The sequence below is a fragment of the Ammospiza nelsoni genome, chromosome 21 (genome assembly GCF_027579445.1).
Source record: "Ammospiza nelsoni isolate bAmmNel1 chromosome 21, bAmmNel1.pri, whole genome shotgun sequence".
NCBI lineage: Eukaryota > Metazoa > Chordata > Aves > Passeriformes > Passerellidae > Ammospiza > Ammospiza nelsoni.
Genome location: NC_080653.1, coordinates 10181397 through 10321032, shown reverse-complemented (window position 1 = coordinate 10321032; position 139636 = coordinate 10181397). Strand labels below are relative to the sequence as shown.

At 49.6% G+C, this 139636-nt stretch overlaps 7 protein-coding genes across 10 annotated transcripts; 1 reads left to right on the top strand and 6 right to left on the bottom strand.

The window, feature by feature from the left end:
* Positions 1-62326: 62326 nt before the first annotated feature.
* MRM1 (mitochondrial rRNA methyltransferase 1) lies at positions 62327-69816 on the bottom strand. Of its 2 annotated transcripts, none has more exons than XM_059487043.1 (5): positions 69098-69816; positions 68294-68387; positions 67681-67801; positions 62990-63109; positions 62327-62843 (listed from the first exon to the last, which is right to left on the bottom strand). In XM_059487043.1, exons 1-5 carry the CDS (start codon positions 69751-69753, stop codon positions 62794-62796), a joined length of 1041 nt encoding a protein of 346 aa, XP_059343026.1. In that variant the 5' UTR covers positions 69754-69816; the 3' UTR covers positions 62327-62793. The 2 variants fall into 2 exon arrangements, with proteins under 2 accessions (XP_059343026.1, XP_059343025.1); XM_059487042.1 differs by having other exon boundaries at positions 62990-63080.
* An 838-nt stretch (positions 69817-70654) lies between these two features.
* Positions 70655-91088, bottom strand: DHRS11 (dehydrogenase/reductase 11). Its single transcript, XM_059487220.1, has 7 exons — positions 90950-91088; positions 81272-81481; positions 75511-75605; positions 74883-75012; positions 74265-74357; positions 73623-73688; positions 70655-73215 (listed from the first exon to the last, which is right to left on the bottom strand). The coding sequence occupies exons 1-7, from the start codon at positions 91079-91081 to the stop codon at positions 73174-73176; spliced, it is 768 nt and encodes a 255-aa protein (XP_059343203.1). The 5' UTR covers positions 91082-91088; the 3' UTR covers positions 70655-73173.
* A 910-nt stretch (positions 91089-91998) lies between these two features.
* GGNBP2 (gametogenetin binding protein 2) lies at positions 91999-109216 on the bottom strand. Of its 3 annotated transcripts, XM_059487153.1 has the most exons (14): positions 109009-109216; positions 108206-108333; positions 104380-104460; positions 102460-102713; positions 101756-101854; positions 99168-99281; positions 97391-97600; positions 96276-96450; positions 95180-95374; positions 94547-94697; positions 94181-94306; positions 93948-94099; positions 93318-93566; positions 91999-92669 (listed from the first exon to the last, which is right to left on the bottom strand). In XM_059487153.1, exons 2-14 carry the CDS (start codon positions 108296-108298, stop codon positions 92466-92468), a joined length of 2103 nt encoding a protein of 700 aa, XP_059343136.1. In that variant the 5' UTR covers positions 108299-108333; positions 109009-109216; the 3' UTR covers positions 91999-92465. The 3 variants fall into 3 exon arrangements, with proteins under 3 accessions (XP_059343136.1, XP_059343137.1, XP_059343138.1); XM_059487154.1 differs by lacking the exon at positions 109009-109216 and having other exon boundaries at positions 97397-97600; positions 108206-108384; XM_059487155.1 differs by lacking the exons at positions 99168-99281; positions 109009-109216 and having other exon boundaries at positions 108206-108386.
* Positions 109217-113092: 3876 nt separating this feature from the next.
* PIGW (phosphatidylinositol glycan anchor biosynthesis class W) lies at positions 113093-115205 on the bottom strand. Its single transcript, XM_059487156.1, has 2 exons — positions 115101-115205; positions 113093-114627 (listed from the first exon to the last, which is right to left on the bottom strand). Exon 2 carries the CDS (start codon positions 114611-114613, stop codon positions 113093-113095), a length of 1521 nt encoding a protein of 506 aa, XP_059343139.1. The 5' UTR covers positions 114614-114627; positions 115101-115205.
* Positions 115206-115322: 117 nt separating this feature from the next.
* MYO19 (myosin XIX) lies at positions 115323-132923 on the top strand. Its single transcript, XM_059487186.1, has 25 exons — positions 115323-115382; positions 116393-116482; positions 118027-118171; positions 118457-118605; positions 118837-118950; positions 119658-119790; positions 120006-120075; positions 120439-120541; positions 120754-120850; positions 121288-121364; positions 121725-121815; positions 123142-123313; positions 123509-123582; positions 123676-123797; positions 125415-125528; positions 125888-126064; positions 126913-127059; positions 127264-127371; positions 127875-127945; positions 128309-128418; positions 130180-130343; positions 130878-131007; positions 131142-131227; positions 131526-131813; positions 132184-132923. Exons 2-25 carry the CDS (start codon positions 116471-116473, stop codon positions 132310-132312), a joined length of 2883 nt encoding a protein of 960 aa, XP_059343169.1. The 5' UTR covers positions 115323-115382; positions 116393-116470; the 3' UTR covers positions 132313-132923.
* A 75-nt stretch (positions 132924-132998) lies between these two features.
* On the bottom strand, positions 132999-135026 carry ZNHIT3 (zinc finger HIT-type containing 3). The gene is made up of 4 exons (XM_059487187.1): positions 134920-135026; positions 134457-134488; positions 134232-134381; positions 132999-133474 (listed from the first exon to the last, which is right to left on the bottom strand). The coding sequence occupies exons 1-4, from the start codon at positions 134997-134999 to the stop codon at positions 133272-133274; spliced, it is 465 nt and encodes a 154-aa protein (XP_059343170.1). The 5' UTR covers positions 135000-135026; the 3' UTR covers positions 132999-133271.
* A 2217-nt stretch (positions 135027-137243) lies between these two features.
* LOC132082448 (lysophosphatidic acid receptor 1-like) lies at positions 137244-138452 on the bottom strand. The gene has a single exon (XM_059486698.1). It carries the CDS (start codon positions 138450-138452, stop codon positions 137244-137246), a length of 1209 nt encoding a protein of 402 aa, XP_059342681.1.
* Positions 138453-139636: the final 1184 nt, after the last annotated feature.

The window sequence follows — 139636 nt, the reverse complement described above, 5'->3', positions numbered from 1 at the left end:
CTGCACCACATTCACAGCGTTCAGCACCAGCCTCCGCCATCCAGGCCTCGCCTCTTCCACAGGGACAGATCCCCGCCAGGTTTTCTCCCGAAGGGAGGACAAAGCCTGGATGTTTAGGTGTCATCACACACTGGACAGTGCAGGAGACTCCGGGACTGGAAATCAGTGTAACAGGACGGGTGACACATTGGAAGAGAAAGTTCAGGCATGCACAAACCACAGCTTCTGCTCCCTCTCATGCTGGGGTTCAGCCTTACAAGCTGCTCCTTGATTCCTGATCCAGTGCATAGACGGGATGGAAGCAAGGGAGCTGTCCAGGAATCCTCTCCCAGCTCAGTTCAATCACTATTATCATTTAACTATACCACAACAGCTCTGGTGCACTCCAGGGAAAAGCAATGCTTATTGTCTGATCCAAACTAAAAACACCAATATAAACACCAGAAAAGCTGCCTCCCAAGATTGCTCTTGCTGTCCAAGTGCCTCCCTGCCTTCCAGAAAGGCTCCCTCACACCCCAGCACAACAGCTTGAAGCTTGCCAGTGGGCAGCCCCTGTGGTGTCAGGGGGAGCCGTTGCTGCATCGAGCAGGAGCTGCAGCTGCTCCGCTCAGAGGAGCAGCTCCAGAGAGCAGCAACAATTCTCATCAGCGCCTCAAAGCATCTCACACTCACAGGAGCTCAGCCCGAGTCAATATCCAGTCTCTTGGAAATAATTGTGGTGAATAAAGAGACAGCTGATGGTGACAGTTGGTTGTTTCTTAGTGAAACAGATTTGGAAAAATTCAGATAAGTTTTGTGTCTGGGGTTTAAAATAAATAAAGAAAATAGATACATGCAGGCCAGGACAGTAGGAGTGCAAGGGGAGGGGAAAAAGGCAAGGATGTGTTCTTCTTTCAGGAAGAGCAGGGTTCCTTGCTGCCACTGACAGCTGCAATTTCAACAAGCTTTGTAGCATTTAACTCTCATACATATATTTTTTTGGCAGAGGCTGCAAACCTTATATTTCTATTTAAGCTGGAGATAATTCCAGTACCAAAGTGATCTTGAAATAACATGTTTTAAGATAGAAGCGCTGCCTCAACTGTGAAAGGTGCTGCTAACAGTAAAATTAGAGTGAGCAAGGGCAGGAGCTGGACCATTTGTGCCTCTACTGCCAATAGCATGTTTGTGTCAAGGTAACTGATTTCCATGGAGTGCCCAATACAGAATCAATAAAATCAACCTTCAGTGGTGTTGAACTTTGCATTGTGTAACGACAATAGCTCAAATTGAATTTTAATTCTTTTAATTATAATGGCGCTCAGAGGCCACATCACGAGAGGATTTGGTTCATCAAGGAAAAAGAAGCCACAACAGCAGCTGGCAAAAGATGTCAACATTAGATATTTGCACAAGTGTACAGAGGCATTCTGGGCTTTATCCTTGACAGAATAGCCAAAACCTGTCTCTTGGCTAAAAAGCAAGGCTACACTTTCTTTTCCAGGGATTCTTCACAAGTAATAGCTGTTTTTATAAAGAAAAAAATATAAACCCTTAAATTCCATTTATACCATCCTTTAAAAAAAATAGACAAGGGAGGGAGGGAAGGAAAGGTTAAGGGATTAAACTTTGCAGATGCTTTGCACAGCCTGGCTAAAGCTCTGGAAAGACCATCTCAACCTTTGATCCCTTTGGGGAAAGAAGCAGTTATTTGAGCAGGCTTTTTAGGAACACATGCTGGGGACATCTGTGTCAGCAGACCCTAATCAAGGCAGACCCATAGCGCTGGAGCAATTTGTGTTCCAGGATTCAGACAAGAATATGAAATTCCTGATGGGATAACTAGCTACCTGTAGGGGCATGGATGAGTTTCCTGGATAGATTGTGAATGAGTGACAGTTTAATCCAGGTTTTTTCCATGTCTGTTTTTTACAGGTTTTTTTCCCTCTTTAAATCTAGGAGTCTTTAAAAGCGATAGATGTCCAGGGCATTACCCAGAAGTTCACCAGCTTCAGGAGGAAAATTACTGTTTTGTCCTCAGTATTTCCATCTCCCCCCACTCCCAACTTGGAGTAACTTTAACAGAATTTCTCTATGTTTGCACGCGAGTGGTCCAACATGAGGTTAGAAATAAGAAAGAAGAGCATGACGTTAAAAAAAAGTTTAAAAAACTCCACAGATGACCAAACACACCCTTAGTTTTCTTTCCCTTATTCCCCAAATTATCCACACAGCAAAAAATGGGAGCAGGCTGTCCAGCTGTTTCAATAGCACAGACTAACAGAGGCCTGTGGCACGAGGATAAATTTTGCCCTGAATTAACAAGAGCAAGAGTAACTGGAGTCTCAGAGAGCACTGTCAATATTTGCTCCACTTGTCATTGACAGAAAGCACAAATCCTGTGGCCTGAGCACATTTCCAAGCCCTGAGCCAAGCAGGCACTGCTCAGGGTGCTAATGAGATCAGCACCCTCAGAGACCTGCCCAGGACAGCCCCAGCTGGGTGAGCTGGGCAGCAAAATCCCACTGCTGTCATGGCAAGTGCCATGACTAAAGTGACACCAGCAGCAGCAGCATCTATTCTGTGTTAGAGGTAAATGCTTCATGAGGACAGGTATTCTCCTGAGAGCACCTCTGTGGTATGAGAAACATTTAGCATCTTGCTGGTTACAGCCTTACAGGAACCTTCATAAATGATCCTAAACCCTTGTAGATTGTTTTTTCCTTCCCCTTGACTCCTGCCTGAGACACTGGCACCGACAAGGAGTTCCCAGGACCTGTGCTTCTGGAAGCAGTCATAGCTTGCTGATGACACTTTCTGAGCTGTGTTTATCAGAGTATGCACTGCATTCTGAAAGGCTTTCCTTTCCTGGATGCACAGACAGCAGTATTTCCTTGGCACATTACTGAACTCCTCCTTCCTCCCCCTCTAGCAGGAAATAACTGTGGGAAACTCTTCCAACAGGATGCAGTACCAGAGGAATGAGTCTAAGGTGGCCACAGTGATGAACAAGTGGCAGCCTGCTTCTCTGGCAGGGAAGTTCCCTCTGATTTACTAAATTCACACAGCAAACTCAGTGAAGTGTGGCAACACTGCCAGTCCAGGCTGGGTCACCATTTCAGCCTTTGCAGCAGGCTGGAATAGAAAAGCACCAGATTTCCCCGTGCATCCCCTCACACCCACACCTGGAACAAAGCTGAGCTGCTGCCTGCTCTGCCATCCCTGCATTTCTCAGGGCTGCAGGGGCTGTCCCAGCCAGACAAGGCATCTGCAGTCTGGAGACCATCCCTGTGCAGAAACACCACTTGAACCCTGGATGAGTAGTCCCATTTCGTTAGAGCAATCCAGCTGCACCTAATTCAAACAGCAATGAGCTTGCTGTCTGCTTTCTTACATTACTCCTTCCTGAATCCTTCTGCTCCACTCTACATCAAGGGGGGAGCAAAAAAAAAAAAAAAATTCTTTCCTCCAGAGCTAATTCCCATACACTGCAATGAGAGAAATGCAATGTTCTGAGCAATAAAAGCTGGAAAGTGGAATTATTTTCTGCACCATTCAGATGGAAATGAAGCCTAGCCTCAATTCTGCCACCCACCTGGAGCCATGGTATGATCCTATAGATCTTTGGATCAATACTGCATCATAGCTACAAAACTAGAAGAGGGAAAAAGAAGAGGCACAAAATCAAGGAGTGTAAATTTTAACTAAATTACTTCAGTAAGGGTTCTCCCCTTCACTCTTTAGAATAAAGTACAGCAGTCAGCCGGGGGACAGAGGGCGGTCAGAGCGTTTTGCTTCCTTCAAAGACAGCTGGTGTTTAATTCCGAGGGCCATTATCCCTCACCCCAAATAAATGCGCGAGATTATGTTGCATATTTTCCGTTCGACTGTGTGTGGAGAGAACAAGAGAGAGCGATACACCCCGTATTATTTCTTAATGACTCACTAAATTGCGGCATCTCCGCGGGAGGAGCGGCTCGAGCCGCCTCCCTGGCTCCCATCCACCCAGGCACTTTGTTCCAGGCTACCAGATGAGTTTCTGCCCACACAGCAGAGAGATGAGGAACGACAGGGGGTTGTGTTTGTTTGCTTGTAATTTAGGGCTGCCTTACATCACAGCACGTCGCTGAACACGCCATCGGCAGGGAGAGAGGATGCTCGGAGGATGCTGTTTTCCCAAGTGCCCGCTTCCCTGCCTCTCCAGGGACAGCTCATTTGTGCCTCAGGGACTGTTATTGCACGGGCTCTGGGACATGGGCTCCAGGGAAGCACTGCTTCCACAGAAACCACCTGAGTGATGGAAGGGAATCAAATCTTGTTCTACGGATTTATTTTGAACTCAGAGGTTTTCTATCTGGAAACTCCACCTTGTTCCTCTTCTCCAGAGGAGACTCTGCTTCCTACCCTCGAGCTGGCCCAGACACAGAGTGCACTCTGCTGCAGAGGGCACACATCCAGGCACATTTCCAGAGGCCAGAGGAGGAACAAATCATCACAGCCATAAAAACCCTTCAGTTTTTACCAGGCAGAAACACAAGAAGCCAAGCGCAGCCTGCTCTGGATGCAGGAACATCACATTGGTACAGCCACGTCCTCGCCCACCTCCTCCACAGCCCAGAGAAGAAAGCAGGAATGTCCTACCTTTGCTGGGAGATGAACCACACGTGGGAGCCAAGGCAGCAGCTTTCCAAAGCTGGTCACACTGCAGCAGCCTGGCACAAGCACCCGTCATTCTGCTGGAGAGGAAGGGCTGGCCCCTCCTAGCTCCTCTTTTATTTCCTGGGTAATCACAGCTGGGACCCCATGGCAGTGAGTGGGAACAGGTTTGCCTGGCCCCTCCCTGCTGCCCACCCAGCCCCTGCCCTCTGCCCAAAGGCCCATCCCCAGAGTTTGGGCTGGTGCACGAAATAACAAGTTGTATGGTCTGATGTTGTGTCCTAGCTCATATCTGGGATCAGTGTTGTGAACAGGGCTGTATTTGTCACCTTGCAAATCACTGATGTCCTTTTACAACAGGGCAGCTCTTCTCTGCACGTTGCTTCTCTCTTTTTCTTGTTTAGTCAGGAGTTTTACAAGACCTGATCCTCTCCTCAAGTCCCAGCTCCAGAAGTCCACTGAATTCAACTGCCTTTTGCCTTAAAAAAACAAAAAGAAGTCCTTACTCTTCCTACTTGATGGGAAATGCCAAGAGATGAAGATGCCTGACATCCACACTGCAGTCCAAAAGAGCCCACAAGTTGATTTTCTTTAGCTCTCAGTAATTCCTGAGTCATTCCGTGGCTGTGAATGCCCACAGTTACCAGCAGTGTAACACTGAGCCCAAATCCTTCACTGCTGCACCCAGGATGTTCCTGCAGGGATCAGCCCTGTCCCTCAGAGGGACACACACAGGCAGACCCCTGTCCAAATCAGAACACAGAGCTCCATTCTCCTGGGTTTCCTTCCAGGTTCCCAATCCAGGGCAATGTTTATAACCCTGGGTTTATTTCTCTGGTGTCACCAAACACTTTAGCAAATAGAGATGAACCTTCTGGTAGCAGTTTATCTTTTCTCCTTTATGCCAGTATTTAATGCCTTCTTTCACCCACGTCAGTAATGAATCATCTGGTTTTGTATGATTAGGGCTATGAGCAGCTTGGTTCTTGCACAGTGGAACATCAGGGCAGGGATAGAGATGCCCATAGGACAGAGATAAGGATTCATAAAGGGGAGACTGGGCTGATTCAAGAGAAATGCATTTAAAATTGCATTAACAAAGAGCAACAGAATGAAAATACTTGATGAATATTTTAAGTGGCCAAATATTAATTACATATTCACAAAACCAAAGGCACTGGTTTTAATGTCCAACCAATCATTATTTGCATCACTGCTGGGATTTATCTGAATTTATCTGAATTTAGGGGATGAGTCTGTGAGGTGCTTCAGTTAGCTGGCACTGACTGACAGAAAACCCAGACACATCCACAGGTTTCTTGAACACTCCCCTGGGCACTCTGTTCCAAAGCTCTACAATCCCTTCCATGACAATCTTTCTCCTGATACCCAATCTTTCTCCTGATACCCAAAGCCTCTCTGGTGCAAGTTCAGCCATTTCCTGTCATCCTCTCCCCTATTTGGGAGGAGAGACCAAGCCCCCTCACCACAACCTCCTTTCAGGAAGGTGCAAAGAGCTAAAAGGGCCTCCTAAAACCTCCTTTTCTCCAGGCTGAACAGCCCCAGCTCCTTCAGGCCTCCTCCTTGTGCTCCAGCCCCTCCACAAGGCTCCCTCCACCCACAGACAAGAGCATCATCCTCATTACCAAAAGCATGCAAGGCTTCTGCCAGCTCACAACATCTCACAAACACTTTTAATTAATTTTTCCAGCATGCAGGATGAGTAAACACACTATTGTTGATGCTGTCAGCTGTCTGATATAAGTCCCAGACCTCTTTCAGTTTCACTCAGAAATACTTTGACCTCTGTCAAAAACTCATTGACAATAAGGTCTCTCCAAGTAAATGTTTGCAGCAGCAACAAAGGAGGAGGTAATAGTCTGCCTGCTCTGCATACAGGAGGCACAATACTGCCTCGGATTTTTATGGTAATTTCTTCAGATACAGTATCAAGCTTTGGCGACTTCTTAACTGCTGAATTACAGTCCTATTTCTGCCAAGGAATCCTGAAATCTGGATTCCAGGCAGAAAAGCTCCTTTGGTAGTGCAAAAACACCAAATATTTATTTATTTACGACCACTACACACATAGGAAAGGGTGGCCAGCAGTCTGTGAAATTATTGTTTGCATCTAAATGTAGTTAGCACAGCTGAGGACTTAATACTTGGCTAATGCCTGCGATCCTTATTAACATAAATATTGTCCCAGTCAGGCGGGATGGAAGTCATACACGAGATAAGATCTTGTCTGTTGCTGGTGATATGATCTCAACACTAGTCAATTAAAACTGCTGGAGTATTTTGTAATCATTGTCATATCAAATTACTGCACTGATGCATACGTTAACTAGGAAAAGTTATTACATTGCCACATGGGGTGAGAGCAGGGCTACAGGAATCCTGCAGTGCTGGTAGTTTATGGAGACATAAAAATTACAGTGGACAGTGTTATAGTTATTGCAAGGACCACTGTAATTGTATAATAATTCTGTTTACACTTGTCCATCCTATTTTTCTTGTAGAAAGTTATATATGAAATGATTCTATGGGACTGTTCAAGGGACTAAGATATAAACCTTTGGAGATTGTTTTTCCTCACTCTCTCCAATGGCACTTTACAATGTGCTCTCCTTTGCCGAGCCTGACTTTGGGTAGTCAATATAACATATTCCTATAAGACTGTCACTAGGATTGGTGGGGTAATTTGCAGAGATTTTGTGGATCTGCAAATTGAGAATCAGCCCTTGGAGGATTAAGGTTTCAAATTTAATTTTACGCTAATTCTAGACATTTTTTAAAAAAAAAACAAGCTTGGCTTTACTGCCTCATATACAAGGTTATTTACTTCTCCTTGGGCAGTTTTTATGGTTTGGGGAGGATCCCAAGCTAATGTAACAGTGCCCTGACTGCTCAGAGCTGCAGCAGCGAGGCCCTGGCTGACAATTCCACCCTGGAGTTCACCTGGAGCAAAAGCAGCCCCTGGTGTGGAGGTGCTGAGGCCAAATCCTGCTCCTCACTTGTAGGAGAACATGAGAGCAGGCAGAAGTGTGGGTCACATGGAATGATCCCCTCCAAAAACATCTGCCATTCCTGTCAATCAATCCCTTGGTTTTCTCATGCCACTAGTACCAGCAGTTTATATTTTTAATTGGAATTATCTCCATGAAACCCCCAGTCAGGGCCTTGCTGGGAGAAACACTGCAAACACAAAGTTAGAGCAAATTCTTGCCCCAAAAATCTCCACTCTGAAATCTCTGCCATGTCAAGCGCCATGACCATAAGCAGTACACAGAATATTGTTTTCTGAAATAAATTGCAGATTTTTATTTTATTTAAGAGGAGAAAAAATAAAATTGGACAGCACTTGTAGAAACAAGCAAGTTTTCACCTAGTGATAAAGGTAGTTATGCTCCAGTAATGAGGAGAAAGGGAACTTGCTATCAAGAATTAATGAGATCACAAAGAACAGGCAGGGGAAGTGAACGTTTTTAAAATGTCCCTGCTGAACACCAGGAATAATAGAGTGAGAAAAAATGGAGTAGATCCCTGTGGTAAAAACTATTAGAGGCGGCGAATTATAAAACTATTAACCAGAATGTAACTCCCAATTAAAAGATGATTTAACACTGGAATCTGATGGATGAATTTTGATTAAATGGAGAACTATTAGGAGCCCTGGGAAATGGACTTCTCCTGCCAGTTCTAAAAGTTAAAAGGCAGTTTGATATAAAAATTTATAAATTAAGGTTAATTACTTTAAATAACATGGCTGGAAGCAATAAAAAGAAATTTATAATATTCTCTGGAGTTTTAGGAAAATAATATAGATATCCGCACCTCTCAATGGAAAATCGAATTAGCATCCCCAAGTACAGGTTGACAAAGACAAAGGCAAAATAAACTGGCTGACGAAGGGGCTGAAGGACTCCTGGCCTTTGGTCTGCCAGGAAACTGTGTCCAGTGCCACAGTGACTCTGCTCCCAGGATTGTTTGTGTGCAGGAAATGCTCTTGTTCCCATCAGCCTCTGAAGCCCGTGCTGATCAGAGGCTGGATGCTGGAGACGTCCACAGGGGCAGGCTCATCCTCCTGCCCTTGAAGAAGGGTTTGGCTCTAGGAGCTGCCAGGGAAAGTGGATATCAGGTAACCAGGTCTGGGCTAGCAGTGGGAGGCAGTAGCCTAAAGCAAGGTCAGAGTCCCTCTCTTCAGGGCTCATGGTTGTTACTTACCAGCCTTTAAATACCGAGAGGAGGGATCCAGGCTGGGTGAGGAGCGGGCTGGTCTCAGGAGCTGGTGTGGGTTATTCAGAAATGTGGGGCTGGAGCCTGAGCCCTGCTGGCTCCCAGAGACCCCCGGGGTCTGCCCCAGCTCCCCAGTGAAGGACAGGGAGTTCGGCTGGAGGGGGGTTATGTTACATTACAGCTGTTCTTGTGGAACACCCCTTAATGTAGAGAGTGTTTGGATAAGGGACTTAGTTCAGCTGGAATCTCCTTCATCCTTTCAAGTGGATCCCATGGAAGAGGTGGGAACTGAGGAGGAAAAACATGTGCCCATGTCACTCCACATTAACTGCCTGGGCTGGATCATTCCCCAGGGAAATGCAGCAGAAGGCAGCAAAGAGGAGAAGGCGTCTCCTGTGACACCCTCCTGGGGCTTTTACACACCCGTTGCCAAAGGGCATCATGGATGAGGCAGAAAGCCTGAAAGGTTTCCAGAGATCCCAAGGGATCCCCTGAAAACTGGAATACAGAGCTATTCTTCACTAATGGAAATGTCCCCTTGTCCCCTGCTCTGCTCTGACCGGGCTGTCAGGGATGTTCCTCTGAGCATGGCAGCCCGGACAAGAGAGCATTCCCCAAATCCCCACAGGTCAGGTCACACCAGCTTCCCTCAGCCAGGATGCTGAGGAAGCTCCCTGCTCATTTCCAGTGTCTGCACCCCGTGTCCATGAAGATTCCCACAGGAAGTGTGGAGTGTGCTGCACGCTGACTCCAGTTCCTGATCACTGCCTGCCCAAAGGAAGGGGCAGATCTGTGCAGGCTGACCTGGGAGTCTGGAGCAATCCCCCATGAGCTGTGCCCCTCTCTCCATCAGCACCCAGCCCTGGGGAAGCTGAGCTGGAGGAAGCATCCCTGCACCCCATGTTCTGCTGCCCCTCCAAGGGGATGTGTGCCCACCAAACTGTCCCTTCCCCAGCTCTGCTCTGCCACTGCCCAGCAAAGCTGAGTCCCTCCATTTACAAACACACTGTTCCAGGCTCCTCCTGTCACCTTCCTCCCCCAGTGCCCCCAGAAGTAATTTTGTGTCCATCCACTCGGATCTGAACCCAGAATACCCTCCCCAACACAACACAGCCCACCCTGCTCTGAGTCACCACTGTTCCACACCATGATCAGAAACCTCTCCGCCGAGTGAGCAATTTTTTCTATTTTTGGTTCCTTTGAGTGCTGACCCTTGAAATTTCCAGCTCCTCCCCACCCCTTCCCCACTCCCAGGCTCAGAGTCACCCCGTGCCCCCGTTCTTTGTCTGGCAGGCTGGCCTGCCTCAGCCAGGGTAGCGCAGAGCTGCTCCTTTAAGGCTCAGTGCCTGTAAGTGATTACTCTTGGCTATCACTTTTTCTATATCAGACATGTCATGGTGAAGAATCTTCAACCTTGACTCTTACAGCTGCCCTAATTATAGGACATATTTTTGGTGCTGTGTCTTTATTCCTCTCCGTGCTGGCACTCTGACCCCGGTGCTTCCTCCGTCGCGCTTGTGTTAACAAGGTTGTCCATTCTCCAGTTTCCTCACTCTGATTTGTAACTGGAAATTACCATATCTGGCTTTCACTCACTGACAACCGTCACTTTAAATAGGCCTTTTAAAGTTAATACCATGTCCATTCTAAAGTGGAGTATTACTTTTCAGTGATGTTAAATGAGCAATTTAAGGAGCTATAGGCTTTTCTTATAAGAAAAATTAAATTTTATCTGCCACTTAATTTATGTATAGGGCTAACCCTAAACAAATCTGTCATAAGCTGCTGCCATCCCTAAAAAAAATAATAATATAAGAATAACTCTAGTTAATGGTAGTAAAATACTGAAGAAATATATGGATTATTCATAAAAACACATGTAGCTCACACTTTTTAGAGCCTCAGGTACGTGGTGCAGCAGGCATATACTCCTTTTTGGGTCTCATCCAGTAGATTTAGTGGATCCATGGCCAACAGGGACAATATCAGTGGCTGGGAAATGTTTGATCATTCATATCAGTAAACAAAACAGCTCCCCTTGTCTCTGGAAAGGATATTTAGACTAAGAAATATTTTTGCTGAGATGAATGGACTCCAGCTCGTGCTGGAGAGGGCAGTGTCCCATTCCTTCAGCTCCACAGATGACCAGTGCAGAACCTGACCAGCTTTTTGTCACAAAGAGTTCACAGCCTGCTGGAAGGAGGGGATAATGCCCCCCTGCTGGAGCCAGGGGAGCAGGAGCTCCATGGTTATCCCTCATCCTGCCATGCTATGCTCCATGCCCACGCTCTCCAGAGCAATGCCAGCTGCCCCAGCTCTCCTGCAAGTCTCTCTCTCTTTCCACCCCTCTGCCTTCCAGCTCTGCCTGAAATCTCCCAGTTCTCCCTGCACTGAAAGAGAAACTTCCCTCCTGTTTGGCAAACGATTTGAGAGCAAACCTGTCTTCCTGGAGAAAATCCCTTCTCCAGGCAGCTCAAGCAGCTCCAAGCTGCCTGAGATTTCAGTGTTCATGTGGGATCAACATGCTGGGCCTGATGTTTTTCCCTTGGCTTCTGAAAGGTCAGAATGGCAGTATATTGAATCTCTAAACACACTGATCACACAGCTCTGCTAGCTCACTAGAATCCATTAATATCCAAGATACTGGGAGCAAAAGGGAAAAAAAACCTTTCTCCATGAACTTAAATCAATTAGCTGGGACTAAAAAAATGTAGGTTCTTGTAGAAGAATAAAAAATGGAAAACACCAGGCCTCATTATCCTGTCCCTGAAGTGCCAGAGGGTAAAATTATCTTTCATGATGATGTTCTGCATTGATTAGTCAAACATGTAGGAAATCATATTAAAGATTTGACACCTGAAGTGGGATCAGAAGAGCTGTGTGCTCCAACAGCACATGCAAATGTTATGGTATGTGCTTTGGCCAAAGGAAAGGAAGACAAGAGTGTGGAAAAAGAAAACTTGGAAAATTCCCTGTGGAAGAATCTCGTAGATTTTAATGCTCTGTTCAAGGAAAAAAAAATCTCCTTGCATAGAAAGTCCTTCAAGAAGGTGTGTAATAATTTCCAGATCACTTCCTCTCTGCTGATTCCTAATTATCCTGTGGAGCCCTGTACCACAGAAGCTGGCTGGATGCATTGAGCTTCAGCAGGAAGGGTAAATTCCAGCCAACTGTATGCAAAACTCAGGACTCTCAAAGAGACACACTACCAACATTTGCTGCAGATTCACTAAAATGCCCTGAAACAGGGGATGGAAATCTAGAGGGGGATTGAACAGACAAACCTCACCCAGCTGCAGAGAAGCCACAGTGCCTTGCACCCCCTGGGAAATCAGGAAGGGGAAAAAACAACTTTTAGCTCTTTTACTGCCTCTGGCATGGTGAGTGACCTTGCCTGACTCCAGGCCACAGACACAAGGATCTTCTGTTAATATTGGAGCCCTGTAAAGCACAGCCTGCCCACTGTGGCTTTTCCGATGGCTGGTGAGGATCAAAATGCTGACTGCCTTCAAAACCAGAAGAACCATTACAGGAAAACATTGTATAAAATCATTATAGGCCTGTGCTCTTATCAGACACCCCTAATCAGCAGCTCTGGGATCTTCCAGCACCTCAGGGCTCATTTCTACGCCAGTGTTAAGTCAATTCCGTGGCATGGATAACCCAAATTATTTGGCAGATTAGGCTGCAGGAAGCATAGCAAACATTACTCAGAGCGTTTTTAAAACTGCTGTACAAAGTGCACCACAGTGATAAAATAGAGCAATGCCTAATTAATATGCACAAAAAGGCCCTATAGTTAAGCTGTTTTAACCCCTTCCTCACCATGAATCTCAAGGAGGATGTGAACAGAACACACCCATGGAAGGTCCGTGCTGCCCTCAGCAAGGTTCTCACCCATGCATTCCCAGTTCTCCCTGTTGTTCCATCAAAACAGATTTATTTTCTTCCCTGGCTTTCCTTCCCTCTCATCCTCTGTGTTTACACCCAGCAGTGACCACCACAATCCCCTGTGCTGACATGGGGCAGGGGCAGAGCAGATTTCAGGATGCTTTATGAGCCCACACAGCTATATTCAGACTGGAATATTTGAACTCCAAACCAAGCAATTGAACTCACATACAAATTGCTGCTGACAGTGTAACTAAATAAAAGACCTACTTTTCTAATCCCTGAGGCCAGTACAAGAAACCGTGGTGGAGAAATGCGTATTTTTCATCCATCTGGCTGCAGTGACCACCATTAAATTTGAACATAAAGCTCAAAAGACCCATGTAGTGTCACCAAAAATCCTGGAGTGGACTGTCAGATGGTAATAAATCACTTGGAAATTACCTTACTGGTGAATCATAAACTGATTTCAGAGCAAAATTTTTATGAAAAGTCACTGAGTTCTTGTGGGGGGAGGAAAGTTTTGAATTTTCCATTTCCTCCACTTTTTTCTCTCAGTCAAGAGCACTCCACCCCATCCCACCAACAAATTAATCAGGTTTGAGTTCCCAGTTTAAAATTTCCAGGGGAACATCAGCCTGGTTTGTCTGTATTTGCAGAGGGACAGCATGTCCTGTTGAAACCCCTGATAATGTTTGTGTCACCCTGGAGCCAGGGGTGACCTAACAGTGTGAGGAAAGCAGGTGAAACCTGCAGAGGATCATTTTATGGCCCAAAGTCACAGAGAACCACTGACAGGAAGCCAATACAGCTGATGCACTTGCCTGGACTATTTAGACAAATGGACCACACAATGTAGTCCCACTGGCAGCCCTGTGAGTAGTGAGGTAGCAGGAGGCAAGAGCAGTATCCATATATTCACAGGTATCTCTAATGTACACAAAAATATATAATCAGCATCAGCAGTCTTCATTAGAGTGCAACCAAGAATTATGGAGATCCTAACCTTGCAAGCCAAATAAATTATTGCCAGGGGATTATTATGTATTCTAACAATATCTAATGTACCTCTTTGTCTCTCATAAATTACAGGGCATCCTCTGGCTCCTAGAACACTCTCTGTCTCATGCACAGCCACTACAGAGCCTTTTTTCCCCCTAAACACACACAATGGGATCTCTAATCAGCATGGGCTCGTATAGGGATTTTAATAAAAACCTAATCACATGTTCAGTGGCCTGGTGTAACTGTTTCAATACCAAAGCAAATGGGCATAATTGGAACGTGCTGCTAAAGGGGAAGCTCGTTTGGAATGTGTGTATCAGTGTCCTCACTGGCCCTGGCAATTTTGCTATTGTACAGATTGTCTCCACAAAGTGTCTCCATGCCATGTAGGCTGCAGTGGAGTCTCCATGATTGACTTTCTGCCTTTCAGTCAAAAATTGCCAATAACACCTGCTCTGCATTGACTTCTCCAACATGCACTCAACAGTGATTCATCAAACTCAGCTCACTCCAGCACCCACACAAAAAACATCCCTTACATTTTGACACCTTCCACTCACAACCAATTGCAGATGACACCTGGCAAAGCCCTGATGCTGTGTGTGCATCAGCACGAGCTAAACTTGCCCTCAGGTGATCTCAGAATTAGCAGAACTCCATGCATTTGTCCTTCTTTGATGAGCATTTTTGTCCTCATCCAGGCACTGGAATTGGCTGTCTATTGTTTTCCAGCAGATTTATCCAGATACTGGATATCCACTCCAAGATTGTGATAAACCAAAAGGCACCACAGAGGAAGAAAGCTCTGTGCCCCAGAACCAGCTCTTTCATTGTCCATTTCTGCTGGGAGAGACATGAAAAATACGTTTGGGTTTGTGCTGCATTCAAACTGCAAACAGAGCCAAAATTACTTTTAAACATCCTATTCCATTTACAAGACCACAAGGACAATTGTTTTGCATTATTCTCTCAGTCCCTTGTGCTTCAGGTTCCTTTTACCACTCAGACTGTCACATATTCACACATTCACATCCACCTTTAATATTAAAAGTCCAAGAAGGATATTGTGTATAATCCTTCCTGGGCAGCATTTTTAATATATATTAACAAGGTGACGGATACCCTGAGCAGACTGGTCAGGGAAAGAAAACGAAGGCAAGAAATATTCTCAGGGTGTTATTGATTAACTGTTTTTCAGAACAGAGGGAATCATTTTTAACTGGTTTAAACTATGATGGACTCAAGTGGAAAATGCAAGCAGAGTTAGCAAGGAGTATAATTGACTGGGCATGGAACTAAGTAACCTCTCAGCACGCTGGAAGTGGTGGAGCGAGGGGGGTTACAGCTGGGGCTGCTCGGAACCCTGGAGCCCTTTCTTCCCAAAGTGAACTCTGCCAGCAGCCACAGATGACGACAACAAGTAAAGGGAGGGGGGAAAAAAGGAAGGGGAGAAAAAAAAAGGGTCCAGCCACTCAGTTACATGATCTAAATTCTAATCAAACATCATTTAAAGCATGTTTTATTTCAGCCTCTGGAGAGATAGTCCCTCCTGACTCCTCACCATGGCAACCGGTGTCTCATTTCAGAAGTGTCATGCCACATTATCATCTTGCCGGCTCACACACTCCTGCCTGACAAGTTCTCTCTGCCCCTTGTGACAACCGTTCCAGGCTTATGCTGTTTATTTTTGGTGTCAGGCTGGCCCTGGCAGATTGAAAGGCAACCTCAACCCCTTGAACAACAAGCACCACACCCCACTTGGCGATAAGAGATGATTTGAGAAGATATTTGCTTACATGTGTATAAGCAATTTGCCGCACGGCGCAGCCCCGCGTGCCTGCGTGAGCCGCGTGCGTGCAAAGGGGAAGGCGACGGCTGAGCGTGAGGCTGCCTGAGAGAGCAAACAATTCACTGCAGATCCCAGCAGCAGATCTCATCATCAGTCCTGTGATTCACACGGAGCAGTACGAAATATGGGCCAAAGAGGAGTTCTAGGGATGGGCTCCTCAGAGGCAGACATTGTCTCTGCAAAACGCCCTGGCTGCGTCACCGCGGAGTGCGGAGAGGGACACGGCAAAGGCACAGCACGAAGGACTGGGACAAAACCTGCTAGGAATTGCAAAGGAACATCCCAGAGACACTCTGGGCCAGATTCATCTCTGCCCAGCACAGCTCTTCAAACCTCTGCAGAGATTTGTCTGGGCTCTCCTGGTAGGGATCACCAGGCTGTGAGTCCTACCTGCAGAGCTGCTGGGAAAGGCTAATTCCAAACGATGTCCCCAAGACAGCACTGGACAGTGACCCTGGTAACAGTGGCCACACCAGGGCTACAGGGAGGACATCAAGAGCAGGGCTCTGGTCACAAACTCATAGTGACCTCTGGTAGTGAGGAGTGTTTGGGGCAAAGCTGGGATCAGCCATGCCTCAGGAGTTCTCACCTCTTCCAAGCTGCGTGGGGAGGAAGGAGCCCATGGTGGAAATGAACGTGGAGGAGGCCAGAGGAGGAATGGTCTGAAGTCCGGCACAGCACTGCAAAACAAGGTAGAACAGTGTTTAAAAAATGGCTGTGAGAGTTTCCAAACTGAGAGAGCCCAAAGCAGAGATTGTCCAGCATGCACACATCATTAGGGACCTCAACAAGCAGCACACAGAGTTTGTGAGCAGCACCTTGCCTCTACCAAAGCCTGCCAATGTTCACCCAGCACGTAACCCAAAGAGGAATGGCAGCTAGGGCAGGGGATAAAAATTCTCCTGAAAAAGTGAGACATGGTGGGATCAAATAACTCCACACAACAGTTGTGCTTTTAATTTAATTTACAGGCACATGTCCATGTGCTGCTCTGGTTTTAGGAAAGAAAACCAAGTGTAGTTTACCATGAAGTTTATGTGGGTCACAACACAAAACTTGACCCATTTATCTCAGAGAAAGAATCATAGACTGGGCAAAAACACACAATTAACTCAGAGGCAATCTTTGATCAAATAAAGAGCTAATTGCAAAACAGCCTTCATTAAAAACAAATAAACAAAGCAACATATTAGTTTAATTTTTAATCCATTTTCTGGTAACTGTACCAGTGAAACACAGACTTACAATAGCAAGGGATCTGTAAACAAAACAGAATCATCCCAAGATACACTGGTGGCATTTTACAGAGTTTGGAAGAGTAGAGCTTGTAGATTTTTAAAATCATAAAAGGAGAATTAACATTGATTATAGAGCAGCAATGAAATGCCAGAGTTGCATGTTCCATAAAAAGCTATAAAACCAGTAAATGCTACAGGAGAGTTTCCCAGGCAAGAGAAAAGGAAGACAAGGGGAATATTCCACAATATCCTGACTTGGAAGGGACCCACAAGCATTGCCAAGTTCAACTCCTGCCCCTGCTGAGGACCAGTCCAAAAAAAAAAAGCAGGGTGCCAAACAGGATACCATCACTTCCTGGATGTTTATTTCTTGTTTATTTCTTGTTTATTTCTCGTTTATTTCTTGCTTTCCCATGCACTGGAACTAAACAAGAAATACTGTGGGCCACTGAATATGGGAATTAGAGTGAGAGAAATCCCTTCTCTAGCCTGGTCTGTGCCTTGCTGTAGCTGTTTTTAAATCATAGTGTACACAGCATGGCAGATACTGACAGAGACTGGCTTTTCCAGGACACAGATAGGGCTTTCCAGCTTTATCCTTCCAGAGCAGTGTTTTAAAAAAAATAATAGCAATAATAAAACCAACCCTGGACCAACACCATTGGTAAAAAACACAAAATGAAAATACGAGTGTTGCTGCTAGGGATTCTCCTCAGTTCCGAATTCCAGGTTTACAGCAAGGCTATAATTTTGCAAACTAATAAGATGAAGTTGGTGGTGAAAGAAGGTGGTGGGGAGAACGGAAATAGAGCCTGAGCTTTGGGGGAGAGGAGGAAGGAAAATGCTGATATATTTACTTACTGCAGATGCAGTGCCTATAAAACCTTTCCAGTGGCAGCAGCCCGAGGTGCCAGGCAGACAGCAACAGCAGCACGCTTGGATGAAGTTGTGCATTGTTTTGTGAGAGCAGCAGCACTGAGATTAATAACAACCACTGCATTTTTGGTGCAAGTTTTGGGAACATACAAGGCTGATGGTGCTGAGCCTGGCATGGTGAGTGTGGCACTTGTGCTGCTGCTACCTGAGTGTCACCCCTGGGCTGTTTGTTGGTTTTTTCCCAAAAGGGAATGAATTTCTGGGGTTCTGCCTGACCCACACCACAGATGGTTGTTCCTGCCAGTCAAAGGAACTCTCCTCCCCAATAAAACCTCTGCAAACCTCCCGTGAGTGGGCAAGGGGCACCTGTGGAAACGCGTTTAGAGCAGGACCCTGCTTGGCAAAGCCACCGGGGATTGCTGAGGAGAACACCCGCTGTACATCACAAACTCCTTGCGGGGATCACACCCTGGAGATGTCCCGCATCTTTCTGGTGTGCGGGAAGCGGGAGGTCAAAGCCTCGCCGTCCGAGACCTCGTGCGTTAATTGCTGTTTGTGTTTGTTTAATGAGGTGTGGAGCAGCCTCTAGTGGCGGCCGGCGGCCACTTCGGCTTGGCCGGCATGGCGGGTGATCGGCTGAGGGGATGGCGGCCGCTCTGCTGGGGACCTTCAGCTTCCCCTGCTGCCCACAGAGCCGCCACTCTCCCGCCTTCCTGCCACAGAGCCACCACCTTCCCCACAGACCCTCCGCTTTCCTGCCTTCACCTTCCTCACAGACCCATCGCCTTCCCCACAGACCCTCCACTTTCCCACCTTCACCTTCCCCACAGACCTTCCACCTTCCCCTCAGAACCATCACCTTTCTCCTCAGACCCTCCACCTTCCCCACACACCTGTCCCCATCTTTCTCACAGACTCTCCACTTTCCCTCCTTCTCCACGTCCCTGCTTTCCCCACAGACCCTCCATCTTTCCGCCTTCCCCACAGGCCTGTCCCCTTCCCGCCTTTCCCACAGACTCTTCACTTTCACGCCTTTCTCATTTTCCCACCTTCTCCATAGATCTGACGTCTTTCCACCCTCACCACAGACCTTCCATGTTTCCACCTTCCCCACAAACTCATCGGATTCTTACCTTTCCCACAGACTCTGCACTTTCCCACCTTCCCCGCCATCTTCCAGCTTTCCGCGCCATCTTCCCGTCCTCCTCCCTCACTGGAAAATCCAACTCACCACATCTGCTGATGGCCCTTCAGCGTGCACTTACCTATTTCCACAATGCTTGGAGTTTTATTTCCTTAAGGGTGTGTGTGTGTATCAGAAATCTCTCATGGAAACTTGTTGCAGAAACACAGAAACTTGCCCGTGTGGTGTTTGCGTTGAGCTCTCGCTCGCTGCTTCCCCACCCAAGCCAGGCGCCCTCAGACTCTGGCTGGGTTTGTTCCCTTCCTCTTGTCTCTGTGCCTCCCTCAGTTAAATTCACCTCAATAATCACCTTACTCTGAAATTCTCTGGCATCACACTATCTCCAAGCACAAGCAAGTGCATCCTTACTTGGTGGCAAGAACCCATCAGCCACTTCCATGTTCCTCACCCATCACTTTTACTCCAGATTACACTTCCCCACTGTGTTTTATCCAACCTTTCCTGCCACAGCAGAAGTTATATCTTTTGGCTTTTCCCTGGCCTGTGATTTGCATTAATTCCTCAGAAAGCTGCTGTCAATTTTGTTCTCCCTTTATTGGCACAGATCCCAATTTTTTAAAATCCTTGATGGTTTTCCTTAATTAAACTCATAATTTCTCTTAACTGTTTCTCCAGTGCAACCCCAGATTAAAACACACTTTGGCCTCCTGGCCGTGCAAGGAACCTTTTTCTGAACCACCACCCTTCCTTTCTGGAAAGCTTCCTTGGACTTGATACTTGTAGGATTTCTCCATTACTGGTCTTCAAAGAGGTTCTCATTTCCCTCAACAGATTTTTCATGTTTTGCTGACTTGGCTCAAAATCCTGAAGGGGGTTTGACATGGACCACATGCTTTCAGGGTCTTTTAACACTCTTAATTTCTCCGTCACCTCTGCCCAGTTTCCTTCAATATTTCTTCTTTATGCAAAAGGATATTTATCTTTCACTTTGGCATCTGCCCTGCCACCCGCCTTTGTGAACATGAAGGAAAAAGGGGTTTCTTTTTTTATGTTCTTTTCAGGGGTTTCTTTTTTTATGTTCTTTTCCTTACACAATGTCTATCAATAACTCTCAGCAGCTTTTAGAGTCTTCCCAGTGCTGATCTATTATTCCTTTGGCCCATGTTACATTTCTTATTATTTATTATAACAATTTTCACCGTTTTCCCTTCATTTCCCATGACGGCTCATCTTGTCACTTCTTTTGCTCCTTGTTTCATTCCGAATTTGCAGTTCCAGGACCACATGTTGGCACATCCTTGTTCCTCCTGGCAGGCAGGTCTGCAGATCTCCCAGGCAAGCAACCAGCCATGCAAGGTGGGAGAATTCAAAGGCAAAATTCAGACAGTTTTGGTTCCACACATGAGAGGGAAGGCAGCAAAGACCTTGTGCTGACTGTGAAACACAGAATCACAGAATGGTTTGGGTTGGAAGGGACCTTAAAGCCCATCTCATCCCACCCCTGCCATGGCAGGGACACCTTCCACTGTCCCAGGCTACTCCAAGCCCTGTCCAGCCTGGCCTTGGGCACTTCCAGAGATCCAGGGACAGCCACAGCTGCTCTGGGCCATTTCATACCAAGTGCATATATCACATAGATAATACCATACATTGCCTCTTGGAAACCTACTTTTGTATATTTCCCCCTTCCTTCCATTTTATTCTGATTTTCTTCCAACTTGCTGCTTCTTTTTCCCTCAAGAAAAATTTCTCAGTTCCCTTTCCTGAAACTCAGCTTGTTTTGTGTGATAGCAGTCACAGGGGCTGTGGTTGCTACCTCTAGTCAGCATAAAGTATCAGCCAGAATGAAATCATAGCTGTGAGTTTTAGTTTATATTCCATGTACACTGTGAAGGTTCTAAAAATCTGTGAACCTCTGTAACTAATGCTCCCATCCCTCTCAGCAGAGCTACATGAGAAAAAGGTTTGCCTCTGTGAATTTGCAATTAGATACCAAGAGAATAAATCACTCCTTTTCCCAAGAAGCAAATTGCCCTGGCCTATGTAAACAAAATCCCTCACCAAAGGATGTTTCAGATTTTTTTTTCTACCTGCAACTTTCAGTGAAATCTTCTTTGGAAACCCTCTTTTTTTTTTTTTTTTTGACTCCCCCTGTTATCCTCAGCTGAATTTCCTTGCAGCTTATCTCTAGTTTTTAATAGCTGTGACCACCTTAACTCCTACAAAAGTAAGTGCTGAAAAGCCACAGCCCTGAGGGTCAAATAGAAATGTTCTTTATTTATAGGGAGCACATTTAACTGTCACACAGTTCCTGCCCATTTTTTGTGTCACCATTATTAATAGTTTTCTCCAGCCATCCCTGCCTCTGTATGTGCTCAGCGTTTGAGGGTGAGCAGCACCACCTTGGACACTTCGTGGGACAAGGAAACCAATAAAAAGACATTCATGAAAATGACCATACCCAGGGAGATAAAATATCATTATGTGAAATGGATTTGCTGGCAGTCCTCACCAAATTTACCACCTATTAAATTATAGAAACCATTATTCCTTTATAGAAGAAAGTCTGAAACTTTCCCTCAAAGATATGTTTTATTGTTTTAAGTGGGGCTTGAACGCCTTTTTTTTTTTCCTTGTGATAAATTCCCACACATGAATTTTCTTAGCTATACAACAGGTCCTTGTCCTACTAATAATTCTATTGATCAAACAGGGCAGTACTTCCCTTTTCTGCACTCCCAGGAATACTTTCTGCAGGTGCCCAAGGGAAGCCTTGCCGCCAATTCCCAGCGGATGCTGGCACAGACACACATCCAGGAGGTGAACGTGGAGGGGAAACACGAGAAAGGCTGATCCCCTTTGATCACCAAGCATGGAAAAACTGGATGCACCTCTGCAAACAATACTTCCCCCCTCCTTTTCCTTTTAAAACTTTGAAACACCTGCAGTGGGAAACAAAAGGTTAATTAAAAAGAACCCCAGTCTTTGCACTAAACTGATTGCTGGGACTCCTGCCAGCCTGGGAAGGTTAAAGAGCTCAAGCATGCGTGGGCTGCGGGGGGAATGGCTAAAATTTACAGCCAGCTCCCTGGAAAGTCACAGTTCAGCTGTTCTCCCGGAGCAGGTGCTCATGGGAGCGGGCCTGTCCCTTTCAAAGCGTGAAGATTGATGAAGCCTTCGCTCTCACCAACTGTAAATATACAACCAGCCTTGTCAGAGCAGGTTTGTAACATCACTTGCTGACAGCAAGAAATTTTTTTTAACCTCCTAAACACACACGCACACACGCACGCCTACCCCACACAGGCTCACACGCACGCACAAAAATACTAAAAAAAGGGATTTTCCCAGGAAACAGATGAAAGACAATAAATGAAATGGTGGGAAAGGCGTTTTGGTTTTCCCTGCTCAGAGAAGCAATAGATAGAGGACATATGTGGGGTGATTTCATCTTGTCCTTCAGAAGACAGGCAACATCTTCCTCAAACTGCGCAGCTTGTCGGCAAGTGACGTGAGGCAGCTCTGGAACTTCTGGAGGCTGAAATCAGCAGGGCTGTGATGGAGGACAAGAAATCACAGAGATGATATAGCTTAAATCATCATTTTACACTGCCCAGGTGCCTGCAGACTGAGGATTTGCAATGGGGTACAGAGAGGAATTACCTATTCCTTACAGCTAGGAATTATTCCTTGCAGATAGAAATTCCTTGTTCTTACACTCAATAAAGTTCTGCACACTTGTGCTTAGATTGGGATTTTCCAAGACTGGAGTCCCACACAGAAAAAGCACAGCAAACCCATGATGCAGAGGGTTCTCAGCCCTGCGGTCTCCCTTTCTGCTCTTACCATCATGCAGATAATGCAAACACTCCTCTGCTATAATTAGTGGTTTCATTCCCTGAAGGCGCCAGGCAGAGGTGAGTCCTCAGAGAGCGTTTTCACCCAGAGAAGATTGTCCTTCCTGATTAGCTTGGGATGGGTGTTCTGGGCCTGGATAATTGGGTAAAGGGCTGAACAACACCCTGCAGGCACAGCTGCCTCGCAGGACTGCGGGGAGATGTGATGTGAGAGGGAGTAATCCACACCAGAGACACACCAGCAGGACAGAGGCGGCTGCTTCTTCAGAAAGGAAATTATTTCCACTAATAACTTTGAAGAGTTGCGGACAAATCCAGCAGGAAAGAATAGTATTGGCAAGGCCTCCCTAAAGCCTCTGGAAAGCAGACAGACTGAATTCACTCCTGACTTCAGTGACTGAATTCCTTGGATGATTGGAAGCAGAATTAATATTCTAGTATGAGTTCCTCTACTGTCCCACTCCAGGATTCATTTTTAGCATTGCAGTCAGTTTAACTAAAATAATTCCTCAGCATCCTTTACTCAATTCTTTCCCAAGGAAATTCCATCTGTGTTATCAATTCTCAAAGGCAAAATTTCAGGGTAATAGAAAACCTTCAGCCTAATTTCCTAAATTTCTTAGGTTTGGTATTTCCAGTGCAGTGTGGAGGGATTAAATTGGTGATTTTTTGAAATGTCAGTACATTTCAAACACCCCAAAATTTTACTATGGAAAACAATCAGGTTTTGCTTGATGGAGTTTTAGAGTTTGGTTTTGCTTCACTGCTTTTGTTTTACTACTTTCTCCTGCTTACTTTTAATGGATTAGTAAAGACTGCCGTGCCCTGTAGGCAAAACCTGGCATAGGGTGATTTCCTGAAATTTTCCAAAAGCCCTTTGATTATCTCAATCTACAAGAGGAAGAAATCTCACCACACCCAACAAAGCCCCATCAGTCCTCACTTGCACACAGACTTGTCCAGCAGAGAATTCATTTGCATTTCCTCCAAGGCACTTCCAGGATGAACACACCTACGACAAAATCACGCAGCGGAGTGTTTGCAAACTGTCACATTCTCCCTTTCTGCTTTCCCTCCTCTCCAAGTCCTTGACTGACGTGGCTGTTTGAATTGCTAACACTCGGTGATGAGGACTGTCACTGTCACCTCGGCTGTGTTTACCCAGTGCTGCTCGCAGCGGGGTTCCCTCCCCAGCACAGTGCCTCACACCATGGCACATGCTAATGAAGAGGAAGAGAAAAAGGTACTTCCCTCTTTGCAGCAGCAGCAGCAGTGTAACAGCCCTGATGAATAGGCCAGCCACTGGGAATGCTTCCAGAAGCTGTAAGGAGAGAAAGAAGTAATTTATTGTGAGTGCTACAAATACATCATATACCTGTGAGTACAGGTGACCATCACTTGCTCAAACAGCTGGTGCTGTCCTTGGAGGGAAACACCTCCAAGGTCTCTCTACCACAGTGAGCAGCCAACAGCAAAGTCCGCCTGAGCTCCAGGAAGAGCAGGCATTAATGTGTGTGTGCCTTACGCCTAAAAAGCCTGAAATATGATTGCATTTGCTCAGTAAAATTACATTTGGGTCTTCCCCGAGATCCAATATGGTTAAAGCAATTTTTCCATCAGCTTCGTTATTACCCTTCAGACAGCATTGGCACTCACCTCCAGTTTTATTTTGCTTATCCCTTCATTAAACTCTGCCTGCTGATGTTTCAAATCCATGGTTATTTACCTGTTCTGGCCCACCTCTGTCAGCCCAAGATCTCCTTGTCTTCCTTGCCACAGGATTCTCCCTCTGGAGAGGGGCAGTGAGGGAAGGGGTCACCCACCCCCTTCACACATGTCTGAAACCCCCATTCCACCAGGGCTGCTCCACAGGGCCCCTGCTCTTCTTCACACCTCTGAGATGGAGCTGTCATTACCTGCTCCAGCCTGGACCTGGCTGCCCCCCTGTCAGAGCTTCTCCGAGTTTCCAAGGGGTTTTCAGCCAGCCACATTCCCAGGAGCCTAAATTAATCAAGATTTTTAAAGCCCTACTACGGACTGCTCCAGTTTTCATCCACTAAGGATCAGACCAAACAATTTGCTGGTTTTTACTCCCTTTTGCCAAGAAGTTGCAAGGAGACCAGCCTTGTCTCCCATCCCCCTCACCCTGTAGCTCCCTATTCAGAAGTGGTTCAGGGAAGAGGAGGAAAATTAACCCAAATCACTGCTCAGCTCCTGTTCTCCCAGCGTGCCCATCCCACCCAGTGAAACACATGGCATTAAAACTTCTGCAGCTGAGAGGATCTGATTATTTTTATGGAAATTTGCTCCAAGTTCAGAAGTGGATCAATGACAATTTCTTGAGCTGGCTCCATTTTGAGTACCAGAATTGACTTTTGGAGAAGCTGCTTGATTTCCCAGCTTCCCCCCACCAGAAAAGAGATTATTGCATAGGCATGTGATGTAATTCAGCTCCAAATAGGGTCTGGGCCTATTAGACCCCAATATAAAACTCACCCAGGCTCCAAGGAAAACAGCAGAGCTCCCTTCTATTCCCCTCCTTGTCACACTCAGGCCAGACAGAGATGGGAGTGAATCCACCTGCTAATATTCCATACAGCACACAGATATAAATGGCAGCTCAGGACGTGGCACAGGAGAGACTCATTTTGGGCAATTTAGTTCAACTACTCCTTTTCCCAGTTCCCCAGTTTGCCCTGTTTCTATTACCCAGCCGTGCCACTTCTTTGCTTTTATCTTGTCCTGCTGTCTGCCTGTCTCTCTGCTCATTCTCCTTTCTTTTTCCATTTGAAAACACTTTTCCTCTACTTCTTTTGCTGGAGTACAAATCCCTCTGTTTTCCTCTCACCCATCACCTGCCAGGTCTCTGCATCTTATTGTGACCACATGGGCAGCCACTCTTTAACTTTTTGGCAAACACAAACACAGCCCCTTTACTCCTTCACTTAACACCTAAAAATCATCCTGGGGGCACCAGAGGTAACAAAGATTGAAGCTCTTAATGCAAATTCCTGGCTCCAGGTTAGCGCAGTGCAGGGCTTTCTGCAAGGCCTCCATAAAGAGGCTTTTAATTTAGCACTAATAGAGAGGTTATTGTATGTTAAATAAATACTAATTGATTATTTAATATATATGCATTGAGGGTTAACTGCTATGTAATGAGCTCCTCTCCATTAGCAGGGCTGCTGAACATCAATTAATATGGGTTTTATAATCAATTGATATTTAACATGCCCTGTTTAGACTTAATGGGCCAGCATTTCCAAAGTGGACAATGCCAAGAGTTTTTTCTTTTAAAAATTAAGACATATTTTTCAGAAGACTTACAGTAGGGTGGGAAGTTATGAATGTACTGAAAGATCAGCAAGTCAGCTCTGCAGAACTGGACACAGCAGGGTGAGTCTGTCCAGCCCTGAGAGCTGCATAGGGCAGAAATCTCTGGAAATGGGAGAGGGAAGGCACATTCCCTTAACTTCTGTGGAACCTGGACTTTTTTTATACAGAGAGTTTATACAGAAAGTGCTGTGCCCCATTTCAAAGCTTTTTACCACGGCATGAGCTGGGCCTGGCCCCCATGTGATCCCAGCTTTACTGTCCAGTTGCACTGACACACCCTGGAAATGGGATGTGCAATCTCCCTTTTGGAAACCACTGCAAGATAAATATGAAGGACAAGGCTTCCAAGGGTGACCAGGGGATTTAGACACTCAGCTTCCATTTATTTTAATAAGCATCACGTCTCTAAGTGTCCCAACTGCCTTTTAAAACATCTCATGGCAAAGACTTTATTTCCCTTTGCCTCTCTTCCCAAGCACACACAGATAAATCATGTGCAAGCTGTTTGTGGTATACACCAGGGAGAAAACAAAGAAGTTTCTAATGAAAAGAGTGATCATAATGCATTTACAGCCATTATCTAACACTATTTCTTACTCAATCTCCTTACTGGCAGCTTTCACACGGTTTCATGATGCGGCAGAGTTTAGCTTAGCTTGCCAAAAAATTCAGCCTGGAAGAGAAAATACAAGGAAGTACATTAGACACAGAAGTCTCAGTTCCCACCTGAGAGCAGCTTTTTCAGGTTTGCTCACTCTGGTCCCCAGCTAGAGCCCTGAACCCCAGCAGCTAAATGCTGCCTGTAAATATTACAATATTCCTCATCAGCAGGGCTGGGGCTTGAGCAGCACCCAGGCAGGGTCAGGATGCAGGTAATAAAGATTGGGAAAAGAACAAAGAGGAGGATGTGGCCAGATCAGGGTTTGAAGTCTACAAGCTGATTGATGTCATCTGAGGATCTGGCCCAGTTAGATCTAATTTTAACAACCTTGACAAATTCCCTTTAACGGCAAACTGTCGAAAGGGAATCTTCTGCCCGCCCCTTGTCCTTCCATCTCCAGGGCTGTTCCCTGTGACAACACTGGTCCCCAGCAGTAATTGGCAGTATCATTCTATTATCACTTATTCTTAAGGCCTGAGGATTTCGTCCCTTGCAAATTTCCTGTTGTACAAATTCCTGTCTATTAGCCCAGGACGTGTGCATGTTCATGCATTTATTCCCTGCGTGCCCGAGGATGCAGACAGGACTGAAACCCAAAAGGGCCCTTGTCTTACCAAAAATTAAAGGAAGCAAGAGATCTAATCACTGACGGCACATCACTGGGGTTTGCAGGAGGAGGTACCTCTGGTGTCTCCAGCAAAGCAGTGGCAATTCTGCTTATAAGCATTTCAAATGGATGATGATCCTAATGAACTTAATAGCATCACTATCCAAGGACAGCATCAACTCATTGCCATCCTGCATTTTGCAGAAATAGCTTCCCTTTAAACAGTGTGCCCCTGCTTTGAGCAGTAATGGTTTTTAAAAGTGTCTTAGCACACAAAGGCAAAATCTTTTTTGAAACAGGGTGGAATTGGTTGGTGATTATCACTGAAAAGCTGGCAGCCACCAGCTAACCTTCTAACAATGAAATATGGGAATTTACCTTCATGCTTCAGTGCTTGCTATTCAGCTGTCTACCAGGGTCTAAATCAATGATTCTACACCCTCCACTCAAGGTTTCTCTTTCAAATGCTGCAGATATGACCTTAAGTTCATCATCTAAACAATGCAGTTCACGTTTAATTTCATTAATCTAAGATCTTCCATAAAATTGCAATATGGCACCATACCTTTCAAGTACCTTCATTAAAATCCATGTTATTTCTAAATCCTATGCATATCTATGAGGTCATACAGTGTTTTATTAAAATGGATTTTGAAAGGCTCAGCTCTTTTATCACCAATTGTCATAGGGTAGTTTACAATAAAAAAAATTTTAAAACCCTCAATCCTTCCAATCTCTTAGGGAATGAGCAGATTTGAACATTTCTGCAAATTATAAGCTAAATTTTTAGCTTTTTTTCCAAGGATTTGGAGAGGGGGGAAAAGGAAATTATTGAACCCTCCTTGTTTATGTATTTTCTGCTGTTTACTATGTCTACTGCATTACCCTCTTGATACAAGCATGTGGGGAGGCAGCCTGGGGTGTGCAGAGGGACCAAGGATGCTGCTGTGAGACATTTCACAGCTCAAACTGTAAATTCAGTCCCTGCCCACACACTGAGGCGAGCCAGCGAAGTGGTCCTGCCTTCCCTCCCTCCACCTGGAGCATCCCAGATGTGCCAGGCTCAGGGGGAACAGCTCAGGGATACAGGAAACAATGCCAGCCTCCCAGGCTTGCTGCACTTCTGGTTTTCAGCAGTAAATTCTGCAAGTGTGGAGCCTACCGAAGCCACTGGAAAACTTCTCTGTGTGCATGGGCTCCATTTAGACCTCACACATTAAATAATAGCAGGTGAGGCTGAGTTGGAGCAACCATCGCTCCCTCCTTGGTTAAACCTGAGTTTAGCACTCACCCTATTGAGCTCTTCTAGAAAAACCCACCCCTCCCATTAATGCCAAACAAAAATCTGGCAAAATCTAATCCAAACGTTGGAGCACTGAGATTCTTCACAAAGGTAAGGAGCACTTTAATGACAACATCTGTCCAGACATAATGTTCCATCTCTTAAGCAAAATACTGAGCACCCTGAAGAGACAAAGCTGTCTGGTGGTCCTGCTCTCACCCTCTGCACTGCTCTACCAAGGCTTCAGCAAGAGGTGCTGCTATTGGGGTGTCATTTGAGACAAACCTTCTCCAGTAAATATTGCAGGATGACTACCAGAGTCAGCCAGACAAAGTTTCTGACAGTTCTGGGTATTAGAAAGCCCCTTGTGCTGAGTGCCTCGAGTGCCAGGTAACAAGAGTTTTCATCCTTACATATTCATGAGCCATCCCCACTTACATCATGCATATGCATTTATCTATTTTACATAGCCACACCCCTTAGCAGAAGCCCTAATACGGTTCTTTAGGGTGGGTTTTCACACCTGGTGTCCTTGTTCCTCAGCCCCTGCTTTTCAACGAGCACAATATCATCATTATTGTGCCCAGCTCCTGCTTTGCCAGCCTTGCAGAGCTGGGCTGGCCTCCTGCTTGCATTTTGCATGGCTTCTGTTTGCCTGACTCCCATCCTTTATCTGTTTCTGCAAGGCTGTGCTGTTCTGCTGCCCTTATCAGAGCCAGACGCTGCTCTGTTCTGTCCTTATCACTCCCAGGGAGCCATCCCCGGCTGCACAGCCACGCTCACGGTGTAACATTACTCTGAAGAAGCAATTACAGCGAGCAGAGCAAGGAACTAAAGACAGGTCACCTAAATGAACTGAGGGAAAAGTACATGAGAAAACAAGAAAATGTCTTCATCACTTTTCAGGCTTCAAATTGGAAAAACAGGGATCAATACAGCAGAACTTCATTTAATGGTGTGAAAAACAATCCACCCCAAGACAGGCAGGAATCACTTATTGCAAAACAAACAGGCCAATTAGGGCTGGGCAGGGCACGGTGGGACACCAGCACTGGGGCCATTCCTGCAGCCCTGAGAGGGGCCACAAGGGATGGATGCTCCAGGGAAAGCTGCTCCGAGGCTTTAAAACAAAATATCCCCAAAACGTGCAGTGTGGCTGCATTTTGCTGATTTTTCTCCCCTTGTTTTTACATCCCATTCAGTTTGAAACACTGGGCAGCCCTGGCTGATGCAAGCACTGACTCCTGGAATGGGAGATGGGGACAGAACCTCTCCCTGATACCCAGCATAAACCTCTGTCAGTGTGAAGCCATTCCCTCCTGTCCTCTCCCTCCAGGCTCTTGTAAACTCTCTCTCCATCTTTTTTGTCAGCTCCTTCAGGTGCTGAAAAGTCACAATTAGGTCACCCTGAAGCATTTATGGCCTCACAACCTTTGGTGTCAGCGTCCAGACTCCTCAGTCCGCTCCTGCAGAGTGACTGTTCCTGCACTGGGAAGTTTCCTCTTCTCTGGAGAAGCAGCAGCTCTGCTCTCAGGACACCTGAACACAGACATCTGCCATGGGAGCATTTTATTGCTTTTCCTGTCATTGCCACTGCCAGGCCCTGGAGCAGATTAAACAGATTAATAGAAGTGATGTAGAGGGAGTGTAAAACCCACCAGGCTCCGCTGTGGGCCAAGGGAAACGGGGAAAGGAGGGTGGAGCTGACATTTGCAGGAGTAACCTCATGTTATTAAAACAAATTTGGCATGAGAGGAAAATATGTTTGCTTTGCACTTCCTAATGGCTACAAAAGCATATTCAAAATTAAATATTTGTAAGGCACTAAGTCAGTGGTGTTTTCTCCTCCCCTTTGTCAGTCAAACATGGTCCCTGCATTGCTGTGTTGCAGGCCTGCTGCTTTAAAAGTACATGAGAATGCAGAGTGGACATCAGCTCTAAATCTTAAAATCTAACTGGGAATTTATATTTGTCTTCAGGAAAATAATCAGCCCCAAAACTCTGGATGCATTTCCAGAAAACTGCTACACACTGCAATTTTTCCCTCTTTTTTCCCCTTTCTGAGGAAACATTGGTTGTATTTTCTCCTTTTATTTATTGGAGTGCTAAATGGATTATTTCTGCAATAAATCAGGCCCTTTCATTACATTTTTAAGGTGTTGTCACTGTTATGAAGTACAGTGTGCCATCAAAATTAAGCTCAGATTGCATTACCACCTATTTTATAGGTAGAGAATTACTTGATGGATTTTTTTTCCAGCAGTCTAAGCACTTTGTGTCTTCTCTTCCAAGCCAAACTATCTCCCTAGTTCCACAGGCATTTTCCTTCACAAACTATGAAATCCTCATGCACATTCTCTCCCAAATACCTTAGGTTTTAAAACAGAGGGATGATATTTCTTTTAGCCCAGACTATCCATGTAAAGCACAGGGAATTCAGGGGGGGAAGAACCTGAGCCCATCATTACAAACCTGGAGCAAAGCAGCTCCTCTGTGAAACCCTCCTGCTGGAAGGGGCTGCTCCATTAGAACCACTGGAATCTGAGATTAAAGTTTTACAAAAGATGTCCTGAATGGTGCCTTTATGATATTATATTTAATATATAAATATATTATATTTAATATATAAAATATAACTGCTGTCAGGTGTAAAGAAAGGGATCCACAATGCACCCAGGATGCTGCTCCATGGCCAAGTTGTGCTGGGAACAGGCTGAGCTGCACAGGCCAGAGCAGGGGGGCAGGATTTTGGGTCACGCAGGTTAAATTCACACCACTGACCCCAGCCCCCTTCTCCCAGAGCTGCCCTCCTGCTGGGTTTAAGGGGGCACTTCAGAGAAGAATTTCTTCTAAAGTTTCAAAGCAATAAACTTTTCAGCATTCCTCCCCCATGCCTTGCCTTTAAATTGACACTAACATTTTTGCCAGGAGTTTTAGAATCCAGATTGTCCCAAAAGAAATTAATAAAGAATGTCTCACCTGAAAATTATACAACCCTCTCCAACCTCCACCGTGCCTGTTCTTCCTGCACCCCCCCCCCGATGTACACTGGGAGCAATCCAAAGAAATTAGTGACATTACCCTCTGGTAGCCTGGTGACACTTATGTTCCAATCTTCAGAAAAGTGACTGCAAATCTGCCTGGTGCTGCAGAAGTAATTTTAGAAAACTAGCTGCTGCACATTATGGGCGATACTTTGTGAGCTGTGTGTGTCAGTGACCCACTGCTGCATCCTCTGGCAGAGCTGCAGAGCACTTCATCCATCTTCCCTTTCTGCCAAGACAAAATCTTATGTATTATTTAAACCTTGCTTTTTTTTCTCCCCCTTCCTCTGATTGTCCAGTTCAGGGACAATGTCCTGCAGCTCTGTGCAGGGCCTGGGGTCAGGGACTTGGCTCTGAGCTCCCTCTGAGTGAGCTGTTGTGGCTTTGCAGGCTGCAGAACTTGGCACCTGCCAGGAAAAAGGGCAATAATTTCCTTCTAGTGCTTCAGGCTGACTCTCCCCAAGTGCCAGAGGATGACGTGAGTGCTCAGAGCCGGTGGGGAAGGGACGGGCACCAAAAATCCCAACTATTCCCAACTCCAAAGTTTTCTTCCTCATTAAAGACAGAGCAGAGGACCAAGCTGCTCAAGGAGTTAAATGTATTAAGCAATTTACAATTAATATAGAACTCATTCCAGAGATATCTACTAGAGAGTACAACAGGGCAATTAACCCACTAATACACTAGGCTATTACATCGCTATGTCTCTTATTTTAGCCTGAGGTGATTTGAAACGCATTGGATTAAAGGATATTACAGGAGATAGCATGAAAAATAGCTTAATGTAATGAGCCATCCCGTGATGTCTGCTATTAAAGATGATTTGCAGTTGAAAACTACAACATACAGTAGTTCAGCCATTTAGAAACATGAGTGTTTTTAACCCTTTTGTGGCCTGTGTGTCCCTTACAGGAGTCGGTACAAGAGTTTCTCCCTCTCCTCCCCCTCACTTCAAATGCCTTTATCTGAGGATTATCAAATGCACCTTATTAAAGTACAATAGTATCTTTGGGAGATTGGTGCCTGAGGTTGATAGAAAACCAGTAATCTGCTAATAACTTTTAAAAATAGATCCCCGAGAGAGTAAATAGGCTATTGGACTGGAGACACGTCCCCGAAATGGGAACTTGTAACAAATTTCTCTGCTAGCCTAAGGCCTGTCATATCAGTTCCAAACGGTGACCCAGGCACAGCTGGGAAACAAAAGCACCTTATCTTAAAATCTATAACTGCACAGGAGCAGCAGCACCCAGGGAGGGGAGGGCGAGCAGCTGGAAAAGTTCCTGCCATGGAGGCTGCTGGCTCCAGTTCCCAGGAAAAATCACAGTGCTGGGAAAGCAGTTTCCACCTGGACAGCATGCATTTCTCTTTCTCTCATTTCTGTGCCTTCCTCCCCGGCTGGAATCGCAGGGAAATCATTGAATTTGTGCTGTCAGGCGTGATGGGTTTTGTCTGTGAGACAGGTGAGGCTCTGCATACCCCAGGCACAGGCTCTCTCTCTAACAACCCCATTTACACAGAAATAGAGGTGAACAAAACTGGCACTTATTTTCCCACCAGAAAAAGGGAGGGTTGCTTCCCCACGTCTCCTGTGGAAAAGTTTTTCTTCTACAAACAAGAAAGAAAAAAAAAAAATCCCATGCACCCCATTGCACCCCATTAAAGAGATCCCTGGGGGACTTGGGGAGGAGCTGTACATATAAAAATATTATGAAAAGATGAATTTTCTGGGCAGATTTGCAGTGAGGTATTACAGAGCTGGGTTATCTCACCTGCCTCGACAGAAACAATCCTGCAGCCACTTCTCACCTTCCCTACCTGCCATCATCTCCTTCCCCATCCCATTTTGTCACTGCAGATCTGTGGCAAATACTGGATCTCCCCTTTTTCTTTTGTGATGTCCTGCAGCCTTCTCAGAGCAGCACGTCCTCCCTGAAACCCAAATAAAAGCACTTGGTTGTAAAAATAGTATTTTTTAGGAGGATCAAATGAGGATTTTCACATTTGCATAAAACCAGAAAAACAATTAGCAGTGCAGAACTGCCTGAAGTGATTACAGTCTCTTGGAAAACACTGAGGTGCTCTTCTCACAAGGGATAACTGCAAGGGGGCAACAATTGGATGGGTGCTATCAATACTGCTCCTTCTCTTAAAAAAACATGTGAAGAATGGGGAAAAGAAGGGGAAAAAAAAAAAAAAAAAAAAAAGCACTTTCAGGCTAAGATTCTCCTGGACCTGAGCTGACACATTGCTGCACCGAAATGGAAAGGGAAGACAAGAAAAGAATCCATTCCCCAGTTGACCTCCCTCTGCATCCAGCATTTTAAGCAGAGGGTGGTGCTTCCCACAGACCTTTCTGCAGGGGGGAGGCGGTGCTGGGGCCCTCTCCTAATCACGGAACTTGTCATTGTCACTTTGGTGCCAGCAGGTGCCAGGAGCAGCGCCCAGGCTGCCCGTGCAGCTCCTCAAGAGCGCTGGCTGCCATCCCCTGCTCCCAGGTGCCACACAAACCTGTCACTGCTCATTCCCATCCCGGCCAGGCAGTGATGTGGGGGAAAGGGAGAGGATGACCAGGGCTCTCTGACCTTTTCTCCTCCAATTTGGCTGCCGTGCTGGGCGAGGAGGGGATGGCAATCACAGTACGTGGAACCGACAGGCTCATCTGGGTGTCACGGGCTGACGGCGGCAGTGGCAGTGTCACCCTGCACGGGGACACCGTGACACTCTGGTGGGAGCAGGGCTGTGCTGGGAGCAGCTCTGAGCCTCCCCTCTGCACCCCACTGCTGGCCAGGGCAGGGTTATTTCATTGTCAGCACGTTCATCAAGTCTTGCTGCTCTGTGTGCTGTTCCTTTTGGAGGGGGATCCGTGTCTGCTGGCAGAACTCCTCCTGGAGAGGTAAAACTGTGAGATTTCTGAGCTCTCTGTGCCAGTTTGTAACTCAAACTGAGGATCTGAGATGGGGAAACTGAGGCACAGACAGCTAACGGAGATTTCCCAATGCCATGCCCTGCTCCCTCCAAGGCTGTCCTGCAGCCAAAGGATGGACAGATGGACACGCAGGGACAACCCCTGCCCTGCAATGCCCACCCTGTGCCACCCCCAGAGCTGCCCCAGCTGTGCCCACTCTACAGAGGGAAGAGGAGAGGTGCCAGTGACCCCACAGAGCTGTCCCTGGTCCCTGCCATGAGGGGAGCAGGGCCCAGAGCACCCAGCCAGTTCCACAAGGAGCCCGCCCAAGGCACTGTGCTGATCAGCAGAGCAATTAATTAGCACAAATTCCAGCAGTAAAAATGGCCAGACAGGAGCATTCAGACAGCAACATCTCTTACCAGGTCAATCCTGAGCTTCCAAACTCTTCTCTGCCTTCAGATCCTGGGATGCCCCTCAGTGTCCTTGGTGTGGCTGATGCTGAGCACAGACTTTGGCCACAGGAGCCCAGGGGGCTGCAGGCAAAGCTCTGGAGCTGCCCTGGCACAGCTCAGCCCTGGCACCACAAACCCCCCAGGCCTGCCCAAAGCCCCTGCCCTGCCCTCGGATGGGCACTGCAATTCCCATCCCTCCAGGCCGCTCCTCCGGCTGGCAAACACACCTGGGTTTGGGAGGGGATGGGGTATGGAGACCCAGACACCACATTACAGGGGATTTTTGCATCCCCTCAGTCCAAAAGCATCAAACCCCACACAAAACAGCAAAGAGCAGCCACGGCATCATTGGAGTTCCAGGTGAGAGATGCAGGAGTGAAGATTCCTGCGTGGCATGAGGCAAACCAGCTGAATTCCCTAATGCTTGACTGGAAAAGTGCAGGAAGGCAAAGGGGGAGAGGGGAGAGAAGTGAGGGAGAAGGGTTTGTACAGAAAACTCCCTTTTTGGAGGGTAGGAGGGATATTAGTTGGTAACAGCAAGAGCAGAGATTTTTGCACTCCTATAAATCATTATTACTGGATGTCCCTTAGGGGATGAGAAGAATGAATCAGTTACACACACACACACAATGCCAAACTTTTAGATGGAGGAAGAAAAAAGAGAAGAGAGAGAGGGAAAAGGAGAAAAGGAGAGAGAAGAAAAAAGGGGAGACATAAAAAGGAAAATGAAACATAAAAGATGGGGGGGGAAAGGAGAGAAAAAAGAGGAGATAGGAAAAACAGAAGAGGAAAATAGAAATAAGAGAGATAAAGAAGAGAAAAAAGTGAAAGAGAAGGAGACAAAGGCAGGAAAAAAAGGGAGGAAAAGGGAGAGAGAACAAAAGCCAAAGGAGAAGGAGGAAAAGAACAGGAAGAATGAGAAGAGAATGAATGAACTTTGGAAGCAATTTATAATTCCTTTCACTTACATCACGAATTGAACATGCAAAAAAAAAAAAAAAAATAAAAAAAGAAGGAAAAAAAAAAGGGAGGAGGAAGGGAAAAATATTCCGCCTAGCATGCAGATTATCATTTGAAAAGATTCTGTTGCCATGTTTTTGTCCCTGGGTGATGAAAATGAAATTGTCTGATGTGTGCGCCGTGTTAGATTTACCTTTGCAGGGTTCACCCACAATCAGTAGAGAGGGGTCATGCCACAATATGTCATCTCACAGCTCCATCACACCAACTCCAATTTATACGAGGAGGTATTATGCATTTCAAAGGAACCCCCTGCGCGTGGCTCTTGTTACTGATCTATATCACAGCTCAGCTGAGGGAAGATTAGTTCTGCTGCAAGGGCAACCAGACTTATTTGTTTATGATTATATTCTCCTTAAAGACGCACCATTCCCTTTTTTTTTATGTCTAATTTAAAGTGTGCATTAAAGGGGCTGGGGAGGGGGTGGGATGTAAAAGGTGAGAGAATTCTGCACTCTCCCACAAGGAAACCTAATAGTCTTAGTCTCCCATGCATCCTGCTCATTAAAAAAAAAAAAAAATCTCCATTTAAATGCAAATTTGAGTTTTAGCTGGGGACTCCCCCAAAAGCTTCTCTCGGAAGCACCAGGGAAATAGGATTCAGAAGCTAAAATGGCTGACAGCAGTGGAACGCCCGTGGAAACGCTTCCCCATCACCCGAATCCCCTGCTCCTGCTCGCCGCCGGTGCCCTCGGGCAGCGCTGGGGCAGCAGCGCTCCCATCCCGTTCCACCTCGGGCAAACGCCGTGAAACTCCCAAAATCAGCCTCGAAACTCCCAAAATCAGCCCCGGAACTCCCAAAATCAGCCCCGGAACTCCTCGTTGCTGCTTCCAGCATCGCCTTCCAGCTCCTGCCCGCTGCTGCTCCATCAGCGCTTTCCCACCGAGGAGCGATCGGCGTGCGGGGATGTGCGAGGCTGCTCCCTCCCGCATCCCCTCGCATTTTGGGACACCCAGGGTGTCACGGAGAGGCCGACACTGATTCGGGCTTAGGGGGAGCCCTGTAACCCTGCCGGCATTAAATCAGTGAATTCTAAAAAGTTTTTCCCCGTTTGTTTGGTGGGGAAAAAACGCAGAGGGAAAGGATGGTGGTACCCACCTGGTGCCTGCCTGCACTGGGGGATGCCCAAAGCTGTCAGGCAGCCCTGGAGGAAAAATAAATATAAAAACTAACTAAATAACTAACTGACTAAAAAAAAACTATAAAAACAGAATCAGGGCTTTCTAAACCAAATAAAAAAAAGGGGAGGTGGGACGAGAGAGGTGTCCTTTCTCAGAGTGGGAGGGTGTTTTCCTCCCCAGCAGGGTTTGTGCTGAGCTCTGGTGCACAAACATTTGTGCTGCTTCCACTCCCCTGCCCCGATTAAGGAATTGCTGGTCATGATGCACAGACCCAGTCCCAGCCAGGAGATAAATGGGGACAGCAGGAGCAGAGACACCGAGGTGCTGCTCTGCCCCCATCTCCCAGCACCTCCATCTGGGGACGAGCAGATCCCCTGGGATTCTCCAGGAGCAGAGGATGGGCTCACACCTCCAGCTTTCCTCAGTGTTTTGCCAAACCCATGCAGAATCAGAAGCATTGGTTTCCAATTCTCATCAGCCATGTCCATCAGGAGTGGGAGGATGGCAGTGACCCGTCTCCCTGTGCAGTGCTGGTGGCACACAGGGACAACACATAGGCAGATGAATGGAAGTAGAAGAAAATGAGCATGTTAATTAGGGGTGAATTGGCTCATATTCCATTGGAAATTTATGAAATACATCCTGCATTTCTGTGGCATTTGCCCTGACCCCAGGTGTGAGCAGCAGGGTGGCTGTGGTACCCACAGGGACCCCACCCCAAAACGCTGCTGGTCCTACAGCAGGTCCCTCTCACCCTCAGGGTCTGACCCTGCTGGGAAACACCTGGAAAAGCCCTGACATCACCAAACCCCTCTGCAGTGACACCAACAGCCACGCTGGGCAAGGAGCTCCCAGCTGCTCCAAGCGTTAAACATTTCCTGCCCGAGTGCAAAATCCTCACAGTGCAGCTCCTGGAGCTCCTTCCTGCGCCAGACCCTCACCAGGGATGGGGGAAAAGTGCAAAATCCTCACAGTGCAGCTCCTGGAGCTCCTTCCTGCACCAGACCCTCACCAGAGAAGGGAACCCGAGATGCCAAGGGCCTGGCACTGCCATGGCATCACTTCCACCACCCAGGCCAGGCTGAGAGCCTGGGGCAGCCAACCAGCTGCCCATCCCTGGTTTTCCAGCAGCTCCTCCTGGGAAAGGAGCCAACCTTCCCTCTGCCTGCCATTTCCTCCCTTGTTCTTCGTAAAAACCACACTCATTTCACTACTTTGAAAGCACATAATATGATGGGTGAAAACAATTAAATGAAATAGACTGGTAATACCCATGGGAAAACATTTTTAGATATGATATTACAATCTTGTTTCAAAATTGGATTTTGCCAAGAGGAAATACAGTTTATTATAAAACACATTTTCTTTTAATTTAATTATATAATCTTTGGCTTCAGAGAAGGGATGCTTAAATCAGACCCATTTAATTTTCAAGTGTATTCACCCATCACCTAGGGCAAATTGGTTTAAATTAGTAGGTGACTATATAAGTTCTAGATATGTGTCAGACAAAAATTTATCTGCAAACTCCGTATAAAAGACTATCCACAGCAGCAGCAGAAATCACCTGGGATGAGCACACGAGCGCCTGATGAGCAGCATTTCCTCTGATTCCAGTGACACCCAGTACAAAACCTGATCTGGGATTATTTTTTATCTTTGTTAATGTTTTGCCAGGCCAGTCCATCACCCTGCACGTCTGCAGCGTGCCAATAAAACCTGATGACCTGCAGTTAGAGTCCACCAGGTGCATTAAATCCCCATGAGGAAGGGGAGCAGGTCCTGCTGAGGCTCCCAGGGCTGCTCCCTGGCAGAGATTGCATTTCCAGCCTAATGACAGCCCTGCTTTGTTCCATTGCTCTGCTCCATCCCTCACACAGCCCAGCCTGGCCAGAACCAGCCCAGATCCCTCCCATCCCACTCCTCCTGCTTGCTCAGGCTGAGGTTGAGCTGCTTTGGAAGTGGTTTCAGAGCAAGCCCCTCCAAAGCCAGCAGCTCCTTGGGGTTTGCTGAGGATCACCCTGCAGAATTCATCCCCCCAGGTCTGCGCCCTCCCTGTGACAGCACCAGCATCAACGACCTCACCTCAAATAAAGCACAAAAAGCAGAGTTTCTGCCCCTGCACCTGGGCCAGGAGCTCAGCCAGCATCAGGAGGCACAAAGCGAAAGCAATACCAAAACTGAGTTCAGTTGTTAAATCCTCTCAGGGCTGTTTTAACAAACAACAACAAAATCTACGTGACAATTCTCATGCTAGGCAGTGAGCCTGTGAAAGCCAAAGCCAGTGAAACTCCTGATGCCACAGCACATATATAAAAATAAAAATGTAAATATATACATGCACCAGTGCAGAGAAATTCTGGAAAGGTGAGTTGAAAGTGTTTGCTAAAGGCAAATTCTTACTAAATTCCACCAAAACATTATTTGCCAAAATAGTTAATTTCAAACCACAGCCCACAAACCCAGAATTGCAGGCAGCATCTCCACCCTGCATTCCCTATATTGCCAGTCAGGTGAGGAGCTGCAGGAGCACTGCCCAGGGCACTGCTGGAGTCCCCATTCCCAGGGGGATTTAAAGGGTAGATGTGGCACCTGGGATGTGGTTCAGTGTGGGGAGAATGGCTGGATTTGATGGTTTTAAACATTTTCCAGCCTGAATGATCCTGGGATTTTCCATACAGGTGTAGTGGTGAACATGGGGATGGTGCTGGGTTGATGGCTGGGCTTGATGATCTCAAAGATCTTTCCCAACCTTAACAATTCCATGATTCTGTGGGTATTCCCTGCATAAATATGAATATTTCAACAGGTGTTGCACACCCACTTCCTTCTGGCTCTTTGCTGCTCTCCCCCTTGGCCACCCAATTTGGGGAGGTGCCCATTGCATCCCTCAGGACCAAACCCCAAACCCACCCGGCCCTGCCAGCCCCAAAATGCAGATGCACTCCAAGTGTGATGCAAACACATGATCTCAGCCATGTCTGGCAAATAAACATTACAAGGGGCTGTTTCAAATCTTTGTAGTAGCAAATCTCAGCACTTAACTAGTAATGCAATAAGTCCTATCAAGAGCAGGCTGAAAGGTGGAATAAATTTCCTGGAGAACAATGAGGGTGATGTATGCATATGACCAAGGCACAATAAAACTGTAGAATGGGAGGAAAAAAATGCATACAGTCAATACAATAAAATCAGCACAAATATAGGTTGTGTAGGCAAATAAATCTAACAATCCAAATATTTTATAACACGCTCACATGCAGAACATTTTTCCCCCCCCCTCCCCAGAAATCTTAGGGTGAAAAAAAAAAAAAATTAGACTGTTTTGCATCTGAGTGTATTGTAAAGGCACCAGCGGCTGTCTGCACAAATTACCATTCATCTAGGCGTTGTTGTGGAAATTTTCAAGGGATTTGCAGTAATTATATGACAAAATGCTTGCAAATCTCACTCATTGCTGAATAGAAACACACGGGTCAAAGATTGAACACTCTCAGCTTGGTAATTTGTAAATGTCAATCAGACGGGGGCCACGGGAGGCACACAGGCGTAAGCACTGAAAGGCACAGCGACGCCGTAGCAACCAGAAAAAGCCTTTTCAATCCACATTATAAAAGGCACGGGATAGTTTTACTTTCCAGCCTTTTTTTTTTTTTTCCCTTCTCTCTCTCTCTTCTATTTTTTTTTTTTTTTAAACAAACTGATCACCTTGCCCCCAGAGGAGGAGGAGGAAAAGGAGGGAGGCGGGAGGTAAAGAAAGGAAGGAAAAACAGTTTAAATAAAACTGGTGAGATTAAATTAACTGATACATACATTCGCAGAGGTAGATCGTTTGCTCTGTAATAAATATGGACTCCTATCTCCCCTCCTCGCAGACAGCAAGGAAAGCAAAATAAAATTAAAAGATATAACAATAAAAATTATAAATGCATTGCGGGCCCGCAGACCAAGAGCCTGTAATGAAGCTGCTGCTGCTGCGAGGGGGGAAGCTCCTTATCTCTGGGGATCATAAACAGGGAGAGGCAGCAGGGTGAGGGGCCAAAATCCCCCTCCCAAACTGCAGGGACACGGGGAAAAGTCAACTCCATCCGTTCCTGTTCTCCTGAAAGTGGAACTCGGGGTGAAATTGGTCCCAGCTGTACAATTGGGAAAATCCTGGTGTCTCCCACTGCCCCAGGGATGCTCTAAAGGCAAATTTGCCTCTGGGGAGAGAGAAGAATCTCCTCCTCTCCTCAGGGGCTGTTCCTGACGCAAGGACAGCTCAGGAATTCAGGAATTTGGGTGTAAGATTTAGTGCAATACAACATTTGGGAATTGGGGAATTCGGGAATTTGGGAATTGGGGAATTTGGGATTTTGGGAATTCGGGAGATCAAGAATTGGGGAATTCAGGAGTTCAGGAGTTGGAGAATTCAGGATTTTAGGAATTCAGGATTTCAGGAGCTCAGGATTTGGGGAATTCAGGATTTCAGGAGTTGGGGAATTTGGGAATTCCTGTGCCATCTGCCCTCGAGGGCACACAACTTTTCTACCCCTTGCCCTCTATTTCAGTACCAACCAAAACAACGTTTTTGTTTAAAACCAGGCACGTTTGGGGATCCCTGAGGTTGCTTCCCTTTGTTTTGTTGGATTTTTTTTTTTTTTTTAATACGGGGAAACCCCCCCCACAGAAGATGCTGCTGGTTTTGTCTCTCTCAGATATTCCAAATCCAGGGCTGGAGCAGAGCTGCCACCATCCCAAAGAGTCCCTGAGCCCTTCCCATGAGTGCCCCAAACTTTCCCCTTCCCCTGCTGTGACACCAGAGCCAGCCCAGGCTCCTCATCACTCCCAATTTTGGTAAATTCAGCTTCATTTTGGGTGAGTTTCAGGCACACAAGGAAGCACCAAGGGCAGGAAGGTGCAGGGAGGATTTTCCATGTGCCCACAGTGAGGGGACATGGGGAGGATGTGGCACCAAAACCCCCGAGAGCCCCCAAAACATTGAAATGGGGCTCTGGTGCAGGAACAGAAAGGTTACAGCAAATAAAGCACAAGGTTTGTGCAGAAATGGGAGAAACCCCACAGAATCTGTCACTGCCCAGGGAATTCAGCTCTCAGCCCCCTCTCCATCCTTTCCCTCAACCCCAAATTCACCCCACACAGTCTGAGCTCAGCCTGGAGCCGATTCCTCATTTTCCAGGGGAGTTTTGAGAATCCCACACTGGTCTGGGTTTGGAGGGACCTTAAAACTCCTGGGCAGGAGCACCTTGCACAGGTGACCCAGAGCTGCACCAGCTCTGATGGCCCTGGCACTGCCACCAGCCCCACCCTCCACGGGATTTAATCAATCTGAGGAAAATTATGAAGTGCCATAAAGCCACAGGTCTCATAAAAAGTATAATAAAATTGAGAAAAGCTATTAAGTTATAAATACAACCAATACATGCAGCGTCACTCAGATGGCAGAAACTGGCCATAAAATAAAGTCATTTTAAGCCATTATTCCACAAGTTACCAAGTGTCTTAATTCAGCAGCCACACGTCCCTTTATGGCACCCAGTCCCATTGTCTGTACAAAGCTTTACAGCTTCCACCTTCCTGCACAGCTAAAAATGCTCCTGCCCTTATAGGAAATGTAGGAAAAAGGATTTGGGGCCTCTTGCAGGTTCTCAGGGAGAAATTGTGCAGATCACCTGGTGATTTCTCTTATTTAACCAACTCCCAAAGTACCTGGCACAGGCAGAAAACACCTCTGGAGTTATTGCAGGATACAGCAGAAAGAGGGAAATAGAGGGACTCCTGCAGCCAAAATCCTGTGTTTTTACCGAAATCAGTGATGAAATTTGAATTTTGAGCTGCAGCATCAGGCTCCAAATAAATATTTCTTCTTTTAAGCTATTCTAAACACACCTGCATCCATTGAAAACAAATTATCCTCTAATAAGTAAGAGTTGTATTCATTTCCTAAAAATACATAATATATAAAAATAAATAAAAATGTAAATATATGCACCAAGGATTTACAGTGCAGGTGTATTTCATTTTCCTCCCTCAATTTAAATCTTTGCTTATCACCCTCCCAACTGCTGTAGAACAATTTCCTCTCTTTATTTCCTCTAAGGGTCCTGTACATTATGAATATTCATTGAAATAATTAAGCACCCTGTTCACAGCTTGTTGTGTTTACTGTTAGTGCAATAAAACCCAAACAGGTTAATGATGATCTTTAATTTGGGAATTTAATGTTATTTCACCTCTGTATCTGTGAAAAGTTTAACTTCCCCTTTAAGCCTCATCAATTTAGGGAAAATAAGTAACCACCATAAAAAGCCACTGCAGACTCAGAGGTACAAACTCCTGTGGTTTTGTCTGTTGAATTTCTCATTTTAGCTCCAGCATTGGAGGAAAACTGAGGTGTGGGGTTTTTTATTTTTGTCAGAATTGTTCACATCACAGCGATTTTAGTGCAGCTGGTCAGTGGAAAGCAAAAACACCTTTGGGATGCAGCAGCCACTGGGAAAATGCATTTATCAAAGATCCTGGCGGGGAGCAGTGGAACCCGCGGGTGCAGAGGCTGGGTTCACCCACAGGAGCCTCCCAAGGCAGGGCTGGCACTCCCTAATTAACCCTTAATCAGCCCCATTAGCTGTGCGGAGCAGGAGCCAGGGCCCCGCAGCCAGAGCAGCACAAATCAGGGGGGTTTATGAGGATTGCTCACATTAATTTCATCCTTTATGGGCAATAAACCTTTGCTGCTTCATTACTGGGCACTGCTCGGTTTTAGAGGAGATTTTCAGGGTGCAGGAGGGGACCAGGGCTGGGGCCAGTGTGGGCTGGTGGCACAGGGACATGGCCAGCACAGCCCTGGCACTGCTCACAGCCTCCTGCACACCCCAGAAATTTTTTTTATATTTTCAGGAAAGGTGAGCTTGCCTGGTGAATCCTCTCCTTTCACCCCAGAGCTGCCACTGCTCCCTGAGCATCTGCACCATTCCCAGGACCCCTGGCTTGTGGCCACCCCACAGACCAGACAAACCTCATTTTATTTATTTATTAATGCTCAAACAGCCAGGAAAAGCAGGCACTGTTAGACCAGACAGAAATTACAGAGCAAAATCTCCAGCTGCAAAAATGATACAAAAAGAACCAAGGCGGGAGATAAAAGAGAGGGGAGAGCCCTGCCCAGGGCTGAGCAGCACCAGCCCGGCTGGAGCCTCTCCCTTGAACACTGCAGAAATATTGTTCTCAGAGCTACCTGAAGCTTTATTTAATGCAACAAAAGCTCATTTTCAATAGGAATTAGCCCTGGGAGAGATGGCTATTAGGAAATGCCAGGTGATGCACAGCTCAGCCCCCTGGACCAGGGAGCTCCCAAACACCTGCACAGCTCCAGGGGGCTGATGCCTCTCTGCCAGAGTGGGGCTTGCTGGGTAAACAATTAACAAAATGTCTAATTTAGCCCTGAAATTAACAGGGGGCTCAGTATTTACACCAGCTAAGCAGCATTTCCTCCACTATTCCTGGTTAATCCTCTCCTTTTTCAGGTTTTCACACAGGCCAAGCTCTTTGCCTTTTTCAAACCACTCCAAGGAAATGAGAAACTAAACCCAAACCAAACCCACATCCCCCACCCCAGCGAAAAGCAGAGGTGTCACCTCCCTTACAGGGCTCCACGAGGCATCTCCTATTAATAGAATTTTAATAAAGTGCAGGAATTCAGGGCAAGGAGAGCAGCTGGAGCCAGGGTCTCAGAGGTATCCCTCCAGTAAAATGGCTTTTTGCAGGAAAAGAGGAGGGAGAAAGAAAAGGGGAAGGCAGTGGAACAAAACCAGGGGAGCAGAGCCCAGCCCTGCCTGCACCAAACCTGGAATTCCCTTCAGGAGGCTCCGAGCTGAGGGCAGGACACCAAATGCAGGAGTGAGCCTGATTTCAGGAGTGAATCTGCATTTCAGGTATTTATAACCCCCACAATCCCCACCTGGAACCCGGCTGGGAATGAGGCTCCCAAGGAAAACTCCCCACTCTGGTAACTGGGAGCAGCTGAGCTTCCTCAGGGGCTCTCAGGGATGGATTCAGGCACCAATTCCTTCAGAAATCTTTGGTTTCTCTGCAGTTTTATTTCACTTTGCAGTGGTTCCAGCACACACACCCCCAGCAGCAGCCAGGGCAGATCTTCACAAGCTCCCTGTGATGTTTCTCTCTGTATAATACACAGAATATTTCTCCATATGTGATGGTGAATATCCCTAACCCCACTTCCAGCAGAAAGCAGGGAAAAGGAGGAAAATGGAGTGAACTGCGTTTTGGGGCAGTTTGGGCCGGAATTGGGGTGTTTGGGGCTGCTGGAACATCTCCTCCCACCCAGCTCTGGGCAGGCTCCAAGCTGAAATCCAGAGATCCAGAATGGATGGTGAAAAGTGAAGGAGCCCAGGCAAGCAGCTCCCCTGTGCCATGGAAATGCCAAATCTGCTGTGTTTGTCCTTTTGGGATGCTGCTCCCAATAAATGAGTGAGGGAAAGCTGGGATGGGGCTGGTGGCAGGGACCAGGGCTCCTTGCAAGGACAGTGACACCAGGGCTGTGCCACCCCCTGTCCCCCAGGGCTTCTCTGCCCCTTCCCTGTCAGCTCACAGGGCTCCAAAAGGAGAAACTTCCAGCACCGTTTCCAAACTCTGCACCAGCGCCAGGAGTTTATTCTGCGAGATCCCATTTTGGGAATAATAATTTTTTTTTTATGGGGCAAACAATAACAGCTGTCGCTGCACGAATAAAAACAGTTCCAAACGGAAGAAACCCAGTATAAAACAAAATTACTTTTTTCATTTAGCACTTGAGCTGCTATCAGGAGGAACAATCCATTTCAGGCAGGAGCAGTTTCGTGCTTTTAAACACCAGCCAGCAGCGTCACCGCCACCCATCCCCAGAAAATAACCCGAGGGGGCATTTCCCCATTTCCTCAGCACCGGGATGTGCCAGGAGAGCCCTGGTCCCTGTGTCACTCACAGGAGGGATGTGGCTGCAGAGATGGGCACAGATGGGTCAGAGATGCGTGCCAGGACAGGAGGGATGTGCCAGGACAGTCCCCGATCCCATTTCCCAGCCCTGCCTGCAGAGATGGCCACAGCTGGGCCATTTTGGACTCTCCAGACTCCTGTGGCTCCCCCAGCTCAGCAGCCAGAGCTGCTCCCATCCCTGCCCAAGGGCTCAGCCCTCTCCCAGTCCTTTTCCAGTGCCCACAGCCACAAACCCCCAGAGCAAAGCGATTTTCCCCAACTCCAACTCTGCCACCCTGGCACTCAGGGTTTCCCCTCCTGCTCCTCCCATCATTTTGTCCTTCCATGGATTCACCCCCCATGCCCAATATCAGAGCTCCATCTAGCGCTGCTCACCCCCTCCAGGGCCAGGGGGAAGGAGGGGGGAAAAGGGAAAGAAAAAAAAAAAATTAAATATATTAAAGGTGTTAATAAGCGACTTATTTAAACGGAGTATCACATATTGAACATTAATCACCTTGCAGTAAAAGTGTAATTAAGGAGTCACTCTGCCTTCTGGGGAAGGCTCGCTTGGAAGCCGAGAGAAAATGGTCTCTTTATTAACACAAATTATTTTATTTGGCTAAAGGTAATAATTCTGAGTGGGGTCAGCGGGCCCCGCGCTCACGGCGGCGGAGCCGGGCCCCGGCAGCGTTTCCATGGAGACCGAGCCGAGTTCATCCTCCCGGTGATGGCTCCGCTCTCCCCGCTCCGCCGGGAGGGCAGAAACACGGCCCGGGCTCCCGCAGGGGCTGCGAGCCACGGGGAGAGACCCCCGGCCTTCCTGGGGCTGTGGGGGCACGGTGAGAGGGCGATGGCACTGTCCCCCGCCCATGGCACTGTCCCCGCCCATGGCACTGTCCTCACCAATGGCACTGTCACCTCCCATGGCACTGTCCCGCGCCCATGGCACTGTCCTCACCAATGGCACTGTCCCCGCCCATGGCACTGCACTGTCCCCTCCCATGGCGCTGTCGCCTCCCATGGCACTGTCCCCTCCCATGGCACTGCACTGTCCCCTCCCATGGCACTGTCCTCACCAATGGCACTGCACTGTCCCCTCCCATGGCACTGTCCTCACCAATGGCACTGTCCCCTCCCATGGCACTGCACTGTCCCCTCCCCATGGCACTGTCCCCGCCCATGGCACTGTCCCCGCCCATGGCACTGTCCCCTCCCATGGCACTGTCCTCACCAATGGCACTGTCCCCTCCCATGGCACTGCACTGTCCCCTCCCATGGCACTGTCCCCTCCCATGGCACTGCACTGTCCCCTCCCATGGCACTGTCCTCACCAATGGCACTGCACTGTCCCCTCCCATGGCACTGTCCCCTCCCATGGCACTGTCCCCGCCCATGGCACTGTCCTCACCAATGGCACTGTCCCCTCCCATGGCACTGCACTGTCCCCTCCCCATGGCACTGTCCCCGCCCATGGCACTGTCCCCTCCCATGGCACTGCACTGTCCCCTCCCCATGGCACTGTTCCCTCCCATGGCACTGTCCTCACCAATGGCACTGTCCCCTCCCATGGCACTGTCCCCTCCCATGGCACTGCACCCTCTGGGGATACTCCGGGTGGGAATGGAGCTCCAGGAGCAGGAGCAGCACCTGGGGTTGGGTTCTGGCGGGTTTAGGACATCTGCAGGACAGTGGTGAGATGGTTGTAGGGTGGCTGTGAATGCCATCCCCACATGGTCAAGCTGGGGGGATTTTCCCCCATCACCTTCCCCCAGGGCTCTGTGTGGCCTCACCTCTCCAGGAAAGCTGCACAAGCTGCAAACCCACCCCAAAAATGGAGTTTTGTGCCCAGATTTTCCCTGTTTGCCTCCTGGTTTCTGCTCAATGCCCACCCTCAGCATCCTCATGGCAGTGAAACCCCAGAGCCATTCACGGCCAGCAGCAAATTTAAAAACCTCTCTGATGTCATCAAACCAAACTCCAGCACTGGTGAAAACAAGGACAAGCCTCATTTAGGGGTTGGGGCTGGAGCCCCCTTTGTCCCGGGGGGATAGCACACAAGGTGTGTTACTGTGGCTGGCAGGAGGATGCTCTGAGCCCAGCAGGGATTTATTTATTTATCTGCCTCCCATGCCAGGTCACCCTTTAGAGGCAGCCCTGGATGTGGAGTACAGCAGGAACATTTCACTGTTATTCTTACATTTCACTGCTATTCCTACCTTTCCATGCAGAAAGATAAGAGTGGAAATCTGGGAGACAGGGGACGTGGCTGTGGATGCTCCTCCTCCTCTTCCTCCTCCTCTCTCTGCACTCCCAGGCTCCGTGGGGACAATTCCACTGCCCAAATGTGCTCTGATCCTCCTCCAAAAATAAATCCAACCCTTTTAACCAACACCCCTCATGGTCCAACATCCCTCCAGGCCAGGGCTGCAGCCACAAACAGCCTGGCCCCAACTGCTGGCCAGGCCCAGGGAACTTATTAACACCTAGTCAAGATTAATCAAGCAGGGAGAGCTAAAGCAGGGCCCTAATTAGTTGCTGATGATAACTATATTTGTCATCCTCTCCCCAATTAGTCTACTGTACGTTTCGGAGTTTAATTGCACCTTGTTCTTCATTTAAATGTCATCATGTGCATATATTCTCCTCCTTCTTTAGCAAATTTGAGAAAAATTTGACATTAAATATAGATTATCTTTAGATTTTCATAATTAACACAACTGAACTGCCATGAGCCCAAATACATCTCCTCTGCAATAAATCTGCCCTTTCTTGGGTGGGTGCTCCAAAGGGCTGGGGGTGTGGGATGTTCCCCTGGCACTGGTGGCACTGGGGACAGGTGTGGGTGGCACCTCATGCCCAGGACACGGCCTCGAGGTCCCCCTCAGAAGGAAGGGATGGAGCAATCTTTGGGATTTTCTCCCTTTTGGGGTTTCTTTTCCTGGCCGTCACAGCTGATGATGATTGGGAGCGTGGGGTGCAGGCACTGGGTCAGATTGTGCCTGGGGAAGGACGAGGGTGAGGAGATTGTCCCCATGTCCCCCTCCCCAGGGACAGCCCTGCCCAGGCAGCCCCTGAGCCCTCCCCTGCCCCAGCAGGGCCAGCACAGGGAGCTGTGACTGTCCCCAGGCACAGGGGGGCTGTGGCTGTCCCCAGGTCCTCCCCAGTGCCACTGATCCAGATTAGCAGATATTCAATATATCGATGGACAGAGAGAGCTGCAGGGAGTGACCTGTGCCTCTGCATCCCTTTAACCCTTCAGCTGCTGCCCACAGCTCACACAGGACCCTGTGCCACCCGGCAGAGCTGGCCCCAGGGCTGGGGACACCCAGGACCCATGCCAGGGAAGCTCAGGGGCAGCAAACCCTGGGGAATGGTCGATCCTGAGCCATTCCCTGCTGGCACCAGCGAGCCTGGAGCTCCTCTCCTGACACAGCTGATGCTGCCCAGCCCAGCCAGGGCCTGCTGTGCCCCCTGAGCCCCCAGCCCAGCCAGGACCAGACTCAAACTGAGGCTGCTCCCAGCCCCCAGTGCCCACCACAGCCCCCTGCCCACCCTCTGCTGCCTCCTGCAGTGGTTTCCTGCAGGAATTCTGCAGTGTTTTTCACCCAGCCAGCTGATGTGGCCAACAGCTCTGCCCACAGCAGGGCTGGCACTGAAAACACCCAGAGGAGGGGAAGGGGAAAAGCCAACTGGGATGCTCCAGGGACACTCCTTGTTATTCCTTGGTAAAACACAGCCAAAGCTGAGGCAGGGATGGAATAAAGGAATAAAGCCACACTGGTGGTGAACCTCAGCCCTTCCCACAGCCAGCAGCAGGAGCAAAAGCAGCTTTTATGTTGTTTTATGTTGTTACTGCACCTGTTTCCTGAGGAACCTTCCCACAGCTGGAGAATCCAGCTCCACGTCCCATTTTCCAGCCAAAGCTTGGGAACAAGCCCAGTCTGAAAGGGAAGAGGCTGGGAAGCACCCAGGGGTCTGCAGGGCCCCTTGGGGGCATTCACAAGCACACACAGAGCTTTGGGTGCCTCAGATTTTAAAAGATTTATTTATAAACAGATTTATTTATAAACAGATTTATTTCTATGTACATCCCTCCCTGCAGTTTTCACTGTTGACTTTCCAGCCGTCTCTCCTGGCCTTCTGAAGTTGTTTTGGCTTTTTTTTTTTCCCCTTTAACCTTGAAAATTAACCTAAAACACAGGGTGCTGTACACATGACTTGCTGAAATAAATTGCATCCTTAATTATGAACACCCTGGGCTGCGCTGTGCTCCAGGCCACGCGGCCCCAGCGGACACCCCCCTCCTGATGAGTGCTTATTGAACACGGGAACAACAATCAACACTAATTAAATACTCAGCTGTGGAGAGGAGACAATGTTTATCAAAAAATGCAAGAGGAGGGGAGCTCATCCTCTGTTTGCCATAATTAGTCAGCGACGCTCCCCAGGCGCTCTCGGAAATCGAACTCGGGTTTGTTCACATCTGCTTGGCACAGGCACACAAAGGCCAGCCTGGCCCTGTCCCTGAGTGTCCCCCACCCTCCTCTGGGACATTCCAGGGCAGCCAGGCCCTGCTGGCTGCAGGGATGCCATGCTGGGCACTCCAAGGGATGTCCATGGGGTCCCTGTCCCCAAACCCTTGGGCACAGGAGCTGCTGGGGCTCAGAGAGGGGGGAAAGGGAAGGGAGAGGGCACAAGGTGCCCACACAGTGCCCTGCATCCCATCAAACCCAGCCCCTCAGCAGGAGCATCATTTGAATGCAAATTGGTACCTTTTTAATGCTTTGCTGGAATTCTGCAGTGGTTTTCAGCTGGGGAAGGGGCAGGACAGGGCCGTTCCTTTCCCTCTGTTCCTTTCCCTCTGTCTCACGTCATTCCCAGCTCAAGGATCTACCCAGCAGCAGAGGACAGGAGTTAAAATTCCCCTGAAGGAGGGGAATCAGTGGATTACTGGGGGCTGGGGTTGGAATGCTGGGACAGCTCCAGATGAGCAAGCACCAGTTCCAGCTTGTCCATGAATGAAGAACAGGAAGAAAACCCCTCTCCATCCCAGTCCATGTTCCAACATCCATCCAAGCACTGCTGAAGGTCCCTGTCCTGTCCATCCACACCCACATTCCCTTCCTGTGTGCTGCTGGGGGGACACACCAGCCCTGTGGTGAAACCTTCATTATTCTTTCAGTGAAAAATTTCTTCCTAATATCCAATCCGTACCTTCCCTAGCTTGGGACTGTGTCCCCTCCTGGAATTAATCCAGGCTGCCTCCCCAGGAGCCAGAGGAGGACTGGAAGCCTCTGCTGAGGATGGCTGGGGAGGGGTGACACCAGGACAGGGCCACAGCAGAAGCTGCTGCTCCTTCCCAGCCCAGCTGTGGCCTCGGCACTCCAGGTTAAATAACCAGGCTCAGAAATCAGAGCACTGCCCTTACCCTCCCATCTACCCTAAATACCTACAGCATTTCTGGTAGCAAACAATCTCCAAGACTCATTTCTTGGAGCAGCAGCAGATGGTCAAGAGCATTTCCTGAAATTGAATATTGTAATGAATTTAGGATTGAGAAAATTTACATAATAATCTGGTTTAGATTCTGATAGTGAAGAAACCTACATAGAAACTGCTTCTTTTCAGCTATTTGAATTAAAGTATAAATCTCCAAGTATTTTAATTATAAACAAACTTCTTGGTCTTCCACATCCTTGGAAGAAATTGAAAAATTAACTACCCAGGGAGGCTGAAGGCCACACATCAGGTTCAGCTCAGGTTTGCCTTTCATGAGCCAGGGGCTGGAGGGGGGTGTTTGGGAGCCTGGTGTGCCAGAGGGGACTCACATTTGGCTGATCCTGGTGATCCCTCCTCAAACTGCACCAGCCCAGACTGGGAACCTTGGAGCTGCCCAGGGAAGTCAAAAACTCCTGGGCTGGGGGCTCTGGGTGTGCCCCCACAGCCTGGGATGGATGGGGATATGGGGATGGGGATATGGGAATGGGATGGGGATAGGGATGTGGGGTTGTGGGGATGAGAATATGGAGATATAGGGACATGGGGATGGGGATATGGATATGGGGACCTGGGGATATGAGGATGGGGATACAGGGATATGGGGACATAGGGATATGGGGACATGGGGATGATGGCTCCCATGAGAATCAGCCATTCCCAGATCCCAGTGAAGGATCCAGGATCCCCCATGCTGGGTGCACACACCCCACTCCCCACCCTGCTCAGTGCCACAAGGCACAGGGGGAGGCTGGGAATTCCCTATTCCCTTTTGGGGCCATCTCCTCCCCACCCCTGGCACAGCCCCGTGCCAATCCCATTGCCAGGACACCAGCGCTGGCACAGCCAGGGCTCCCTCCATCCGCATCCTCCCTCTGGACCACAGGAGAATTCCCCTCCCCAGCCTCGTGCCAGGAGATGCAGAGGGCCCTTTCTTCTCAGAAAAGCAAATACTTAGTCTAGATAAAACCCCCCCGAGCGTTTTCCCCAGGTAATACTGGTAACTAAAATAATCACATTCACTTTGCTGCTTTAATTTTATATTTCCATTCCTACCTTATCTTTTTTCTGCAAGCATCATTAAACCACACCATAACAAAAATACATGAACTGTTATTCTTTCCAGAGAAGCCATAAACCACCTCAAAGCTTTTCAAGTTTATTCTTATCTCGTACATCTTCCTCTGGTTGGGGTTTTTTTTCCCCTTCATGCATTTCAGAAAGGTAGTTTTCCCTAATGTTAAGAATAGTTGCATTGAAAATGAGATGCTGCCTCTGAAAAGCCCCTCTGGAGGATTAAATAAGTAAAATACAGCCAGAAAATAAACTGGAACCTCATTAAAATAATTTTGCAAGGAGAAATCCTACCCTACAATAGCTTTTCAATATCACTTAGAAAATTCTTCCAGTCATATATATATATGTTCTTAATTCAGGACCTTCCATTAAAAAAGACATTACAGAGGGAAGTGAAAGGCCATTTAGCACCCTTGTTTATATAAAAATGCATATTAGGCACGGATGCAATATCCAGCAGAAGGTTGGGATGCAGCAGGAATGAGCTGTGCCCGGCTGGGAGGTGCTAATGACAGCTGGCAAAGCTGGGAGGCAGCACCAGCACCTCCTTATCCTGCTAGGGAATTCAGCCACTCCTGCATCCCCCTTTTCCTTACCTGTTCCCACCTCCTGGCCTCCCTGGGCTGTCAGGTGCCCACCCCGAGGTGGGTTTGTGGCACCAACCGGCTCCATGCTCACAGGCAGCGATGAGGCTCTGCCAGAGCTTGGAGCAGGGATGAAAACTGCTCAATTCACCCCAAAATGCTGCCCTGGGATGGAGCTGAGGTGCCAAGAAGGATCCCTGGGGAAAAGGGTGACTGTCAGTCCCAAATCTTGCCGTGTGCTCTGCTGGGGGACAGGGTGCACCCAGGGGATAGGCACATCACTGCTCAGCTCCTAAACCAGCCAGGTTTAGCTTCCCATCAATTCCCAGCACTTTGTTACAGTTTCAAAGGGTAAAACTCCTGATCAGGGGTGAAGCAATCACTGCTGCTCTGCTGAAAGAAGTGCCAAGAAGCTATCCCTGACCTGGCAGGGAAAAATTCCTGAGGAGGCTCCTCCAAGTGAGGCCCAAAGGCTCTCCAGAACAGAAACGGAACCAATAACAATCTGCTGGCTGTGGAGTGTGGGCTGGAGATGGTTCAGCAACAGGGGCAGCTTGGATTGGTCTCCTGTGCATTGTTTCTACTTGATGACCAATCATGGTCCAGCTGTGTCGGGGCTGTGAGCAGCCCCAGGTTTTTGTTATTCATTCCTTTCCAGCTTTCTGATGTCTCCTTGCTCTTTTAGTATACTTCTAATATCTCATTTTCTTTTAATATAATAGAGATCATAACATAATAAATCAACCTTCTGAAAGGTGAAGTCAAGATTCTCATCTCTTCCATTGCCCTGGGGACCCTCAAACACCACCACAAGCACCAGCTTGAGCTGGTCTGGGCAGCACCAAAAAAAAAAAAATAATAAGCTTTAAATAAAGAAAAATTAAAAATTAAAATTAAATTAAAAAACTTAAACTTTAAAAAATACTAAATTTAAAAAAACATGGAAAAAAAAATGAAAACCAGGAAGTGCTGTAAAGTGCCATAAAATTTCCATAAAACAAAGTGCCATAAAGTGCAATTGACGTAAAAGGCGCCATAAAGCAGCACTGTCGTAAAAGCTGCCGTAAAGCGCGACTGTCGTAAAACGCTGCCGTAAAGCAGCGCTGTCGTAAAACCTGCCGTAAAGCAGCGCTGTCGTAAAAGCTGCCGTAAAGCAGCACTGTCGTAAACGCTGCTGTAAAGCAGCACTGTCGTAAACGCTGCCGTAAAGCAGCACTGTCGTAAAAGCTGCCGTAAAGCACGACTGTCGTAAACGCTGCCGTAAAGCGCGACTGTCGTAAAAGCTGCCGTAAAGCAGCACTGTCGTAAAACGCTGCCGTAAAGCAGCGCTGTCGTAAAACGCTGCCGTAAAGCAGCGCTGTCGTAAAAGCTGCCGTAAAGCGCGACTGTCGTAAACGCTGCCGTAAAGCAGCACTGTCGCAAAAGCTGCCGTAAAGCAGCACTGTCGTGAAGCGAGCCGTAAAGCAGCACTGTCGTAAAAGCTGCCGTAAAGCACGGCTGTCGTAAAGCGAGCCGTAAAGCAGCGCTGTCGTAAAACGCTGCCGTAAAGCGCGACTGTCGTAAACGCTGCCGTAAAGCAGCACTGTCGTAAAGTGCGCTGTAAAGCACGACTGTCGTAAACGCTGCCGTAAAGCACGACTGTCGTAAAAGCTGCCGTAAAGCAGCACTGTCGTAAACGCTGCCGTAAAGCAGCACTGTCGTAAAAGCTGCCGTAAAGCGCGACTGTCGTAAACGCTGCCGTAAAGCAGCACTGTCGTAAAAGCTGCCGTAAAGCAGCGCTGTCGTAAAAGCTGCCGTAAAGCAGCACTGTCGTAAACGCTGCCGTAAAGCACGACTGTCGTAAACGCTGCCGTAAAGCACGACTGTCGTAAACGCTGCCGTAAAGCACGACTGTCGTAAAACGCTGCCGTAAAGCAGCACTGTCGTAAAAGCTGCCGTAAAGCGCGACTGTCGTAAACGCTGCCGTAAAGCGCGACTGTCGTAAACGCTGCCGTAAAGCAGCACTGTCGTAAAAGCTGCCGTAAAGCAGCACTGTCGTAAAAGCTGCCGTAAAGCAGCACTGTCGTAAAAGCTGCCGTAAAGCAGCACTGTCGTAAAAGCTGCCGTAAAGCAGCGCTGTCGTAAAAGCTGCCGTAAAGCAGCACTGTCGTAAAAGCTGCCGTAAAGCGCGACTGTCGTAAAGCGAGTCGTAAAGCAGCACTGTCGTAAAAGCTGCCGTAAAGCACGACTGCCGTAAAACGCTGCCGTAAAGCGCGACTGTCGTAAAGTGCGCCGTAAAGCAGCACTGTCGTAAAAGGTGCCGTAAAGCACGACTGTCGTAAAAGCTGCCGTAAAGCAGCACTGTCGTAAAAACTGCCGTAAAGCACGACTGTCGTAAACGGTGCCGTAAAGCACGACTGTCGTAAAAGCTGCCGTAAAGCAGCACTGTCGTAAAAGCTGCCGTAAAGCAGCACTGTCGTAAAAGCTGCCGTAAAGCACGGCTGTCGTAAAGCGAGCCGTAAAGCAGCACTGTCGTAAACGCTGTCGTAAAGTGCAGCTGTCGTAAAAGGTGCCGTAAAGCAGCACTGCCGTAAATTGCGCCGTAAAGCAGCGCTGTCGTAAAGGCTGCCGTAAAGCGCGACTGTCGTAAAGCTTGACGTAAAAGGCGCCGTAAAGCAGCACTGTCATAAAGTGTGGCATAAGGCAGCACTGTTGGTCCCCGCCGTCCAGGCTACCGTGGGCCCCGCCCCCCACCCCGCCTCTCGGAGCCCGCCCACCGGCATCACTGCGGCCATGCCCCCCCCTCCCCGCGAGTGCGGCCGCTCCTGCCGTCCCCCCACAGTCGCCCTCGCCCCCTTTGCCGGCACAGCGGGGCCGGGGCTGGCCCGAGACCCGTCACTGCCGCGTCTCTGGAGCCCCGGGCGGCTCCGGCTCTGCGGTGCCGAGCGCGGCCGCGCTGCGCCCCCAGCGCCCTCTGTGCACACTGCCGCCCCCCCCCCCCCCCCCCCCCGGCGTTCAAGCGCCCGCAGCGCACCCCGAGCCGCCCACGGGCCCCGCGGCAGGGCAGACGCCCATGGTTAACCCTGTCCCTGCCGCCGTTTCGGCGCGATCCCCCGCTCCCGGCACGGCACCGCTTGCGCTGGGACCGGGGCGCCCCAGCCCGCCCAGCCCCCCCGTGCCGGCGGCGCGGCGTCCGCACCGGTGGCTGCGGCCCCTCCCGTGCCGGCGCCGCTCCAGCCCAGCCTCCCGTGCCTGCCGCCCCTGCCCGCCTGGCCGGCAGCCACCCCAGCCCACCATAGCCCGCCACGCTGCCCCCGCGGCAGCCTCCCGCCGCCTCCACGCCGCTCCTCCCGCCTCCCGCCCCCGCGGCCACCCCGCCGCCGCCCGTGGTCGCTTTCCCGCTCCTGCCGCCGCGGCTGCATGGCGGGCCGAGCCGCGCCTTCCCCAGCGCGGCCCCCGCTTCAGAGCTGCTGCATGGCGCGGCTCCGCCGCCTCCCGCAGCCATGGCCGTCCCGTCGCTCCCTTCCGCGGCCGCAGCCCCGTTCCCGCGGCTCCGCCGCCTCCCGCAGCCATGGCCGTCCCGTCGCTCCCTTCCGCGGCCGCAGCCCCGTTCCCGTTCCCGTTGCCGCGGCTCCGCCGCCTCCCGCCCGCCACGCGCCCGCCACGCGCTGCCACAGTGACGCAACCGACGCATGCGCAGTCGCTACAACCGCCGCACCATTATCACTCCGCGCCGCCTCATCCAACCACGGCGCTGCTGCCGGGATCAGCCGCACGCATGCGCACTTCTATCTCCACGGCCCCGCCGCCGCCGCCAGCCCCACTGCTTTGGCCGCAGCTTTGGCACAGCCCGGTCCCGGTTCCGAGCCGCTGCATGCCGCTGCCCGGCCACAGCCGAAATGCCCGTGCCCTGGCACGCCGCTTCCGCCGCCACCGGGTCCGTACACGGCACCACAGCAGGCGAAAACTGCAGCGACTTGCATGTATCCTTCCGCGGCTCTCTCTCTGCCGGAACTTGAGGAGCCGGGCACATCACGGAGAGATCCCTCCGCAGCGCGCGCTGCACAACCGATATCTGAGATCCCTCCGCGTTTTCGCCTTCCGCACTCCTAGCACCGAGCGGGACTACTTTGTGTCACGATTCGTCCGCACAGCCGCATCCACGCACACAAACCGTGCAACGAGGAGGGGGAGGCTGGAATGTGACAGCTGCTTTCATAAATACAGCACAGACAGAGAGTTGTTTTGCCCCTGCAAATGCCAACCCTTTGATCCCAACACAAAAGCATTTCGAAAAAGAACTGTTCCCAAACAGCTCCAGAGTCCCCACAGGGTTTGGGAGAGATTTCTCGACCCAAAAAGAGACACTAAACCCTGAAAATTCGCCAGGATTAATCCCAAATTAGAAAACTCACAAAAATCTTTTGATAATTTTCGACTAAGAGACTGGCATGAAGTCAGAGGCAGATTTGCAAAGAAGAATAAATCCTCTAGCTATGCCTGTGCTATTCAGCCAGCAAGCCGGTGTTCCTACAACACGGGTGGCTATCCCACCTCATGAGATAAAATTGTGAAAAGCAATAAGGGACAGTGGGATCTGCTTCCCATATTTTAAGCAACTGCTGAAAAGAACCCTGGAAGGACATACACACACACCAAGTAAAAATCTTGCTAGTATAATTCTCACAGACTCAGCTGAGACCCAGGTAATCCAAGCAGCAGAAGGACAATGTGGCGACGATATAGCTCACCCAATAATGATAAGGGATATTATTGAGAATAATGCCAATGCAGAATGTAAAAGAGTTATCAAAGCCATAGGGAAAGAAAAACCCGCAGTGCCTGAAATGATGGATGCCTCTAACAAAATTGGGAGTCCACAGCAAGTGGCAACTGTCCAGGCAAATGAACTTGGAAAAACTCTAGGAGAAAAAATGGAAAGGGCTCTTACAGCTCAAACAGCACAAACAGAAGCTTTACCTGTAAATCAACCAAAGACGAACGCCTGGGTTGCTTTAGCCAGGTCTGCAGGCTCCCATACCATCTGTCTGTCTGACACAAGCCCTGACAAACCTTTTCCAACCTGTCCACTTGGAGTTCCTTTCCTAAAAGGGTTTGATAATGTTACTCCTGATAAATATTGACCATACGATTATCACTCATGTCCAACTCCCAGCCAGAAACACCAAAATTATATTGATTATATAAGTTTTTATATTATATATTATTGGTTATATTGGTAATTCTAAAGTTGATAAATCTGACCTCCAAGAGCTAGAACTGCTAGGCTCATTAACTATGGATACCTGTTACTTCTGTCATTTCCTAGCAGAAGATGGCCCTCATTTAAACGTTCCCCATATCACACAGCTGATAGCAATGTGACTCCTTGGCGTAATCAAACTGAGCTTCTTACCTCTGACCAACCTCACGTGTAATTACTGCTCCCTGCCCACTGAAAGCATGAGAACTTCCAGCTCCCATCATGTTGAGCTGAGCCTTGACACAGCTGTAATAATTAGAGGATAATAATAATAATAATAATAATAATAATAATAATAATAATAATAATAATAATAATAATAATAATAATAGCGGGAGATGGGATGAGATGAGCTCTGAGCTCCCTTCCCAACCCAAACCACTCAGGATTATTCAGGGTGGATACCCCTGAGGCCCAGGGAGGTTAAAGGATCCTGCAGGAACTCCCCTGCACTGACCACCAGATCCCACGCACGTTTGGGCAGGCAGTTTTGTACAGAATAAATATCACACTCCAATTTCATGGTAACTTAGGAGGGTTTGCTGGCAAATACCATGGCTTTTACATGGTTCTACCAATTACTGAGCAATTACATGTCACCTAGATCTGGAGGACACACAGCAGCCTTGTAATGTATTCCTCTCTGCTAGACAAGAAGGCAGTTATAGAAAACACTCTCTATCTTTATTATTATTTTAAACTACAAACCCCTCCACAATATTCCTGTGTGCCATTATTAAAACTCCATGTCGATATCAAACCCAAAGCAAAGGCTGCCATCCCTTTAACACATCACTTGTGGGATGATCGATAAAAATTTACCTTAAACTGCACCATATGTTGCTCCCCACAAAGTTTTATTATTCAGATTCATCAGTTTGTACCTCAACCCCCGTGCAATTAAATCCCATTTAGCAGCACTGACCTTCTGATGTGAACCCTTCATTCCTGCAGCTGGTTTGGAGTTTTAACAGCACTTTTAAATAAGGGAAATGCAAAATGTCTGGGAATTAATGGAGGGGTGGGGGGAACATTCCATGGGGCAATCCATGGAAAAAAATAAAGGGAAAAAAGCCCCAAAGAGTGCCAGCCCACTTTCCCGTGCTGCAGCCTATTTGTAAACATCGTTAATCACGGATTAGCAGATGGTGATGTTAATTGCACCTGTGGAAGGAACAAGACCTCGAGGTTGATTGCATTCACAAACGGGATCAGGGCTGTGCGTTCTGGGGGTGCCCCGTGGGCAGCAATCCCAGCTCCTGAAGCATTCCCATCCTCAGCAGCATTCCCATCCCCTGCCACCAGCCTGGCCTTTGCAGAGGGAAAGGCGTTTGTTCCCTGTCCTGGAGCCATTCCAGCCTCCAAAACATCACTGGGACCCAGCGCTGAACTGGGGGAATGGGATTTCTCCAGCTGGACTGGGGGGAATGGGATTTCTCCAGTTGTATTGGGTGGAATGGGATCTCTCTAGCTGGATTGGGGGGAATGGGATCTCTCCAGTTGGACTGGGGGGAATGGGATCTCTCCAGGTGTTGGATGAGGTGGAATGGGATCTCTCCAGTTGTATTGGGGGGAATGGGATCTCTCCAGGTGTTGGATGGGGTGGAATGGGATTTCTCCAGTGGTGGGGACACCCTGAGCACAAAAGGCAAACGTGGGGCAGGAGCTGAGCTGCTCTCCCAGCCAGACTCCCGAGGCTGGATTTTGGGAAATGGAAGATTTGTGTTTCCCCTGGCTGAGATAAGGCAGTGCTGGTGCTGAACTCATCCTGTGAATCCAGGACAAATATTTTGCCACTGTGCTTAGAGACACTTTGATTATTGAGAAATCATTCTGGAAGGGCAATTAGTAAATTTTAAAATTAATTTGGTAAATAAGCCTCTGAAAGGAATCCATGACAAGCAGCAGGGAGGGAAGAATTGACTTTCAAATTACACACACGCACTTTATTCATATCTAAATATCAAAGAGACTCTATGTACAAACAGAAGTAATCAGGAAACGTGTTTTGATCTTGCTGATGTACACAAGAAATGACAATTAATGCCCCCCTTTATGATATAAAGCTGGGAGTTTTTTACAGTTACATTACAGGGACGATTATACTCAAGCTTAGGGCTAAAAATAATGAAAGACTATAAAAACTACATTTTAACATTTAAAAATATCCAGGAAATTAACTGGAGAAGCAGGCAATGATCCAATTAATGGATTGCATTTATTAGATCGGGGCAAATGGCACAGCACAGAGCTCCAGCACCAAAGGTGGGAGAGAGCAGAGGTCCCTGAGATCCTCAGAGCCTCAGGATGGGGCTGGGACAGGAGGACAAAGCATCAGCTCCATCCAAAAGGCACTGCAGGTGGGGAAAATGGGGCTAAAACTCACCAGAGAGGGAAATGGGGTCAGAGGGAACAGCAGAGCCATCCAGAGGGGGACTCAGTGCCCTCACAAGCAGCAAAGTCTGAGCTGCAGCCCGAGTTATGCTCTCAAATCCTGAAATTCAAGCTCAAGCAACCCCCAAAAGCCCTGTCTGCTGCCCCAGTGCCAAAGCAAGGAGTTCCATGGATGCAGGAGTGGGAATTCACAGGAGAGAGGAGATGGAGGTGGCCAAGCAGGAGCTTCTCCTCCCACTCCAGTGCACACAGAGGTCCCAAAGGGTTTTGGGAGCCTTGCAGGAGCAAAGGAGCTGCTGCAGGGCTCCCCAGCTGCCTCCTGGTTGGAGGGGCTGAGCAGATGGCCAGGCACAGCCTGACAGAGCCCAGCTTCCCCAGGCACACAGAGCCAGGAGTGCCTCCCCACTGCGGGGACAAACCTAAAATAGAGAAACAAAACGGGAGAAACAGCAGCTCCTGTGAGACGGGAAATGAATGCACTTAGCTGCAGGTGAGGGCTGGAGAAATGGCTTCACCCTGATCCCTGCTGCTCCAGAGGAAGGATTCAGCCAGCCCAGTGCTGGATCCTGGAATCTCTGCTCTGGAAATGAGCAAATCTGAGCCACGGGCCCCCTCTGCTGGGGCACCCTGGGCTGCTGAGCAGCTCCTCTGGGCCTGCAGCCTTTCCCTCTCAGCTTTAAACCAAAAAAAGGCAAATTCAGCCCCCAAACTGCACCAGCTCTCAGCCACAAGGCGCCAGCTCAGGGCTCTCCTGCTCCCTGTGGGTTTGGTCACACAGCCCTGTTTGGATGATGGGGTCACTTCAGAGGGGTTTGGGATTTGTCCTTTCCTCAGGACACACCCCAGGCACCCTCCTCTCCCTCACAGCCACAGAAGGGAGCCCTGGAGCTCCTGTCCCCCATCCCAGACACCTGCAGTGTTCCCAGTGCCACCAGGGACACAGAAAACACCCCCACACCCCCAGACCAGGGCTTACAGACTTCATTTAGCTCAAAAAAAAAGTCCTAATTAGTCACTCAGAGTGATTTACTTATTCATTTGGAAGTGGGGAGGGGGCAGGCTGAACGGAATTGTTTGAAATTATCCCTAAAGGGCACTGTAAATTAAGTGTTAATGAGGAATCCTATGCAGAGGGCCATGGTAGCTAAATAAAATAATTAAGGTGCTAAGTGATAACATTCTTTTGGCTCTCAATAATTTAGCCAGCCTGGATTTTCAAGCAGGAGAGCTGCAAATGAAGCCACCAGCAGGACACTGGTCCTGGGGCACCTCAGCCCCAGGAGGATCAGTCCAGCTTGGAAAGGAAACTTCCCGAGAAGGCACCGAGCTCCAGATCCCTCTTCCCACCTGAAGGACCAATCACACTCTGCATTTACACGACACAAAATGGATTAATTTGAGTCTACAACCAATCTTTACAAAAGCTTTATTTCCACGGGCTCCATTTCCCCCCCGCTCCAGACGTTTGCCAGCCCTTGGCAGGGCTGCACACCTGGTTTACAACCAAACACAGAAAATCCAGCTCCAGAGGCTCCCAGGCACAGCTGGGGAGGGCACAGGGCTCCTTCACCCACAGCCCAAACCGTCCCCACAGTCCAAGGGATGCACAAAGTCCGCAGGGCACAGGTGCTGGAGCCACCCCTGGGTGTTCTCCTGCTCCCAGACCTGCCTGCCTTCCCTCAGCTGCTCCTCCCAGCTGTTACCCACAACATCAGGGATCTGTCTGGTGGCTTCTGCAGCAGCCAAAATGCAGCTCAGGGCTCTGGGCTCTCCCTGGAAGTCACAGTGATGGTGAAGACCCTGGGAAGAGCATTTCCATACCCACACTGAGCAGCTTCCTCCACAAATAAAGAGGATTTCAATCTCCATGCCTCCGTTTCTGGCTGCAGATGGAGTGCAGGAGGATACCTGTAGGAAAACAAATATAAATAAATATTATAAAATAAATATTAAGGGATTTTTTTTTTCCAGACCACAAGAAAACCATTCGGTGGGCCTGGATGTTAAGTGCAGAAGCTGAGGGGTTGGTACCTGGTGCTCAGAACTGCTCTCACCTGCAGCCACAGAGACGTTGAGGGAGTCGATGCCGGGGTGCAGCGCCCTGCCAGGGGGGATGGCCAACATCTGCTGGCACTGCAGCTGGGTCTGCAGGGAAATGCCCTCCCCTTCACTGCCTGCAGGACACACACACACTGCTCAGCTCAGCCCCAGCACCTCCCTTCCCCTGCCCACTGCAGTTCCTGTCACAGTTCTCTGTGTGTGACACTCTCCCCAAGCTCAGCCACCTCAGCAGCTCCACACAGCAGCTGAGCCCCAGAGGGAGCCTGGCACCTTCCTCCCTGCCCTCCTCCCTGCCTTCCTCCCTGCCCTCCCAGTGTCACCCCACATTTCAAAGAGAAAAGCAAGGCACAATTCTTCCCAAGAACATTGCTGGGTTTCACAATCTCTGAACATCAGAGAAAGAAAACACAGTTCTTATCTCATTTGCTGTGCCTGTGTTTGTGCCACAGTAGAATGCAACGTGGAGATTGTTTACCCACAGTGATGGGGCTTTGGTTCCTTGGCCTGTCAGGGCCAGGTGTGTGTGTTTGTGTGTCAGGACTGTTGGCTGACAGTCACAAGATCAGTGCAGTGTGTGCAGGGCTGAGTGCTTGGCAGATTCAGTTTAGATGTATAGAATAATACAGTATAATAAAGTAATTATTTAGCCTTCTGATATCAATGGAGTCCTCCTCCTCATTCCTCCTTTGTCAGGCCCTTCTCAGTACAGCTAAATCCCTGGATCTGTTCCCCAGCATCTGAAGTGGTTTTGAGGAATATCCATGCACCAATCTGCACAGAGATCCCACAGGAGCAGAGTGCCAGCAGAGAGCTCCCCGTGGGCACAGGGACAGGGCAGCCAAGGGGGCACAGGCCAGCTCTGCCCCAGCAAACCCCACATCCCAACTGCCAGAGACAGCAAACCCCACATCCCTATTGCCAGGGACACCAAACCCCACATCCCTACTGCCAGAGACACCAAACCCCACATCCCAACTGCCAGAGACAGCAAACCCCACATCCCTATTGCCAGGGACACCAAACCCCACGTCCCTATTGCCAGTGACACCAAACCCCACATCCCTATTGCCAGTGACAGCAAACCCCACATCCCAACTGCCAGTGAGAGCAAACCCCACATCCCTATTGCCAGAGACACCAAACCCCACATCCCTATTGCCAGGGACACCAAACCCCACATCCCTATTGCCAGGGACACCAAACCCCACATCCCAACTGCCAGAGACACCAAACCCCACATCCCTATTGCCAGTGACAGCAAACCCCACATCCCTATTGCCAGGGACACCAAACCCCACATCCCAACTGCCAGAGACACCAAACCCCACATCCCTATTGCCAGTGACAGCAAACCCCACATCCCTATTGCCAGGGACACCAAACCCCACATCCCAACTGCCAGGGACACCAAACCCCACATCCCTATTGCCAGTGACAGCTCCAGCCTTCCCAGCACGCACACACACACACACACACACACACACACACACACACACACACTCCATGGGCTGGGTGCAGCTTGTGCATGCAGACAGTTTAAGCAGAGGCTTCAATTGATTAGTTGTTAAACCAGGCAGCAGCCCTGATGTGTTTGGGCTGATACACTGGTGAAACAGAGTTGAAATCTATCCCAGGTCATTAGTAGTTGTTTGACTCACACTGTCACAAAGGGAAATGGAAAGGGAGAGGCTTTAAACAATGCTGTGTGCAGACAGGTGAAAATGCAGAGGGCCCTGGACCTCCCAGCCTGCCTGGCTCCCCAAAGAATTCTTCCACATTGTTATTTAGAGCAGCACAGGCAGCTGCAGGGCTGCAGGGATGGCCAGCTCATCCCAAACACCTCTGGCAAACAGGCCCAGCATGTGGCACCCCTCCAGCAGCCCTGCCCTGCCTGGCTGAGCCTCACACCAGGGTGGGGTGGCACTGCCAGGGCACCCTCATCCCCCTGAGCACACAGGGATGGAACTGCCATCATTCCCCTGAGCACACAGGGATGGAACTGCCATCACTCCCAGGTGGGTTTTTATCCCTGAGCACACAGGGATGGGGACTGCCATCACTCCCAGGTGGTTTTTCCCCTCATGTTTTACTGGGCTGCACTTTGGGTAAGAAGAGGATGCTCTGGGTAGTGCATCCTGCATCACCTTCCCAGATGGAACCAGTCATGGCCAAAGCCCCGTGGCTGGGCTCAGTGAGCCCTCAGAAGCCCCAGACCCCATCCTGACCAATCCTTCCCTCCTGCTGTAACAGCCAGGAGAGCACACAAGGCCTGGAGGACGCACCCAAGGTCCCAGGGTGACACCAGCAATCAAAGCCAGGCCTCCCATGGCCCTGCCTGTCTCCTCACCACTCCAGGGATGCTCAGAAAACCAGAAATACTGTCCTGGAAAGGTTTTACACCTTACCTCCTGAGCCTCTCCAACCATACTCCCTCAGGACTCTCCAACTGGGACAGCAGCAATGGCTCCTGCAGAAATCCTCTCCTGTCCCTAAAAAGGGTCTTACAATTCCCAATAAAGGCACCAATTTTGCCTCCAGCTTTTACAAAGCTTTTTATGGCCCTAGCTGCTTAAAATAATCAGGAGAGATAAATTCAGGGCAAAAAGACTTGCACAGTGTGACACAAGGGGGGGAGTATTGACTGAATCAGATGAAATCCTCGTTTAGACTGGTGACCAAAACACTTCCCACTTCAGATCTTTAACTTTCACCTCTCAGCTTCGTCCCTCACTGACAGAGCTCAAAGACCAGAGCTTGGAGAAAACACAAAACACATTTCCTGCCCCATTTACAATTAACACCACTCACAATTGCAGTTCCCAGTGCAGGAAATTCAGAGCCAGCAGCAGAAAAATATACAAAATTAACATCTCCATAAAACCAGCAGCTCTGTGAAGAGCCTTAAACCCCGAGCTAAAGACTGAAGGTCTAAGAAGAACAAATTACCCAGAAACTCTTCTTACTCAGCCATCTAAGTGCTCCCAATCTGTTCCTTGTGCACCAGGCTCCCAGTTTGAGCTGTCTGTCGCCTCCAGCAATGACTCCAGTGCAGACAGCATTAAGCTGGACTGTCCAAATCACTCTCTGCCAAGGCAGAGGATGCCAGGAGGGGGAACTGCAGCCTGCAAATGCTTAACTTACAGGACAATCTGTGTGGTGCCAGGGAGCTCAGTCCCAGGCTGAATTATCTCTGCTGCTCCCTGCAGCTGCAGCAATGCTCCATATTCACATCCAGGACGTTCCTCCCAACCAGCCCAGCACCAGGCGACCGTAATGTTCAATTTTCTTTCCAGCCAAGAGTTAGTGCTCAGCAGAGAGTTGAAATCATTACTGCTGCAAGGTCCGGGAGCTCTCCTCATGCATCTACCAATCAGCCTCCAATCTCCCCTGACAAAAGGATATTTGGGCTTTTTCCTGGAGAAATCTCTCATAACTCACGGTAACGACGCCGCTGCCGCTCCCAGCCCTGCCTGTGTGCGGGTGCTGGCGCCGTTTGTGGGATGCATTTCTTTGTGGGCAATCAGCAGAGCTGCCAGCCCCCCTGCTCCCCCTGGAATACAGCTCCACACATCTTGTAGAGATGCCAGATTTGCAGCGTTGTCTTGTCAGTGTTTCCAGGAGCTCAATAAACATTTTAATTAAAGGAATATCCTCCGAGCCAAGGCGGCCCCAGCACGGGGCAGGATTGCAGCCCCTCCCTGGCTCCTGGCCAGCAGGACTCTGTGTGAAAGCTCCAGCCAGCTCCTGTGCCAGGTGCCAGGTGCCAGCAGTGGGGGGCATGGCACGGCCACACACAGGTGCCTGGAGCTGCATTCCTGGGGGAATTTCCTTCTCCAGCTGCCACAAAGCTGCTGCTCCCCTTCCCTTCACCTTCTGGGAGGCTGCACAAGCCCAGACTGTGCCTACAGAAGGTGAGAGTGGGCAGAACTCCCTGCAGGAATTGCCCGGCTCAGTGCTCTGGGAAGTGGCAGCCACTGCTCCAACAGGGAGGAGATTCCTCTGCTCCTGCCCCACAGGCAGCACCTCCTGCCCTCTCCCAGGTGTGCCCTGACTGCTCTCAGGGGTGGCTGCAAAGCCCAGCTCTGTACCCACACCATGCCCAGCTTTGCACCCAGACCATGCCCAGCTTTGCACCCACACCATGCCCAGCTCTGTACCCACACCATGCCCAGCTTTGCACCCACACCATGCCCAGCTTTGTACCCACACCATGCCCAGCTTTGCACCCACACCATGCCCAGCTTTGCACCCACACCATGCCCAGCAACAGCCCCTGGTGGTTCTTCCCAGCCCAGACATTCCTGGTTTTTAAGGGGAAATGTGGCACAGCTCTCCCCGAGCAGCTCTGTCCATGAACAGCAAACACCTCTTGGGGCTCACCACCACAGAAAATCCACACCTGGGGCTCCAGCACACATCAAAACACAGAACACAAAGCAAACACCACCCTGTGACTGGCACCAAAACTGCCCCCCAGACCCTGCTCAGCTGCTGAATTCCGAAAGCATCCACAGACTGCTCCTGCTGGGAGCCCCCTCAGCTCCCCCCGTTCCTCCCAGCCCCTGCTTCATTCACAGCCACACCATTCCAGGATTCCCTCTCAGCTTTTCTTTTCCAGACCTGTAAGAACCCCTGGAGTTGTTCCCATCCTCCCCCCAGCCCCCAGCTCTGGGAATGGCAGTACCTATCACCACAATGAGGGGTTTGTCCCACCGGAATTCCGAGCAGCTGATGACAGGAACACCTTCCACATCCTCAGGCCTGCTGGCTGTTCCCACCACTTCCCAGCCTTCTGCACTTTTAGCCTAGAAAAGGAAAGAAATCAAGAACTGCCAATTACTCAAGCTTAAAAAGAACTCATGTATGCAAGCACTCTATTTTTCACATTTTCAGTTAAGCTGTCTAGGGTTTTTTCTTTTGGCATGCCTTCAATTTTTACCTGCAAAGGGCTCCCTCTCACACCTCACTGCATAGGGAGAAAAGATTCCCAGCAGCTCCCCCCAGCCCTGGTTCCTCCTCTGTTCCCTGCTCCAAAGGCTGCCCAATGCTGCCATCGTGTGCTGGGCCCCGGGATGCTGCTGTGCCACACATCCCGAGGAGAAGGGAGACAAACCCCGGCATCCCCAGAGCTGCAGGATCATCCTGGTACCTCCAGCTCCCAGAACAAACAGCCACCCTCTCCCCCTACCCTTGGAGTGGGGCTGGGGGTGTCCCAGCACAGACACTGCATGTCAAACCTGCCGTGTTTGTTTTCTTGAAAAAAAGAAAAAAAAAAAAATTAAAGTGTCTCACTGTACCTTCAGAAAGGCCGGCAGATCATCTGTGCTGTACACATCAAAGACCTCCATGGTTCCAGCACTGGCTTTGCTCACTATGGGAGTCAAGGGGCAGCTGCAAGGGGAAAAGAATGGACAAGTGTCACTCGAGAGGAAATGCAGATGAATTTTCAGATCCCGCTCACTACACGGATGCGTATTCCTACAGAGAATAGGAGGGCTCAGGAATTCACCCAGGAAACGGGTCACAGGAGGGACAACAGAAACACAAAATGGGTTAAACAAGGAGAGTCCAGGGAGAGCCTGGAATCCCACACCCCACAGCCTGCCTGGGGAGCAGCAACATCCCAAATCCTGCTCTGGAGATCAGCCCCAGAAATCTCCCTAATCTCCCTAAACAACAGCTGAGTGATGCAGGCGGGAAACCTGTCGGGGAGGAAAAGGGGGTTGGAGGAGCCTGTACTTTCTGTGGCCTGTACCTGTTTGTGTGTCTCACACCTGTTTGTGTGTCTCGTTACCTGTTTGTGTGTCTCATCTGTTTCTGTATCTCATTATCTGTTTCTGTGTCCCATACCTGTTGCTGTGTCCCGTTGTTTCTGTGTCCCGTACCTGTTCCTGTGTCTCATTATCTGTTTCTGTGTCTCGTTACCTGTTTGTGTGTCTCATACCTGTTTCTGTATCTCGTTACCTGTTTCTGTGTCTCATTATCTGTTTCTGTGTCTCTTACCTGTTTCTGTGGCCCGTACCTGTTGCTGTGGTCCCTTATCTGTTTCTGTGGCCCGTTATCTGTTTCTGTGTCTCATTATCTGTTTCTGTGTCCCGTACCTGTTGCTGCGTGTCGCCACCACTCTGTCCACCCCCAGGAAGTACGCGGAGCGCAGCAGAGCCCCCAGGTTCATGGGGTCCTGGATGTGCTCCAGCACCAGCCACAGCAGCTGCCGCTCCCCGCTCTCTCCATCTCTCTCCTCCGCGTCCCGCAGGCTCCTGAAGGGCAGCGGGGCGGCCTCCAGGCACACTCCCTGGTGGGGCCGGCCCCGGCACAGCGTGTCCAGCGCCCGGCCCGGGACGTGCAGCACGGGCACCCCGCGGGCCGCGGCCTGCAGGGCGAGCTCGGCCCTCAGGGGCCGCCCGGGGCCGCCGCGCTGCTCCTTGAGGAACAGCCGGAACAGCGCCCTGCGCGCCCGGGCCAGCGCCAGCCAGCACGGGGCCACCCCGAACACGATCTCCGAGCCTTTGGTTCTCTCCAGGGCCGGCGGCGCCTTTCGCCCCAGCCCCTTCCCCGTGCCGGCCCGGGGCGAGTCCTGCTGTGCCCGCCACAGCTCCCGCCCGGTGCGCGACCCCCGCCCGGCCCCCGAAGCCTCCGGGGGATCGCTGCCTCGGGGCGCTCCTTGCTCAGCCCCGCGGCTGGAGCGGAACCGGAGCGGGGCCCGGCACAGCCGCAGGGCCCGCGGGCACAGGAGGGGCAGCAGCGCCCGCTCCATGGCGCGGGGGGAAACAGCCAGCCCCGCTCCGCAGCCGGGGCACGGACGGGGCCGGGCGGGGATCCCGGCGGGGCACCGGAGCCGCGGACACGCGCGCGGGCCCCGCTCCTGTTCCGGCGGCCCTGGCACGCCCCGGCCGGCAGCGCCCCCTGGCGGCCGGCGGGAATACCGGGGGCGGAGCATCCCAGAGCCCCGGGAACGGGAAATGGGAACGCCAGTGACCCCGGGTACCGGGAACGGAGAACCCCAGTGACCCCGGGTACCGGGAACAGCCCGGGAACGGAGCATCCCAGAGCCCCGGGAACGGGAACGGAGAACCCCAGTGACCCCGGGTACCGGGAACGGAGAACCCCGGTCACCCCGGGTACAGAGAACAGCCCGGGAACGGAGCATCCCAGAGCCCCGGGAACGGGAAATGGGAACGCCAGTGACCCCGGGTACCGGGAACAGCCCGGGAACGGAGCATCCCAGAGCCCCGGGAACGGGAATGGGGAACGCCAGTGACCCCAGGAACGGGTACGGAGCATCCCAGAGCCCCCGGACACACCCCGGGTACCGGGAATGGGGAACCCCAGAATCCCTGGACAGACCCTGGGCACCGGGAATGGGGAGCTCCCATGACCCCGGACAGACCCCAGGAATGGGGAACCCCGTGAGCCCCGGTACCGGGAACCGCCCAGGAACGGAGCATCCCAGAGCTGTCCCCAGCCAGACCCCCACAGGTTACCCCCCAAGACAACTGGATGCTGTCCAGCTCTGCAAAGAAATTCTGGCTTTCCCCATAAAGACCCCAAAGGGAAGGATTCTGTTTGGGTCGTTCCCCAAAGAAAACTTTGGGTGTGAACAGTAAAAAGGCTGTTCAGGTTTAACACAAAAATAACAAAACACACCACAGACAAGCCACAGTGTGCCTCTCTTTTTATTCTTTATTTTACAGTTCACAATAGAAACCTACTGATAAATTACACAGGTCACTGATCCTGGCGTTTGAGGGGTGTCACTGCCTCGGTGGGAGATGGGGTCCCATCTCATCCCAAGGAGGTGGCAGGAGGTGCCACCAAGGCCACCTGAGGAGCCCTCCTATGGGGGAGGTTAGCAGGCAGCAGGGATGATCCCCTAAAACCACACTTCAAATGGAAAAATACACTGCACATCACCTCGAGGTGACTTCAGAGATTACAAATGTTGGGGGAAAAAGAAAAAAAACTTCCAGGGCTGCAGGGCTGCCAGGTTGTATTTGCAGGGAGCAACTACCTGGACAAACCCTTTGTCAGGGTTCTGCATCTTCAGCAATTCTCTCCAAATCCTCCTTTTACAGCACAGGGAGATGTGAAGGCCCTCCTCAGCCACACATTGCAACATCTGTGAACTCTGCACACAGCTGCTGCCACCATTCCACGTTTCACCACTGCTGCCCACATCCCTGCTCAGAAGTTCCTAATTTTTCCATTTTTTCTGGTTTTTTTTTTTGGCCTCTTTAGTAGCTCAACCACCTTATAAAGATGGCACACAGGGCACCGGCTGGGAATGCACACAAAGGCACCACCTTGGCATCCTGGAGCAGGGCAGTGCAGGGATTTCACTCACCATAAATTAAAAAGCCAAATCCAGGTGCACTTGTCAGTAAAAACTGGTGAATGGACAGAACAAACCATGTGTTAATAAAGGGGGGAAAAAGGGGCAAATTGCCTTTTGTTTTTGCCATCATGAAAGGAACGTTATGCCAGTTTTCTCCTTGTATCCTCCTACAGCTGCTCACCTTTGGCACAAGGAATTCTAGGTATCACAAGGTTTAATTCATAACAATACTTCAACAGCAACACTCAGCACTTACACAGCGCCTGTCAAAGTGCTTTACAAAAGCTTGTGAGTCCTCACAACACCCCTGTGAGGTAGGTGAGTGTCATTATCCCCATTTCCAGACGGGGAAACTGAGGCAGAGAGGTAAAGTGACTTGCCCAAGGCTGTACAGGGAGCTGAACTCGTGTCCTGGTGGCCCAGCTCTGCTCTCCCCTGCGCAGGGCTGGCACAGATGAACTCCCAGGGCTCTTCTGGTGTAAGCCAAACAATCCAACCCCAATCTCCCAGCTCTCTGTCCTCTGCTCTGACCATCCCTGACCTCCTGGAGCCCAGCAGGAGCTGGACAGGGTCTGCAATCTTAAGGCAACGTGCCCAGGAGCTCCCTGGAGAGCTGGGCACACACAGACCTCCCTGCAGAGGGTCTCCAGACAACTCCAGCTCTGCTATGGGGCCAGTTCTCCTCTCCCTCAACTCAGAGTAAACCCAGAGCCAGACACTGGGGCTGCACCAGCACAGGATCTCAGCCAGACCCTTCTCCTGCTGCTTTCTGTGGCCAAAAGACCCCTGCAAATCTGCAAATCCCTCCTCGTTCCAGACACCTTCAGTAGGGCTTGTTCCACTCTATCTCTCTCTCTCTCTCTCTCTCTCTCTCTCTCTCTCAGAGTTTGTGTCTCTACATAAAAATAAACTTCCACCATTTCCAGCTCCTCAGCACCAGCATTTCAACAGCACCAGAGCAATCCACGTTTGCAGAAAAGTGTCAATGCATGCAAATATCACACACAGAACATCAAGAGTGCTGGGAGATGATACCAAGGATAGAGGTGGTCACAAGACAGCACACGTTTAGTTTTTATTAAAAATACCAAACAACTCACTCTTACTGTAACTATGCCACTTAGATTATCATCCTAACCTGCACAGGGACAGGTGCTTTTCCTCCAAATATTTACCTACCTAGAAAAAAAGAGAAATATCAAGCACACACATTTATACTTGCTCAAACTTGGCAGGCATGAGCCATGTGAAGGGGAAAGGAGGGCTGGGGGAGGTTGTACACTGGGGTTAGGGCAGTGGAGTACAAAAGAAAAGGAAAATATCACCTGCATCACCACCATCAGTAATCAACCTGATGAAAATAAACTCAGAGTGTTAGATGGATTAATGTATCATGTCCACTGCAAATCTCAAACCCTAAGCACACTGAAGCTGGCAAACATCTTGTGCCACTTCACCTAGGTCCACACACAGCATCAGCAACGAAGATCAAACAAACCTTGATAAGAAAGCAAAATGAAGAATAAACCAGCCTGGAGACAAACCATCTTCCACAAACCACCTCCCTGCATTACTCTCAAACACATTTTTACTCTCAAGCAGTTCCAGAAAGGAGTGGGGGAGAAAGAGACCCACTACGAGTTTGTGGTTCTTTTTTCTTTTTTCAAACTGGCTCAGCACCAGCACCAGCTCAGAGAGAGGGAGAGAAAAACAATTCTTCAGACATGATCCTTGGTACTTGATTAAAACGCTGCCAGCCAGCTGAGGGAAGCCTGGGCTGCCAGAGGGCTCCAGGTGGAGTGGGCATGTGCTGCTCATGGTGCTCCTCATCCTCCTGCCCTGCTACGAGATCTGCTCCGTGGGCCTCATCTGTATATCCCCAATCTGCAAGAGAGCAGCGTGGCATGGAACAGGAATCCTGCACTGGAATCCTGGGATCCTGCACTGGAATTCTGCACTGGAGCCCTGCACTGGGCACTTGTACGCTGTGACCAGGGCTGAGCCTGATGAGCTGAGCAATCCCACACCCTGAGCAATCCCAGATCCTCAGCAGTGCCATCCCACACCCTGAGCAATCCCAGATCCTCAGCAGTGCCATCCCACACCCTGAGCAGTGCCAGAGCCCCAGCAGTGCCAGAGCCCCAGCAGTGCCATCCCAGGGCTGGAAGTGTAAACAAACGTGATCCCTGCTAATCCCCAGCACAGGCTCCCTAAGCTCCCAGCTGATCCAGCAGCAGATCAGCCAGGCCAGGGCAGCCCTGGGCCCCTCCCCAGCCCCAGCCCCAGCCTACCTGGACATGAGGAGGGGCACTGAGGACATAGATGACAGCGTTGGCCATGTCTTCAGCCTTGAGACACTGCAACAACAGCAGAAGGGCTCTGGGTCAGAGGGCACCCCCAGAGCTCCCCAGGAGATCCCTCCTCTCCTGCCCATCCCTGATGAGCTCTGACAGTGTCACTGGGGCACGGCCAGGAGGGACAAGCAAGCAGGAAATACCCAGTGCATTGGAAATGTAACAGAGGATGTGCCTGGTGCTGATAATCTGCTGAGGATAATCTCACTGCTGGCACAGGGATTCTGCCACCCTTGTCAGGAATTCCCACAGAAAATCCCCTGCCCCCTGCAGAACACTTCTCCTTGTGCTGGCACCTCTGCTTGTCCCATCTCCTCTGCAATGAAGAAGTCACAGCCTGCAGAATGGCAAAGCTGAATGACACTGATTTACAGAAACATCAAAATAAAAGGAAAAACGGAAGGAGCTGGAAACTGAACCCAAATGGAAACCTACACAGTTTGTAAATACCAGTGGAAAATGTGAGGTTTGAGGGCTGAGACTGGAGAGCACTGGACACTCCCTGGAACCATCAGCCAGGAGAAGTGATCAATTATAACCAGAGCCACTTCCCTCTGCTCCCACTCCCCCAGGTCCTACCCGAATGCTCTCATACGTAGCAGCAGCTCTCTCAGGGTCATTATCATGGAGTTTAAAAGCAAATCCTGTTTCTACCAGTCCTGGAGATATACACTGGAAAAAAGCAGAGCACATCCTAATAGGTTTTGTAATTCCCCTTCAGTAAAAGAATGAAAAAAAAAATTATTTTTCTGTTATTCTCCTTTCCCACCCATTTTAAGGGACCAGTTGAAGTGAGAAGACCTTACTGATTGTTGTGGCAGGTACCTCTGGTGGGCACCTCCCTCCTCACAGCCCAGAGGGACAGAGAAGCAAAGAAAAACATGGAAAAGTTCTGACTGAGCACCCACAGCCCAGCTCAGTGCCTCCTTCTATTGATGTGACCCCATCCAACAAGCAACTTCCCACTCTGTGCACCCCAAAAATCCCTTCCCAGACCTTCTGTGCCCCCACCTGCCTGGTACAGAGCACCACAGGATTTCCTGACCATTCCCAGGGTGCTGAGCCCCATTTTCACACCCCAGGGCCCTGGCTCTCACCGTGGCTCGGATGTGGGTCTGGGACAGTTCCCCAGAGGATTTCCTGACCATTCCCAGGGTGCTGAGCCCCATTTTCACAGCCCAGGGCCCTGGCTCTCACCGTGGCTCGGATGTGGGTCCTGGCCTCGCGCAGCTCCTGCCGCAGCCCCTCGGTCAGCGCTGTCACCGCGTACTTGGTGGCACTGTAGAAATGCACCACGGACTGGGGCACCACGCTGTGCCCGTTCATGCTGGGGACAGAGCACAGGGCACGCTGCTGGCAGCTGGCAGGGACCCCAGGGCACCACAATGAACCCACTGGGGGCTGGCACGGGGCTGCAGCGGGGGACAGGCACAGCCAAACCTCCCTGAGCAGCTCCAGAAACCAAATGCCAGCCCTGCCCCATCAGCAGGGGTTGGTATCACCCTTTTCTCCCTGGTTTGGGGTATCCTTTCCTCCCTCATTTAGAGTATCCTTATCTCCCTTGTTTGAGGTATCCTTATCTCCCTGGTTTGGTCTTACTCCCTTTAAACCAGCAAAGATTAAGTTTGAAGCATCAACCCCCACAATCCTCAGGAATCCCCATCAGCACCACAGCAAGCCTGAAGCTCCAGTGCTGAAACCCTTCCTGTAAGGCAGGCAGGAGGAGAAAGCCCAAGGCTGACCCCAGCCGGTGCTTAAATCCTCTCTGTGCTGCAGGGAGGAGCAGGAAGGGCCCCAGGCTGGCCCCACAGCCCCCTTTGTTCACCTGTTAATGTTAATGATGTGCCCATCGTCGATGTTTCTCTCCTTCATGGACTGATAGGCCTCCCGGGTGCAGATGCTCACGGCCATCACATTGACCTGAGGGGGAGAAAATAAGAAATGAAGGCCAGCAGTCCTGCCTGGCACCCCCTGTGTGCCCAAAATCCGGGATATCAGCTCCAGTCTCGTCCCCAGGCAATTCCCAGGAAAACCCAAAGAGGGAATGGCTCATCCTCACACCCCACAGCTGAGCTGGGGGCTGCAGCCACAGGGCCAGGGGTGCACAGACACCCAGAGGGAGCAGAAATAAATGGATTTGGGTGTTTTAGGGGCAGGGGTGAGGGTAAAGCCCAAGGAAGGAGAGCAAAGCCCTCCCCAGAGCAGCACTGCAGGCAGGAGCCCGAGGTGATTCACTGAGCACTCCGGACAGCTGGCAGGGCACTCACAGCAGGTAATTAGGGCAGCTCGTTAACGAGGAAATCCCCAGCTCCTGCCTGTCACAGCGCCAGCAGATCACAGGAGGCACCAGCAGCTCCCAGGCACGGGAAGCAAGGCTCACTCTGTGCCACAGGGAACCCCAGAGTGGGCAACTCAGCCTGGGGCTGTGGGAGCCACCGAGCTGTCCCTGTCCCTGTCCCTGCCTGGTGACATTGCCCCAGCCCAAACTGGCGATTCCCCAGCCCTGCAGGACCCAGAGCACTCCAGGCCCCTGCTCTGTGCACCAGCACCGCCCTGGCTCGGTTAAACTCGATCCTGTCACTCCCCAAGCATTAATGCACAGCATTCCAGCCCGTCCTGACCATAAACACTGAGCCAAAGCTGCTGGGAGATAAAGATGAGGAAATTCTCCCAGCTGGAATCCAAAGGGCCCGGAGGTGCCGCAGCAGTGATGAGCAGCAATCCCAGCAGCAGCGCTCATTGCTCAGGGGGCTCAGATTTGGAAGGGTTTTGCTGAAGGCCTCCAGGAAGGATGTGACCATCCCCTGGCAGGTCCTGTGTAACAGCATGTCACTTGGCCAGCTAAATGAGCAGCCCAGAAGGGTCAGAACACACTGCAATCTGCAGGAAGAAGTGATTTTCTGATGAATCAGAAGGCAGGTGGAGCAGCAGGAACAGTGAGGGATGGAGATGGGAGAGGGCTGGGATCATCCCTGGGGAAAAAAAAAGAACAAGAATGGGGCAGAATAACTGGGACTTGCTGGCACAAAAGGACAGGCAAGAGAGGGATGGAGCTGGGAGATGCAATAATTGAGCAGCACAAAGAGCAGCAGGGTCAGATCCTTGTCACTGCTTTTGTCTGGTCCTTATTCCCCACTCACTGCCAGGCCATCGCTGAGGGGTTTGTCTTAGAGATAAGCAGAGATAAGCAGGGCTTTGATGTGCCCCTGGGAGTGCCCAGGCGGCACCAGGAGCCACCACCCCCAGCCCAGTGCACTTTGGCCGGGCAGAGGCACTGCTGGCTCCTCACCATCACACCTGGGCTGCAGAGATAAATCTTTAACCTGGGAATCCACCTGGGCTGTGCCAGGAGGAAAAGGAGCAGAGAGGAGACACAAGGGCCCCTCAGCACTGGGGTGGAGCCCGGAGCAGGCAGGGCACAGGCAGGATTGGGGATTTCACAGCAGGGATTTCACACAGGGTGCTCAGGGAAAGCAGGAGCCACCCTACAGCCTGACCCTGGGCTTTGGGATATGGACCTGGGCACCTGCTGGTGTAAAACCCCCATGACAAACAAATCCTGCCTCCCCCAGCCCACCAGGCAGCTCCTCCTTGGAGCAGCCACTCCCAGATCCCTCTCCAAAGGCCACTAGAGGGTAACATCACCCCAAAGTGACTCACAGAGCGGCCTGGGCAAGGTTACAACATTCTGACAGCTCCTGGCAGAGCCAGATCCCAATCAACAGCACATGGGAAAGTCCAGAGCCCTGTGATAAAACCCCACGGTGCAACAAAACAACTGGCTGGAAGGCAGCTGAGCTGGGATGGCCTTTTCCCACCAGCACAGACTGGGTTTGGGGTGAAATCCCATTTCAAAAGGTGCAGCAGGCACTGAGGAGGAAAATGAGCAAGTGTGTGTGACCCCGAGGCTGTTGTTACAAATACTCACATCAGACATTTTTCTGCCTCATTCCTATTTTAGGGAGAACAGGCTCAGAGGTGCCTTACAAGGGTGCCCAGCACACCTGAGTGTCAGCAGCAGCTCTGTGACAGCCACCACGGTGCCACATTAACCAGCCCCGGCTGCCAGGTCAGAGAACACAAAGGATCCTGTTCCTAGAAGTGCTCAGCATTTCCCTTTCCCAGAATCAGCCTCTCCCAAGGCTTCCAAAGGGGTGTCCCAGCCCCAGAGCACACATGGAAGCACAGCTCACAGCAGACATATCCCTGCACAGATGGCTGGGAAAAGCAAGAAGAACAGAGCCTGGCTTGTCAGTGAACAATGCCAAGAATGAAACCCATGCTGTGTCTAGAGGAGTCAGGGGATGTGCCCTGAGCAGGGAAAATGGGAAGTTCAGCTTGAATTCCTGGCTGGAAAGGTCAGTGGGTGAGAAGTGAAGGAGCTGCTGCAGCCCCAGAGGCTCAGAGTGTGCACAGCAGCTCCTCCTGCACACCAGGACTTTGCTCCAGCCTCAGAAACCAGGGAGGACATGGGGGAGGATGGGCTCAGAACCTGCCTGAGGTGACACCTTCCCTTCTGCACCCACAGCACATCTTGGCAGGGCTCTGCAAACCAGCACATCCCTCATTCCAAACTGCCTGCGGAGGAGCAGCTCCCACCCTGGGAATGAACACCAGACAATGAAGGACAAGAACATTAGAAAAGGAGAGGAATAAGTAAATTATAATGTGGTTTTCACTGTTAGATGGACAGCAAGGAGGAGGATACGGAGAGTGGAATCTGGAAGGAAGGAGCCTCAAAGCTCATAAAAAATGCATGGAAGCAAAAATCAATTTACCAAAAAGGAAAAAAAAAGGCCTTTAATTTAAGGATTTAAGGCCCTAATGCCTCCTAAATCGATGGTTGATGGCTGTTGGGAAACTTTTCCCATCCTGCAGCCCAGAGGTGCCCTGGAATTGTCCAACAGCATCTCCCAGCTCTCCAGGGAAGCTGGGGAAGAAGCTCCCTGCTGCCTGCAAACCCAGTGGAAGGTGCTGGCAGCCCTCCCTGTGAGGGACAGGAGCCTGGCCTGGCCCTGGGGTGCCCTGGCAGGGGGGGCTGGCCCTGCAGAGCCCCCCAGCCCTGCCATGGCGCCTGCAGACAGGGACAGTGCCAGGGAACGCTGCCAGGGGGGACACTGCCACTGCCATGCAGCCACAAAGCAGGGACACAGAACAAAAGGGAGAACTGCACTGAGCTGTCCCCAGCCTGAGCAGCAGCATGGAAAGCAAAGCCCAGCCTTGTCAGGCTGCCCAGGCCAGGCTGAGTGAGGCTCTGGGCTCTGGAGCATCCCAGGGCTCTGCCTTTATGCTGCAGGGCTGTTCCACGAGCACAGAAACGAGCAGCCAAGGCAGCAGCTGCTGGAGGATGGGGAGAGGGAAATGTCTGCTGGGCTGGCTCAGGCTGCTGCAGCAGCATCTCTGCCAGGCACTGAGAGAGCAGGGACAGCCACACAGCCATCCCTGGGAATAAAACATCCCCCAGTGCTTTCCTGACACTGCCATTGGGGGGTCACCTCTCTTCCCCCCATCCCAGCCCAAAGCAGCCCCCACAAGCAGGGGGACCCCAAACTTTGAGCCACTGTGAACACCAACACTGCAGTGTCCCATACAGGACAATCCCACTCCAAAATCTTTCTCCCTAAAAGTGGTGGAAGGGAGATAATGGGAGCACTTCCAGCTGAGCAAGGGAAGGGAATATGGACTGGGGAAGCTGGAAAAGCCACAGGTCCCCCCAAGCCTGCCCAGCTGTTAAAAACAAAGGACATGCAGCATCCCTGAAGCACCCACACACCACCCAGCCCCAGGGACCAGGAGAGGGAATTTCCAAGGCCCAGGTGACCCCCAGGGCCTGGCAGCGCCCTGCTGGACAGCAGCTCAGCTCAGCTCAGCTCCACTTCACTTCATTTTCTTTAAAGCCTCCATGGCAACGGGGCCGGGAGATGCGGCTGTGCAGTGACCCGGGCTGGGAGCCCACAAAAGCCTCTCTGGGCACACAAAGCTGGGCTCAGCTGGCCTTGGCTGCAGCCACAGCAGCCAGCAGGCTGGCCAAAATCCTAACAAGAACTTAATTAGGCAGGATATGGCAGCTCTTGGCCTGGCAGCAGGAGCCTGAAGTCTCAGAGTGCTTCTCTTTTACACAGAGCACAGAGCAGCCAGGGGAGCTGACTCCACTGCTGAGGCCCCGGGCCCTCAGAGAGCTCCTCAGACATCTCCTCCCCTTCAGCAGGACAAGCTCCCAGAGCTGCTGGAGGTGCTGCCAGCCACGGCTTCCACTCCTGTTCCTGCGAGGAAAACGTTTCTGTGCACAAGGGAAGGCGGCACAGGAGGGGAAATCACACCAAAATCCAGCACCTCCCTGGCCAGAGGAGGGGAAATCACACCAAAATCCAGCACCTCCCTGGCCAGAGGAGGGGAAATCACACCAAAATCCAGCACCTCCCTGGCCAGAGGAGGGGAAATCACACCAAAATCCAGCACCTCCCTGGCCAGAGGAGGGGAAATCACACCAAAATCCAGCACCTCCCTGGCCAGAGGAGGGGAAATCACACCAAAATCCAGCACCTCCCTGGCCAGAGACACTGCAAGGACACCCAAACCATCCCGAGGTCCCACAGCTGTGGTTCCCAGTGCTATGTGCAGAGAAAGGGCCCCCACAAAATGACAAAAATGGTGAAGTCACCGAAGGTGCCCAGGAGAAGTTGTAAATGGGATGGGCCATGTGCACAGCTCCCATTTCAGCACATGAAACACTCCCATTCACACCCAGCCCTAACCAGATTATGGGCGGAAAATGAAGCTGTAAAGACAAAAAGCATTACAGCTTTTTAAGCCAAAAAGAATCTGCCCATTTCTACAAACCACTGCCACAAGTAACAGGATTAGCCGCAAACCCCAGCGCCTGGCATTCCATTTCCTGCTTTATTGAAGGAATAAAAGAAAAAAAAAAAGAAAAAAAGAAAAAAAAGGAGAAAAAAAGAAGGAGGAAAAATGGAGGGGAAAAAAGAGGGGAAAAAAGAGGAAAAAAGAGGGGGGAAAAGAGGAAAAAAGAGGAAAAAAGAGGAAAAGAGAGGAAAAATAGGAAAAAGAGAGGAAATAAAGAGGGAAAAAGAGGAAAAAAGAGGAAAAAAGAGGAAAAAAGAGGAAATAAAGAGGAAAAAAGAGGAAAAAAGAGGAAAAAAGAGGAAAAAAGAGGAAAAAAGAGGAAATAAAGAGGAAAAAAGAGGAAATAAAGAGGAAATAAAGAGGAAATAAAGAGGAAAAAAGAGGGGGAAAAAAGGGAAAAAAGAGGAAAAAAGAGGAAAAAGAGAAAAAAAGAGGGGAAAAAAGAGAGGAAAGAGAGGAAATAAAGAGGAAAAAAAGAGGGAAAAAAAGAGGAAAGAAAGAGGAAAAAGGGAGGCTCTTCTCCTTCAGAAAGCCAGCGAGCTGAAGGAAAAATGCTGCTGTGTTTCCATCCTCCAAGGTGGGGGCTCAGCAGGGCAGGATGTCCTTCCACCCGCCAGGCAGCACAACTGGGCTGTGTCAGAGCAGGCTGGGGAGCAGATCCTCAGCTCTGCAATGGGGACAGGGTGGCCAGGAGAGACAGCAAACGGCCCAGGAATACTCACATCGATCATGGTCCTCCAGCCCTCCGTCCTCCCCGAGAGCAGCGGCTCGGGCCGCGCCAGGCCCGCGTTGTTGATGCACACATCCACCCCCTGGTGAAGGGTCCTGATGGCAGAGAACATGGACAGGATCTCCTCCTCGTTGGACAGGTCACACTTGTAGGGGATCAGCGTGCCCGGGTAGCCAGCGCTCTGGCACTCAGCTGCCAGCTTCTGGGGGAGACAGAGGCAGGGGGGAAAAACAGCCATCAGGAGGGGGAAAACAGCCAGAAGGAAAGGGAAAAATAGACAGCAGGATGGGGGAAAAACAGCCAGCAGAGAGGGGACAAACAGCCACCAGGAGGGGGAAAACAGTCATCAGGAAAAACAGCCAGCAGGATGGGAAAATACAGCCTGCAGGAAGGATGGAAACAGCCAGAAGGAAGGGGAAAATACAGCCAGAAAGAAGGGGAAAATACAGCCAGCAGGAAAAACAGCCAGCAGGAAGGGGAAAATACTGCCAGCAGAGAGGGGGAAAATAGTCAGCAGGAAGGAGAAAAAACAAGCAGCAGGAAAGGGGAAAACAGCCAGCAGGAAGGGGGGAAAATACCCAGAAGGAAGGGGGAAAACAGCCAGCAGGAAGGATGGAAATACAGCCAGAAGGAAGGGTGGAAAGAGCCATCAGCCCACTCTCCCCACAGAGCAGCTCATGCAGCCACTTCCTGAAGACCACACCTCAGGGCTAACACAGCCTGCAAAGCAGGCACTGGGGAAGGATCAGTGTGATGCTAATTAAGAAAAAGGAGATCTCAATATCCAGAAGCTGAGAGCTCCAGCCTCTCAGTTCTGGAGCTGAGGACAGGCTCAGTGCTGTGCTGCTCCTGCTCAAGGTGAGCAGCACACACAAAATACAAATCAAAACCACAAACCAGTGCTGCCCTGGCACCAGGCTGGCAGTCTGCCACACTGGCAAAGGACAATTCCTCGTTAGCCACGGCCAAGGATGACTCCAAATACCCCAAGCTTTTGTCAGGCTGGGTGACACACAGCCAAGGCAGGGCCAGGAGCTGCTGCCAGCTGCCAGCACAGCTCCGAGGGTGCCCTTTACCCCTGACGCTAATGAGAAGCGGCATCTCCTCCCCGATGTGTCACAGCAGTGACAGTGACAGCTCCCAGCGCCAGGCAGGAGCCACATGATGTCTGGCTCCTGAGGGGAGATGGATTCTGGCTACAAATGCCCACCAAATCCCTGGGACACGGGGCCGTGGCGGTGTCACCGCCAGTGACATTCCAGCGTGTGCCACACAGCCCTGTGCCTGCCAGCTCCTCCTGCACTCCAGGCACTGCAATTCCCAGCCTTTCGGAAAGGGAGGAGCGAGGGCCAGGGCAGCAATCTCCTGCAAGTGATGGCACATGGAGGCAGCTCCGAGCTCCTCCCCAGCCCTCCCTGCACCCCAAACACGTCCACTTGAGGCATTTTGGTAAATGAAGCACTCTGGGGCTGTCTGGTAAATGATTTTCAGCCTTTCCCAGTAGCTGAGCCAACCACAGAGCTGGACCAAAGCCCTGAGCAGGCAGCTGCAGCTTTGCTGCTTTACCTTCCCCAAACCCCAGCAGCTTCCATGGACCACAAGGCAGAACCAGCCCAGGGCAGAGCTGTGGTGCAGGAGCTGCTCTGCTGCCTGGCTCCCAGCTCAGGGGAGGCCCTGCAGAACACAAGAATGATCATTATTGCTCTCACAGCTCAGGCAGGGAGGGCAGGGACGTGCTGAGCTGAGCTGGAATCGATCCCTGCCAGCAGCATCCCCAGAGAGCCCCTGACAGCATCCCTGCCTGAGCAAAGCTGCCCTGGCACTGAATCCCACCCCTCTCTGTGCCCTCCTGGGGCTGCCAGCACCTTGCTATGCAGGGAACCTTGTTGGTGATGTGCTGGTAGGAGTGGGAGAATATTTTCCTTTTCACCTTTGGAGCACACGCTTGAATAAACAGCGAGGGGAGGGGAAATGCCTGCATCCCTGCAAGAGCAGCATTTAGCAAATTCACAGCAGCAGGAAGGGCTGCTGCAAGGTTCTAAACTGCTCCAGGGATGGGGCCTTGTTCCTGCAAAGATACAGGAGTGGAAAAGGGCAAAAGGACCATGAACTGGTGAGAGAGTGAGAATCAAGCAATGCCAAAGATGTCCAAAAATGAGAAACACGAGCACAGGGCAATGGGAGGAATCTCCCAGAGCAGGAGCCGTGCCAGGAGAGCTGGAGGGAACAGGGACCCAACATGGACAGGGAGGGACAGACAAGCTCACTGACAGCCCAGGGGGACACAGGGCTCTGTGTCCATGTCCAGCTGCCACTTCCACCCTCCCCTGCTCAGTGCCAACCCAGGTGAAGGAGCAGAGGGAACAAGGGCTGTGATTTGCTCTGGGATAATCCTGCTGCAGCAGGCAGGCTGTACCACAAGCCCCACAGTGGTCCCTCCAAGCTGAGCATTCTGGCTGGAGCTGCCCCTCCTCTGCTCCAGCTGCACCAGGAGAATGCCCTTTCACTTCTCTTTTCAGCTTCTCTGCCACAACTGACCTGGGAAATCAAATCTCCCTCAAAACCTTTCCCTCCCCGCCTGGTGTCTGGCTGCCTCCAACACAGATCCTTTCATCTCTCAGGCTGTACTTGTGCTAACAAATTCTCTTTGAAAAGCAAGTGCTGAACACTGCTGACACCCAGGCAGGGCTGGATTGTGCTCCAACCATCTACAGATAAAGAGTCATCACAGGCTCTTCAAAGAAACATCAACTGCAGGCAAGTTTGCAAGAGATTTTTGAAAAGCAGCTCTGAGCTGGAGCTCATGGAGGGTTTTTTTTTCAGAGCATCCATTAAGTCACTCAAGTGATGCTCACTCCACTTTGAGCTCACCCCATGCACAAGGAGGAAAGAAAAAAAGAGAAAAAAGCTGATTTTCCAGATTTCATAAACAATTTGAGAGTGACCAGGTAATGCAACTGCAATACAGGTGAGGGCAGTGCAAGTCCAGCAGCTGGAGATGGAAATCTGAAATAAGAATGGTTTGGGTTGGAAGGCACCTTAAAGATCATTCAGTTCCCACCCCTGCCATGGGCAAGGACACCTTCCACTGTCCCAGGTTGCTCCAAAGCCTGGGACACTCCCAGCATCTCTGCAGCACAGCATTATCTCTGGATGCCTGAAAATGGACAGCCAGTCTGAAAGGATGCCTCTCATTTATGGGATGGGTTTGCCGTGCTCAGAAACCTCCAGTTCTCCCCTGAGAGGGTTAATGCTCTTTGTGCATATCCACACTCAGTCCTGGTGAAATGGTTTTACAGAACCAATTGATATAAAATGTTAAGGGGCTCTAAAGAGGGGGGAAAGAAGGAAGGAGTCAAGCAGGGCTTTGTTTGGCACAGTCTCCCATTAACTTCAGACACGTTTAGCTCAGAGAGATGGAAGCCAGGAGAAGCCATTGGGTGATTTTTAATCTCACCTGCCATTCACCACAGGAACCTGTGTCCTACTGACTGAGCTCCTGCACCAAGAAACCAACTGGAAAAGCACCAAAATCACCCCAATCACTTTTGCTGCCTGAAGGAAATGAAGGACAAAAACTGTAACAAACAGCTCCACAGCTGTGAGAGACAACTGGGGGCTTACAAACCCTTTCATTCCATGATTGGCACGTCTGAAGCTGCTTTTAATTAAGATTTAATAACAGCATAACAGCATAACAGAGAGGTACAGTGAATAAAGCAGCAGGGTGAGGTTTGTTTATTTATTTATTTATTAATTTCCACTGTGCTCTGTGCCCATGAGTGGGATTCAGAGCTGTGTCACATGGAGAGAATCACACTCTGAGCTCTGGGTACCTTTTGGCCCATAAGATCCAAGGATAAATATCATTCCACATTTCCTCCCAGGCTCCTGCTAAGCTGGGTCTGGCAGAGCCAGAGCTGGGAGATGAGCTCCCAGAGCCACGCTGCTCCTTCCCAAGCCTCTTCTGCTCCCTGCACTTCCCCAGCAGTTCAGCATCCCAGGAGATGCTTTCCTCAGCTCACTCAGTGTTCAATTTCCATTGTCACACACAGCCAAAGGCCCCAGAGGTCCCTGCCACCTTCAGGCACTCACCCAGCCCCTCCCCACTCACGTCAAGGCACTTTGAGTTTGTCACTCCTTGCTCCAGGCTGGCGAGGAGGAGGTGACACTGCTGTCACCGTGACAGCTCATTAGAGCAATATCCCTGCCTTCCTCTGAGCCCTGCCTGTCCTAAACCCAGCCCCACAGAGCTCAGCCTGTCCTAAACCCAGCCCCACAGAGCTCAGCCTGCCCTAAACCCAGCCCCACAGAGCTCAGCCTGCCCTAAACCCAGCCCCACAGAGCTCAGCCTGCCCTAAACCCAGCCCCACAGAGCTCAGCCTGTCCTAAACCCAGCCCCACAGAGCTCAGCCTGTCCTAAACCCAGCCCCACAGAGCTCAGCCTGCCCTAAACCCAGCCCCACAGAGCTCAGCCTGCCCTAAACCCAGCCCCACAGAGCTCAGCCTGTCCTAAACCCAGCCCCACAGAGCTCAGCCTGTCCTAAACCCAGCCCCACAGAGCCTAACCTGCCCTAAACCCAGCCCCACAGAGCTCAGCCTGTCCTAAACCCAGCCCCACAGAGCCTAACCTGCCCTAAACCCAGCCCCACAGAGCCTGCTGGGACTGGGATCACTGGGATTACTGTCACGACTGGGATCCCCAAGGAACCCACAGGCACCCAGCTCAGGGGGCAGAGCTGAGCCTCAGCCCCTGCCTGACACCCCCAGCTCCTGGCACCTGCCTCCTGTGTCATCTCCGCCCAGAAAAATTGAATTTAATTAAAGCAAACCCCACCTAATTTGCAGCAGTGATGCCCTGACAACGTCAGGTGTGCTCAGAGTCCATGGAAAGCAGCACGTACCCACCACCCCGAGTAAAACAGGTACCCCCAAACAGATACCCCAAATTCAGGTGGCAGGTGCTGGATTTTATTCCAGCCCAGGTTTGGAGGAGGCTGCAGCCCATCCCTGCCAACATCTGCAGCCACTGCAGCCCAACCCCAGCTGAGCTGAGCCCAGGGCCTGGCAGGGACAGGAATCCAGCACTTCACACAGCCAGGGTGCCACAAACCCACCTGGGCTGCCCCAGGAATCGCTGCCAGCCAGGAAATCCCCCTGGCACTGCCCACAGGACACGGGAGAGAGGGAAAAACCGCACCTGGGCACAGCCACTGCGTCCTGCAGAGCTGAGGCTGCTCATACAGCCCAGGAAAAACACAATTGTGTTTTCTTCACAGCTCTTTTCACACCCCCCTGCCCTGGGCTCTCTCCTTAAACCCAAACCCAGCCAGAAAATCCCCTCTGTGTCCAGCTCTGCCCCTGCACAGCCCTCCCACCCTCCCAGGACGGCTGCCAGGTTTTACACAGGGAAACTGAGGCACGGCACAGCCACCTGACACAGCACACATCTCCATCCCAGCTCCAAAATCCAGGAAAAGCTCAGTTATTATTTCTTTTTGGGGTTCTGAGCGTGGTATTGCTGCTCTATTGCAAACCCCAGGAACAGCAGAGCAGCAGAGGAGGGGGGGTTGCTGCAAAGTCACATTCTTAAAGCACATTTTGGGGGAGAAACAGAGGAACCCAGGCTGGTTTAAAGTTTCAGGGCTGAGGGAATCCATGAGCACAGAGAAGTATTTGCTCCCAGCAATGATGGGATCTCTGCTGTTTATCAGACAGGATCTGGTCAGGGACAAGTGGCAATAAAAGCCCTTCAGAGGCCTTGAGCCCACCATCCCCAAACACAGAACAATCCCTGCCAGGGGCCAGGGGGGCTCCGAAGGTCACTCACACTCCACAGGCACCCTGCCTCGGGATTATCCTGCTCAGGATGGGGGGAACCTGTGGGGACAGCCCAGGAAACCCATCCCAGCCGCTGGGCAGAGGGACAGACTCACCAGGGACAGACAAAACACCAAAATGGAACCAGGTGAGCTCTAAACCATCATCTGATCTGCCTGCGGGGAATTAAACACCACACTCAGCAACCAGCTGTTAATTACGCTGTTAATTACCCTCCTAGGAGCACCTGAGGGTTCCCTGAAGTGACCAGAGAGCCCAAAAATGGATGCTCAGGTCCCACGAGGAATTCTCAGCTCCTTCCTCCTCCTCCCAACAGCCTCCCCAGAGTCTGGGCTGCTCCAAGCTGCAATCAATTGCTGAGCTTATCAAAGGCTGCTCCTGAGCAAGATCTAACCTTGACAAAGCAGGCCCTGGTTATAAATGTCACCTTTGATCAATACCTGTCACAAATGCATTGGAATTAATTGGTTAAACCTTGTCTCTTAAGTCACATTTATTGCTTCCTGCACGGCTCTGCTCTCGGCACGCCATCAAAGACAGGGAAAAATGGATTTCTTTTGGAGCACAGCATCCCTGGGCACAGCAGGGCAAGGCAACCGAGCTGCTGGAGGATTTCCAGTGAGCTGGAGCAGGGGCAGTGTCCCACGTGGAGCATCTCCCCCCAGTGACAGCCCCAGCCACGCTGCAGATCAGGGCTCTGACACCGTGCATGGAGGGGGAGCACCTGCCAGCACTTCTGCCATTCTCTGGAAATGGAAAATAAATCAATTTTCGTTATAAAAAAGCACAGTACCAGCACCACTGCAAACCCCTTGGAAACAGCTCCCTGCCTCCTGCTTTGCTGTGCTGCAAGGGAAAAGCTGCAGAGTCCCTCTGAGCCAGGAAAACCCTCCCAACCTGGGGAAAAACCCTGCAAAACAAAACTCACACATCTCACTGAATAAAAGACCAGAGAGGGCTTTGCCAGCCGGGAGGGCAGGAACATTTTGTCCCATGCATGTGCAAATTCTCCCCTTTTTTTGTGCTGCTGCAAGGAGCCACACACCAAACACAAACTCCTGGAAAACACGAGGAGGAGCAGGGGGAAGTGAGGAGCACCCAAGTGGCTGTGGCTGTAAATCTCAGCGAATCTCTGCACCCAAGGAGCATTTTTCCCCAAAAAAACCTGCTCTTCCAAGCTGCTAAAAAATAAAAACACTTGGCTGCTTGGTGAGAGCTGCTGCCTTGGAACGCGTGGCGGTGTCTGGAGAGCAGCAAACGCTCCCTGAGCACACGCCAAGAAGTCCTTGACAGCTGTTAGTACCTCCAGGCTCTGCATTTAAAACAAGCCTTCAACCTGAATTACCTCCTGGCGTGCACAAGGAAAATACAGCCAGTTTAATTATATTTTATTCCTCGATGTCTGACTGTCTGAGCTCCGGTCGGATGACCCACACGAAGAGGCTGCAGCAGGGAGCAGGGAGGGAAACGTGGACAGTGGAGCCACTGGAAGGGAAAAATTAAAAAATATCCTTCTGCAGTTTTGGGGGTTTTGGGGCTTTTTTGTGAGCCATTACCATTTTTTATTTCAAAAGACAAATACTGTCACTGGAGTTGTGACAGGGGTTTAATGCCAAACACGCAACTTTGCAAATCCTTCGTTATCTTGCCTCAAGCCCTTATCTGATTTTCCAAGAGATTAAGAAATCTTGACATAGCATTTATTGCCCCAGCTAAATCCCCACCAGACAACCTGCTCTTTCAGTTAGAAGGAGGTTACAAAACCACCTTACACAAGGGTTCCAGCATTTCACCTTAAAACCAGCAACCTTCCTGAACTTTGATGAAATGTGATGGCTTTGTGTTAGAGTGAGCTCTGCATTCCAGGTTTCACACCCTGCTCTTGCCCTCTTTCCATGCCAAGCTTCCCTGGAGCCCCCTGGGATAGTGGAGGGTGTCCCTGCCCATGGGGGTTGCAATGGGATGGTTTATAAGGTTCCTTTCAACCAAACCACCTGGGATTCCATAATTCTGTTAGCCATGGCTGGGATGCTCTGGCATCACCAAACCCTCAGCTGCTTCACATTCCCTTTCTCTCCTCCCTCCACCACTGTGTTCCAGCATCCCTCAATCCCCCCCAGTCAAATCCCCAAACACTTCCAAGTCTGGATATTTTCCTATTTCAAATCCCCTCTAATCAAATCCCCTCTAATCAAATCCCCAAACACTTCCAAGTCTGGATATTTTCCTATTATATTTTACATTTTTTTTTAAGGAAAAGCCTCAAGGTGAATCTCCCGGAGGACAGCTCCATGAACAGCCCTGCTCTGAAGCAGGGCTGGGTACAAAGCTGGGTCCCACAGCATCCCTGGCAGCCAGGAGGTGACAGAGCTGTTCCCACAGTGACCCTGGATCCCCCCACGCTCCAGCACCTTCCCCCGCTGGGATTTTCTTGCTCGTTAAGGAAACAAGCTCGACAATAAATAAACCCAGAATAGCAGCGGAGCAAAACACAGTCCAGACACCCAGCAAAACAAATGACAGGCCTGCAGACACACTCGGGTCCCAGCGAGGGGACAAACATCAGCTGCTGCGGGAACACGTGTGTGACACAGTTCAGGACACCGGGGAGCAGCCCCAATCTGCAAACCCAATCAATTAATCAATTAATGATCAATACAGGAGTCATCGCCCTGGGGCGCACTCAAATCCAAACACAAAGTCTCACAGCACTGCTGGTTTTTAAACCCACGCTGCGTTTTGGCCAGGAAAGGTTGGGAAAGGAAGGAAACTCACGTGAACACCGAAGGAAAACACAAGTTGCATTGATTTCTTTCCCAAATGAAAAGAGTCCAGAACAACATCCAAGATAAGGGCGCTGCTGGAAACGGCAATATTGGAAATAACTTTGTGGAGGGGAATGGGAAGCGACAACATCCTCTGCAGCATCCTTTGCCAGGCACATCCAACCAGCTGCAGGTGGAAAAGGCTGTGGAGAGCTCAGCCCTCCCTGCAAACCACAGCACCAAAACGCTGCAAATCCCAAATCAGCAGCAGCCCCAAAGGACAGTGCACTCAGTCACATTGGTGCTCTCTCCTCTCTGCGAGCAGAGCCTCCGTGATACGCAATGAAAAAGGGGCAAAGTTTGGCTTTTCCCGAGCATTTCTTTATCAACCCCGCTTAGCAACGCCACTGATGCCGAGCCTTGGTTTCCGTGAATTTTGGACCATTTATTCCCAGCACAGTCAGCTGTGCACAGCCCTTATCACCCCGGCTATGGAAACACAACCCTGGATATTGCACAGGTCCCCTTTAGCCCCAAACACCCACGATGGCGATATTTAAGATGACTAAAACTTAATTCCTCCCTCAGAGGAAACTTCCTAAATGGCAAATAAGCCCCTGCGAGGCACAGCTGACCCACACACAACAGGAATCCCGAGAAAACACTTCTTGTGAGCATCTTTATCGCCAAGCCAGCGCCATCAGATTTGTGAGGGGGCTGTGGGGATGCTCCTGGCAGGACCGAACCCTGTTTGAACACCAGGAGCGCCCAGCCTCCCGAGCAGCCCCATCCCGCTCTCGGGGACAGAGATGCTATTTTTAACCTCGATAAGAAGCGGCTCAAAACAAAAAAAAAAAAAGAAAACCTAAAACCGACCCCGCTCCTCGCTCGGGCACCTTCCCCCCGCTCCAGCGGCTCGGTGGGCAGGAGCAGCCGGGGCCGGGCATCCCCCGAGCGGTGTCAGCGCCCGGCCGGGCCAGGAGCGGCCTCACGAGGGGAGAGGCGGCCCCGTGAGGGGAGAGGCGGCCCCGTGAGGGGAAAGGCGGCCCCCGCCCCGCCGGTACCTCGATCTTGTCGACGCTGCGGGCACATCCCACCACCTTCATGCCGTGCTGCACCAGCGCCCTCGCCACGGCCGCGCCGATGCCCACGGAGGCGCCGGTGACCAGCGCGACGCGGCCGGACCAGCGCTCCATAGCCCCGGCCCGGCCCCGCCGCAGCCGCCGCGCACAAAGCGCCGCCCGCCCGCCGGCCCCGCCCCGGGACACGCCCCTGGCCCCGGGGACACGCCCATAAGGGACACGCCCATGGGGACACGCCCATAAGGGACACGCCCATAAGGGACACGCCCATAAGGGACACGCCCATAAGGGACACGCCCATAAGGGACACGCCCATAAGGGACACGCCCTCCGTGCGCGGGGTTTGAGGGGCTCAGCTCCAGGTGGGAGCGGGGTTTGAGGGTTTCGTTCCCCAGCGTGGAAAGGCACGGGAGGGATGAGCGGAGCAGGATCCAGCAGCCACGGGAGGGATGAGTAGAGCAGGATCCAAGAGCCAAGCAGGTTTTAGAGAGGGATGAAATGGGTGTGGAGAGAGCAGAGGGTGAGCAGCAGAGGGAAGGGAGTGTTATCCCCCTCCCCAGGGCCAAGGATGCTCAAATATTTCTCCGAAATGCGTGAGGAAATGGATTAATTGGAAGAGGCAGAAGGGTAGGTATTAAATTGATGTAAAAAAAGGGTAGGATTTAACAATGCCCCCCCCAAAGCTGCAGCCTCCAAAACCAACCCCCTTCCCAAAGCATGCTGCCCTTGGGCACAGCCCTCGGGGCAGGATTTCCAGCTCCTGGCCATCCCTTATCCCAGCTCCTGGAAGCAGAACAGGCACCTGATGCTGAGCAGTGCCAGGTTGGGACCGTGCCACGGACAGAGCTGGGCCCTGACGGTCCCTGCTGGGCTGGCAGCAACTCCACATCCCCACACCATCCCTGGAGGAGCACAGAGCCTGGTTTTCAAGGCTCTGTCCTTTCCCAGCCCAGCTTTCCCCACCTTACCCCCACCTCCACCCACCTGAAGCACAGGAATCGAGCACTCAGAGTACAAACATAGACACTCACTTTTACTATGCATATTAATAAATATTCTTTATTTAAATTTTTGCACATTGCGCTTTAACATATTACATCCAAAACATTTTGCAAATGGATGTCTACTTTGTAAAATCTTATATTCAGCTCCTTGTCATTCTGTACAGAATTATAGGTACAACATTACTTTGCCACTAGTTTGCTTTTTGTAAGTCTCACAGGAAGAGAAACATTGAATGAAAAGAGATGGCTTAAATTAGAAGAGAGGCTTGCACAGCTACTCAACTAAAGATACAAGCCTGGAGAAAGAACAAAATTAAGGAAATCACCTCCACCAGCCTCCCCCTGGAAAAAAAAAAAAAAAAAAAAAAAAAACAAGAAAAAAAAAATCACATTAATTTAAGATAAAATTTTGCCGTAAGTCACTAAATTAAGTTTGGAAGGAGAAGGCGCAGTAGTCATCTCGAGTTTCAGTGACAGACAGAGTTGGATTGGGTTCAGTTGGCTCCAGCTGTGGCCAGCCAGCTGTTGCAGACGGGCCCCTTGTGGTCGTTGAGGCGACAGTACTTGTTGAACTTCTCCTTCAGGTGCTGCCGGTACTGCTCCCGGTTGCTGTAGAAAGACTTGTTGTTTGCCATGAATGATTGGATTTCATCCTGGGAGATGAACAGTTCCTCGTCAGAAGTGCACTCTGACTCATCCTGCAATGAGAAGGGGGATTTCAGAGCTCCAGCACTGCCCTCCTGGGCAGCACATCCGACCCCAGCCCAAAGCCCAGCTGGCTGATCCAGACACCGCACTCACACAGGGCTCTGCTGCTTTGGGGTGAGAAATAGCCAATTCAGTCATTAAACAAATCCAAATCTGCTTCAGTCTTAGCACATTCCCACGGGAAGAGGATTGATTTTATTAGCAGGTTTTGAGGAAAAGGCAGGGAAAGATAAAGGGGAAAAAAAGGAGAAAGAAAATTGAGGGGAGGAAAGGTGAAAAAACAAAGAAAAGACAAAAGCAGGGAAAGAGCAAAGGATCTAAATAAGTGGAAGGAGAAGGAAAGGAGAGAGATGAAAGCTGCCCAAGGAGCCCACAGTGGGAAGCCACATTTGAGGCCTGAAGGCAGCAATAATGCCCACTTCATGTTACGGAATAATGCAGCCCTTGACAATGAGCACTTGCAACACAAGTTCTGTCACTGCATTCCAGCGACTATTTCTCCTCCTCTGAAAAGCATTCAATTATAAACTTCTCAGGGAACATGCACAAGGAACTGAATTGAACACTGGGACTCAGCTCCTCACTGGGAGTTGAGTTCTCAGCCCCGAAAATTAAAGCAGGATGCAGCGGTTACTTACAAGGAGTTCCACTAAGCTTTTGGCACCTTTTCCAGTATCAGGGACAAGTGACATTTCTGTAGGTTCTGCAAACTGTGACACATTTTTCATATGCTCAAACCAAGGCAACTGCTGGCCACTTTTGTCTGCGCTACAGCAGCTCTCAGCGTGTGTGTCTTTGGTCTTGTCGCGGTGAAACTCTGTGTGCGTGAGATTTCCTGAGCTCTCTCTGCTACCTGCATCTGCCAGACAGCTCCCAAGCTTCTGAATCTGGAATGGAAAAGAGCCTGCAATCAACTGCCAGCAGTGTTTCATGTGGAATATTCGAGTTTGAGATGGAAGCAGAAGGAAAAGGGAAGGTTCAAAGGTGAGCGAGGGGAGGTATTTACACTTAAACACGTGCCTGGGGAGCTGGGGGTGGCACATTCACCGAGTGAGTAAAAGTGCACGTGCTCAGGAACACAGAAGAGACTCCACCACAACCTAACCTAGAGGAAGGACCTCAATTCCAAAACTTGGGATGACAAGGGAACAGGAGATCCCTGCTGTCCCATTTTCAGCATAAGTCTCAATTGGAATTTAAAATCCTTCTGTAACTACTTTCAAATGTAAGCACTTAAGAGAAGCATCTGGCAGAGCCATGTTCCTTACGTGGTCATTCTCACACTTCAAAGCTTTACTTTTCTTTTTCTTCTTTTTGTTTTTGCCTTTTGTGTTGCTCTCCTCTGCATTAGCCCAGCACTCCACACAGCTGTCTCCATCCTCCTCCTTGTCGTCGCAGCGATGGACGCAAGCATCGTCCCCTGCAAAACACAGCCAAGTTTCCTTTGAGATGCTGCAGCTCTGGGGGCATCAAAGCATCATCGTCTTCTTCCCAAACCTACCATTTTCATCATGGTTGCAGATGCCCTCAGTGCAGGCCACGTCCGAGCCCTCCCGGGACCCCGTTTCGCTGCCCTCCATGCTCGAGGAATAGCCACAGTCGCTGCCAGTACAGTGTGGAGATAAACCTGAGACAGAGGCCAAAATTACTGCCATCTGTAGGAACTGCTACACATTCTTTAGTTATGCCTCTAACAAGAGAGAATTCAGAGAACCCCAGACAGGTTTGGGTAGGAAGGGTCCCAAAAATCATCTCGTTCCACCTCCCTGCCACGGGCAGGGACTCCTTTATAAAAACAGGTGACCACCATTCACCCCATAAATGGCAAATGCTTTTTAAAAGTGAAAAATACTGACATTTAACATACCTTTCTTGATTTTAGGTGAGCCTAATAGGGTACCACTACTAGGACAAGTGCAAGAAGTGCTTTCATTAGTAACAATTACTTCTACACAGTTGTTGGCTTCTTCGGTGCTACCACAGGCTTTGCAGCTGCTTTCCGTGAAGTTTGAGTTCTCCTTCAAACAGAAACAAAAAACATTGCAGGCACTGGAAGCAGCTCAGCCAGCACTTTGTAAAGGATCCTCTTTCCATGAGAAACACCAGCTGACACTGACTGATAACAGCATTGCTTAGAATTCTTCACGAGTACAACACAACTAAACAAAACCCCAACCAATTTACCTTGACCCACAGTTACAGCCCATTAAGGCCAGCCAAGAGATCCTGAATAATAATTGCACTTAAAGGTTCCCTCTCTCCAAAAATCCAGTGGTAATTGTCTACAAGCAGTATTTGAATCCCCAGGTTCTGGCATAACCTGAACCTCAGATTTATGATTTTGAAAAAAACCCAGAAGCTGACTTTACAAAGACTCTGCTCATCTGAAAGAGCATTAAATTCTACCAAGGCCCAAAACACAAGAAAATCCCTCAAATTCTACCATGGAACAGTGAGCTGATGGATGAAGCCCCAAAAAGCCCCAGCTAGCCATGTTTACCTTTGCCTGATTGATTTCCTTCTCTTCTGCTGCCTGCAGAGGAGCAGGGATCTCACACACACATTTATTTTTCCTTCTGTTCTTCCGCTTTTGGCGCTTCTTCTCTTGTTTAAGCTCTCTCACTCTCTCTTCTTCTGAAAACTCTTCACAGAGCTGCTCCAATCGACTAATGCCCTGCACTTTTTCCACAGCCATCTGTTTACAAGAAGTTAGATCCAGTTACAGAAGTCATCACTGTTCAAGCTTTTTCATTTATAAAACAAGAGAAGGAAAACAGCCAGGAATGAAATCCCAGTAGCACCACTATTGACTACAGGAGAAAAATGCCCACCAAGATGCAGCCACCTGGTTTAGATTGCTGGAAACTCATGTGTGAGGGAGCTCTGGGTTGCACCTATGGCCCAGATTTACGTTTTTCAGTGAAGAGTTGCAGATTTTAATGCATTGTTAGATCTGTGATCTCTGAGCCTGTGAGAGTAAACAAGAACTAACCAGCTCAAGGTTACACTATGATCTTTCCCAAAATTATTTTTCTCCTCCTTCTCTGGTGTTTTAGAGATTTTAGAGAGAACAGTCTTTATGAGGGAAAGATGAACATAACAAAAAAGATAACTATGTCATATACTTGTGATTAATATTAAGTATTGGTGTATGTTAAAGGAGCTCTGTCTAAAGCTCAGGATCCCACAGGAACAGAGTGCATTCAGAACAAGCTGAATACAAGAGCTTGCAATCACTTTCGTAATTCAAAACCAAATCCTCCATTTTTGCTCATAGACCAACCAAAAACTGTTGTAGCCTGAGCTACTTTAAATGCAATCAGGTAGAAAAACAGAATTATTAACACAGAATGTTCACTGTAGTGGAATGGGCAGCTTGAAAGTAAAAGCAAGCCTCAATCTTTTCTATTCCTGTTTATTCCACATGGAAACACGCTCCAGTAGTGCTGTGCATGGATGCCACACAACTCAACAAGGGATTGACTGCAACACCCTTGACACTCCTTCCATCCCAGTGCTGAAAAGCAGAAAATGAACTACAGGGACAACAGGCCCAGCAGCTCAGACACAGGTTGGACAAATGTGGAGGTTTTTACCTCAAAGCTCTTGCGTAAAGCATCCACCCCCAGGTAAAAGAGCATCTGCCACGTCTGCTCCTCAGCGCGCAGCTTCTGCCAGATGCGGTGCAGCCTCTCGTAGAGGTGGATGCCCAGGCAGGTGAGAACCTCCTCCTGGGCTATGTCTATTGTCTTGGCGTGCCTCTCTCTCCGTCTGGGGAAAAGGGGAACCAAAGCACTGTTAGAGCAGCTAGGAGCCAACCAAGGGATCAAAGCAGGGCTCATGTGTTCTCTGAGGCACAGCTGCAGCTGTGTTTGCAGGAGCAGCCTGGCAGGGCTCTGCTGTGCTGCATGCAGATGCAAAATAGAAAGGAACAGGTCAAAGCCACCACTGTGAAGTAGCACTGCGCCTTCTCACTATGCCACCTCTGGCTTCAGGTGCCATAACCTGCTCTTCCTTTAGTTTAAATGCCAGAGATGCAATTCTTTTGTGTCCTAAAATTTGCAAGAAATCACAGCAATTATTTCACCATCAGTTAGCTCAAGCAGAACAAACACAAAGGGCATTTTGTACATTACTTACCGTGCAGAGTAAAAACATTTCAGTATTAATCTGTTCATTATTAATCTATTATCTAGAAATCCGGTCAATCTGTTAAGGTAAAACTACTATGAAAGGATTTACCCTCCTCATTAAACAGTTATAACTGAGCTTTAAAGGTACTGAGGTTGGAACTAGATGATCTTTAATGTCACTTCCAACTCATTCTATCATTCTCCAATACTGAGCTCAGAACTTTTCACTGGATGGTTTAAAGATGCTTAAAAAAAGGCTCAGAAATACACAAACGGCAACAAAACCAACTTGAATACTTGGCATTTGGCAAAACTCAACGAAGGCTCTCTTTCTATTTCGCATATTTGAACACCTCAGTGGACAAGCAGGCAGCTCAGGGAGTGAACAAGGTCACTCCTTCCTTCCAAAGCACAGCCGACACCTTCCAAGCGCTCTCTCCGAGCCTACACCGGTACAGATATCCACAACCACGAGTTCATCACACAGCAAAGAGGCAAAAAGCCACTTTGGGCAAAGACATTGGAGAGTCAAATAAAGAAGCAAAGCGCTAGATAGCCCACTCTAGCCAATTACATACTCATACCCTCCTGCGAACTCGGGCTCGGCCCGGCCCAAGAGGTGCGCGATGAAGTCGGTCTCGCAGCACACGTGGATGTGGCGCTCGTGGGGGCAGCAGCGCAGCCCCTCGTACAGGGCAGCACAGTAACCCTTCTCCTTGCTGCAGTCCAGCTCCCCAATCAGGATGTTGTAGGCACGCAGCACTTTGTTCTTGCAGTCAGTGCAAAATCTGGGGGGAAAGAACGGGATCAGGCTCGGCGCACCCAAACGCGCTGGGTGAGCGGTGATGTGTCTGAGCTGGGGTGTGAGAGAACTCTCCCTCCGCCTTCAAAAATGTAATTATAATAGCATTCTTATTATAGTTATTAGTATAGTATCTTCTGGCTATGATCCACCTAAATTGACCATGAATTACCCCATCTATTCTACATTACATACCCTGGATATCAAACTTCTGTCCTGCGACCCATGGAGTGGAGCCCACCCAGCGAATCCTTGATTTAAAGAAATTCCCACACAGAATTCAACTCAAAGATCAGAAATCTCAGCAGTGAGCAAGTACTGCAAACCAGGGCAAAATCCCTCTCTGAAGTAACACATACCACATTCACCTTCTAGCAATTCTTTCAAGTGTACTCAAGTGAGTGATAACAAACAAGGCAAAGTATCCTCTGGTGCCTGCTGTACAAGAGTGAACCTTGTTTCCACTACAAACATATTTTGAATTATTAGATTGCTGTGCTGATGGCCAAACGAGGGTTATTTATAACACAACGTACTCATTTTAAACATGTGACAGCTCATGTGTGACAGGAGTATACTTATAATTAAAATACAAGCAAATTAAGCTCATTCTGTGTCATAAGAGGAGTAACCTTCAAGAGGCTACCAGATCTCTTGCTGGATGACTCTAAAAATGCAAGTCAGACAAGCTGCTCACATTTCAGCTCAAAGCTGCCTCCCCATGCCAGCTCTGGATGGCGTTTTTCCCTTTCCTAGTGTCTCCAGCCATTTGACAGCATTAAATCAAACATATTTTGCTGTTAAACCTACGATACCTGTCTGCTTTCTGTGGTGGAAGGAGAGAAAACAGCAGTATTATTGCAGGTTAGCACCAGGAAGGCAGCCAAGGCAGTGTTTAATGTCACAGGAGATTAAAGTTATTTTGTTTCCAAAGTGTTATTTCCACAGTACCGCCACCCCCGCGCCCATCTGTGCCCCCACAGTTGATATCAGAACCTTGAGACTGCTGGAAATGAAAACTTTTCAATCAGCACGGCAGGTCCTGTGCACATGCAACTATAATTTAATGGTTTATTTCTGCCCTGCAAGAGAGACTGAACAGCACCAGGCACAAACAAGTGGTTTAGAACAGTGCTTTAAAGGCAACACCAAGCCCAAAATCTGCTTGCACTAGTGCAGTTTGCAGGATTCTGAAATGGCACACGCTCCCTGAAAGCCTGAAAACAGGCAGAGCCCAAGAGCAGTGAAAGAGTGAATGAGAACACACAGTTTCTAAACACTGAACTGTAAATCATAATGTAATTCTACTAAAAAAAATTAAGACAAGCAGCTATGATTTCATCAGAGGTCTCCACATCTCCCCTTTCATGTAACACAAAGAACATTCCACCATCTTTGTGACATCAACCATCCCAGTGCAGCCTGGCAAAGTCCCCCATCACCACCAAGCTGAAATCTACAGTTTCACAAGAAAAAGCCCTCTGCATTTTGAGCATTCTGGCCTCACAAAGCCATGTATTCCCCCCAGGAAGGTGCCTGCCCCCCTCACACACCTGTGTTTCCGTAGGTAGGTTTCCAAGGTTTCTAGGAGGCAGCTGGAGTCGATCAGAACCACTTCATCCCTGCACTCCTGGGACATCAGCTCCCACACATCCATCCAGCAACCCCTGCGTGGAAATGACACCAAACTCTTCCTCACCCTGCTGGGAGGCAGCAAGGAAGCCCAGCAGAGCCTCATTCTTTACCTGACTGCTCCCTGGGAAGGTCCATAGCAGAAAATGATGCTACACTTGTTCTCTTTCCTCTTCCTGTCTTCTCTACTTTTCTTAACTGCTCTTAATTTCTTTGAACTGAGTCTGCTACTGCTCCTTTCACTGTCACATAGTATTACCAAACATTTTTCAGACCTATAACATATATATTATCAGCTAGTTATTCTTCCTAAACAAGTCCTATGGAAAATGCTGCTCTGTTCCTTAATTAAATTTGAATTCTTTATAGGTTAAGCCTTAATATCTATGAAAGTTTGAGTTAGAATTGAGATGCAGATTTTGCTGTCCATGTTTATAACCCAGACTCACCATGACTTTCTAATGTTACAGCTGCAAACCAGTTGTGATTTTCAGAATATCACTTTAAATATAAACAAATACAAGTTTGAATCAGGTGAAGATGATTTGGTAAAACAACAAAAGAAAAAAACAAAACAAAAAAAAACACCAAACAACTTTCACTATAAAACACCCTACCCTAAATTTCAAAAATCTGTTAGAATATCAAATAACTTTACAATTCATATTTGGATGTGCTAAAAGTGACAAAAAATGGACTTTAAATAACAAGTCATGGTTACTTACAGGCTTGTGTACACTTGACACTTTATCAGAATGGTCATTTCTGTCTTATGGACACAACAGAGCAGGAAAATGGGAAGCAGCAGCTCTGTTTCCTAATTAGAGGAGCTCTGTGTGCCATTTCCCACTTTGCCAGGTCCTAGGGCTTGCATTTAGGAGAGTTTCAAATGCTCCTGAGCCCCAAACGGAGCTGAGGAGCCAAAAGCCAGGCCCAGAGTGAGGCCATCAAGTAACCCTGGAGTGGCATTAGCTGCTTACATAACCCCTCTAATTAAACACACTGCTCCAGCTCAAAGCCTTTTTGTGTGGAGGAAATGCCCAACAGATGCAACTCATCTCAAGAGTTTCTTGTGAAGATGTGGAGCAGGAGCTCCATGTTGGTAAATGAAGTTTGTTCTGTGACAGCTGAGTGCCTCCACAGCCCAGCCAGAGCCTGTGCCCACTGCAGGCAGATTTATTTGAATTTATATAAATGCTGATACACTCTGGGATTCAGCTGAGGAGGGGAGGGCAAGTCCTGCCTCTTTAGCAAACTGCTCTGCTTGTCCACAGACCATGTTCTCTGATAACCCCCAGGTTTCACCTGCAGAGTATAAATTATTGCTCTTCCTCATATCCCCTATTAACCTGCCAACATCCAAAGGGGGTTTATTCCAGCATGAACTGGGAAAATAAAAGCAGCATTTTCCTCTCTATTCATTCAGCTTCAGAATTGTTCTACCTTGCCCAAGTGCAGGTTCCACAGCATCTGTTCTCACACAGAAAAGATTAAGCTTACTAAATATAAAAAACCCCAAACCCACTTTCATGATGCTATGAATTTGCTTTAATTGAAAAATAAATGTATATATCTACACCCCTATACTCTAAGGATCTTGTGTAACACAAGCTTTAAACTAATTTTGTGAAAGGCCTGTAACCAAAATATAATAGAAGGTAATGATTAGTTCCCAGTATCCTCCTCAAGCAGCACAAGCAAAAATCAAGTGTCAAATTCCACATGCCTGCTATCCCAGGGGATTTAACTAAACCCAGGAGACTCCAATCTGCATAGAAAAATACATGTCCTGTAACAGGAAACCATGAACAAGCTTTCACAGGTTGGAGGCTTAAGCAGCAGCAGAACACAGCTGAGTAAAAATGGTCCAGACACTCCAATTAAGCCCGAGAGACTAATTTATTGGTCATCATATGAAAAAAAAAAAAAGGAGCCACCCCACAAACAAGAAACCTCCCTAAAATCCACAATAGATTTACAGGGAGTGTTTTTCTGCTTAACCAGCTGGAATAAATAATTTCAACTTCAAGACAGAGGCATATATGCATATTGTTCAGTGGTGTATTCAAAACATGCTGTCACTTTTGAGAAAATCTATTTTATGGAGTTCCAGTTTTAACCCTGCATCCAACCACAATAAAGCCCTTGGTTAACAGTTGTGCAAGGCATTTTTAATAATCCCAAGCAAAATGATGTATATTTATTTAGCATGTACCCTTTGACCTAAATGTGAGAAAATCTGCTGAGCAACCATTTTGGTCTAGAGCACAGAAACCAGTTTGTCTTTCTAATAGCATTGTTTATATCACAGTGCAGAAGCCATCCATGCCCAAAACTCCTGGTGCTTCTCTTCCTCTCCCCAACAACTATTTAGGTCTGCTACAATCCAACTGCTACTCTGGCAAGCAGATCAGAGCATAAAAATTGATCTCAATGCTTAAAAATAAATTAGTCTCAATACTTTGCTTCCTTAAAATATTTCAGTTGTGCATGTTAAACACAGACTTACCCCAAAGGTTTTGGTTTGTGTGTGTCCAGGGAGTGTAGCTGACACCTTTTGTTCTTCTTACTTTTGGGAATTGCATCAATCATGTCATTCAGTTTGGACCTATGGAAAAAAAAAAGTGAGGAACTTTGTATTCTGAAAACCACTGGATCAGGTTACACTACCTCACTCTCCCCACCTCAATCTCAACTCTGCACTAACCTTCCCTGCTTTTCCTGCTAACTGGAGCAAGAAGAACAAGCTGAAGCCAACTGGAAGGCCAAGACACACTGTGCTGAGCACTCCCTGTTTGCTCTGCTGACAGCTCAGGAACTAATGGCACTGGGGAATTTATTGTGCTCACCAAGCCCAGAAGGTTTCACTTTCTCAGTGTTACCTTTCTACCCAAGTGCAGCAAACTTTGGTGGAAAAAATTAACACTTTTATTTTTTTACAAGCCAGGTAATGAGGCACACACTCTTCTTCCAGAGACCACAAAAACCCCGCAGCGCCTGCACCAGATTAAGGACCAAACATTAAACATTGGCATCTTCCAACTGCAATCATGGCACCGCAACTGGTGCTACCAAAGATTAGGTTTGTTTTTCCCCCAGTTTAGGCAACAAGCAGCTGTAATTATGGATGTTGAAGAGGAGAATGTGCTGCGGCAACTCAGCATCACCACGAAGGCGACGCAGAGAGCGAGGACGGCCCGAGCAGACACTGACCCATGCACGTAGAAGAGCGTGTAGAGCTTCTTGGCATCAGTCATGCAGCTGCGGGTGACCGAGAGCACCCCCTTGGGCCCCACGGTGAGGGGCTCCAGGGCAGGGTTCCCTGACTCCACCAGCTGCGAGAAGAGGCGCTCCACGCTGCGCCGGCAGCCCACGCACGGCACCAGCTGCGACAGCGCGCTCAGCACCTCCCGCGACGTCACCATCATGGCAATGTTCAGGTCCTGCTGCTTCAGCATGCTGTGTCTCTGCAAGAAAAACCACCACAAACATCAAATCATTCCTTATTCTCATTCCCATTTGCTTATTCTCTGGGTTTTTCTCCTCTTTGTTGCTTCCTTTCACCGCAAACGCTGCTTCAGAATAACCGTCCCAAGAATGGGATGGTCCCACAATAACCATCCTGTCCCAACTGGGAAATTCTTTGTCTCCACCTCAGCACAGATGTTGCAGGAAAAGGTCTCACACACACCAACTCCAAGTTTTCACCTTCTACTCACACTCCTTTTGTCTTTGGCACACAAATTCATAAACTCTTGTTGGCTTTTATGGAAATCTCATTTACAACCAGCTCGTTCTGCTCGTGACAATTTAGCAGTATTTTTCCTGGAAGGCTAAAAGCCATTTCCCATTACAATCCTACTAGCTGGAATTAAAGAAAGCACACATTACTACTCAGGGTGAAGCCTTTGACTTCAGTAGGGAACACCCAATGTGTGCTATGAATAGAACATTAATGAGAACACCTTCTAATATTGCTGACGTCAATAAACAATTGGAGATGTGTCTCCTGGACCCTGTGTCAAACACATCCAGGCACACGTCCTCACAAAAAGCACATACCCTTCTAGTCCTCACTGCTGAATTACTGCCTTGGCTTTCAGCAGCACTGGAGTGCCACCAGCAGAGCTGTGCAGAGCACAGAGTCCCTTCCTCATACCCCAACACACAAACACACACTTGAGTTGTATTTTCACAGGGATTGTCACACCACCAGAGAATTCTCTGTTTTATTGTCACATCACACCACTCAAACACTCCCCATGCACAAAGGACTTGTCACAACTCCTGGGAAAGGAAGAAAAGGCCACACAATACAGCAGAATTCCCATCCACTGAAAAGAGCAAGTGCTCTCAGCTCCTTCTATGCAATATGGAGAGCAGAGGTACCATCAGGTAACATTTAAGGTTTGTGCTCCTAGAGGAAGGCCCATTAAATCACTGCCAAGCACTATCACTATGCAATAACTCTGTTTCCTGTAATTAATTTCAGGAGCCACAGCAAAGCAGGAATGAGCTATTTTCACAGCCCAGCTGCACTTGGCATGCAGCACATGTCTGCACTGCTGCTGTCAGCCCTGAGAGAGGCAGCCCTGCAACTGCAGAGCTGCAACCTCTGCCCATCAAGTGGCACCACCCTGCAGCTGCTACAGGTGCCACAGTGCTACAGTTTTTGCCAGAAGTTGGCACATCAGTCTCTAGGATTAGTTTCTGGGTACCACAAAACCAATTCTCACTACTGATCTCTATAAAATCCACAAATTGGCACAAAAATTCCACCCTGGTATGGGCACTGATCATAATAACCCAATCTCGAGCAATCCACACTTCCACTTCAAAGGGTGGTTCAAAACTGCTCAGAAAAACAAAAATCAGGATGTATTTAGAAGCTGCAGCTCCCACTGTGAGTGCTGAGCTCTCAGACTTGCAGCAATTGCCTCCTGACAAGACAACGTGCAATAAATGCTGAGGAATCCAGAGCACAACTGAGCCCAGTGCACTTTGGTACCAAGGTGTGATTGCTCCCAGGTGCTGACGTGTCTGAGGCATTCCAGGAGTCACAACCTCCTGGAGAAGCAAAAAACACAAACCTGAGGAAAGCAAAAATCTCACTTTGTAGGAAACATGATTTACCTGGATGAACTGCTTCAGCTGTGTGCTGTTATTCTGATGTCCATCGAGGTTCAGCACATTATCAGGAAATTCCATCACCATCTATACAAGAGAGGAAAAACATTTTAAAGAGGAGCTTTCAGACAAAACAAATGAAAAAAAAAAAACCAAACAAACAGAGCATTAGTTGCTTTACTTTCTTGAGGGAAATAAGACTGAAATTATGTTAAATGCTCATTCTTTTCACATAATTACTGGAGCTTGGGAAAGGATAAAAGTAACTATTTCAGATAGTGAATGTCTCAGTAAAGCAATAAATGCTTCATTAATATAATGTTCTAGAGGCAGTTTATAAATGACAACTCTTAAATAGCTGTTAGAAAGCAAAAGTTGCTAAATGGACCATCAGTGTTTATATCATCATCTGCATGACTTGAGACCCTGCTTCAATTAAAAAAAAACAAAAACAAAAAAAAACAACAACCCAACAAAACAACTTCAACATCAAATGGACCCAACAGCTTAACTCGATTTATAAAGCTCTGAGGAAACAGTCACAACAGTTTAATGACAGAGTCGACTCCTCCAAAGGCTAATTTCAAACCATATTAACCCAACAAGGTACTCCAAGGCATAGTTTGCTTTGTGTGATTGCAGCTGCGACTCTCAAGAGGCTCAAAGCAAAATGTTAAGCCTACAGAAGAATGTGATTACTTGTAAGTAATTAATAACATTTCTTATCAAATTACTGAAAAACAAAGAGGGCAATTTCTTGAGAGGAGGCAGAAATCGGCAAAGTAACTTTCAGTCAAAAATCCAACTGTGCAACCACGGAATAAAACGAAAGCAACTAGAAAAATGTGTAAAGCCTGGCTGAGCTCCCTTCCCTGTCCAAACTGAGAAACAGGGAACTTGTCAATATGAACACTGAAAGTTCACTTCAAAATCTGAAAGGCAAAACAACAACTTTGGTTAATAACCCCAATGCAAATGAGCACCAAATAAAACTGTCTGATTCAGCCCTTCTCCTCCTTGCACCTCCCTCAGCTGTGTGGGGAAGGCACAATTCCCTGCTGCCTGCCTGATCACCAGCACTCCCTCCAGAGCACTCCACGCTCACTGCTGCAGGCACCGAGCACCTCTCCAAAACAAACAGCATTTCTAGAGAACAAGACACTGTTCTGCTGCCCCGTGTGCCCCAATGCGAGGTTGGCACAGCTGCCTCATCTGTGTGCAGAGCAGTGCCAATCCTGACCCCAGCTCCCTCACCCCTGAGCCATCCCCCCACCAGTTTCTGCTGCACATCTGGAGGTTCCCTACACCACTAATGTGGTGTTTCTGTGGGCCAGGAGCTACAAGCAAAAGTAAAAGTTTTATCTGCTAATAACAGAGACAAGAGATAAATCTGCCCATTTCTCCCCCCTCACCTTCATCTCCCACTATCAGACAACACCCTGAGGTATTTTGTACGACAGAGCAAAAGAATCAAAGACTAAATTAATTCGTGTGTCTGATGAGATTTTATTAAGTGGTTAAACATCAACCACCATCACACCCTGAACTGGAAGGGGGAAAAAAAAATCCTGTAATACCACATCAAATGGAATGCCTTCTAGAAACCATAAAAGCTGCTTAAGAAATGAAAAGGGTTCAATACTGAAACCTCCTTTAATTTCTGGCTGAGCCAGGAGGAACAGGGAAGTGAGGAGGTGAAGAATCCACCCAGGGCAGCAGCATCTCCCTGCACCTGAGCTGCTTCCTGGCTACTACAAAGCAAATTCCAGATGAGGAGCACACGGGCCATTCACTCCTCATTTGCAATCACTAATCACTGATCCCACATTTAAGGCACAGATTAACTCTTTCAGCTGACTGCTCCCACTATTTTTAAAATTTGAGTTTTCAAAGAGGTAACAGAAGCCAGTCACTATCAATAACCACCATTAGTTTTTAAAGATAGTGCTGCAGATGTAAAATTCTGTTTCAAAGGCAGCTGCATGTCTTGTAATAGCTCTCATTAAGTATTTAAAAAATAAATTATAGATGACAGACAAGGAAGCTCAGAGTTCATTCACTTGCTGCTGCAGAATTTTTTTTTAATAAAAGCCTCCAGAAACCACCTAGAAATCCAAACACTGTAACAACAGTAAGAGAATGACAAAAAAAAATGGACATAAGGTAAGATTTCTTCATGGTGAGGATGACTTGCACTTGCATAAATGCCTTTTCTCCAGATGGATATAAAACTGATTTACAGCTAGAGGACCCTTTCAATCGTGAGGATGGTGTAAAAAGCAGCAGGGCAGCAGCAACACAGTGCAATTACACAAAGTTTGGGCCTGGTATTAAATTCTGGCACTAAACCACAAATGGCATTCTAGGTTTGCTGAAGTCATCCACCTGGTAGAGCTGAATTTTCACTCTCAACCTATTACACACAACAAAAATAACAAGAGCATGGCAAGGCTACATGACACAAACGAATGGGTAATGTTTATAAGGAGTCCAGGAAGGATTAAAAAAAATAAAAAAAAAAAAAATAAAAAAAAAAGGAGAGAAATCCAAGAGCTTAAAACCACATGGAAAATGAATGGGCAAAACAACTTTCAAGGTGTGGCCAAGACACCAAAAAACTCAGACTTTCACTATTCGTGCACAGTCTGGGTTTTCCAGGTCATCAGCCCCCCAGGAGAGGCAGATCCTGCTTTGGACAGCTTGAGAGGAAACTCTGAACACAGCTAACCAGAGAGAAGCCAAAACCAGGGATTATATTTGGTAAATTAATAATATGCCACCATTCACATTGATCAAAACTAAAATACAGCAATAGGACTTCCTTCAAATGCTGCAAAACCAGACGGGGCCTGTCTGAGGACATTCAACACTTTTGTTCTGGAAGGTGGAAGAATGGTTTGGGTTGGAAGGGACCTTGAGGATCGTCCAGTTCCACCCCTCTGCCATGTGCAAGGACACCTTCCTTGGCTGATAAAACTCAGGGATTCTTCCATCCTAAACATTCGATTAGGAATTTAAATCACTTAAAGTAACAACAGTTACTCTTCCACTATCATGAGAAATCAAATTCTAATCATTAAGATTCCAAGTTTACTAAGTGCAATATTATTTTCAACACATTTTGCTGCTTTAAGAATTAAAACAAAGAGCAACTGGCTAGTTAGAGATTTTTTTTTCCATTTGCTCCGTGTTCTCCTACAATGCAATTTCTGTGTTCTCCTACAATGCAATTTTTGAACCTTCCTCTAAACTCACGAGGAGAAGGACCAGAGAACCTCCGAGCTGCATTTAGCTGATTTTTCCACTGAATCTTCTGGAAACGGCCAAACCACGTTTTCCAACTCCCAGCACCACCCTGAAACGGGAACTCTCAGATTTGTTACATTTCTGCAGGCTCGATAAGCCCGACTTCACGCCGAAGCTCTGGAAAACGCCTTTAGCCTTTTTCTTGCCTGTGTGAGAGCAGAACAATCGGGCGGTTTTAAGCCGGGTTTAACGTTAACATGGCTCCCTTCCTTCCCAGCAGAAAAATGGCTTTGCTCCACCCTTGAGCACCGAGCCACGCTCGTGGCTCCGGCACAACTTGTGCACAGGCCCCGGCACGGCGGTAACTCCCTCATTATGCGGCTCGCCCGCTCTCAGAGCCGGCCATCAGATAAAAAAAGTTGCCACATTGAGCTCTGCTAACCCCAAGTGTTGCAAAGTCCCAAAGATTAACGCCGCGGGAGCCCGAGGAGGAGCCAGCGAGGCCCGGCGAGGAGGAAAGGCCCGGCCCGGGGAATTGCAACACGCGGGAGGAGCGGGAGCAGCGGGACGGGCGGCGGGGACTCACCGTGAGGGTGTCATCGATGTAGAGGGGGATCTGCCTCTTCTCGAAGGGGAACTCCTCCTCGCCGTCCCGGCACACCGCCACCAGCCGCGCCATCGCTGCTGCTGCTGCCGCTTCCTCCCCGCTCCAGCCTGCGGGCGGCCCCGGCCGGAGGTAAACACCCGCCGCGCTTCCCCGCCACACTTTCACCAGCAGCCGGCACCCAGCCTGCGCTCCCCATCGCCTGATTCACCACGCCGAGCCCGGCCCACCCACCCCGCCGGGAGGGGACCCGCGCGGGCCGGCAACGGGCCGGGAATGCGGCAGCACACGGGCACGGCGCGGGGGGAGCGCGGGCAGAGCCCCGGGGAGAGGGGGAGGTGGAGATCACAACGGGGAGACGGAGCCCCGGGCGGGGATGGGGATGGAGCCCGCGGGGGAAAATGGAGCCGCCACGGGGAGATGGAGCCGCCACCCCCCGCCCGCCACCGGCCCAGCGCGGCCGCCGGGACCCGCCCAGCCCGGCGCGGCTCTGCGGCTCCTCCGCCGCCCCCGGCCCGCGCGGGGGGAGCCCAGCCCAGCCCGGCGCTGCCCCGGGCGCCCCGCGGAGCGGCCCCAGCGCCCGCCCCGCCGCCTCCCCGCGGGCTGCAGCTCGGCTGCCCCGGCAGACCCACCCCTTCCTCCCGTTGCTGCGCGGCCTCGCCCGGCTCCCCACGCGGGGCTGCGCTGGCGGGGAGCCGCCCGGCGCGGCGGGGAGAGCCCCATGCTGCCGCCCGTACCCTCGCCCCCCCCCCCGGGAGCGCTGCCCGCGGCCGGCGGGCCCTTACCGGCTGCTGGCGGCGCTGGGCGGCCCGGGCGCTGTGACAGGCGGGCGGCACCGCGGGTCCCGGAGCCGCCTCCTCCCTGCCCGCCCCGGGGCCGCCCCGCCCCGCTCTCGCGAGAGCCGCGGGCACCGCCCGGGCCCGCCCCGGGCACCGGCCTGGCCTCGAGGCCGTGGGGCGCTGCGGCCGCTCCGGGCGGCCCTGAGGGACGCGGGGCTCTGCCCGGGGGCGTCGGGAACGGCTCCCGGCGGTGCCAGGAACGGCCCCCGGGCCGGCGGTTGGGCCGGGAGCGGGTGCCGGCCCCGGGGCGTTGGGGGTTACAACGAGCGGGGCCGGCCCGGGCGTTACCGCGAGTGCGAACGGCCCCGCCGGCAGCGCGGGCTGATAAAGCCGCGCCGAGATCAACGCTCTGAGGCACGGCCAGGGGCGGGTTTTGGGGTGTCCTGTGCAGGGATAAGCGCTGGACTCGCTGTCCTTGGGGCTCGCTGAATTCTCCGCCTCACACGCTGCCCCGGCATCAAACGCGGCTGGTGCCGAGCCAGGCCGAGCAGGATTGAACAGCTCTGCTTGGCGCCTGCAGCACCCCAGAGCAGCCTGCCCGAAATCCTGTGGCTGCCTAAATTAACCAGCCCAAAAAAAAAAAAATCACAAAAACAACAACGAACCCAAAGTCTTTCTTGAACTACGGAATAATACATCTGACCTGTTCATTCTTGTTGTGTATGGATATACGTAAAGCCCTCACAGGAAAATGCAGGGGAGGTAATAAAGGAGCAGGATTCTTTCCTGTCTGCATAAAAGGGATGTGTAGTGCAGGAGCTCATTTACTCGAGCTGTAACGGGAACTGCAGTCGGTGTGTTCATGGTTTTCTGCAGCAGGAAAGCTGGGGGTTTGTTACTAGAGCTTCTCACACCAGAGCACTCTGAACCACGATGAATTTAGGTCTTTGCAGGAATGTGCTTTCCTGTGTCACTCCTCCCTCCCACATCAACAGCAGCATTGTCCCAGGTTCTGTATTCTTGGAGTGCACATTGATACAAAAAGCACCACTACATTAATACCATTTTTATCCATGGATTTTTAATGGTTTTTTTTTTAAGTCGCTGGAACACGTGGCTTGTTTTGTTATCTCCAAGGCGGTGGAAAGGCAGCCAGCCCCTTCCTGTGCTCATTTGCATGGGCCTCTTTGCCTGGAAGAAATACCTGTTCTCTGGGACAGGGCTTTGAAATACGATACTGCCTGGAATCTTCGGGGCAACTTCTGACTTCAAAAGAGACACCACTGCAGCCGGGAGAGGAGGCTTGCTGGAGCTGATCCTTAAAAATAATGAGATGTGTTAAGGAGTTAGTGATGTTTCATAAAAAGTTAAGGATAAATGTAATCAGCTTCACTCTCCCACCATATCCCAGCATTTTTCTACCCTGCAGCCCTACAGAAAGGTCATTTGGTGGAATTATGGCAGCAAAGGGAAAACGATTTCTGTTTTCCTCTGCTTTACTATTGCTGAAGTAGGTGACACATGATGGTTGAAGCATTAGTCTTCCTGCTTGAAACATCTTAAATTTTTACTCATTCTGTAACAACTAAATAAAAGTTTCTGATTTTAAAAATTATACCTTTGATGTGTACAAAGGGATCTTTGTCTAAAACAGCCCAGAGTGAAGTGAAATGCAGAGTTCCTGTTCCTCCAGCTGTGGAGAGCAGCAGTGTCCTGGAGTTCACTTTCCACTTCTTTTCAAACCCAGACAGAGCTGTTTGCTCCTCCTGTGATCACAGGATGCCCAATTGCATCTCTGGGTTCTTTCAGAGGCCTGGGCAATTCTCTTGTGTTCACAGGCTGAACACTCAGCATTCAGAGCTGCACCAGAGCTCCGTGCATTTGTTACCCACAACAGGCAATGAGAATTGTGTCTCATTAACTCACTGGTGAGCAGCCCACAGAATCCCAGAATCATTTAGGTGGGAAAAGACCTCTGAGACCATCAAGCCAAACATTTGATCCACCGGTGGACCAGCCCAGAGCACTGAGTGCCACATCCAGTCATTCCTTGGACACCTTCCAGTGCCTGACCATGCTTCCCATGGAGAAATTCCTCCTGATGTCCAACCTGGACCTCCTCTGGTGCAGCTTGAGGCCATGTCCTGTGTTTGTGCCACTTGCTCCCTGGGAGAAGGGACCAAAACCACCTGGCTACAACCTCCAACTTACTCCTCAGGGCATTAGAAGCAGGAGAAGTGTCAGGATGAGAAGCTGGCCTTGGTGAGAGGTTTGTTCTCGCTGCTGTTGTGCCAAGCACAGCTGCACCCTGAACTGGCACCGCCAGCCCGTGTGGAGCTCACCCACCCGGCCTCCCACGTCCTCCCTGCTCCAGCCAGAGCAGCTGGCACCTGGGTGCCCCGTGCTTGCCCAGACACAGCTCTGCCTGTCACACCCAGCCCGTTCTGAATCACACCACAGGCTTGTGCTCACAGGCACAGCTCGCTGCAGGTCCCGCGCTTTAAATATTTCAAAAATAAATATCCATGAGTAATTCTGCATAAATGAGTAGTGCCAGTTGGTTCACGAGGGAGACCTTTCTTCCCTAGGCAAGTCTAGGAAGTGTTTTAAAATAAACACATCCACCAGTTACCAGAAAACTCTGCTATAAACTGACAACTGTTTCTAAGAGGTTGTTGCCAGTTCTTGCATCTGTCCCCAGGATAACACAGGCTGCTTTGCTTTCATTCTCAAGACTACTTGGCTTTAAAATTGGAAGCAAACAAGCATGAACTGAGCGTGGCCACAGCCTGCAATCCTCAGACTTCACCTTTCTGCTGGCCAGGGGCTTGGAGAACTTAATAAATGTATGACTCTTCCACAGCATGTCTGTCTTAAGGAATCTGATTTATTCTCCAAAGGTTTGATGATTCATCACTTGTGAGAGACAAGGAGAAATATGGAATATGGCCCATGTGTACTGCTGTAACTCCACTGACACTGGGCATCTATCACCAACTACCATTGGTATTCTACTCCTAAAGTGTTTATATCCCATTATTGAATTCCTCACAATCTTTAAGTGTATTTCTCTTCCCAATGACTTGATGAGCTCAGGAAGAACTGTCACAGTCAGGAAAGGGAACACAGAGGGTGCTCTGGCCTGGCAAGGAAGAGTGACAAACTGAGCAGTTCCCTTCTCAAGCCATTGCCAGAACCCTGACCCAGTGCACTGCACTTCTTTCCATCTGCAACCTGTTTGTTTGCTAATAAAAACTGATACCAAATGTCCTCCCTTGGAGACATCTCAGCTGGCAAAATGCAGCATTCAATGTGCTGGTCTGCAGGTTGGAGCTGAATTCATTTGGTATCTTTGTATTTTCTTATAAAGTGCTGCTCTTATTATCTGCACCACAACCTCCAACAACTGCTTTATGAATTCATCTACAGTTGAGTTTATCCTTCAGAGCATCACATTTTATCTCAGGTCTTCATTTATATTCATCAGTGGGGACGGAAGTGAAATTTAGCTTTAATTCAAAGGCTAATTTAGGTTTCAGTATATGATTAACATTCCACAATTACTACCATCAAAGTCAAGCATATGCATAAATCTCTGCAGGACTGGGGCCAAAACATTTTCAAGTATCCACTTATTCAATACATTTTATATAAAGAATTATTCTTATCTATTATTTATGCAGGGGCCTTAACTAGGTAAATCTTGACACAGCTAGGCCTCTCTCTCCATATAATTACTCCTCATCTTACTTTTCATCTGGTTTCTGCTCTACCTTGTTATCTAATTCCTTGGGTATGAGCACAGTTCACTAACTGTAAAACAATTTACTCTCAGGAGCAGCAGGAATATTCAGCAATCTCCAAACCTAAGTTTTCAGGATCATGTGCAACAACTCCCAACAGGTAAGATCATCAACTGTATAATCTGGTGAAATGAACCATTAAAGAGTAATCAAGACTAAATAATAAAAAGCTCTGATAAATTATAAATTATTGCAACACGTTCAGGAAAAATACTGATTTTTCCATTAAATGCCATCATCCAACTACAGCAAACAAAGTCCAGCTAGTCCACTCAGCCAAAGTGGAATCACCAAAACTTTAATACTATATTTCTGGCGTGCAATATATACATAATTAAACAATTAAAAAACATGTACACGTGCAGTATGCATAATGTAAAGGCAGCCTTGCTGTGGATTGTGTCTATCAGGATGTTCACAGCACCAGTCATAACGTTTGCTAGCAAGAAAAACAGTAATTGATTTTTGTTAATAGCACTAATCAGGCATGGCTGTGACAGCTTGTCCTGCCTTCCCACCGGCTCAGCCTCCATTCCCGGCGTTTTCCTGGAATCAGGGGGCTGCACAACCTTCCAGCAGCAGGGCACGCTGCAGCCCTTGACCAGCAGCTTTGTGAACACCAGGCTGAGGTCAGTGAGCACGAAGAAGCCCAGCAGCAGCAGGCACTGGGCGAGCACCCAGGTGCAGAAGGGCAGGTTGGCCATGCGGCGGGACACGGGCTCGGTGCCCGCCTGGCACAGCTGCGGCAGCGCCCACAGCCCCAGCACGGCCAGGGCCAGCCCCCTGAGGGCCTCCAGCCAGCCCCTGACCGAGCTCCTGCGCTGCAGCAGCCACAGCCCCACCTGCACGCTCGCCAGGTAGATGGCCAGGTAGCCAAAGAGGGACAAGAGCCCTTCCCGGTTGGCGTCAAGGAAGCCGAGCCGGGAGCCCCGGCCGTCGCTGCCGTGCAGGATGAACATCTTCAGAGAGGTCGTGCTGAGGAGCAGCTGGTAGAGCACAGCCACAGCCACAGCCACGAGCCAAGCCTTGTGTTTGGGGAATATGGCTAAAAGCAGAGAGGCTGCAAGTCTCACCAGCGCCAGGGTGAAGAAGAAGTTCCAGTGCACGCCGTACTCCGAGGTGTGCTCGTGGTACTCGATGGATTTAACGCTCAGCAGCCGCCCGACGCCGAGGGCAATCAGTGGCCATACAGAAAACACCTGCCTGGCCAAGCTGGAGAACCTGGGCTGAGTCCTGTGAGGCTTCTGCCGAACCTCAGGGCAGACGAGAGCATTTCCAAAGATGAAGGCTCCCACCCCCAAATCCATGGCCCCGGTGCCGTAGGTCTCGGCCTTGGCGTATCGCCGGGGGTACTGCGGGAAATCCACGGCCAAAATGCTGATGGATGTCAGCACGTTGACATAAACACGGAACACAGTTATTGCTGGAATGCACTCGGGGTCCAAGCGTGCCTTCTGGAATTCTTTTACAATTTGCCCCAAGGGCACTCTCGCCTTCCATTTTGTCTGGCTGTATATTTTGGAAAATATTGCGGCACAGAAGGCAGCAAGGATAACTGGAATGAAAAAGATGATTGGGGACAAGACAGTGCAGGAGAACACGAGAGGAGACACCAGCACCAGGAAGTCCAGCAGCAGGCTGTACGTCCTTGAGCTTACAGGTTTTCCATGGTGCAGGTAGTGCAGGATCAGGAGGAGCCCTCTGCACAGCAGGCACAGCGGAGGAAGGGATAAACCTGCAGAAATTTCCAGCAAACTCGTTCCATTCAGATTGCTGATAAAAGCTTCTTTCAGCTGTTTTTGGGACATTCTTCTTCCTTCCTCTGAAAACACAAAACGTGAACTTGAGGTAGCTTTGTAAAACGGGTCTCTGAACTCGTTATAAATTAATCACTTCATTAAAACAATATTGATTTCAGCAGTTATTGAGTTGCTTTTCAATTGAAAGAACACAGAGCAGCACTGGAGCTGGCCTGGGAAGCCAAGGACAGGCACAGGCTTAGACTTGAGGAAGCTCCAGCATTTTTCATCCTGCTGCGTTCCAACAAGATGCTTCGTACATTTCTGAGGGAGATCTCTAAAACATCAAATCCTCCACTGAACATTCACATGGTGAATAATCTTACTGCTCTGTAGAACACACGTTGCCACATCCTCTATGGTGCACAGATATGTAACAACGTGATCCTACCCAACTTTGTGCTGCCTGGTCAGTACCAGCAGCAGCTGCAGCCCCCAGCGGGAGGAGAACCCTGCGGGGTGGAAAAAGCGTGAATTAACCAGGGGTTCCGCTTACCGGGAGCGGGGCACGGATGGCGCTGAGGGGCCGGAGCCGGCGGGGCCGGCGGCCGGGCCGGGGCCGTGAGGGCGGGACAGGCGGCCGCGGCAAAGCCGGGGCCCGGTGAAGCGGGGCCGGGGTAAAGCCGGGCCGGGGTGGAGCCGGGCTCAGTAAAGCCGGGCCGCGTTCCCCGCCCGCACTTTCGCCGCTTCCGCAGCGCCCGAGCCCCTCCCCGGTTCCGCCTCCCCGGCCCGCCCCGCTCCCGCTCCCGTTCCCGCTCCGGCCCCGCTGCCGCCCGCGGTAAGTCCCGAGCCGGCCCTGCCCGCCCGTCCTGCCCGGTGCTGCCTCAGCCCGGCCCTGAGGGGACACCGCGCCCGCCACCCCGGGGTCCCGCCCGGCCGGGAGCTGCCGCGGCCCGCCCGGGTCCCCGCGTGTTCCCGGTGTGTCCCTCGTGTCCCCGGTGTGTCCTCTGTGTCACCCGCGTGTCCTCTGTGTCCCCGGGATCTGCCGGCACAAAAGGCTCTGCAGGGATGGGTCTGACCGGGCTCTGGGGATGCGATCGCGCCCCGCGCTCCGAACTGACTCCGAGTGCCGCGCTAGGAAGGAAATTAGGGATGGAATAGGAATAACAATGCAACAGGAAAGGGAACTGAATAGGAACGGTATAGAGTGAGTGGAATTAGAATAGAGTTAAAACGGTTAGAATATAATAGAACAAAATTAGAATAGAATTAGAATGGAGTAGAATAGAATTAGAATAGAAAAGGAATGGAAGTAATGGCAGGCTGAGCTGCAGGAAGGACGGAATTCTTGCTGGCGGTGTGACTGGAACCTCAGCGTTTATCACAGAAATTCAAAGGGCCTGACTCACCTTGGGTTGGCTCCCAGGGATTTTCAGAGGAAGCAGGAAGGGAACAACACAAACTTCTCCGAGTCACTCCCCTTCCCAACGCTCCGGCTTCTCTGGCGCTGTCAGACCCTCAGATCTGCCCTGTTTCTCCAACCAAACAGGAGGAATTTAACAAGTAGTTGCAGTTTATTGCCAATAAACTTGATTTATTAAAGAAAAGCAAAGCATTTTATTCCTGATGGAAGGGAAGATGGACAATTCCCTCCAAAAAAGCTTTATTTGCAGGGCAGCAGCACTTGGCCATCACTCTGGGTAGGATTTCCAGCTCTGGTGTTACTTGTGCTCCACTGGGATCAGTAATTCTGTCTGAAATCTTTGGGATTTGCTTGTGGAACCCACTGGAGAATGACATGCTCAGAGTTATTTTTATCGAAATTTGTTTTTATTTTCTTTATTTAAGCATTCTCCAGTGTGATTTGAATGAAGTACCCCAAAGTAAAGGCCCTCTCCAGTGTTCCCGTCCACAGGCCTGGACAAGATGCCAAAGCAGGTAAAAAGAAAAGCAGGAATTGTGTGTGCTAATTAAATGTTACTGCCAGGAGAGAATTCTTGGCTTATTTCCACGCAGTCAAGATTAGGTAACTACTAATGAATATTCACCCCTGCTTCACGAATTGACTGGACTATTTACTGTGGGTTTGAGTTGAATTAGAGACACCAGGCAGTCATTTTTGTGGTGCCCTGGGCTCTAACAGGGCAGGGTTCATGCAGGCAGCAAGCACATCCTAAGGGTGTTTGTGCAGGAAGGTGAATGGACACGAGAGTTGGGATTTATTGTCAAATATTCATTTGCTTTTGGCTGAGCAGGGCAGCAGAGCCAAGCCCTTCCTCAGGCCTTGCAGTCTCACAGTGGGTTTGACTTGCCTGGTGTGACACAGGGGCACGGGGGGAAAGGGGAATGGCAGGAACTCCTCAGCCCATGCAGGGTTTCCTAATTGTGGTGTCTGTTCTCTGACAGCAGCAAGCTGCTTAGTGCTCATTCAGAGGAGAACAGAAATCACTTGGATGGCAGGACTTTACTGTGTTGCTAAGCTTTTTTTTTTTTCCCTTACTGTGTAAAATTCTGTATCACTGGAAATGAAGTATTTGTGCTGTCTGCAAAAGATAAAAATGCTCCTAAATGAGCAGCTTTTTTTTTTTTTTTTCTTTTAAGGACCATGCTAAGTGGGGTTTGCAGTGCATTTCCCCTGTATTAATGAGCTCAGCTCACATAGAGAGAATGCTGCTGACTAAATTTAGCATTTTCTGTATAAACAAGGTGATGCTGCCCATGTGGTACAGGTGAGCAGGGATAGTTTGGAGAACTTTCTGTCAAGGAGATAACAAGAGGAGTGTACAGAGTGCAGAAATCAGGACTGGCACCTTTTCCACTCTTCATTTTCTCTTCTAGCCTCTCCTTTCCCCAGCAATGGCAAACAGGTCCTGGAATCTCTCTTCTGGCTGGTTTTCCATTACACACAACAAGTGTGCCCTTCCAAATAATGTTGTCAAGGACATGGGAGCCCAGAAGCTGAGATTTGAATATTTTAAGTGATTCAGAGGGGACAAAACTTCAGCTAAGGCAGGGCAGCTCCTCTCCCAGCACCATTCCTGTGCCCTGGCTGTGATGTGTGCACTCTGCAGCTTTCACCCTGTAAATAAGAGTGTCTGCTAGGAAAGCTGCATTTGTTTTAGCCTGCAGGGGCTCCCAGCTGTACCTGCAGCCCTTCCTGCCTCCCTGAGCCCAGGGCACTGCTTGGATTGAATGCATGACATGCAGAGCTTAGAAATGAGCCAGTTTAAAGAGCATGGGGGGTGTGTGTGTGCAGAGCTGCAGTGTGAGCCCAAGGCCACGTTCTCTGAGTGCCTCTGCTCACAGCCAGAACCCTTTTCTAAGATCAGAGCAGGAGGAGGAGCAGCTCCCACACCCTGGGGTCTGGCTCCTGCTGGGACTGAAATTCAGTGACATGGAAGCAGCAGAAGAGCTGGAGCAGGGGATGAGGTGAAAGTCCAGCTCTTCACCTTTCACTGGTGCTGATCTGCCATCCCCTCCAGGAAAATGGCCAAAGGGAAGATTCTCTCATCCAGAATGACCTCAGTGAATCATTTGAAGAAGAAGTCAGAGCCTTCCTTGGTGATGAAGAGAAGCTGCATCTTTTTGATGACCTCACCAAGGTGAACCCGGTGACAACCAGGACAGGTGAGCAGCCAGGGAGTGTCTGCTGAGGGATCCCCTCCCTGCTGGGCTCTGACAGCTCCTGCTCTCACTGCATTAACACCATCAGCACAGGAGTTGTGTACATTCCACCTGCAGTTGTGTACATTCCACCTGCAGTTGTGTATATTCCACCTGCAGCACTCTCTTGGTCACCTCATTCCCTGTTAAACCTGACAGGTAACACATCTGAGACTCTCGCTAGCAACAGGCACAGCAAGGGTCAAACACACTTTGCAAAAGATGCTGACAGAAGCTGTTGCTTTTCAGTTCTGAAATGTCTTCAAGCAAGATACAGAGTCAACCTGTTCTACACAAATGCTGGCTGCAGCCTGGTGGCTTTAAATCCTTTCCAGCCTTTCTCCTGCCTCTACTCACCTGAGCTGATGAGGGAGTACCACGTTGCACTTTGTCCTCAGGTAACCCTGTGTGTGAGATCACTGCCCTTCTGCAGAGCCCAGGTGTCAAACTGCTCCAAATTTATCTGAGAAAATATTCCCACAGGATAAACCCCATTTCTTGTGAAATGTTAGTTCTGTCAAAAGAGCAGTGCTGTTTTCAGGTGAATGTGAGATGACCCTTGCTGTCCATTGCTGTTGAACTGTGTGGTTACTATACTCTTAAATATGAATATTCTCTTTCACTGCCAGGATTTAAAACCTCACATCTTTGCAGTGGCTGAGCAAACCTACAGGAATGTCCAAAAGCAGATGGACCCTGTGAACCAGTCCATCATTGTGAGTGGAGAAAGTGGTGCTGGGAAGGTAAGGAAATGTTTTTCTGTGACATTGCTCTCAAGTTTTGAGCTCTGCCAGTGATTTGTAGTGCAGAGTAGTGCAGTGAATGAGCAAAGATGAATTAAAACCCCTCTGACACAGCACGTAGCCAATCTGCCCAGCACGACTCTCTTGAAATGTGTGTGAAGCATTAAGTGATTGCTGCAGTTAAACACACTCTGCTTAATATAGCAGCTCTTCAGGTGACATCTGTCATTTCTGGAGGGCTGGCTTTGAATCATTCAGCAGGAATTGCACCTGAGTTCAGCCTGGTCTGTCAGGGAGCTCAGCGAACCCTCTGTGCAGACTTGGAGCAGTGGGTGCAGCTCCACCTGGCCCTCCTGTGATGGTCCATCCCTGCTCAGCACTGAGGGTATTTTAAAGCCCAAGAACAGGATGCTTTGCTGAATGTTAATGACTCAAAATCCATTCACATTCACTCCATCCCAAGGCAGTGGCTGTTCCTCCTGGCTGAGCCTCCAGACGGTGACACCTCCATGGAGACTGCCACTGCAGCAGCACTGAAATGTGTGTCTGTGGCACGGAGTTCCCACTGAACCAGAGCTCCAAACCTGACACAGTTCCTCTCTGTAGCCTCCCCTCCACCTGCACCCTGTGTTTCCAGAAGGCAGGAGTGCTCCACTGCCTTAACTGATAAGATGTTAAAGAGCTACTGTCACATCTCTCCCTTGCAGACCTGGACCTCTCGCTGCCTTATGAAGTTCTATGCCTCTGTGGCTGCCTCAGTTATCTCCCCAAAAGGCAATGAAACTGTGGAGAGGATAGAGAGGAGAGTGCTGGATTCCAACCCTGTCATGGAAGCATTTGGTAAATGTGGCTTTTTTAACAACAAACTAAAGTAATGCCCACTGTGGGAATTTCCTTTGCCCCCACACGAGTCTAAGCTGTCTCTTGGTCCTCTCCTTTACAAACAAACTCCTCAAATACTGGAGCTGCTTACAGAGCACCCCAAATACCTGTGTGTGCTGCCTGGCAGAGTGGGACCACTCTGATGTTCTGTGTCTGCCTCTGGCAATTTACAGGGAACGCCTGCACCCTGAGGAACAGCAACAGCAGCAGGTTTGGGAAATACATCCAGCTCCAGCTGGACAGGTGAGGATCACTGGGTAAAACCTTACCTCTTGTCTTGGTCCTTTAAATCTTCATCATCTTGTTCCTTTAAAGCTTATTTCTGAAATCTGCCATAGAATATTGTATGTCTTTTAGAGTGTATTTTGGTTTGCTGGCAGCTTAAACTTATTATTTTCCTTTTTTTTTTCCTACAAGCTTTCACCCTAAAGGTCTCTAAAAGAGAGCAATGGAAAAACAGAGATGTACTTAAGAACTCTAAATAAAATATGAACAAAACTAAAGGTGAACTGCAAAGTACTCAGTCAGTTGGTCTCAGAACAACACAACCCCCCAGATTCTGTGAAGAGGTTTTGTTGAAATCTTTACTCTTTTTCCCCTCTCCAGATTCCATCATCTGACTGGTGCTTCCATCCAGACTTTCCTTCTGGAGAAAACAAGAGTTGCCTATCAGGCTCCCAATGAAAGAAACTTCCATATTTTTTATCAGGTTTGCCTGCAGTTAATTTTGCTGAGTATTTCTGACACACAGCAGGGATGGAATCACCAGATTTAGCACAGTTGAAACTTTTAATAATTACCAGTTTCCCTGTCTCCCAGGCTTCCAAATTAAATCATCCTCCCAGTATGTTATTCCTCACTGTCTGGGAGCTGTAAACACCAAAGGCAGAATTCAATTTTTACCTTGTTTTCTGCCTCCAGATCACAAAAGGTGCTACAGCAGAGGAGAGGCTGGAGTGGAACCTTCCAGAAGGGGCTGAGTACCGCTGGCTGCCAAATTCTGAAAGAAACTTAGATGGTAAAGATTAGCCTCACTAATTAATTAATCAATCCATTAATAATGGCTGGAGCTTTACAGGGAGGCAGGCAGAAATAGATCCTGTTCAATGCCCTGCTCAGCCAACAGCAGATGTTTTGCAAAGCCACCTGCATTAATGGGATTCTTTCTAAGTTTCACTCGGCACTATTAAAGCTTAAAATCGGTCACCTGGCTTAAACCATCTGGCCTGGCAAATTTGCATCTTTGTGGCTTTGTTTAGAAACTCTCTTGTCTTTGCTTGTGCTTCAGCTGACAGAAAAACCCAGTGGGTTGGTTCTGCAGTCTGTGTGTGGGATTTACCCAGACAGCTCCCCTGCTCTGCACTGACCACTCCAGCTGGATGGGATGTGCTGAGATGTTCTGCTTGCCCCTGTTTGTGTGCTTGGCTTGTTCAAGAGCACTGTTTGGCTTTCCAGAGGACTGCTTCGAGGTGACCAGAGGGGCAATGTTCCACCTGGGCATCGGCCGTGCCACGCAGAGCAATATTTTCAAGGTCAGGCGCCCAGCAGGGACAGCAGGAGGGTGTTGGGAATGTGCTCCCAGGGTGGGATTGCTGCTGGGATAAATCCCTGCCCCTGGGCAGAGCTGCTGCTCCTCACTGGAGGGCCCTCAGCCCGCATCAGGCTGCACAGAGGTTCGGTCAGAGGTAAAAGTGTGCACCTCTGAATTTCAGTCTGCCTTCAGGCACCGCAGAACACACAGAAGTTTGGGGTCTGTTTGCTTCCTGCAGAATTCCTGCTCCTGCCTTCTGTGCAGGAATGTGCAGGAGCTGCCCTGTTCCAGGCTAAAGGAGAGCTCAGGGGAGCCTGCCTTGGGGGCAGCTGTCCTGAAAAACTCCCTGATTGCATTGCAGGTGTTATCAGGCCTCCTGCACCTCGGGAATGTTCAATTCTCCAATCCACTGGATGAATCTCAGCCTTGTGAGCTGGAAGACAAAACCAAAGGTGAGGCAACAACCATTTCATGCTCCAGAGTCTTGTTAGTTCAGTGCAGATGCCCAAGGGAAAGGATTAGAGAAAGGAAAGAATGGAGAGAATTCTTTCCTTTATTTAGTTAGTTAATTTAGATTTACTTATTATATTTATTTCATTATTAACATTTCTTAAAATTTATTAAATCTACCAAATTTTCACTTGAGTAATTTTAACTATTATTCATTTTCATTATTAATTCCTTTTAACTACTAATAAGTCTAATTACTTTATTAATAACTTAATTTTGAAAATTAATAAATTTGTTTAAACTGTACTGAATTTACTGCATTTTAAATTATTAAATCGGATTTGTTTAATTTAAATTCATTTAATTTCTTAATTTAATTCAGAAAGAATTCCTTATTAAAGAAAAGAATTTGAACAATAACTCTCCTGCTGATAAGAGACAATCAAAGCCATGAGCAACCCAAAATTAAGTGTGATTTTGTGAACAAACAAAAACCTAATGGTCCCCTGCCCTGAGAGATAATATCCCTCCCTGACAGGTCAGAGCAACTGCAGCACTACCCGGTGATTTCAGGAGGAGTATTGGCAGAACTGTGCCTCTTGTCTGTAATCTTACACTGCCATCACAGGGCTGGCAGAAATCTGACCCAGAGGCAGAGCAGGGCTTTTCACAGGAAAGCTTGGAAGTTTTCATGATAAAGACCAAAAGGCTGTGACAACAAATCTGTTAAATTGCAGTAGAAACAGAGGTTGTTCTGCCTGTCTTCAGGAGGTTTGTGGATCTGGATTTCCTTCAGAGATAAAACTGCCATGAATAGTGAAGGTTCCTGCTACAATTTCAGGGCATGCTCTCAAATCAAACTACTTAATATTCAAATAATTTGGAATACAGCTCAGCTGAGAAAGATCTTAAATGCTTTGCCAGAAAATACACATTCTTCTACACTTCCTTTCTATCCCCAAATCCCTGCTTGTTTCCTGGTCATGACTGTTTGATTTGTCTGTCTGCATTTTGAGGTCCCTGCTCAAAGAGGTGAAAAAGTAACAAAGACACACCTAGAGAGAAAATCAACTTCAGTGTGGCAAACTTCAGCTTTTTCTGGTATTCATTTTAAAGAGAGGATCCAGAATTCCAGGGGCATCCTGCATCCAAATTAAGAGTCTGGTTTTGCAAAACTTAATCCCAAGTTTGGGTAGAAAGATCCAAAATCCATATTTAATTTGAGAGCTGTCGGAAGTGGCATTTTCACACGCAATCTCCAGACCTTCCTTACCTTCAGAGGTGTGAGCACAGCAGGTAACCTTGCACTGTTTGTTCTCCTGAACAAGAGTTTGTGAAGACCACGGGGAAGCTGCTCCAGATTCCCACTGAGGAGCTCCTGGAATGTTTAAGGATCAGAACAATCACTGCTGGGAAACAGCAGCAGGTGTTCAAGAAGCCATGCTCCAGAGCTGAGTGTGAGACCAGGAGGGACTGCCTGGCCAAAGTCATCTATGCCAGGTAAGGGTGGCCTCATCCAGGTGATTTTTGGAGGGAATGGGGAGGCCAGAAGGATTCACTTGCTGCTGTTTTGTGGCAGCACACCAGAAATTCCTCTTCCTTCCAAGTGACGCTGATGGAAACAGCAGTAAAAGAAACAATTCTGATTATTGCAAGCAAGCAGCTTCCAGCTAATCCCTCTGTTGCTGTCTGCAGGTTGTTTGAGTGGCTGGTGTTGGTCATAAATGAAAACATCTACACAGATCCCTCAGTGTGGACCAGCTTCATAGGTATGGATATCCCACCCTGCTTTAACTCAGGGGCCAGCAGCCCTCCAGGCTGCTCCTAAACCAAAGCTCCCTGTCTTCCCACACTGCTTCCAGGTTTGTTGGATGTTTATGGCTTTGAAGCCTTCCCTGAAAACAACTTGGAGCAGCTCTGCATTAATTATGCCAATGAGAAACTGCAGCAGCACTTTGTAGCTCACTACCTGAAGGCACAGCAGGTAATACCCCAAAGTGAGGATCAAATCTTCAATACCTGATTTAAACCAGCGTCTTTTTGGTCACTTTGATTGCATTGCTGTGCCTGTGGTCAGATGGAACCTTCAGTCAGTAATGGCACAGAAAGCAGTGGGAGGGAGGAATGCCTTTGTAAAGAGGGGAGTGTGGGGCAGTGGGAATGGCCCAGCTTTGTCTCCTGGGCACTGGAAATCTGTTCCCAGCCCCACTGGATCTCTGCTTGCTTCTCCTCAGAGAGCTGAACACTTGAGACTCAATTCTTAGGCTAAGAGCAGCCTGAATTGAGATTCTCTTGGAAGTTTCTGCTTACAGCCATGAAGCATAAAGTCCCAAAAGAGTGGAGTTCTGGGCTGAGCTTGGTGTGAAGGCAGAGCCCACCAGAGCCCTGTCACCCACACCTGGGCATGTGGGACCTGTGGAGCCCTCCTGCCCCAGGGGCACAGCTCCCTGACCCCAGCCATGCTGGTGCCTTAAAAACAACCCCCAGTGTGCTGCAGCTTTATCCTTGAGTGAGGAGGGACACAAATGCTGTTGTTTCACAGCAGAGAAGGTTTTTCTGCACCGTGCAGTCCCTCAGTGGTCACACACTGCTCGTTCCAGCTCTCATCTGAGTGCCCTGCAAGGTGCAGAGTCCCTGCCAGAGCTGCTGCTCTGCCCCTCCCCACTGCAGATCCATTACCAAAATGCTCTTTGCCATTAACTGGAATCAGGGAAATTATTTTCTTTATGGCAGCAGCGTGCTGGCACCTCCTGCCTCACAGCGGGGTTTTGTCAATTTATTCAGGAGTCAAGTATTTCTTTGACTGCCATTTGTGCTTTGCTGTTGCCAGGCTGCTTTCCCTGCCTGCCCTGGTCAGCATGCCAGGGGTTAATGGTCAGGGAAGATGGAAAGCAAGTTCAGGCACACAATTGCTTTGCTTGAAATGGCTCCATGACCTCTGTTTATAGCACCCCTCCCACTCACTGCCTGCCCTCTTACCTCTGGATCTGGCTGTCCCCCAAACCACTTAAATGCCATTAGTGGCTGTGCTGAGCAAGCTTTTGGCAGGAGGCTTTTCAAATAACTGCCCAGAGCTTGTGCTTGTTAAACACTGCTGACAGTTTGTCCTGTAATTCAGCATAAATATTGTACCAATTATTCCAGCCAGTATCTCCCTGCACTTCCTTTCAGATCAGGCTTTGCTCTAAATGGAGCTCAGGCAGTAAAGGCTGGCACACAAAGGTTGGGCTGGGGCTGTGTCCCAGTCCAGGGAAGGAGTTCTGCTTGTTCCTTGTCCTTCAGGGAAAATCTCAGCCAGGAGAGGCTTTGTGTGACTGTGGCCTTTGTTTGCTCTCTAAAGCAGCCTTGCAGCTCACTCTGATAAATCCATGGGGTTCCCAAATCCTCAGATAAATTGTTCCAGCAGGTTCTGATCCACACCCAAAAGCTACCTGGGGTAGGATATCCTCATGTGGGTTGGTTTTTTTTCTCAAGCTTGGTGTTGACCTGGAGCTGAGCTGGGATTAACTCCTCAAACAGGACCTGGATCAGCTGCCCAAGGCACAGAGCTCTGAGCTCTGGTGCCCTCTGCTGCAGAATAACCCCTTCCCTCTCCCTGCAGGAGGAATATGCAGCTGAGGGCCTGCAGTGGTCATTCATAAACTACCAGGATAACCAGAACTGCCTTGACCTGATAGAGGGAAATCCCCTCAGCATTTTTTCCTTGCTGAATGAGGTAAGTGTGATCCAAACCTCTCATTTTTTGGGCCCAGGTTTCTGCCTTTGTCCCACACCATCAAAGAAAACACAAACAGTAAATTAATAGAAAACCTGTCAGCTATAACATTTCTGCAGGGTTTCAGTTTCACAAAATCTGCTTCCTCCTGTTCTGAGCTGTGTTTTTCCCTCTGATCCTGGATGTTCTGATTCAAATATGAAACCTCAATTACTTCTTTCCTCCCCAATATTTCAGGCCTTGCATACTCAAAGCAGCTCTAAAGGTAAAATTGCCACAATTTGAATGTTAAATGCTGTAGCTTTTAGAGTCAGATCTTTGTGCCAAACAAGAGATGCTGCAGTTGTGTGTCCTTGCAGGAGTGTCGCCTGAACAGAGCCTCCAACACTCACCTGTTCCAGACCAGGATTGAGAAGGCCTTGTCCAGTAATCAGTGTTTAAGTCGAGATAAATTCAGTAAGAAGCCCAACTTTATCATTTCACATTATGCTGGCAAAGTCTGCTATCAGCTGGCAGCAATGGTGGAGAAAAATAAGGTAGGTGTTTGCAGAAAGAGCTGTTTAAAAAAAATCTAAAAAGTATCCTACAGGCCTAAAGTGATTTAAGTCAAACAAATCTATTCAGTGCTGGGTACTGGACATACCTTGCTGCAAATAAATCCTTCAGGCCATGTGAAACTGGGTGATGTCCTTGGTGGGATCTCTGAACCACCACTGGCACCAGCAGATGCTTTGTGACAGCTTTGAGCTGGGGTTGAGGTGAACCATCACCAAATCAGGGCTTCTTCCATTCCTGGGGAATGCAGAATTGTTAATGGCATCAGGGCATTTTTATAACTGCAAATACTGCACTTAATTCCCAAAAAAAATCTGATAAATGTATGAGAAACAAGAGCTGGGCTTAACTGCTGAAAGTACTCAAAGTACTCAAATTTTGGCCATCAGGGAATAAGTGAAATGTGAAATAGTCTGCAGAGAGCAGGGTCCCTTCTCAGCTCTGACATCCCCAGCAATTATGGCAAGTGCTGTTATTTATTTAGCAATAAAACTCCATCTCTTCATTCAAAGGAATATTTCTAATGCCTGCTGCAGTCTGTCCTTCAGGGATTAAACCACTCCTGAGAGCTGCAGCTCCCTTAGGCTGTGTAACAAGAGCAGTGATGGGAGCAGTTGTACATTTGCAGAATGTTCAGCCAAACATTGTTTTCTGTTCCTAAATCTGACTGTGAATGAATGCACATCATCAGATTTGAGACTGCAGCTGTGGTCACATCAAATCTGGCATCAGAAATTCTGTTCTGTCTCTAAATGTGCAATTCTTAGTTATTTTCAGAGGTGCAGCTGCCTGCCAGGTCCAGGTACTGACAGGTCATGTCTGTTTGCAGGATGCTGTTCCTCCAGAGCTGATCCACGTTTTGCAGAACTCAAAGGATCCTTTGCTTCAAAAATTATTCCCTGTGACAGAAAACAACCAAAATAACACCAAAACCCAGAACAGAGCAGCTGTTGTTACAGTGGTGTCCAAGTTCAAGGTACCTCCTATTCAGGTCTCTGCTGTAATTTTGGAAACTTTCTGGATTTACCATCAACAATTTGATGAATTGCATCCACAGAGTGGATTTTGTGCTCTAACACTGAGTCTGTAAAGCCATCCTTGCCCAGAGCAGCTCCATGGGGTGGGTGGGAGGTCCCTGAGGAGGAGGAGGAGCCCTGCTGAGCTCTGTTTGTTCCTGCAGAGCTCCCTGGAGCACCTGATGGAGATTCTGAGCAGAACCACACCCCACTACATCCGCTGCATCAAGCCCAACGCTGACTGCAGGGCCATGACCTTCAGGAGAGAAGAGGTAACTCCTCCAGAGCCTTCCCCAGGGCTCTGCACTGAGTTTCTTAGCACCTTGACTCACTTACAAAGCTCTTTGCACAGCACATTTTGGAACAGATAAACCCCCTTCCAGAGTCACTGAGGTGCTTGTCCAACACAGCTCCCAAGCACAGCAGCTCTCCCAGCTGCACCCTCCTTGTGGCTGGGGTGATTTGGGTGCTGCCCTCCCAGCCCTGGGCACACAAACACCTTCAAAACAAAACTCTGCTCACTCCAGGAAGCTGAGAAGCTTTGGGAGCAGAGCAGCAGATGCTAAAGCTGTAACTAGCAAGCCTCATCTGATGGGCAGTGAGGCTTTAAACACCCCTGGAATCTGCTGAGCCTGGAAACACCAACACTGAGCCTGGAAACACCAACACTGAGCCTGGAAACACCAACACTGGCCAGGATGCCCAGGACTGGGCACACAAGGAGCAGCTTTCACCAAAGTCAGCTTTGCCTAAACCATCTCAATTTGTGCCTCAGGTTCTCAGCCAGCTCCAGGCCTGTGGCATAGTGGAAGCCATCAGCATCAGTGCAGCAGGTTTCCCAGTCAGGTAAGTCCAGCCTCTTCAGCATTTTCCATTTCCATAGCAATTAGTGGCATTTAGTTATTCAGAAGAGCTTATAAGCAGGAAACCCAAATATTTTGCACCATCAGCATATCCAAGCACAATCCCTGCCCTGGCTTTACTGCTGTTACTGGGAAATCTGAATTTCTTCACAAGTTCTGAACTTTCTGGCCTGTTTGACCATTCAGGCATCAGTCTGTTTGCATCCCATGCACTGGACCCACAAAGCCATTCTGGAATTTTCCCTCCTCAGAGGATGAGTTATTACCATTCAACAAAAAGGATCAGATATTTGCAGTAATGGTTCTGGCCTGGAATTCACTGCACATTTTACATTTTGTCTCCCAGGATCCCTTTCCAAAGTTTCACTGAGCGCTACGAACTGCTGAGGAAATCCTGGGGCTCCAGCAAAAAAAGAGTGTGGGATAAAAGCAGCTCTCATCCTGCTGAGAAAACAGGTAAGTTTCTTCAGGTAATCCCTCTGCCATCAAGTAAACTTGTCACTGCAGCCATTTGCTGTCACACAGATTAGGTAATTACTGTATTCACCACTATTCTAAAATATTTCTTTAACCTATCACCAACCTGAGTTTCTAATTTGCTTAACCCTTAAAATCTTACCCCTCACTGCTGGTTTTCTGTGCTCCTCCTGGGTGGAACAATCAGTTTCAGAGGTGTCTGGGGTTCCCCTCACCCAATATAGTTTGATTTAGAGTTGATTCTAAAGCCACTTACCTTTTGCTTTATTTTCATTTATTTTCCTTTTCCTTCCTTTCTTTCCCCCCTCCTTGTTTCCTTGCTGAATCACTGACCTTCCAGCTTACCTGGACTCTGCTGCTTCTTGCACCTTTTGCACTCTTCTCTTTTTCTAAGCAAGAGTGAGGATGGACTTTAACAAACACAACCCAGCCCACAGGTAATGCCTTTGCTATGAGCTGCTGAAAGGAGGAGCTCATCAGGTGGTTACATTTAATGTTAAAGGTTATTGCAGCCCCTTTCTGTGCCCCAGTTGATTCCCCAATTCACCCACTGGGTCAGTTCAACGAGCAGCAGCTGTGGGAAGCAGGACCAGCTTGTTCAGATGAGTAAAACTGGTGGAAATCTGTTCACCCTGTGGAAATGGGGTGAAGCAAGGAAGTGCAGGTTGGAAAATTACTTACACAGTGGATCTTTCCCCCTCAATTACAAACCCATTAAGTGCAAAGCCTCTTTGTGATGGGTTTTTAGTCCTTTTTATCTTGAGGGGTAATAAGCTGCAAACAAAGCAAAACAATTGCCCAAACACAGGCATAAGCTTTGGGTTCCCTTATCAGCCCAGCCCCATGAGCACCATCAGAGCCACCAGATGTCTTCCTGCAAGCAAGAATTGCTTCTATTTGTTTTCAGGACCTTAAAATGCTCTCATCTCCTTAGAAATATTTATAGCAGAAAAGCAAACAGTATCCAGGATGGAATGATGCAAAACCCATCCAGCTCTGTGCATGCAGGAACTCCTGCAACAATCTCTTGTTCCAGGTCTGAATTAAGTCTGTCTCCATTTTCAAAGAGATTCATCTGGATGAGCTGTTTGTGATGTAAAAAATTGTGCACTGTGTCCCAGAAATGGCTTTAATAACCTGTAATTGCTGCCATAAATTCCTGCTCAGTCCAGGACCCCAAAGCTGCTCTGTCACAGCTGTACAATTGTGTAGAATTTGCTTCCCCTTCCTGCACTTTTCAGTACATTAAGGCTACAATTCCCTGCCTTTTGTTCTTTGCTCCCACAGCTTTGAGTTTTGAGTATTTAATGGGATTTTCTTGCTGCTCAGTCTATTCTTAATGGCATTGCTGCTGCTTTCTCCTGCTTCCATGTGGGATGTTTGGGGTGGGAGAACACCTGAGCCTCCCTGGTTCAGCCTAGATCTGCCCCAGATGAGTTTTACCTGTGGAGAACAGAGGTGGTGACAGATGAGAGGGCAGCACCCAGGCACAGCCCAGTTCAAACACCCCACTCTGGTTTGCTGCTTGCTGGCACCTGCTGCAATCTGTGCTGTCACATTTCAGCCTTAAACAGAGCAGCATCAAGTGCTCTCAGCCATCCCCCCTTGCTGCAGGGGTTTCCCCTCTAAGTGGCCAAGAAATCTCAGTGCAAAGACAAGACAGAAATCTCAGTGCAAAGACAATGCCCTGGCCCCAGTTCCAAATGTTGTGGTGCCTTCTCCTCAGTGTTTCCCTTCCAGGTGAGGCTGCAGCCATGGGTGATGACAAAGCACCACGTGCTGCTGTTCTGGAGATCCTCCAGGATGCTCTCAGGGGACAAAGCCCTGCTCAGGCAGCAGGGGATGGAGCAGGAATCCCCTCAGTCTTCTGTGGCAAAACCAAAGTGTTCCTGGCCAATTCCCTGGTAAGTGCTGTTCCTTGGCTCCTGCCTCAGGGCCAAACTCCTGCCAAGCCAGTGTGACCAGAACTGGGCATTTTCCATCCAATTATTAAACCCAATCAAGCACCCATCAGAACCCAGCTCTGCAGAGCACTTTGTGTAATGGGCTCTGTGTTGGAAAGGAGGTGCACTTGTGTCAGAATTCCAGTAAGGATGGCAGCTTTCCTCAGCTCCACAGGACACGTTTGGCTGGGAAAGAGAGGAGGGAGTCAAAGGCACTTCTGCCAGGCTTGCTGCCTAGAAGCAGCCCCTTCAGTGGAGCTGGGTATGAACCTGCTGCTGCTGGCTCCACTTACCTCCCCAAGAACTTCCATTTTCATTTCCATGTTACCTGAAAAGCACAAATGAAGTGAGGACATTTCCCAAACCCAATCCAGCAGTCACAGGACACTGTGAATGAGGCTGTGGTCCCCTGGCAAACACCAAGAGGCTCTAAGAGAGGGAAGAGCTGTGAGCACAATCCCATCCCTAACTCCAGGCTCCTGTTCCCCACTGCAGCTGGAACTCCTGGAAGCCAGGAGAGCAGAGGTGTTAAATGAGAAGGCATTTTGCATCCAATGCTGCTGGAGAAGATTTAAAGAGAAGAAAACAGCAAAGGAGAAACGCTCTGCAACTCTCATCCAAGCAGGTGACTCGTGGGGCTGGGATAACAGAGCCAGGGACATTTCCAGTCACCCTGGGGGATCACAGTGGCACAAGTGGCCAAGTGCCATCTCCAGAGATTCTGAGCACTCAGGTTTGTTTCTCTCATTGCATCCCCAGCTGTTCGCTCCTGGCTGGCCAAGAGACGCTTCCAGAGGCTGCGCAGGGCTGCCCGCGCCATCCAGCGGGGCTGGAGGAGGTGCCAGGTGAGGCTGGGGCACAGGACAGCACTGAAAGGAGCCTGAGGCTTCTTGGGGTCTGAGAAAGAGTCACAACTCTGAGAACTGCAAACCCAGCTCCAGAAAACTCTTCTCCAGCTGAAGAGCAGATGCCAGTCCTGTAGAGCTGCTTCTGGCTCATCCTGCAGCATAAACTCACTCCTTACCTGCATGGAAACTGGGGTGTGCTGTCCCTGCAGACTCCCTCTTTACAGACTCAGCTTTGCAGTCCTGAGTTGTGCCCAGGACATTTGAGAATTGCTGTTGCTGTTGTTGTGTCTTTCAGGCAAAAGCGGCAGCGCTGGCAGCAGCAGAGCTGGATGAGGGGGAAGGAGAGGAGCTGGCAGCCCCTGGAGCTGCCCTGGCCCCTGGGGCTGCCTGTCCCCTGGGCACAGCGTGGGCTCTGCAGGCAGCTGTGCAGCTCTGGCCCCTGGGGCTGGTGCTGGCTGCAGCTCCTGGCAGTGCCACGGGGCCCCGGCGGGCGCTGGCGCTGCTGGGCTGCCTCAGGGCGCTGCAGGAGAGCCCCAGGGGACACCTGGGCTGTGGCATCGCCTCCATCAGAGCCCTCCCACAGGTACCCACCCACCCCTCCCTCCTGTCTGCAGCTTGGGAGCAGGCTGGGGTGGCATCTCCTACTGCCTGCCCTCAGAAACTGCACTTACAAATCTCCCTCAGGTCTGGGGGGGACATTTTTGTGTTGGCATCAAATTCTGTGTGCAGGAAATGCCAGAGCTGCTGCAAGGGCAGTGCTGAGCACCCCAACCTCCAGAGTGTGAGCTGATCTCAGTCCAGTTCAGTGCTGGCATCTCTGTAGTGACCATTTCTCTTCAGCCCATTTGTGAGGACTCCTCTGTCCTCGTGCCCCAGTGGTTCACACACCCCAGAGCTAAATGTAACAAAACCAGCTGCCCATCTGGCTGAACTCTCCTCTCTTGTCCCCGCAGGGCCCTGTCAGGTTCCACTGCAGGAGGTCCCCCCTGCACTTTGCCACCGTCAGCCCCCACACGGAGGCGTTTTCCATCACGGGACTCAACCAGATCCTGCTGGACAGACAGGAGCTCCTGCCCACATAGCCCTGGCCTGGCCTCCAGGGGGGCTCCCTGCAAGCTGCTGCTTCCAAATCACTCAGTGTCCCCTTCTGCTGCTACCTCAGAGCTTCCCCAGCGCTGCCTTGTACGTCCAACGTGAGGGACAGGGACACACCTCATAATGCACATTAGAATAACCTTAAATAACATTAAATTGCATTTGCTGTGGCTGGGAGCAGCTCCTGCTCCCCCCCACGTTACAGGAAATATCAACACTATGGGAACAAATCAATGCCAACAGATCAGGTGCTTGAAGCAATGAATACTTGAACTGAGCTGCCTGCAGCAGGCAGAGTGAGCAAATAATAATGCCAATAAACATTCCTGATTCCTGCAACCGTCCTGAGTGAGCACCAGTGTCCCAGGGGGGTGAGGAGCAGCCAGCTGGGGCAGATGTCTCAGGGAAAAGCAGGGCTGGGCTCTTGCTTTTATCTACAGGACCAAAATCAGAGAGCTCTCACAGCTGCCAGGTGTGTGCAGAGCTCCCAGACAGCACCACCCTGCCCAGGAGTGCTCTGAACCCTCCTTTGTTGCTCATGGCTCTTGAAAATGTTCAGCTGCTCTGTGTATGTCATTTAAAATAAACTGCTCAATGCCTTCTCAAGGTGTCTGACCCTTCCCAACAAAAACATTTTAGAGTAAAAAACAAAAAATTTCAGAGTGCTCATGGATTAAAATTAATGTAAATATATTTAATATTGTCACTGTGAAGCAACATTTCCTGTGGCTGCCCAAGAATTCCACAGAGTACCAAGGTCAACCCCCAGATGTAAAAAAGAAAGTCCCAGCACAGCTCTGCCCCTGTTTGTCAGCTCCAGCCTGAGCTCAGAGCAGCGACACCCAGGGGCACAGCAGCCAAGGCACAGAGCAGAGTGCACCCAAACCTCACCAAACACAAATCCCCGGGACGAACGACACAATGCCCACTGCCCCGGCAGCAAAGCTCACTCGGCGAGGACGGGGAGCACGTTCTCCTTCTCCTCGGGAGGCTCCACGATGCGCAGGCAGCAGTCGGCGAACTCGAGGAACAGCGGCTCCCGCATCAGCCGCCTCAGGAGGGAGCTCTTGTCCCGAGCCTGCTCCAGGGCCAGCAGCAGCTGCCGCAGGTGCGGGTTCCGCAGCAACTCCCGCAGCTCCGCCGATTCCCCTGCGCAGGGAGGGGAGAAACGGAGTTACAGCTGAGTTAGAGCAGGGCCTGGGGCCAGCAAACCTTCCCGGGGACACAGCGACTGCCAGGGCACTGTCACGGTGCTCTCAGGGAAAGCTCGGCTCCCTGGAAAACCCAGGCGCTGGTGTTAAAGTGTTACAAGTGGGAAAAGAGTGGGGAGAAGAGGCAGGAAAATTAGGACAATAAGAACTTAGACAATTAAAGTTTGGGCAATAAAAAACAAAGAATTGCAGACTCCCACTCTGCCCCAAAGCACCCCTTGCTAACAAAGGATTACCCCTTAAATGCAATGGCTTATTGTATAATTATATATCTCATACATGATTCAATCATTCCTCTCAAACCAGGGCGTTTCTGCTCAATTTCAGCTTCCCCCCTTCATCTTGTAAATCAGTTTTGTTGGTTCCTCCAAGTCTGAGCTTTCCTGATAAGGAAGCAATAATTCTTCTCTTGGGATCATGGTGTCCGTTTGTTGCTATCTCCATCCAGAGAGGATGATGTGAGGAGATTCTTGATTATCTTTTCCATGCTTTGAGCTACTTACAAGAAGTATCTCACATCACATCGCTTCTATTTTAATGTTATGCTATAGCCTAAAAACAGTATTTACCACACCACTTAAAGGAGATTAATACAGCACTACCTAAAGGAATTTAACACCACAGGAGGTGAGCACAGCATCACTCTCCCACACCCCGTGCTTATCTCAGTATTTGCCAGGAGCGGGGTTTGTTACCCAGCAGCTGCAGTTTCTGCGGCGGGACGCGGTCCTGCTCCTCCTCCTCGCCCACGATTTCCTCCGGGGCCGCGGGGCTGCCGGCGGGGGCAGGGGGGGATCCGGGCCCGGCCGCCTCCTCCTCCCGCCGGGCACCGGGCGCGCAGCGCTCTGCGGACACAGCCGGTCAGCCCCGGTTACCCCTGGTTAGCCCCGGTTAGCACGGTTAGCCCGGCCCGCACTCACCGCGGTGGGTCCGGCAGCACGGCACGGAGCAGCTGCGGGGAGAACGGCGTGAGAAACGGGCCCGGGGCCGCCGGCCGCACCCTCAGCCCGCGGTACCGGCCGTGACCCCAGCCCGCCCCTCGCTCACTGAGCGGTACCGAGCCGTGCCCCGGCTCCCCCCAGCCCGCCCCTCGCTCACTGAGCGGTACCGGGCCGTGCCCCGGCTCTCCCCAGCCCGCCCCTCGCTCACTGAGCGGTACCGGGCATTGCCCCCGCTCCCTGAGCGGTACCGGGCCGTGCCCCCGCTCCCCCCAGCCCGCCCCTCGCTCACTGAGCGGTACCGGGCCGTGCCCCCGCTCCCCCCAGCCCGCCCCTCGCTCACTGAGCGGTACCGGGCCGTGCCCCGGCTCTCCCCAGCCCGCCCCTCGCTCACTGAGCGGTACCGGGCCGTGCCCCCGCTCCCCCCAGCCCGCCCCTCGCTCACTAGGCGCTGCCGCAGCGCGGACAGCGGTACCGGGCCGCGGCCCCCGCCCCGCACTCCGCGCACGGCCCCGGCGCCCTCATGGCCGCTCCCGCCGCTTCCGCTCCCACTTCCGCTTCCGCTCCACCGGCCAGGGCTGCCAATCGAGCGCCTCCAGGCAGGCGTGGTTAATCGACCGCCGAGCGCAGCCGTAGCCAGGGCGATTTATCGAGCTATTTAGAGATGTTTCTATAAATAGATAAACATAAAGAGATATACGGATATAGATATATATAGAGAGAGCGCTGTGTATGGGGGAAGAAAGAAGGAGGAGTGGAGAGAGAGATGTATATATCGAGATAGGGGTAGAGGTATAGAAATGGGCATGTATAACATATATTAATAGAAAATAAATAAATAGATAAATAAATAAAATTGTATATATATATATAAATAGAGAAATATAGAGAGTTAGAGAGGAATATAGATAGATATAAAGATTAGGAAACAACAAAGCAAAGAAACTGGAAAGAAATCCCTGAAAACCCCAAGTGGCTGGGATTGTGTGTGATCAATGTCAGAACATCCTCACTGTGTGGGTTTCCATGGGATTTTGTTGCTGTGCGTTGATGAAATACCACAGAGCAGCAGCAGAGCCAGAAGCATGAGCTGATGTCATGTGAAAAACACCAATCACTTGGTTTTAAAATTTCCAAGGTTTAATAGCAATAAAATGGTTATAAAAATAGTAATATAATTAGAGTAATAATAATTTTGATAATTGGGATTAGGAGAATATGAGACAATAGAAACAAAGAGTTACAGACGATCTGGGTATGTCTTTCAGGAACAAGTCAGCTTCTTCTGATAATGGAGCAATAAATGATTTTTCTCTGAAAGATTGAGGTGTCCTGTGGCTGCTGTCTGGTGCAAGTGCCTCATTCCTTTCTTCAAAAAATATCCCGCTTACATAGTTCCTATTTTAACTACAAAAGTTACCATTTCCCTACAAAACTACATTTTCCATCCTACTAAAATGTTAACACAGCACTGCTAATCACTACAACAAAATACAAACAGTAAACATCTGCGTGGAGCCACAGCATGTGCACTGTTCACACTCTGTTATCAGTCCCTGTGGCTGCCCAGAGGAGCCCTGAGGCCACAAAGTGCAAGCTCTCAGTACTCCCCAGGTCCCAGAGCAAAGCAGGTTTGAACAGTTCCAAGAAAAGGGAAATAAAAATGAACAGTCCAGGGAAAACTCTGCCTCGGCCAGCTAAAGCAACGGAACAGCAAAGGAGTGCTCTGTGCTGCTCTGTCAGTGCCCAGACAGCACAGTGCAGCTCAGGATGTGGAGCGGGGCTGCTTTTGGAGCAGTGAGTGCAGCCTCTGATAACAAACTCCTGCTGCTGCTTCTCCCCACCTCTGCTCTCAGAACCAGCACTGCAGGCACAGAATAGAATATCCAGCATTAACAGAGCACACAGCTGGGATACAAGCATCATAATGTGAGAAATAGCTACTCACTTTTCATACTTTAGGAAGGTCTATTAAACCTTACCAAAAATGCAGCAGAAGGCTGAAGAAAGAAAAAACATTACGGCACTGGGAACAAAAGATTTTCCCCACCATGTGCTCAGCCCCCTCACAATGGAGGTTTTTCCTTTTTAACCCTTTAACCCCTCCCAAAGTTCCGTCCATCAACCCCTTCTTCACTGTCCAGTGGTGGAGATCTCCTCCTCAAATCCTGACTGGAGCTCAGGTGTCACCGCAGTGACAAGCCAGCCCTCCCAGCCCTCCCTTGACAGCTGTCCCTTGTTAAATTGTACCCACGCGAGGGGGTACAACACCACCATAAACCATACAGCTTTTCTCAACTTATCACATGCTATTTGTCTGTTAATTGTGAGAGTCCACCATGGCATTCCTCGTTTATCCAATACACCACCTGGGATGGGGTGGGTGGGTTTGCTCAGACGTGGCCGATGGCGGCACAGGCCCTCACACGTGAGGCCCAGAGGCCGCACACAACACAACCATAAACCTATACAACTTTTCTCAACCTACACATACGATATTTGTCTATTAATTGTGAGAGTCCACCACTACATTCCTCATTCATCACAACACATCACCCTGGGATGGGGTGGGTGGGTTTGCTCAGACGTGGCCGATGGCGGCACAGGCCCTCACACGTGAGGCCCAGAGGCCATGCACAACACAACTCTAAATCTATACAACTTTTCTCAACCTATACACATGATATTTGTCTGTTAATTGTGAGAGTCAATCATGGCATCACTCATTTATCCCACTACACCACCCTGGGATGGGGTGGGTGTGTTTGCTCAGACATGGTCGACAGCGCAGGCCCTCACGCGCGAGGCCCAGAGGCCGCGCAGCGCCTTCAGCCGGGCCCCCAGCGCCCGGAGCCGCAGCGTGTAGAGCAGGGGGTTGCCCAGGCAGGTGAGGGTGATCAGTATGGCCGTGCAGTTCCTGAAGATGTACACCCCTGGGTACAGCTCGCCGTGGCAGCGCTGGTTGGCCGCGTCGAAGACGACGCCGGCCAGGAATGGCGCGTAGGACACCAGGGCCAGCAGCCAGATGGAGATGCTGGTCCTGGCCACCTGCGTCTCTGCCGACCTATAGGTGCCCGTGGCTTGGCCGCACGCCTGCATCCTCAGCTTCCTCTTCCTCAGGATGATGATGATCCTCAGGTAGGTGAAGAGGGGCACGAGGAAGGCCATGGCCACGTTGGGCATGGCGATGAAGACGAGGTAGTTGACGCAGAAGGGGCTGTAGAGCACCGAGATGTTGCTCTGCGCGTGCAGGCAGTTCCAGCCCATCAGGGGCAGGCAGCCCAGGAAGAAGGCCAGGACCCAGTTGATGAAGACCACGGCAACGGAGTGGTTCCTGGCCACCCTGAACCTCGTCCTCATGCTCTCGGCCACAGCCAGGTAGCGCTCGATACCGATGCTCACCAGGTTGTAGATGGTGGACAGGATGGAGGTGGTGTACAGGGAGTAGGGAGCCAGCATGTCCCAGGAGCCGAAGATGGTGATGTCAGGGTAGGTGATGAACAGCATGGAAATCCAGAAGCCAGAGAAGCTGGTGAAGAGGTCAGAGACAGCCAGGTTGCAGAAGAGGATGGAGATGGGCTTGTGCAGGTCCCTGGTGGCCAGGCGGGTGAAGATGGCGGTGCAGTTGAAGATGATGGAGACAATGTTGATGGTCAGCTGGGGGATGCCCAGGGCCAGCACCAAGTAGTAACTCCAGATCTTGGTGTGGTTGGCAGAGCAGTTCAGGAACCCATTCATGGTGGGGAATGCTCCTTTGGGCCGGCTCTGCTCATCCCATTCTCCCAGGAGCTCCCACCCCGATCCCCGGGCGCGGATCCTCTCCTGACACACAGCTCCTGCTGCCACATCATCGTCGCCACGGGGGTTAAACTTTAACCAGCTGTGTTTTTTAATATTTGGGTTGCCAGCTGGGGGCTGTGCCAATCCCCGGGAGTTGCTAGGATAGCCCAAACTGCAGAGCACATTTCCCACACGCATGAGCTGCTGGAAGCAACCTTTGACAAGAGCAAAGCCTGCCCAGGGCTTGGGGAGATGGGTGGTGACGCCTGCAGTGGAAAATTCTTCAGGGATGTTCTCAAATGGAGTGAAGTGAACCCAGCTGTCACTCACAAATTAATTACATCATAAAGGATTAGAGAGGCAGGAAAGGAGGAGCAGAGTTTTGTGGGTTTGGAGGGCTGAGGGAACTGAAATAAAACATGAGTGCTGTGTCTCCAGCCTGGACCCCAACAGCCCAAAAATGCCTTTTCCCACTTAATCCTTTCATGATAACACAGCTAAAACAGCCAACACCACTACCCCTGCCTTTGCCACAGGATATTTTCTGTTTATTTCATGTGGCTTGGTCATTAATAAACCAGTACCCACACCAGTGTAGCTTCTCTTTCTCCAACTTTTTAAATGCAAATTATTTCTGAGAACTTAGACTGAAAGTACCTGAGAGCTGGGGGAGAAAAAAGCTCACAGAACACACATTCCATGCTCTCAGCAGAGGGCACTGCTGGAATAAAATACAGGGTACAGAGGCAGCAGGGAGATTTTAACCAGCTAAGCAGACCAGATGAGCAGGACAATTACCAGGTAAATTATCCATTTAGCCACATTATTTATTCTGATTCAATCGTATTTCATTGTTGCCTTAACAAAGGATTCACCTTTGTTGTTCACAATTTTCTACCACGGCCTTGCCAAGCAGCTCAGTTGAATTGTTGGGCTCCCACATTCAGCACTGATCTTACAGCAGCAATTCAAGCCCCACAGGTGGGAATCTGTGAACTCTGATAGCTCTGCCAAAGTTAAAATGTAAGAAATTTAGGCTATAATTTTGAGTTTAAAAAGGGGACTTTTAGGCCTTTTTTTTTTCTATTGTAGTGTATGAAAGTATATTCAGTTTAACCTGCAGTCAGCATCCACGATTTTTGTGTATCAGGAATACTTTATAATTAATTAATACACTTTTAAATTGTGATTATTATATTTTATACAAGTCTAAGCAAGCAATAAGCATTTCAGATGGTCACAAGGGAATGATAACATAGAAATAAGGGCTGAGAAATGACCAGTCAAGCCTGGGGCTGTATTAACATCCTATAAAATATTCCTCTCCCAGTGTCCCAGATAAAACTCCCTTTGTAATCCCAGCCCTGGCAGCCACACCTCGG

Excerpts from the sequence above, each read along its gene's own strand:
- MRM1 (XM_059487042.1), bottom strand. The coding sequence starts at position 69,753 with ATGGAGCGGGCGCTGCTGCCCCTCCTGTGCCCGCGGGCCCTGCGGCTG. Across the intron at positions 67,802-68,293 it reads ATCTGCCGGCCTTTCTGAAG|GCTAAAAGTGCAGAAGGCTG; the intron begins GTACAGTGAGAC and ends TTCCTTTTCTAG. Across the intron at positions 62,844-62,989 it reads CAACGTCTCTGTGGCTGCAG|GTATCCTCCTGCACTCCATC; the intron begins GTGAGAGCAGTT and ends GTTTTCCTACAG.
- DHRS11 (XM_059487220.1), bottom strand. The coding sequence starts at position 91,081 with ATGGAGCGCTGGTCCGGCCGCGTCGCGCTGGTCACCGGCGCCTCCGTG. Across the intron at positions 75,606-81,271 it reads GCTGGAGGACCATGATCGAT|GTCAATGTGATGGCCGTGAG; the intron begins GTGAGTATTCCT and ends TCTCCCCCTCAG. Across the intron at positions 74,358-74,882 it reads GGACCCACATCCGAGCCACG|TGTATATCTCCAGGACTGGT; the intron begins GTGAGAGCCAGG and ends GCTTTTTTCCAG.
- GGNBP2 (XM_059487153.1), bottom strand. The coding sequence starts at position 108,298 with ATGGCGCGGCTGGTGGCGGTGTGCCGGGACGGCGAGGAGGAGTTCCCC. Across the intron at positions 95,375-96,275 it reads CTTTACGCAAGAGCTTTGAG|ATGGCTGTGGAAAAAGTGCA; the intron begins GTAAAAACCTCC and ends TCTTGTAAACAG. Across the intron at positions 94,100-94,180 it reads CTGCAACCATGATGAAAATG|GGGACGATGCTTGCGTCCAT; the intron begins GTAGGTTTGGGA and ends TGTGTTTTGCAG.
- PIGW (XM_059487156.1), bottom strand. The coding sequence starts at position 114,613 with ATGTCCCAAAAACAGCTGAAAGAAGCTTTTATCAGCAATCTGAATGGA.
- MYO19 (XM_059487186.1), top strand. Across the intron at positions 121,816-123,141 it reads GCTGGAAGACAAAACCAAAG|AGTTTGTGAAGACCACGGGG; the intron begins GTGAGGCAACAA and ends CTCCTGAACAAG. Across the intron at positions 128,419-130,179 it reads TCATCCTGCTGAGAAAACAG|GTGAGGCTGCAGCCATGGGT; the intron begins GTAAGTTTCTTC and ends TTTCCCTTCCAG.
- ZNHIT3 (XM_059487187.1), bottom strand. The coding sequence starts at position 134,999 with ATGAGGGCGCCGGGGCCGTGCGCGGAGTGCGGGGCGGGGGCCGCGGCC. Across the intron at positions 134,489-134,919 it reads CCGCGCTGCGGCAGCGCCTA|CTGCTCCGTGCCGTGCTGCC; the intron begins GTGAGCGAGGGG and ends TTCTCCCCGCAG. Across the intron at positions 134,382-134,456 it reads GTGCTGCCGGACCCACCGCG|AGCGCTGCGCGCCCGGTGCC; the intron begins GTGAGTGCGGGC and ends CTGTGTCCGCAG.
- LOC132082448 (XM_059486698.1), bottom strand. The coding sequence starts at position 138,452 with ATGCGTGTGGGAAATGTGCTCTGCAGTTTGGGCTATCCTAGCAACTCC.